Source organism: Carassius auratus, chromosome 12 (genome assembly GCF_003368295.1).
Source record: "Carassius auratus strain Wakin chromosome 12, ASM336829v1, whole genome shotgun sequence".
Lineage (NCBI taxonomy): Eukaryota > Metazoa > Chordata > Actinopteri > Cypriniformes > Cyprinidae > Carassius > Carassius auratus.
In genome coordinates, this window is record NC_039254.1 from 11,766,765 (window position 1) to 11,886,916 (window position 120,152).

The 120,152-nt window shown below is 37.0% G+C and overlaps 3 protein-coding genes across 14 annotated transcripts; all 3 read right to left on the minus strand.

Moving 5' to 3' along the window:
• Positions 1-5,271: 5,271 nt before the first annotated feature.
• Positions 5,272-13,496, minus strand: LOC113111847 (ras-related protein Rab-18-B-like). Of its 3 annotated transcripts, none has more exons than XM_026277000.1 (8): positions 13,301-13,496; positions 13,005-13,060; positions 10,514-10,575; positions 10,144-10,216; positions 9,801-9,919; positions 9,431-9,497; positions 8,433-8,633; positions 5,272-5,519 (listed from the first exon to the last, which is right to left on the minus strand). In XM_026277000.1, the coding sequence occupies exons 1-7, from the start codon at positions 13,366-13,368 to the stop codon at positions 8,461-8,463; spliced, it is 618 nt and encodes a 205-aa protein (XP_026132785.1). In that variant the 5' UTR covers positions 13,369-13,496; the 3' UTR covers positions 5,272-5,519; positions 8,433-8,460. The 3 variants fall into 3 exon arrangements, with proteins under 3 accessions (XP_026132785.1, XP_026132784.1, XP_026132783.1); XM_026276999.1 differs by having other exon boundaries at positions 5,272-8,118; XM_026276998.1 differs by having other exon boundaries at positions 5,272-8,633.
• Positions 13,497-16,481: 2,985 nt separating this feature from the next.
• On the minus strand, positions 16,482-61,659 carry LOC113111848 (actin filament-associated protein 1-like). 3 transcript variants are annotated; one of them, XM_026277002.1, is made up of 18 exons: positions 61,457-61,659; positions 39,656-39,784; positions 39,463-39,545; positions 30,893-31,001; positions 30,540-30,751; positions 29,480-29,659; positions 25,758-25,850; positions 24,955-25,030; positions 23,110-23,259; positions 21,174-21,385; positions 20,816-20,961; positions 19,432-19,549; positions 19,059-19,295; positions 18,525-18,645; positions 17,872-18,036; positions 17,429-17,619; positions 17,137-17,301; positions 16,482-16,964 (listed from the first exon to the last, which is right to left on the minus strand). In XM_026277002.1, exons 1-18 carry the CDS (start codon positions 61,476-61,478, stop codon positions 16,938-16,940), a joined length of 2,436 nt encoding a protein of 811 aa, XP_026132787.1. In that variant the 5' UTR covers positions 61,479-61,659; the 3' UTR covers positions 16,482-16,937. The 3 variants fall into 3 exon arrangements, with proteins under 3 accessions (XP_026132787.1, XP_026132786.1, XP_026132788.1); XM_026277001.1 differs by lacking the exon at positions 61,457-61,659 and adding an exon at positions 46,632-47,035; XM_026277003.1 differs by lacking the exons at positions 19,059-19,295; positions 61,457-61,659 and adding an exon at positions 46,632-47,030.
• A 629-nt stretch (positions 61,660-62,288) lies between these two features.
• On the minus strand, positions 62,289-119,678 carry LOC113111849 (actin-binding LIM protein 2-like). Of its 8 annotated transcripts, none has more exons than XM_026277005.1 (23): positions 119,409-119,678; positions 103,836-103,991; positions 91,988-92,171; positions 87,123-87,235; positions 86,835-86,961; positions 86,501-86,594; positions 82,710-82,797; positions 81,893-81,951; positions 80,694-80,744; positions 79,713-79,790; positions 79,431-79,574; positions 79,022-79,054; positions 78,409-78,526; positions 77,155-77,388; positions 74,742-74,843; positions 73,814-73,867; positions 72,545-72,588; positions 70,510-70,615; positions 69,359-69,417; positions 68,255-68,312; positions 68,114-68,121; positions 66,992-67,072; positions 62,289-65,311 (listed from the first exon to the last, which is right to left on the minus strand). In XM_026277005.1, exons 1-23 carry the CDS (start codon positions 119,416-119,418, stop codon positions 65,198-65,200), a joined length of 2,115 nt encoding a protein of 704 aa, XP_026132790.1. In that variant the 5' UTR covers positions 119,419-119,678; the 3' UTR covers positions 62,289-65,197. The 8 variants fall into 8 exon arrangements, with proteins under 8 accessions (XP_026132790.1, XP_026132793.1, XP_026132789.1 ...); XM_026277008.1 differs by lacking the exons at positions 77,155-77,388; positions 119,409-119,678 and adding exons at positions 76,738-76,818; positions 110,211-110,452; XM_026277004.1 differs by lacking the exon at positions 119,409-119,678 and adding an exon at positions 110,211-110,451.
• Positions 119,679-120,152: the final 474 nt, after the last annotated feature.

A 120,152-nucleotide genomic window follows, 5' to 3' on the forward strand; every position in this document is an offset into this window, starting at 1 on the left:
AAAGGGCTGTTGAGTAACTTTGAGGAATCTGAATGAGGGATAAGATGGCCTACCTGGTCTGTTATGTGCTGTAGACTTATAATAATGCTGTTGGTGGAAGGATACATGACCTCACTCTAGTGTAGGCGCTACTGTCTGGAGCTTGATTGGCCAAATGTAAACATTTTAGCACTAAACCTTGCCAAAGGTGAAATCAGACTTGAGACCTCCAGCAGTGCAGTCGAAAGAACCTCAAAGCAGGGCTGCTTTTGCACTTTTAAAGCCAGAAGTGTAAGAAAGAATTACTGGCGTTCACAACACTCACAGAAAAGCATTAATCATTAGATGGATTTCTATACCGTGAAGGGTAAAAAATGAAAATGAGCCAACAAATCATAGTTTATGCATTAACAAGCGCCCTAAAGTGAATCTGATGAAGTTAAATAAGACCGGCCTGTTAGGAGCAGTAAGTAAAAACAGACAGGTTATCCACAACCTGGGACAGACAAGTAAAAACACACTAGTGATTTACTGCTACTTTTAAGCACACCAGTATTACACAATATGATGGGTTCCATATTAAATTCCAACAGAGATTGGCTATAGAAACTTCCAACCATGAAATTTCAGGCAATTTTGTGCGTTCAACTTACCGGCATGTCACCAAGAGCACAACATCAGACAGTCATAGAGAAATAAATACTACAATTACTTCACAAGTCAAGATTATTTACACAAAATAAAGAATCTGTTACCATGTGTGCCAATCATATGACCCGTAGGACCACCAGACTGTTTTCATCCCTTCCTTTCATTCCACAGGAACACAGAAAAGGGACTGTCTCAGAGAAACATGCGGTTTTTCAATGGCACTGCCTCTTCTGCTTGAGGAAATCTTACACCCTCTGTATGTTGATACAATGTGATTAGTTTATCATTGAAGCCTGTTGCTACAGCGCTCTATATCTATACTGTAGTAATCAATCTGGTAGTCTTTATGTGTGCATGTATGTGTGGAGTGAATGACAGAATGCTCCAGGAATCCCACTGAGCACACCCGGGCCAACGGGATGTCACATTGGACTACACTGAAAGCCACAGATCTGCTAAAGATGAATGAAGCCACTAATTCATGCTTTGGCCTCCCATGTCCTACTGACTTTAAGAGCAAAGGACTTTTTCCTTTTAGTGTAGGGTCTTTTATTTTCCATCACCACTAAATCAATACTTGAGGGCCAGAAGACGGATGGTCATGGTCACGTCAGAATTCATGTGGTAGATCTAACATTATGGAATTTAGACAGCATTATTAATTTCCTTTTTATTGATGAGGAAAGCACTGCCGCACATCCCATGTCTGGAAAACAAAGGTGGGGAAAGAGGAGACAGCAAAATTGGGGATGAGATGTCAGAGCTCTGTCAAATTTAGAGATTGAAAACGATGGATGGATTTGAGAGAGTGGACAGCCCAGCCAAATTTAAATCATGCGCAGCAGATTTTACAGCCAGGACCGTCATCTGTCCAGAGCAGAAAAATGTAATTCAAAAGTTTGAAGTCAGAGCCATTTTATCATTATATCTCTGCTTAATTCTCTAAACTGTGTTTTAATGAAATTTAGCCTAAAATATCTGGCTTAATCAGCTGGTTGGTCAGCTCTCAGCAGCAGCCACAATGTAAGAAATAACTGTAACTTGTCACTGGGACAGTATCCTCGAAAGGTAAAACTGTGTATCTACCCTGAATAGTGCACACAAGTAATATTTAAAGGGGTCTTGATTGGCCTTTGTTTTTTATTTTGTACGCATGGTTCTCTGAGGTGTACTTATAAAGTCAGTATATTTTTACATCAAAATATTTCCAAATTTAGAAGTAATCCTTTATTTTTGACCCCCACATTGGAACGCTCTGTTTGAATAGGCCTGGTGGATAATAGACTCTGTCTCTGAAGTAAATGCACACTGCTAAGATATAATTCATATTGCTGCGGTAATTTAGGTTGAAAACACATTTATACTCAGTACATAACAATAGTGACCATATAACAAAAAGAAGTAACCAATACTCATCAACATTACTATCGGATCCAACACAGTCGGTATAGCATTGCCTCTTAGCTTTAATCTTTCTGAAAATCCTGTGTCAAGTTGTGCCTTGTTTGCAAACAAATATGTGGTAAAATGAAGTGATGGAAGGACGGAATTCTTACTAACATGGTCTGGAGCTTAAAATAAAGTTCAAACACTCTTTCTTTTTTTTAATGTTGGGATCAGAATTTGGCACTGCATAGCATCTTGTATTTGGAGCATCTTTATTGTTTTGTATGTTTGTCTCATGAATAGATGGGCGGGGCTAAAGAGGCAGCAGTGCAGAAGCAGGCATTGATGATCTTCTGCGGAGGCAGTGTTTAGCCACACTATTACATCATAGAGTGGTACACTCTGCAAGCTGTTGTTTTGGCAGATTAGCTTCAAAATAAGCTGTTCTTAGACTAATGAGATAGTTAAAAAATTTTAAAACTCATATGAAGTTTTTAATAGTACAATGACCTCTTATATGTCTAGAGATCAGAGGAATTTGCTTTCTCCGTTCATGACCCCCCTTTTAAGGCAGTGGTTCCAAACCTCTTGCACTTGACATTGTCCAACACTATATCAGAAGGATCCCTATACTAAATAAGATAATAATTCCTCTGGTATTTCTGCTGTAATTATGACAGTTTAAAGTATTGGATTTTTAAAAGAAATGGAGGTTGTTAACATTAAAATAATTAACCACTAGGTTGGGAGGAGAATGTGAATACATTAAGAATATGATTTCAGTTTACATTTTTTGTTTGTATGTTTAGCATTTGTATTGAGATTTTTCATATTTTTCATAGATTTTTCAACATTTTGTACAGTGTGAATATTCGATTTTTCGAATAAAAATAAACATAACTACCACTGGGGTATAAACAGATCATATGCACAAATTAGATCATCTGAAAGAGCCAATCGCTAATCAGTAAATTCAACGCCTCACTGCATCTGCCGTTAGAGGTCCTGGTTGCTATAGAATTAGTCAGCGTACTGAGACGAACTCTTAGGACTGCGCATGAGTACTGGCTGATCTATAATAAGCTTTTTATAACGCTATTTAAGCAAAAACTATTTAAGTTTGTCAGATTTTTTTTGGTGATTTCAAATTTAATCATAAGCTTAGTGAACAGTTTTGGAGAATTTGATGCTTCCCCATACAAAGAGATAGGAATTTCACTTGCATGCCCGAGAGGCATTTCAAAGATGGCCGCCGAGTGACATGACTTGTCTTAAACATAGACAGTAAAAGAAATGGACACAGCGACCCCATTGGAACTCAATTGAGACAAGTGAAGCCCATTTTTAGCGTTTTCTAGCACTTCCGTTTCTGACGCGCAGACTCAAACTAAGCTTGATGACGTCAGCAACCTGTCTGACAGATGTAAATCTTCTAAGTGGCTGTGCGTGCAAACTGCCATTGTTAATCTTGCATAGACGGCGAGCTTGAGCGGGGAGTTCTTTGTCGTGAGTGAGCAGGAGTAAGTATTCTGATTAATTATTTTGTATAGTATTTTAAAATGTAACGCCAGTACACCGTATTAAGTTAATTGCCTGCGAGCTTCTCCTCCTGTCTGTACGGTAATGCGACAGAGAGTCAAGTGGTTATGATGCAATCGTTAGCCTATTTTTTACAAAAACTGTTTCTACGGGGCCATAATGTAACATAGAGGGGAAATGGAGCCCTTTATACATCGTCGTGTATCTTTAGAAATAAATAATGGACAAACGGAGTCTTTAAACGCCTCAGATGTAAAGTTATTCACTGTCAAAGTGACGCCAAAATGAATGGGAGGTCAATGGGATGCTAACGCAGGTGAAGTTCTGCTACAAGATGGCGGCACGCGGCTGACTTCAACTTCCGGTCGACTTCCTTGCAGGCTGGTCTTAAAAGGACTTTGTTAATATGCATTGAGGGTACTGCTCCAGTGAAATTATTATTAATTTTTTTTCCAGATTGTGCAGGGTTGATGCATGCACAGTATATATTTTTGTAATGCTGTAAATTATTAGAACATTTCAGTATAGTTATAGCGCAAGTTGTTACAACCAACCAAAACTTATTAAAAGAACAATTTAGTGAATAAGTGGGACTTTGAGCTGCAATAATGGCATTAAAAGGTCACAAATAGCTTGTGAGCTGTTTCTGCACTGTGACCAATAGGAACTTCCAAGATACATATCCAGCTACTCAGAAGAACTAGGCTATTTATCTAGAAAGTATAAACCGTGGTTATTCTTACAGTTCCTGTATTTTAAACACTTGGAGGGAAATTATTATGACAGTTGTAGAGGATTATTGCAAAAAATGACACGCATTACCACAGACATTTCTAATCAACTTGATACTTAACATAAATAGTGTTTCAGATCCAGATAGAGTCTTATTATAGTTTAAGAAGGATTTGGAAATGGACTGCAGCCAAGCAAATTGCTTTTCAGACCAATGTCACGCTCAACCGAAGCTTCAAAACTGGCTAAATATGCCATCAATAACTAGAGAATATGTGGTACAAAGAAATCCCGCATTTCACCCCCCATTAAGATGCATTTACCGTAGAACTCTAATGAAAACGTTCCTTCGGTTTATACACAGCACGATGTGCTAAATGTGTCTCTAGAGTGAAATACAGATTCTGAAATCATCACTAAACCCTGACCCTTTGTGCACTTTCCGCAAACCATCCTCCGACCTACAACTGCTTTGGCTCCGTTCCCCCTGCCGATACGGCAAATCAATCAGACTGATAACGAGAGCAGGGTGTGTGAGCAGGCCAAATGTAGTGACGTTTGAGGAACTCGACACCTTATGAAACCACCATTGCAGTCTCATAATGATCTCATGGAGGACAGTGTGATGAGCCCACAGAGAGGCAGTCTGAGCACTGAGCCATGCACGAGAGATGGGGAAAAGAAAGAATGAAAGATGGTAGTTAATGAGACCTGGACTGATGGCCTATGCAGAATGTACAGATAAGTGCCTGGTTTGGTGAAATGAGTGAAAGGAATCTGGAAAACAGAACATAGAGATCTTAAACAGTCAATCATTACTGTATCACCACAAAAGGCAACACAGATTCAAAAACAAACACTGCTAGATATTAAAAATGCACTGGCAATATTTTTTGATATATAAAAATGCAAGGCAGAAAGGCTGAATATCAATCATATCTGACTGCTACAGCAGAACAGGAGATCAAAGATGGAAAACTGAAGAACTTTGTTAGCGATTTATTAACCCAAACACATTCTGTATGTATGAGATGCATCACATTTTTACACATAAACATAATAACAAACATTCTGCACAAAAATGATGTGAATGTCGGTGCTCGTAGCCTCGTGGGCAAGTGTGCCAAACCTGTTGCGCTACAGGCGTTCCCAATTCGAATCCTGACTCAAGGACCTTTCCTGATTCCTACCCCTCTCTTTCCTGCATCCTTTCCTGTCTGCTCTCCATTATCCTGCCATAATAAAAGCAAAATAAAACGTATTTTCACCATTTAAATTAGATGCCATTTAAACCTTGTACCATAGATGCTTGGCAATGTTTGTCTGCAAACATTTTTGATTATATAAATGATTTCTCTCTCTCTATTTCTGATTGTAAATTGACTGATGTGTATGTTGCTTCCCGTTTCCTGTTTTTTTTTTGTTTGTTCACAAACTAATTTGATGACATTTAAGTTGGTCTAAATCTGACTAAAATTAATAGATGACAAAATGTTGATATTTACAGGATATTTTTGTCAAAAAACAAGGCAAATTTAACTGCCTCAGACCTCAGCAACTTGCTAAGTTATTTTTGTATTATGCATTGAGATCAAAATATTTGCAGTATTTCCAGCTCTGGATATTTAGAAACCATTTTCTTTAAATTCCACAGATTTCTGCCTAAAATAATGCAAAAAAACAATAATTTACTCAAATTGAATGACCTAAAATATACAAAAATGAATACAGCATTAAAAACTCAACAAAGGGGCCTAAAGTTGACTCATATCCTCCTTACTCTGAAAAGACCAGAATGGCTGGTCACCTGCACGTGTTGTATTCTGGACACTGATCCTCAGCATACTGGTCCAAACCAGGCTTTCAGCTTCCCTAACCAGCAAAATAATTAGGCCTCAGTATTATATTGTGCAATTATAATATTGTGCCTGGAATATCCCTTCCTCATCCAAGAGAAAGGTGAAACTGGCAGGTGGGAGCATTTAGAGAAATCTTCAGGGGAAATATAGCATACTAAATTACAGGAATAGTATGGACAGCCAGTCATATAAGAACAATACAGTACAGGCACCGCAAAGCATCGTTGATGTATGATCGACACATACTTTCTTCAAATCATTTTGTACTTAATCCAAGAAGATCTTTCGGCTAGGCCTTCATGTCAACTTGGAATTATGCACCTCCTTCTCAAACGGCTCTGAAGACATTTCTACGGTCAAAAACCTGCAATCCCTATGGTTACTGGACCTGCCCACTGTGCAAATCCAATCATTTGGATTCATCCACATCGGACGGGTGCGGAAACCATATGAAGATGCCATCTGAACACATGAATAAGCAAACACTTCAGTCACTACAGAATTCACACAGAAATGTAACGGGAAACGGTGAAATCGCAGAGGCCTGGAGATACATTCCTGTGGTGGGTCATATTTAACAAGAACTCACTGCTGGAAAAAGTATGAAAGAAAGTGAAAGAGAGAGAGAGAAAAAAGTATTCATAGACAAAATCTTGTCATTTCAAGTACAGCATTATAGTGTCAAACATCAACATTACAATGTATTTATGACCATTATCAGCAAATATTTACATACAGCAATGAATATGGAATAACAGTATGCAATATTACGTAAATGCGTTCTTGTGTATTCATTGGATTTAGTGTTGAATAGCAATAACTTGCAAACAAACAGAGAAATTTGATTTAGTAAGAATCCAAACCTACATTAGTCAAAGTCCTCAGATCAATGGAAATATAGGATGATTTTGATATGCATTGATTGGAACATAAACCATTACATATAACTGCCATAAAAAGCACAGAAGACATCACTGCATGCACCTGGAAAATATACAATACATTTATAATTGCCTAATAATTTGCAATTTCAAAACAAGTGAAAAGGAATGTTTACTGTAAATGCGCAAAAATGAAAATACTCTGTGGGCGTATATACAAAACCCAGCGTTTCCTTCCACATGTGCCACACACTTTCTGAAACTGCTGTGACTGAGGTTGGCTCCCAGCAGGACTTTACCACCCAGTTTTCAAGCTACGAACAGAGGACCAGACATCTGGGACCCCCTGGATGTTTCTCTAAAACAAACATAACAGACTAAATAGTCCAGATCGGAGAGTGCAGATTCAACCAGGAGAATGGAAATATTCATTTGGCATTTTTTTTGGCGAACATTTATTATTTCTAAATTTGTTCTTTTGTTCCATTTCTCTGTGTGAGAAAACCAGCCATCTATTGTCACACCCTAATGACTCACTCGAAGGATTTTTAAGCATTTTTTTCCTTTCAATGAGATGGACAGACATGTCAAGACATTAAGTGTCTATGAATCTCCAGGCAAAAAAGTTCCTATATTCAAAAGAAAGAAATTAACCTTTTCTCATTGATCTATTCTATTCTATTTAAGTAATTTTTTTTTACCCTCGTTTATTTATATGCACAGCAGAGACTTGTTGTGCCAATCTGCCTGACTTATAAACTTTTCAAAAACGTATTTTTATGTAGGTGTTCCAAGTCAATAAAAGTATTAAAACACAAATCCAAAATCCTTGGTAACTCTATATAATTCCGTAGAGAGGGACGTGTAGAATCAGAGACAGATTGAAGACAGATACATGTAGCGAGAGAGAGGAAAGAGAGTGATTGACAGTAGGGAAAAGTGGGATCTAAAGATGGACAGATAAAGAAAAAACGGAGTTCCGCACGTTGTAGACATCAAGCGAGGGCATGTCGATGGGAATCTGTGTTCTACTGAGGTCTCGTTCCAGCAGTTTGAAAGGTCGAGTTAAACTGATGAGTGTTTACCTCTCCCTAAATAAGAAACACAGGCACCGAGACAAAACAAAGTAAAACACTATGAGAAATATACAAACTGAGAAGCATACTGATCTGAGATAATAGAGAGTAATCAAGTTTTTTTTTATCCCCCTCCTGAATAAAAATGATGAGTGTGCCTTTAATAGAGTTCTTTAAATTAATTTCATCACTAAAAAAATTTTGTCCTTATACCGCTGGACCTGTTAAATGATAATGCTTTAACCATGTGATACGAGTGTTTCTTGTGCAGATACACATGCCAAAAAAGGTTTATGCATCCTGCATACGTATGCGTTAACTTATCTAACCTGCACTGGTTAAACAGCAGTTTGTGTGTTAGAGAAGTGAGCAGTATGCTCCACAGCCTCCTTGACCGGTTTCAGAGAGTTCAGACAGGGCAACTCCTCTTGTCTTGTGCACGCTCTCCCACAAGCCTGGAGACTGCAGGATTTTCTCCACCAGCTCCTCGAATGCACACTGAACACCATCTCTCGTCTTAGCACTGGCCTCTGCAAAGAGAGAAAATGTACTTAAAATAGAAGTCTATTGACCCGTTATATATGCCTTTACTATCAAATTAATGCAGCCTTGCTGAATTATTTCTTTCTAAACAAATACAAAACCAGAAAAGAATGGTAAGAATAGTGTGCTGTAAAACCATAAGAAACACTTAGTCTTGAATATTAAATGTCAGGAGAACGTAGAAGCGAATAGGAAACATTAAATCTGAAAAAAAAGGCATTGGTTTCGAGCACACGGGCCGCAGCCATGGTGTCCATCTGCAGATTTCATTTGGTGTGAGGGCTTCACGGCTAATTCAGACAGATTGCTGCTTACATACCCACTCATGAGGCGTGTCACATGACTTACAAACCAAACCCACAGCGCAGAGGAATGCAGGACGTCACCCACAAATACATACACAGGACTGTTACGATTACACAAGCTCAAAAAAGAGAAATAAATCAGAGCCATTGTAAAGTCTGACTTGAATTAACTGTCATAATAAATGAACGCTCAATTTATACAAATAATCCATCCCTCAATTAAATAGCATAACCTTTGTTTTTTTAGCAAATGGGCACAAGTATTTAAAAATAGTAGCATGTGAGTATTACAGCAGTTGAATAAACTAGCTTTAAGTCAAATGTCTGATTTTTCCATGTGTGAAGATGATGAATCTTGAATTGAAATGTGGGAAATGTAAAATGTCAGTGCATTCCTATTTAAAGCTTGTGTATTAGTGAATAATGAGTTCTCCAAAAATGCATTACTGGATGAAGGGAGCATCTTAGTGACTACTCACCTATGAAAAGCATGGAATGCTTTCTAGCGAACTTCAGACCCTCTTCCCGCTCTAGCTCACGGTCGTCCTACGCAAACAGAGAAAAACAGCACAGGATCAGACATAGTTTTCATTAGTTATGAATAGAGAACCAGTTTTCCATGTCTACATCAGCACTATATACTTAATAATCCAAAATAAATACTATTTTTTGCAGATACGTATAGAGCAGTGTAGAGATGAAGCTGAAAAAGCTATGTCAGGTCTATGTCAGGCCTTGGAAATTGGGTCCAGGCAGGGGTTTTAAAGACTAAAGGAAATATGCGATAAAGAGTGCAAAGGCTCTGCTGGACTTAAAAAATACACATTAAGTGCATTAAATGTAACTTACTTTATCGATTTTATTTGCAACGAGCATTTTGACAAGATCATTTCTTGTACAGTATGTATCCAGCTCACTCAACCAGTTGTCCAGCTTAGCAAACGTCTCTCGCCTGGTGACATCATACACTAAGAAGACATTAAACAAATACATTTTAAATTAGACTAAAGACAACCAGACTTCTCAAATTAGCCTAAATCCGACAAATACAACTAAAAATATAACATTTGGTGTTTCATACACTATTCCAGTGTATATTCGTGCTAGATACACAAACAATATTCTAAAGCTGTAAAGCTTTTTCATGTTTTTTAATAGTATTGAAGTGAAAAACCAGTTTATGCTCGCTTACCCAGAATGACACCCTGAGCTCCTCTGTAGTAACTGGGTGTTAAAGTTCGAAAACGTTCCTGACCTGCAGTGTCCTTTAAAAACGAAAGAAAATCAAGGGAAACAGTGTTGAACAACATGTATACAATGAATATTTTGAATAATAAAGACGTTACAAAAGAGCTGCCTGCCTTCCGGGAAATAGGACGGAACAACACTGCCATCTTGTGTTATATCAGCGAAACACAGTCAAACGTTTATATTAGCATTATAAAAACGTATGTAATTTACCAACTAAGACATAATTTCCCTGGAAACTATATCATAAATTGTTCATAAACCGTCGCACAACATAAATCTGCGCCACTCCAAACTTGAAATTGACTGCTCACCCAGATTGCTAGCTTTGCTTTGTTTCCATCCACAGCCAGGGTTTTCACCTTGAAATCTACACCTTATTGGAAATAAATGATGTGTTTAGTACATATAGAGCATTACGTCAGCTTTCATTGTTTTAAATGTATATTTAATCATTTAGCAGACGCTTTTACACGAATCGATTTTCAAATGATAACAATGGATGCAATCAGACCAGCTGAAGAGTAACAAGATACTGTGAAGTTCTGGTTAGTCTGAGTCTACATCCTCAAAAGAGGGTTTTGGGAGGTTTACACTGGGTACAGATATGGTTACAAAATTAGTCCCCTAAAAAATGGTTACAACAGACAAAAATGTAAATAATCAGGTGGAATATTCAAAGAAGATTCACAAGCACTTATGGAAATACAGTCTAGATGTTTTATGAGGGTTATGATAAAACCATTCATATATAGCGAGACAGATTTAATTTTTGATGGACCCTGATATTTGTCAGGCAACAAGCCCAGAGCGACTAAAGTTAGAAAGAGCAGAATTTATAGCTGAATGGGGAATTGTGGGTTTATTACGTAGAGATAAAAAGAAAACAGGACGACTCAAGCACCTGTGTCTCATCACTCAGCAAAGCCACATCACTTACAAACATAAGTGATTTACATTCATAAAAGAAAAATGAAAGTATGTGTGAAGATGACAGGGGAATAAATCTCTCAGCACTCTGTGAATGAAAGATCAGGAGGCATGAAGTACTCCTGAATTTCAACACCGCACTGACAGATTTACCAGAGGAAGCCAAAGAAGGAGATCTGGACTTGTTTGGTTTGGATTGGGGGGCTCTGAACAGAAAACGACGGTCACATCAACACACGTCAACCTAAATGGCAAAGTAACAGCCACTGCTTTGAACAGCCAATGAGCTTCCGCAACATACAGTATAAGGTAAGGTAACCCCTTTATTTTAAGGACCAGCTCTCACTATGAACAGTTGCTTATAACATATTGGCTGTTATTTCCTATATAAAGTGCCTTCATCTGCATTACCATATTTTTATATCTAGTAGTTCATAGTTAGTTAATAGTGAGAATTGGTCCCCAAACTAAAGTGTGACATTATACATTGATAATTCCTGTAAAGACTCTAGTGAAGAAGTGCAGATGTTAAACAGGATTTGACATGGCTAAATATACTTTTCAGAATGTCAAATTTCACTTATAGGTAAAATATTTCAACAATGCAAGTAAAGCTGTTTTTCAAGTAAGACCAGCACTAGAGAAGCATGTGTGATTTACGTCAGTGTGTCCTGTGATGGTTAGGTTGCTGTGTTCATTACATCATAAAGGCACATAATTAAACAAACTTAAAACGGTCATATGATGCTGCTAAAAAGAACATTATTTTGTGTATTTGGTGTAATGAAATGTGTTTATGCGGTTTAAGGTTTAAAAAACACATTATTTTCCACATACTTACTGTGCATTATTGTTTCACCTTATGCCCCGTCTTCTGAAACGCATCGATTTTAACAAAGCTCATCGGTCTGAAAAGCCCTTTTTTTTTTAGCCCATTTTAACGGAACAGAACATTCACACTGCATGCGGTAAAAGATGAGAACAGAAAAGGTTATAAATAGAAAGGTGCGAAAAGATTTAATATCTTGCGCATGAGCACAGAGAGAGTTGTGAGTGCACAAGACACAGGTTGAGCAAGAGGAGATTGCGGCACTGCAGACGGAGTACGTGTGAACCTTGGGCAAAAAATATATTGGGCAAAACATATAACACCTGAGGCACTGCTACAGTGAGCTTTATGACCAATGCAATTTTATTTTTTATAATAATTTTTTGCCATATGTCTAGATTTTGTTTTACATCTTTACTTACTGATTATTTTGACTTAAGTCTGTTCAAGAGGCATGTTACAACTTTTGGATAAAGCTCTCATTGGTTTTCTTTTGGAAATATGTTTCAAATTTATACTGAATGCATTTATGACTGTAAAGCATGCCTGTGTGTATCAAAATCGTGATTAAAATCGAAATCGCAAAATTGATAAAGAAATCTTGATAAGTTTTAGTCCATATCGCACATCCCTATTATAAACGTGATATAAACATGATTTCTAGTCATGTCCTCTTTTGTAAGACCAAACAAAGTAGTTTTGCTGTATGCAATCTTCCCACATAGTGACATAGACTGGGGGAGTTGTAGCACTCCGAAGAGAAAGGGACAAATTTAAATCACATCATGACCCATTTAAAAACCAAGAAACTTCTCATGCTCACACAACAAGTAATCTGCGATCCGTAAACAATTTATAATCCATATACAGAGATAGATAACAATCAAAGATTGTTAATCAGTATATAATACTGTATTTTGTAATATACTATTTATAAAAGCCTGTTTTAACCTGTCAGATGATGAGAATACTGCTGTTTAAAACTGGTTTTACATATTTCGGACCTCTAACAACATTACCTTAGTCATATTATTTTACAGACTTACCAATTGTTGCACCAATTTCTGGATCAAATGTATCATCTGTAAATCTCAAAAGAAGACTAAGAAAGAGAAAAGGGGAAAGAAAGGTGAATCAGAGATTTTTGTTTCTTACTAGCAAATTGACACATAAACACGCATCTGCAAAACTGTTATTTGTGGTATTGTGTGAGAATACTGGATTCACAAACATTCAGTGGTTCCTATCTCTAAAGCGAGGTCGGGTTGCTTTTATATAAGCAGCTGTTTTGTTGTTGTTCTATCAGATGACATCTGTAAACTTCAACATCTGTATCTCATACCTGGATTTGCCCACTCCACTTTCTCCGATGATCAGTATTTTCAGAGTGGTCAAAATATCCTCATTCATGTTTTCCGAAATATGCAACTATGAGCAAAAATACTGTCGATATGAATAAGAATATAGAAAATGAAAAAGCAAAACTCCTATTCGAGGGCCAAACGTTTCTCTCTTCTTCTTCGGTCAAATCTGTGGATGGTGGTAATATCTGAAACACGCGACTCTGCCAACTAGCGGAGCTTTATAATAATCGTGGTATAGTATAATTTGTCTGTCTTTATGCTAGACGCACAAACAAAAAACATTAAAAGACATTTCTATACAATACATTTAAAAAATCATTATAAAAAACAACTCTGATTAGGCCATATTGACTAGTGATGCGAAAAGTAACAGATACCACGTGACAAAACCATCTTTAAAAAAAAGTGAGAAATCTGAATAATCTGATTTATCTTCGTACGCATGAGGTCGCCAGTGGTCTGTGAGTCACTGAATTTAATAACGCTACGCTAGCAATTACTTGAAAGTGGGGTATGTTAGCCAGATTTAAAGGGAACTTTCCATCTTTTTAATAAGACTCTTTGGCTAGATTTATGTGAAACAAAATCTGAACAAAATTCAGTCCCTGTTAATAGTTAGTGTGTAATATAATCAGTAAACTGCTGGAGTGAAACATAAGAGGGTCATTGTGATTGCAGATCATTATCTCGCAAAATAAATGTTGTCAGTAATGGGCTATCGCCCACTCTAATCATACACAAACTGGAACACACAAGCATTTTTAAAGCAGTTTAATTATTTCTATGTACAGTCTTTTTGTTGCCAAGTTGACAACAGTCATCAGCAAAATAAAACAGAGTAATATCTATAAGGTGCAAAACAAACAATTATGTCTTTTCTCCCACCCTCAATGCAAAACGGCATTTAAAGCAAAGTTTTTCACATTCCACATTCCTTTACTTTTGCAAAGTGAGGCTGAGAGCAGACTCAATCTAAAAGTTTTATTTAACCTTGTCAATTCAGTAAATCACTTTGACTACAGAATAAGCAGCTGTGCAGAAAGACTGAAGTATCTCATCTACTTTGAGCTGGAGACAAAGGTGAATTAATGTTGTCCTTTACAAATATACTGATAACCAAACATTCATCCAGTGCTGACTTTTACAAAATGACTGGACCAAAAAAAAAAAAAAAAAAAGGAAGATCTGAACCAAGCAGAAAATAATTATATTTACACAGCACCCTGCGTGTAGCGTAGCTTGAAAATGTGTCAAAAGCTAAACTTCACTGCACAATAAACAAAGAGTTATAAATGTGCCTTGAACATTAATACAAAAGTCAGTCTAAATTAAGCACCAAGAGTTTAAGCATTGCTTAAAAACAACATTTTCAGTACATCAGGTGGCTGGACTTAGAGTTCAGATTTCGGCCTGAACTCTTCTTTTGTTCACTAACGGATTACTTAGCAAGCTCTTACACCTGCACATGCACAGCTTAAGACTGCAAACTATAATGAAGCTTCACATATGCCCGCTATGTTATGTGTGTTAGCATACAGTACATGTATAACTGTCAGTGTATGATGCATTGCAGTGTTCTGGTGTTTCAGCTGTTTCAGTGCAGTGGTGGCAGTGTGTTCGGTGGAGGGGAAGTGTAGCGGTACTTTCAGGCCCAGTTTCCAGAGCAGTCAGCCAGCAGAGGACCACACCCTGGCCTGAACTGCCCTGTTCCCCATGGGCTGCTCTCACCATAGCCAAAAGTTTGGCCAGACCACTGGATTGAAAATAATGGGCCAGACATCGTGGACGAGGACGAGGAGGAGAGGCTGGTAAAATACTTTCATACAGATGACACTTTTTCTGTAAAGAGCAAGCTCTGAGTGAGCACATTCTGTAATGTACTTTTATCTTAAGATGTACAGTATATCCCAAAACTGCTCTCTATGACTAGTGTGAAGCCCGATGAAAGGCATAACTAAACATCAAAAGACAAACACAGAGTGGCTTATATTTATTTAAACATTTACAAATAAATACTTGATGATTTTGTCTTCCATTAAAGGACTCTTGTTGAAGAAAGAAACAGACTTTATAGACGTTTAAGTGATTACTGACTGAGACCAGTGAGCTTTGCGCATAATATATTTAGATTAAAAATTGTGGACCATAATCTGAGATGTTTTGTTTTCATGATAACATAAAATTAGAATTAAATTCTCTTTCCTCTAATGTTACACTACCATTAAAAAATGTTGGGTCTCTTATGCTCACCAAGGCTGCATTTATTTGATTAGAAATGGAGGAAAACAGTAACATTGTGAAATATTTGTGCAACTTAAAATAGCTGCTTTCTGTTTTAATATATTTTAATTCCAAAGCGGAATATTCTGCAGCCATTATTCCAGTCTTCAGTGTCACATGGTCATTCAGGAATTGACACTCAAGAAACATCTGTTGTTATTATTATAAATGTTGAAAACATTTGTGCTGCTGAATATTTTTGTGGAAACCATGCTACACTTTTTTGGGGATTCCTTAAAGGGACACTTCACCCCAAAATGAACATTTTGTCATTAATAATAATCCCTTCCCCCATGTCATTTCAAACTCATAAAAGCTTTGTTCGTTTTCAGAACACAATTTGAGATATTTTGGATGAAAACCGGGAGGCTTGTGACTGTCCCATTTACTGCCAAGTAAATAACACTGTCAAGGTCTAGAAAAGTATGAAAGACATCGTCAGAATAGTCCATCTGCCATCAGTAATTCAACCGTAACGTTATGAAGTGACGAGAATATGTTTTGTACGCGAATAAAACAAAAAATAACGACAACAATTTGTCTCCTCTGTCTTTCCTGTGTCAGCCGAGCCACAAGGATGCACTGTTTGCTTTCAAATCAAAATGTAAATATACGTAGAAAACAAATCACAGAGGACACAATTTGTTTGATAAAGTCGTTATTTTAGTTTTATTCGCGCACAAAAAATATTCTTGTCGCTTCATAACGTTACGGTTGAACCACTGATGACAGGTGGACTATTCTGATGATGTCTTTCATACTTTTCTGGACCTTGACAGTGTTATTTACTTGGCAGTCTATGGTACAGTCACAAGCCTCCTGGTTTTAATCCAAAATATCTTAAATTGTGTTCCGAAGATGAATGAAGCTTTTATGAGTTTGGAACGACGTGGGGTAAGTGATTAATGACAAAATGTTCATTCTGGGGTGGAATGAACAAAGCTCAAAAGAACAACATTAATTTGCTGTCACTTTAGATCAATTTCATGCATCCTTGCTAAACAAAAGTATCAATTCCCCCCTAAAAATTATACTGACCCCAAATTATTGAATGGTAGTGTATATAAATTTGGTTTTGTGACATTACTGTTGGCCTCTATTTGACAAATTCCTTGAGATATCCTCATTAGTAAGTCACTTTAGTCAGATCATGATCCAGGGATAGTGCTATAATGATATTCAGCACCGGGCACCGGACTCAGCCAAAGTCTTCCAGAATCAATTCTGGAAAATATTGTGTCTATGGTTCAGTCAATTAAATTTCAACAACACTCATACATGGAGAAAATTAAATAAATAGATATAGCGAAAAATGAAAAGTTGGCGGAAAAGAACTTATGTGCCAGACTTCATCTCCCATTCCTGCAAAAAAAAAAAAAAAAGCAACAGAATGAACACACAGGGAAAATATACACTGTAAACATCTTAAAGTAAATGCAACTTTAGGATCATGCTTTTACATAAGACCCAGCATATGTTACCTGCTCTTAATATCTAGTGTGATGAAGAAAATAAGTGTTATGTGGTTACTGACCTTGGCTTTCCTGAGGACGTGTCCTCGCACAGGTGAGGCTTTCTGTTGTGTCTGACGCCGCAACAGAGATGCACTGTTGACTGGTAGAGAGCAGGTCTCAGTGTCACTGGTGTCACAGCTGGAAATGGGTGAGTTGTCCACTGTTCGCCTCATTAGCACTGGAGACTAAAAACAAACGAGACACATTATGATACCTGCTTGTCTTTCATCACTAAAAAATGAAAGTGACATAGCCCTACAGTTAGTATTACATCATGTCTATGTTAGAGGAATTATTGCTGTTTTTCCAGACCTGTGGGCTGGAGCTGCCCGTTTTGGGTTCAATGGTCAGGCCCAGGGTGACGCCTCCATTCAAGGCTTTCTTCAGACTCTCCTTCACCTCCGTCAGCTCCAGTTCCAGATTGACTCGTTCTTCCTCTTTTGATTTGCATTCATCCTCCACTTTCTTAAGTCTCTCTGTCAAAGATGCCTGTGAGCGCTTACCTGGATAAAAAAAACACGGAGAGGTTATAACTGTCGCTTTTCAGGATCCTTTAATGAATAGAAAGTGTAAAAAGCCATTTATTTGAAATAGAAAACTTTAGGAGAATTATAAATGTCTTGTCACGATATGATCAATTTATTTTTGCTTAATGAAAGTATTTATTACCTCAAACCACTGAATGCTATTTTTTTTCTTAATTTGTCATTGACACGTATAGATTCAATCAAAACTGATCCTGTTGATTTCCTCACCTGTGTTGTTCTCTATAGCAGTGCGGAGGTCCTTCCTGTCTTTCTTCAGCTGGGTCAGGCGGTTTCGAATCTCCTGCTTCCTCTTCATCAGCTCGTCCTCTTTCGCTTGGAGTTTCTTTGCATCTGCCTCCACTCTGTTTTTCCCGTACTTATACTGATCCGCACCTGTGAAGGTTAATAGTGCATTATAATCAAACTAAACCATCGTCAGAAAATCTTTCCATTTTTAACTCTTGGATTCAAGTCTTTTCAACGCATTAAAGGCCTCCGAGACCACAAACGCTGATTAAAAGGCAGACAGAATATACAGTATACCACATTCAAATATTTGCGAGTCCACATAAATGGCCACTGGATGGTTAGGATGTCTGTGACAGACTGACTGCCTGTCCGAAACAGAGTTTGGGGTGATTGAGTTTACAAAGGAGCATGTCAACAGATCCACTGCTGTCTAACAGCACTGCAATTTCCACATACCGGCATTCTCCACAAATCTGTGTGGCTTCTTTTTCCTTGAAAGAAATTAGTGGTGTAATAGCTAAGGATAATGGATGCAGACTTAATGTCTGCTAAGTTTACTTTCAGCCCTATGTCCACTTAAAAAAAAAAGTGAAAGACTCATTTTGAGATCATTAGATGTTACAATCTCTTACTAGAGTTGTTGCGTTTCACTGGAACAGTGCTGCTGATTCCATTGGCCTTTTTGGCCTGGTTCTTGTCCAACTTCTGCTTTGCAGCGAACCCATTGGTGATCAGGCCTTTCTTTCCCTTGAGCTGATTGGTTGAAAGAAACATATACAAAAAAGCTGAAACTGATATGACTTTGATATCGCCACTTCATACAAATAATTTCACATAGGTTAGATCTGCAAACCACACATGTTGCTTGAGGGGACATTTTCTTTTAGTTATACTATAGCTGGCTGCAATCCTTTTTTCTATCCTTGGCCTATAAAATGTAACCCAGAGTGAACTAAGGCTTCAGTAAATCCATTCAAGGCCACGGCCACACAGACATGGATATTATATAGATCAAAAGCATTCATTTCTGGAGCTGGGTGGTCCACAATGCATGCACTATGCTGTGTGTTTATTTCCATTCTGTGTTTGTTAATATTAACCGAAAATACAAATCTGATACAGATATCCATTGTTTGAGATATACTGTGTTAGCCTTGCTTAGTCACCTGGTTAGTGTTAGTATTAGCAGCTGAGGGAGAGAAGGAAGAGGACAGAGATTTGGTGGAGAGCGGTGTGTTGTAATGCCCTGTGGAAGATGACTGCGAGCGGATGGATTTGGGAGAGTAGCGGGCTGCTAGTTTGGGGGAGGGCATGTTTTCATAAAGATCTGTATTCTCATAATGAGAGTCTTCATTCCAACGACGGTCCCCTGAAGCTGGGGAGGAGTAGTGCGCATCTGGTACCTTCCGTATCGCAAGCGTGCAAGCAAGAGAAGAGCGATTAGAAATGAAAAAAGTGGATCAGGGACTGAGAGGAGTTAGGTAAGATCAGAAAAGAAGGTTAGAATTGAATGGGTTTAAAGTTTGTTCAGTTGCTCACCGATCCATTGATGCAGGGCACATCATCATAATGCAGAGCGACCCCTGTGGGACAGGCGTAACCATTGACTGGGTTATCCAGGTATGGGTTTGGAGAAACTGCACGCTTACTGGTGAAACTGTGAACAAATACATTTATATTTGTAATAATGCATAATCCATTTATGCATTAATTTGCTCAGAAAAGCAGTACAACAGTAAAATTGTGTAGTGTTATTACAATGTAAAATAACTGTAATAACATAATGTAATAATAATTTTAAAATGTAATTAAATTTTAGTGATGGCAAAGCTACATTTTCTGCAGCCATTACTGCTGAACTTTTCTCATTATTACTGTTTCTATGTTGAAAACAGTTGCTTCTTAATATGTTTGTGGAAACAGTGATACATTTTTTCAATATTTATTAATATTAAGTTGTTGTTTAAAAAGGAACCGCATTTATTTAAAACAGAAATATCTTGCGATCTTGAGAGAAATGTCTTTAATTTCACTTTTGATCAATTTAATGCATCCTTGCCGAATAAAAGTATACATTTCTTGGAAAAAAAAAAATCTTACTGACCTCAACTTTTCAATGGAACTATACAGATATATAAAATAATTAGTAAATGTATTTTAAATTAAAAATATACAAACAAAAAAATAAAAGTAGTAAATACTACAGATAAAAACAATGAGATTTTTTTTTAAATAACCTCATTTACAAATACAAGCTACAGATAAATACACAGAATGTAACAAATACAACTATAATACTGTTTTATTTTTATTTATTATATAATAAAAAAACTTAGATCTTGCTCTTTTGTTGATTTTGAAAGTCACTTTGGATAAAAGTGTTTGCTAAATGACTACATGTAAAAGTCATATAATATATAACATTGCATTAAATAACATATCAAATAAAATATTATATAACATTATATAAAATTAGTTGTATACACATTCAATATTTTTATTTGTGTGCATTAAATATACTGTTGAACAGCAGTGTTATGTTAAACAGATATTTAAATATTTATAAATATGAAGATGCAAATGCAGTGCAGGAACTGATTTAATTTTAATTTATTAAAGAAAAGTGGTAACTTTTATTGTAAGGACCAGTTCTCACTATTAACTAGTTGCTTATTAGCATGCCTATTACTAGCATATTAACTTATTATTAGTATTTATAAAGCACACATTAATGCCTTATCTTGCATGACCATATTTTAGATCCATTAATCCTACCCCATACCGAAACTGACTCACTAACTGTTAATAAGCAGCAAATAAGGAGGCTGTTCAGGGATATCTATGTGTTCCCTATTCTAAAGTTTTACCGAAAAGTTATCGGCTTGCTAATAATTTTTTTTTTTTAGCAGTACTGGATTCTCACCAAAACGACTGCTTGGCCAGCTGAATGACATTAGCAGTGGTTTCGACATCAATGTAATCGTAGTGCAGTGCAGCAGGATCTGTTGTTGAGCCCGTTTCGGCTAGCAAGACCCCCAACCACCTTCCCATACTCTCAGAGGAGGCGGCCTGACAGGAAAAAGAGCGAGGAAAGATGCAATGAATGAGTGTCAGTGGAATATGAGACAAATAAAGCACTAATCTATGCAATGTCTTCACATGATACAGCAGTGACATCATTACGAAAGCAGGCCAACCAAACCATCCATCTAATCCCTGCTCTGAGGTCCTGTCTCAGACACATTAATTGCCCCGCAAGAGCTGAGGGACTTGGCACGAACCTCCAGAACAGCCACCTCCTGTCCATTGCGCAGCAGACGGAAGGCAAAGGGATGTTTGGAGTCCAGCCCTGGAATGACCTCACACCCCCGCAGCGGCAGAGAGGCCATGTGTGTCTTCAGATCTGCCCGGTCCTTGTGCAGCAACAGCTGGTTGTCTTTTAGCTGGCACCAGCGCTCTCTCCAGCGGTTATTGGACAGCACGTTCAGATAGCCTGTTAATGTAGGATTGGACCGAGTGATTTATATTACAGCCAGCAGACAGACCCACACACATGCAGAAAAAGTCTATTAAAAGTACATTAAAAAGTATATAAGTAATATTTTGAAAATAGAATAACTTTCTATTTAAATATTTTAAATATGTAATTTATTCCTGTGAAAGAAAAGCTCCTTTTTTTAGCAGCCATTACTCCAGTCTTCAGTGTCACATGATCCTTCAGAAATCATTCTAATGTGCTAAAAAACATTTCTTATTATTATCTATGTTGAAAACTGTTTAGAACATTTTTTTAGGAAACAGTGATACATATATTTTCAGGCTTACGTGCTGAGAAGAAAATTCAAAAGAACATTTATTTAAAATAGCTAACTTTTTTACATTTTTACAAAGATCACATTCCATGAAGATACTTTGTAAATGTCCTACCATAAATATATCAAAACTTAATTTCTGATTAGTAATATGCATTGCTAAGAACTTCATTTGGACAACTTTAAGGTGAGACATTGCACGCAAAAACACTGTTTTTTCAAGCACCTGTCAATTTTGAGATTTTGGGCTTTTTGGTTTTTCTTAAAGTGCTTTTTCAAACTAGTGGAAGGAAAACATCCAAAAGACACTGTTAAGTGTTTCATTTATAGCACTTTATCTGTTTGTGTCAATAGATTTCAATTTCAACACATATTTTTTCTCAAAATTAGTTTTTTCTTCAACACTGAGCCATAAATCTCCACTTCAGTAGCACTTACACACACCAAACTTGACATTTTTATTCCTCTCTATATTCTGAAGGTTTTTACAGAGGGATTTGTTCATATATTTTTTCCTTGATTATATACAACATTTTATTCTCCCCAAAATTGTGAAAATATATTGTTTTCTGGCTGTTCAAAGTATTTTTTTAATTATGGAGTGACAAAAAAAGATAACCAGAATTCCCTCTGTAAAAACATTTGACTCTAATATGTCAAAAATATTAAACAAAAATTTTGAAACTGATTTCACCTAGTGTTCAGATTTTTGTACTAGACATTTATGCAAATTAGCACGTATTTAATTAAATAATGCCTCATTTGCATATTTAAACATAAGATTTTTAAAAACTTGTAATACAAAAAATGTTTGCAATTATCAATGTAATCAATCAAGTGGGTAAGTAAGGTGATAACTATTCGTTTTTTTTTTTTTTGCCCTATTCACCTGCAGTGTCTCGCCTTGTCTTTTTCAATCACTAATTTTAGGACTATCAACCTCTCTCAGGTGATGACAATGGGCAAAATTTTGTATTATGTGATTGAAGAGCAAGACACTCCTTTTTTTGGGTAATGCGTTTAGGTGTCAGAAAAAATATAGATGGAAAAAACTACAGAGTTTTGGCTGCATACCTGAAAGGACGAAAACAATGGGATCTGCCTAAAACAGATAAAACTAAATCCTGAAATATGCAATAAAAAAGCCTTGATATTTACTACTTTCACCTGTCATATACAGTAGATATTACAGATTTTATTTATTGACTGACTTCAGTTACTTGTTCATACATGTATTATTCTTCCTGTTCCTTTATCTATAGGAGAATCTAAAATTAATACTTTTACTCAAATCAAAATAATATTAAAATAAAAACAGTAAACTGTAATGCCATTTCACATTATTAATGTTAGAATCTTACCAACCCCAAATGTTTGGATGGTAATGTATATCAAAACCGCTCACCACACGTGGGGACATCCTCCTCTGCCGATGAGGTTTGTTCATCTGTAGATGGTTTTTTCTTGCCCAGGCTTATGATTTTAGTGATTTTCTTTCCAGTCACACGTCCCACGGTGCCTTTCTGCTCTGATTTAGAGTTCTTCTTGCCTTTGGCTGCAAAAAAAGGCAAATTAGTGTCAGAGTTTGAAATATATGTATGGGATTTTATCAAGTAATATATTATACAGATATGCTAGTTATCTAGAAAACTGTTGGTGTTGCAACTATAACAAGGAGTGGGTTTGGAAAATATTTTGTTTGTGGGGTGGATTTGGTTGGGAAAAGACTGAATTATGGAAAATGACAAACGACAATCTGTTTTCTTTAAAATGTTAGTAATTTAGGCCAGAGAGTAAGAGGCTGAACTGACAATGACAGGACACGTCTTCAGACTTTTAATACAAATCCTAAACAGTGCGTCAAACCAACTTCATTCTTCTCCAAGTCCTTCGGATACTTTTATCTGAGGAGTGTGGTCTGTGGTTAATGGAATTGTAAGAAACAAAAGATCTAGAAAAAAACTAACTTGAACACTGAAAGTAAAAGCACACACTGTGGAAAACCGTTCAGGTCACGTCCCATTCCAAACCAATGGTGGACGATGTGAGCGAACCAGCAGTTTGGGATCTGGACTGGGTTGAAGTGTGTAAGAAACTACAGCAAAACAAATTACAGGCTTTTCTCCTTTTCAAAAGGCCTACTACAAAAGCAGCTCACAAGCACAAAGAAAACATATAAAGATACAGTGAAACTCTTGCTCTTCTGGCCTGACTTGGTCCAAGCTCCACCGAAGAAGATTACATCTTAGTTGGCGACTCCTTTAATTAAAGCTAAGCCCATCTGAACCCAGAGTCTCTGCACAGCAGCCTCAGGCATGAGGCAAAACCCAGAGCCACAAATGCAAAAACCATTGGCCCTTAAAGGACCTATACAGACATAGTTCATGAGGGAAAATTCTGTGATCAGCGTCTCAGCAGTTACGACAGCTGGAAAGAATATGACGAATCGCATTAATCTGCATGGTTCTTTTTAAATTTGTCTTCCATCTTTCATTAAAGAAGTGTAGTAGATGGCTGCTGGTGTGGTGTAAGGATATCTAAGGTGCCATCAGACAGAGACAGAGGAGATTCATGTTTCTGCTGCCAAGAAAGGCTTCCCAAAATGTAAAACTTTCTCAATACCTTTCCATAACCTTACACTTTTACAGGAATTAATATAAGACAACAGCCTTTGTTTATGCGTAGGTTTATCAGAGGTCAGCTGCCATAACTCATGTGACAGCACAGCAGTTATTGCGGCTTGTGGCTGAGATGCTGAGCTATCAATCATATGTGTTCGCAGATGCACACGTTTTGGATTCCACTCAAATTAGGCAATTCTTCACCAACACGTCTGAGGCAAGGCAGTCTCAAATTGAGAAAAAGAAACATTTCCACAGACCGGAAACAGATGTCTTAAAAAAAGTTAAATCCCAGATCGAGACAGCGTGGTGTAAACACTAGATAAATAATCCTATTAGATTATTTAAGAAGGGTCTCCTTGCCCTGACTTTGCCATTGTTCAAGTCAAATAAACATCCATTTTACGGGATTAAATTTGTTGTTTGTTCTCGGGGGCGCGAGAACTGGAATTGAGAAGCACTGAATTAAACACAATCATTTGTTTTAGACAGACAGCTATAGATAGATTATCTTCTTACCACTTTTTACAGTGTATGCCCCACAATACTCTTCCTTTATATAAAGTAACTCTACATCGTCGTCTCAAATGATATGGACCAAAAAAAAAGGACTGAACAAAAAAACTCACATGGATCTTTGCCATCTGAGATGCCATTTTCATGACAAGGCTCTCCATCTGAACTGGGACGATCGCAGGACAGCTTCTACAAAACAAGAGTTAGGTTACATGCTTGTAGTTACAGAGAAAACACGCATTTCAGCAGAGGACAAACAACAGTGGATTCATTGTTAAATTTAACGATAAATAGTTTATAGACAGACACATTAAATACATAACACACAAAGAGTATAGACAACTAAAGACCATACGCTTAAACCTCTGCAGTCTACCCAAACAAACCTCGAAGCGCATCTGTTTTGCATTAAGTGTGAATAATTAGACTAGGCTCATGCATGCTGTGCCAGTTTAAGAGGTTTGACATTAAACCCCCTTTAGATGTGTCTTAAAAAACAGCACACACACATAACAAGTGCAACATGCGCATGCTGCAAAAATAATGCTGCAGCATAGTGCATATTAAAGAATGTGTTCTAAAAATTGATAAGATCACAGTTCCTCCCACACCTATATAGCCTCGCCAGAAACACATCAACAGCATCCATGGCAAGATGGAATTTGGTACGCATGTGCAGCTTTTATAGCCCTCCATGCCCTGGCAGCAGAGCCACTGTGCAGACACACAGAGAGGAGGCGCCTGGGCCGGGTATTGAGGTGTGGTGAAGCTGGCAAGCTTGCAAACTGCCACACAGTCTCACAAACCTGCATGTAGGTAGACCAGCATGTACTCTGCAGGCATAGTAAATCCAAATGCCTACAACCACCCACCCACGCACACACACACACACATACATAGAATTATTAATTCACACCTTCTCCAGCTCTGCTTTGTGAACAGGGGAACCAGAGCCAGCTCCATCACAGTCCATCACTCCATTTCCATTAGAGCAGACTTCCTTCATCACCTTAAAGAGACCACAGAACAAAAAGTTGAAATGCAAAATAACAGAAAGAAATTTTATATTTCTCAATATCATTTTAAAATCGTTCTGTTATAGATACTGATCAATATTTCGAAAAAGATGAAATTTTCCCTCACTTTTTGGTTCCCACACCTTTGCCCAATAAACTTCATGACTCTCAAAGATCATTATAACTGATATATTTTTATATCAATGAATACAGGTAGAAAACAAACTACATTAACTAGAGAAATTTCCCTAGACCTATTAAAAAAAAGAGCAATTTTCTAGTGAATATATTTTTACAATTTGATTTCCAAGACTTCATTATTTCATTAGATTTTATTCTTTTTCATGATTTTTCCAAGTCTTGAAATGTTATTCCATTTCCCATGAGAACCCTTGAATAATCAAAAACTTTCTTTGCTCCCAGTCAAACAGATGTCACAAACTCTCCACCACCTCCACGTTCTGCCATGCACATGCGCTCAAATGGATTGGGCACGTCACATGCAGTTGGATGTGTAGCTGGAAGGCTGTTACATGCGTCATTGCTCTCGTGGCTGTCTATGCGCTGTGCAGTGGCTCTGTGTGAATGAGATATCCAGAGATCTCCAGACTGCACAGACTCCTCGTCGCCACATATGAGCGTGACCTCACATTACCTTGGGGTAACATTAAAAAAAACTCATAACCATTGGTGTCGAGTGAACAAAGAGAGGACCTCACCTTTATACACAGCCTTGCCAAACCGCCCCCATGCCAAAGACCAAAATATAACCAAATATCCTTTTTGTTGAGCTCCTTTGAGCATCGTAACTTGACGCAGCACGTTGGGGTTTGGCAACCGGTTTACATAATTGGGCTCACGGTAAAATTGCAGGCTGTGGTCTCACTCTTTGGTTTTGACTGCAAAGAAATGGGTTTCTGGGATACGCAGTCAAAATATCTTTTGTGCAGTGCTAATGTGCCCTCATTAGCATGAATATTTTCAAATGAAGAGTTAATATAGAGAACTACTGGATTAAAATCCAACAAAGTCAAAGTGAAAGGTCAAACAAATGTTTGCGGACAATCAAACTTTGAGTCGTAATTTAAAACTGCCACAATAGAGAGTGAAGAGAAGCAAAGCCAATGACGAACATTCAGCAAGGGCAGTAATTAACAATTTCACACCAATCAACACACACACACACCTACACACTCAGTAGCTTATGAAATGCAACCCAACAGAAAGCAGGAAGGGACAAAAGGAGTGAAATTCTCAGGTTACACCTTATTTTAAGGTGTCCTTATTACAGTATAATTATACATTTATGTACTGAGTAATATTAATTAACTACATGTACTATATGATTAGGGTTAGGATTTGGGTTACTCGCATGTAATAATGCATAATTAATAGTTATTATAATATTAAGTACATTTAACATGTGTAACAAGGACTTTAAAATAAAGTGTTACCAATTCTCAACATTGTACTTTGGTCATGTTCACTGATACATTCAAAAAGAATGTACTCCATATCTTACCATTCCCGCCCAGGGCAGAGGAGACTCAGATGACAGAAAAGAGAGAAGAAAGAAGAACGAAGAGAAAAAGAAAGACAGGAGGTGGAATTTCCCCAGGCCTGTCCAAAGGATCAGAACAGAGGAGCTACATGGAGAGAACTAATCGATTAAAGACTGGAAGAGAGAGAGAGAACAAAGAGGAGAAAGGTGCAGAGGAGAGATACAACACTAAAAAGAATTAAAAATGAATCATGGAAAACAACAAGCCAACACTTTCCATAAATAAATCATTAGCAAACTGGATAAAGCATTAATGAACCACAGACGCCTCTGGGCTTCTATAATGTTCCTCAATTTCGTTTGAAGACATGAAGTATTCCATTAAAACTTGAAAAAAAGTTTCCTTATCGCCTAATATTCCACTCTTTTTAATACTAATGGCTTCCACATAAACCATTTAGTTCCACTTTTAAAAGGTTTAATTGAATCGGTGCAAAACTGAACACATTTAGAAACAATCTCATCTTCTGAACATTTTGAAGTGTTTCAGTGGATTATTTGTGTTATTAATGATCTAATGTCTACTGTTATCTAATGATTTAATCTTGAAAAAAAAAGACAATTAACAAGTAAAAAAAAAACACACTTTTTAAAGCAATTTCACTTACAAAGAGCAATTTTATAAATGCTATAATCATAAAAAAATTATAAATAAGCAAATAAACTGGGCTAAAGAGTTTTTACCACTTTTCCGAGACTTTTAAGGTTTCCGTGATGTTTCCAGGCCTAGAAAACTATAATTCTATTCAATTTCCAAAAATCAAAAGCTTTATTTGTCTCCAATTAAATAAAAGCCACAAACTTGCCACCTCCACATTTTGCCATGCACACTGTGTACATGAATCTAACACAATGCAGAATGTGGGCATTCACTTTTGCTCTGCTTCAATTGTAACCATTTTTTTAAAGTGCAAATAAACTATTTAATATGAGAGACGTTAGATGCAGAATTGAAAATAGTGGAATTTTCAAGTTTCTTTGGAATAAATCAAATACCAGGTTATTACTGATTTAGAACATGCTTCTTCATATTGGGAATGAGTTGCTGGGTGTACAGTGTGTGCATGAATGAAACGCAATACAACAAATCCCTCCAAGCTAGGGTGGTTTCTGTTTATCCCAAGCAGAAATCAATTCCTTCAGTATGTTTTTAGTACACACGACACCTGACCAAACAGCGCAGAGCTATGCCCCTTTCTCAAACAGCAATTACAGCGGTTGATGCTTTCCCGTTCTGTATATTTGCACAGTCTGATGTCAACACCCACTTGAAGATGCTGTACAGCTCACTGCATGTGCCTTCCTGCCCACAAATCAATATACAGGAGCTCGTTACCACATGGAATCATAGTAAAGGAATGGGAAAATCTATTTTTTTTGTCTTTATAAATGAGACTGCTGCACGAGTGATGTCTTTATAAACAGTGCCACCAGAGGAATGATGGACAGCATTGAGTGAAAAGCTATTTTCATCAATCGTCCATTGACTGCAGCCGGTTTTGATGATTTTCGTGCAGTGTACGTTGCTTTCGGGTTATAAAATAGTAGATCCATCACACGAGAGCCCAAAGACTTTCACTAGCACTTTTCACGATGTTTGTAAAAACCAGATGTGGAGGAAAACAGCTTTAAATAGATATAAAACAGACTATCAAAGTAACAAGTTATCAACAAGCACAATCTTCAAGAGTCATTATGATTAAAATCCTTTGAACTTAAAACAGAAAACACATTTTAGAGTTTAGGCTCACACGAAACTTGCGCATAGAAGTGAAATGAACTGTGGGTTGCTATAAATTATTTAAATATATCAAACAAAGATGTACTTGTATGTATAGTTCTGCGTTTAGGTATGTATAGAGCAACCTGCTTTTAACCCAGATGAACACAAACACTGAACAGCTGGACCTGAGGACTGCTACTGCTGGTTTGTTTAACATCTACGCTGAAAGACGAACATATCCATGTAGTAAATCCATGTAGAAAAACTCGCTGTTTGACAGCTTTTTCATAATTGATCACAATCCTATGAGCCTAGCACTTTTTCAGCTGTCTGATTACCTTTAGCCACTCTTCGGCCTGTTCTTTGCTCTGTACGGCAAGCACCAAAGCATCAGCTCCCTGATGGACGATCTTCAGTTCATGCTTCTTTTTCTTGCCGTCTTTGGGAATGTGTGTGATACTGCAGCCAGACAGGAGGAGCTCCATCTGTGGAGTCTGGTCTTTGGAGGACTTGTAGCACTTAAGGGAAAGAGAGACATATTAGGGGAGCTGTTGAGCTTATAAACATTTTCCTCTGAAATCATTATGTTTACACACTACAAGCTAAGTCAAACCAAGCAGAATAAATTAGAAATAGAGGCAATGGGAGATAAGATGTGCCAGTGGGTAAAACGGGACAGAATTTCAAGTGACCATACGTTTAGGCAAATCTTATACAGCTTCCCGTGATTATGAAATGCACATAAATTAGATAAGGATTTTTAAGTAACAAATGTACTGAACAATTTCAAAGCAAACCTATTCAGAATTAAAAATAGAACTTATGTAGAAAAGTAAATTGTTAGACTAAACATTTACCATTAATTATTAAATTAAGTATAAGTCTTTACCACTTCCTGGATTGACATTTCACTCTATAAGATTAGGCAGTTTTCATTTATATGCGGTTAGTGTTGATGATGGCATTATTTTTCATATGCATATGCATACATACTGTATGAGATCGCTCGTTGCTGCGTCTTCCTGATCTGTGTTTTTGAGCTGCACTTTCAAGACTCATTCAGGAGATGCGTAATAGCACCTCCTAGCGTGTAACAGTGAAAACATGGAAACCTGGAAAATCCTGTGTTTAGCAGGGAAGCATTGTCTCATCAATAAGAGAAGATTCTGTGTTTGGCAGGGAAAGAGTTAATACATTTGGAAATCGTCCCTGAATCAATTTAGATTGAGAAGTTATTATATTTCTATGGCCTGTGGTCAGCTGACAGTAGACTTCCTGAAATATAATTTGCAGTCTTTATCTAATTTCTCCTGGCTTAAAGAAAGGTCAAATGTGGCACATCTTGCCCCTCTCCCCTCTAGTATGAGTGTCCATCTCTGTGAGTGTGTATCTGCTCACCAACAGTTTGTTGTCCTTTATGACACAGAGCAGTTTGGTCCATTGTCCAAAGCGTTTCTTTCGCAACAGGAACGCACAGATACGTGCGTCTTTCACCAGGTCCATGGAGGCCTCCTCAGATGGCCACTGATGACGCATCTTCTGCCCCTTCCCATCCTCCTCTTCCTCATCGTATGACTCATACGAACTGCTCATGGCATCAGAGTCATAATCTGACAACACAGATGGGATTATTGAAATTGATTGAAAATGCAAAATATTGCTCTCTCTTAGGTCACAGATGCAGCTATGTTACTGTTATTGTTTTAAAAAATAAAATAAATTAATAGTGTGATGTTAAAAACTGTCCTTACTAGAGGTAATGTACTCTGGTGCTTTCCCAGGACCCAGCGGAACGGCTTCCTCATAATATCCTTCAGGAAGAGAGGAGCTTGGCAAAGGAGGAGGCCCATTGTCTGGAGGCTTTTGGGATAGAGGGAAAGAGATGGAGAGAGAAAGTGGTCAGCTCAATCATACAGCCTCCTAGATGAGACTGTTTGTTTCTGCTTTTCCTAGAAATGTGAGGCCAAAAAATATCAGCTTCACTGGCTCCAATAAATGTCTACAGTACAGTTGCGAAACCTCAAAAGCTAACAACATCAAAACAGGCTTTATCCATCTTATCTAAAGTCCATCTTAGAAGTCAAATGTTCATAAGATCTCTAACATCACAGGGAGGCCAACACGAACCAACCGAGGGTGAACATATCAACATCTGTGGCAAGAGTCAAAGTGGAATGTTAACAAACAAAACTGTCAGAAAAAGAGAGTTTTATGGTAAAAGAGCAGCTGGTCATGATGAGTAGAAGAGAGAAAAAGAAGAAAGTGAAAGTACAACACAAACAAAAAAAAAAAAAAGGAAACTAGAGCAGAGCGAGCGAGAGATTAGAAAGATGAGAATCAGAAAGCTGGCCAGCAAGTTCTGGAAAAAGAGTTCAGGGATGTTTGCTGTTCTTTATTCCCATCTGGAGGTGCACCATTTGAAGTTTGGGCACCTTACCTAACGCAAGTCGTTTGGCCAGATTTCTCTGTCTGTGTTTAAGCAAAAGCAACTGTAATAAATAAAGCTAATACCTTATGGTCTATCACTCATTTAGCTTGCTGCAATAAAGATTCAGTTCCAAAATCTAATGTGCTGCCTCTGCAGGGAGGATTTTACGTCACCATAGACACTCTCCTGATGCTGAGACTGTACCCAAAGGTAGGTGGTATAATTATACTGCCTTCTAAGATACTTTCATTTGGCTAAATTGCTAGGACAGGGTAGCACTGCATCTATCCTTAGCTGAGAAGCCAATCCTAGAAAGCACTAGAATGAGGTCAGTGGAAAAAAATCCATTCAAGATGGGTTGAAGGTCCAAACTGCATTTTCAATGCAGCTACAAAGGGTGCTCAGCACGTTCCCAGGCAAGGAATTATCTTATCAAGTGAAACGATCGGTCATTTTCTAAAAGAAATAAACATTGATATAATTTTTTTTTTTTTTTTTACCACAAATGCTCGTCTTGAACAAGCTCTGCAATGTGCATGCGCATCTTCATACATTATGTAATCATGTTGGAAAAGTCATCTAAAAAATTTGGACACCATTGAATTCCAGTATATGGAGAAATATCCTGAAATGTTTTCCTCAAAACCCTTAATTTTTTTTTAAGAAAGACAGACTTTAACAGCTTGGATGACATGGGGGTGAGTACATCATCAATAATTTTCATTCTGGAGTTGAACTAATCCTTTAACATCTAGTTCTCACTATCAACTAACTACAACATTTGCCTCAATACATTCTTAATTACTGTTAATTACTAGTTAATAAGGCAGTTGTTAATTTTAGGTATTGGTTAGGATTAGGGATGTAGAATATGGAAGAATTTGTGCATTGTAAGTACTATTAAACAGGAAATGTGCTAATAATATGCATGCTAATAAGCAACTAATTAATAAAATAAGTGTTTCCGAAAAACTACTGAGGGAAAAAAAAATGTATGAAAGAAAATCTTAATATCTCTATATTCATTTCCATTCTTATTAAAGTTAAAAAGAGTTCTGAAATCTGAAAACTTTTGTTAGTTTTTTACACAAGGACCCTGGAGTCAATGCGTACATTATAGAACCTCATTAGTGTGCGAGTTGGATTGATTGAAAGAGAGAAAACGAGAAAGAGAGCCTGTGTGTATACGAGCACAAATGAGCGTGCATGTGTGAGTTACAATGTGTTTAAGACCGTCTGATTTGGGCCTGATTTCGGTTGGTTGGGCCCCGCTGGCTGCACATGTGACAGCTTGGTGTTTTCATGACAACACAAGCCCTTCAGAGTCCCCCTCCTTTCCGAGGCTGCATGCAAACAATTATGGTTGATGACAAACTCATATAAACTCTTTTCATTTACCTTTTTCCACCTCTAACCCATGGAAAGTCTGTCTTTATTTCTTTTTCTTTTATTTCAGAACATAGAAAGCATGGTTATTTTCCAGTGCTTTTCAAGTGGGGGAAAATTACAACACATTTCAAGAGACCAAAGGACCAATGATCACATTTGCCACCTGGCCACATTATCACAATATAGTACAATAGTAACACAGAACATAAACGACTATTTACATTAAAAACACTACAAGACGACATGGAAATATACCGTAGGAGGAAAGTTAAAACAGATGGTATGGGCTAAATGCTTTACTCCATTTTTCTTTTTAGGAAGTAACTGTTATGGGACCTTCTATGTTCAGATATTACCAAGAAATATCATACTTTAATGCTTTTTAGACTATTGATGTTGGCTAGAACAGAATGGCCTAAATTTGCTCAAAGCATATTGGCAACAAATACATCAAATTGATTGTGTGTTGGGCTGAACTCAGTATTTATTCTCTACTCTGCTGGTTCCTGAGGGTTTTTTGTTCACATCTGTAATCAAAACTACAATGTGTGTGACCTCCTGGCACATGAGAGAAGGTGTGTTTGACGTCTGAGGTAGAGGACGATACTTTATCTCAGTGCAAGTCATTACAACTTGGCTTTAGATATAATGAAGACCAGAACATGCAAAATTCCCAGAACATGCTAAATTTCCCTAACACTCTTAATCTTTGCGGGTAGTTAAAAGGTACAGGTTGTAGGACCTGCCAGGACAGGGCGCATTACCAAAACAATAACAATCGAGTGGTTTGATGACGCTAAGGAGGAGCGTGGAATGATGGGATTTGTTGTCTTCTAGTTTTGTAAATGTTACGTTCGATGACATAATTAGAGATGCGATGCCCCTCGTTGGCGTGTATATGCCCCAAAATACTAATCGTGTTGATCATTATAGTATACGTTTTCTGTAAAGATGCGAATCAAACCAGCGGCAGACGGTAAACGGTTATAATGTTCCATAAATAAGTAACACAATCCACCATAAAATGTGCAAGAAGAAGTAAATAAGGAACTGCTTGAAGCAAACTAGTTGTTCGCTGGATGCTAGACACTACTTCCACATTTGTCCACGACACTGTTGTCATGTAGTTTCTACGTCAGTAAAGGCAGTAACAAAGGGTAACTAACGTCATTGACAGGCAACTGCACTGCCCCGTATCACGGTTTAGAATGGGAATTTTCTCATGATTTACAAGTAGTTGAAAACATTAGAGATATTGTTAGTAATCAGCTGGACAAAATATATAACACTATCCTAGTGTTTTTTGGATATTTTACTGCAAATATCTTACAAATTGTACCCTTAAGAGTGAACATACTATAAATGTATGTTCAACACAAGACCTGGCTGCACCTTTTTGGTGCAGACTTACTGTATTGGGTCACTACTGCAAACTGATGAAATTAAAAGCTTTAAAACTACTGTAAAACAACTTAAAACTAAGCTGAATGGTTCATGTTGCATACCAGCCAATGAGCTTACTGCTTTACATTTAAATGGCTGGTTAGTGTTCACTAGAACGTTTTGCAGCGTCACCTCGACCTCCCAAGCTCCACCTGTATAGATCTGCTACGGGTTATTATATATGCTATTTGTGCAGCAGCAGTATGTCTTAAATACTCATAGCACCGTATTTGTGTATTTACCATTTATGCAACAGCAATAATCTACAACAACAGCAATAATCAACATTAGTAGCCATTCAGCAGTGAAGCACTTCTATTCCACCAAGAAAAAAACACATTACGTCCCCTTGGAATTATAAGGTTCTATCTGACATTTTTGTCAAAATTGAGTTATTCACATATTCTTATTCTGTGACAATTTATTTAAAAAACAAAAAGGTTCTATCTACAGAAGTCTATGGAACACAAAAACTTTAATTTGCTATTCTTTTGAACGGTCAAAGAATCCTAAAAAAAATGTATCACAAAAATATTGTGAAAAATTTTAAGCAGCACAACTTTTTAACATTGATAACAATAAGAAATGTTTCTTGAGCACAAAATCTGCATAGAATGATTTCTGAAACATTATGTGATGTAATGAAGATTAAAGTTATGTCCGCTGAAATTTCAGTATTGCCATAACATAAGCAAATTAAATTTTAAAAGATAGATTTTAAAACAGAAATCAGTTAATTCACAATATAATAATATTGAATTAATAAATATTTTATCAGCTAAAAGCTTCCTTGGTGAGCATAATTATACATTTTTTTGAATAAAATATTTTAAAAAATCATACAGACCCTTAATCTTTGAGCGGCAGTGTACTTTGTTGAAAAAAAGTGTTTGAAAAAACAATGAAATATGAAAAACCAAAAGGGCAAAGATCTGTTTTTCTTTTATGGTTGACATTTCCAGTCTGAAAGTTTTCTGAATACAGAAGCGCTATTTATCAGTTCCTTCCGTCCCATCAAGCCATAAACGGCTCAGCTAAACACAGAAGACGGCTGTGTTACTGCCTGTTATGGTTTCAGTTCATCAGGGCATCTAAGCCCAGAGGGAGGACAGAATTCCAGGCAAAAACTGCAGTGTGAAGAGTCTTGCTGAAGCAGCGTTCCGTACCAGAGCTGCTCAAGTATTTTTAGGCATAGTTCCACCTCTGGTCAGAGCTAGAAATCTGTATGGAGCATATCTGAACCTACAGAAAAAGTGCACTTGCACCTATTCATGCAACATCTAGCAACATCTAGTCTGTGCTTATGTATAAAGGTACGTACTTGACCTAGATTTAAAAAATGAGCTTCAAACTTCATTTCACACTTCCTTTCCAGACCATTTCACCTCATAACATAGAGTATAGAGTTATTATGCACTCCGTGATAAGAGTGAGTGTTAACAGACGTCTGGGCCTGTCTGGGTCTATTGTATTGGGAATGCTGTGCGGGGTAGCCAGAAAAATGCACTCAATCCGACAATACTTCAGTCATTTACCTTGTTTGGCTGCCTTGATATGCAGTGTACATTTGAACACTATTCATGCACAGCAACTCGACTAACTCCGCGGAGTTAATTTTGTGATGTTTTTGTCTCCACAAACAGTTTTCCATGTGTTTTTAAGAGAATCTTTTCGTTCTTGACTGTTTCTTCGCAGAAACTTTCCAGCAGTCCCACAAAAAAAAAAAAAAACAGCCAAATAACGGAAAGCTCATTTTCCCGAATGAAGTGACTATATAAACTGTCACTTGCTATAACCCATAAAAGATGTTCGGAGGGGTAGAAATCACCATCTGTATTGGTGTTCCTATGGCAACGGACAAAATGCATTGTTGTGCATGAATCATAATTCATTTTCCTCCTTTTGTCCATGACACAATGAGGGATTAGGTCATTGCATTCCAGGCTGCGGTTAACCCTCCTTAAAAGGGAGGTGGGGGGATACAGTAGAGCCCTTTCCTTTAGCACAACTGAATCTTGGGATTTCCATCATCTGCCATTGTGGGACTAGAAAGAGAGAACACAGATCCTAAAGTACCCGATTTTATGATAGACTCTAGTCATCAACAGTCACTGTTACAGCATTTTAAGCAGAGAAACTTCATTTAACTTTGGGAGATTCAATGAGAACGAGATGGAGGGGAAACATGAAGAGACGAGCTAAAAATAGCCTTAAAAAAATTTGATTTTTTTTTTACTCCCTCTTGGGCTACAAAGAGCAGACAGATAATGAGTTTGTCTGCGTCTGTGTTCATTAATGTGACATTGTGTGTTGGGGTGCAGTAGGGGGATGCTGGTGGGGAGGAGCAGAAGCCAACATCAACACAGATGGAAGTCATCATTGTCCCAGCGGAGTCTGCTATGGCTTCCCCATATTATTTTACACACATATTCTCTCTGCTTAGCTACGAGCAGCAGGATGTAATTCGGTGACTGCAGAACGTGTACCAGGGTCTTACCCCCTCCACGACAGAATCCACAAATGTTTATTGATACATAGCAGTGCTGTCTTTAAACGCACTGTGCACAATGGGATGGGAGGTTGTGTCACATCTTTTATTATTATTTATGTATTTTCCGCTTCTCAGCACCAGGTTTTTAAGATGGAGTGTCAAAAAAACACACCTCAAGACAAGGTTCTGTTCCATTCGATTGCATTACGTCTAGCTTGTTTTGAAAGGAAGAACATGCCCTGTAACAGCACTCAAGATTGACGCGAAAGAAAGTCTTGGGATTTGTTTTTTGACACGCCAACTTAAAGAGATGATAAGAATATTGACTTGATTGAACTTTCAAGACCAAAGTACTAACTAGACAGGCACCAACTTAACTGACAATAAATATACTTATGGTTTGTTTCTGTTGTGTTGGGCTAATTTGATTGTGTTGCAACTTGTTTCCATTGTGTTGCGGCTTGTTTCTGTGCGCTAATTTCGTTGTTTTATATAAATTTTGCTGGGTTGTTGCCTGTTTCCGTTTTGTTCTGCTAATTTTGTTGTGTTGTGGCTCGTTTCCGTTATGTTGTGCTTTCTTTGAGTTGCTGCTTGTTTCCACTGCATTGCAACTTCTTTAAGTTGTGTACTTAAACAAGCTTGTTTCAATTGTTTTGTGCTAATTTAATTGTGTTGTGGCTTGTTTCCATTGTGCCAACTGTGTCGTGTTGTGGCTTGTTTCAATTGTGTTGTGCTAATTTCATTGTGCTACAGCTTGTTTCTGTTGTGTTGATTTTGTTGTGTTGCGACTTGTTTCCTTTGTGTTGTATGAGATTTTGTGTGTTGTGCACTACTGGGCCACTGTACACCACAGTATTGATAACTACTGCTGAATCCCCTCCTAAAATACAAATCAAATTAACTGGATCTTGGGAACGACGCCGTCTGCCACTGTGTTTGTAGAAAGAGAAACTGTCAGTTCAAAAGTAACAGAACCTCACATTATGTTGGCCTCTTATCACTGGCACAGCATCTTGTGTGAAGACACTTCATGTAACTTTGGTGTACTTTTATATGTATAGTGTGTTTTAATTGAGTGTCACATTGGAAAAAGTAGCGTTTTCATCATTGAATATCGCTGTCACAATAAGACTTACAAGAAGACTATTGAAAGGACACAGACAAAACTGTGCATGCATGTGCAGTAAGCATAACCTTCACTTGTCTCTAAGTAATAGTCACTATTACTTCAAAGAACTAAATTAGCGCCTAGAAAGCTATGCATCAACGAAAAGTCAAAAATTCCTCCCCTGGGTTCATTATAGTATATGAACAGGGAAGATATGCCGTGAATGTGCTGCCAAACATTCAGAAACCCAAAGCCACAGAGTTCAATTCAACACAAACACACACACAAGCACAGAAAGTCTCCAGACGTGATTCTTCCCCTTGCATACTGTGGCGTCTGCTGTCCTGTCCATGGACCTACCTCACCACCCACATGCCCAGCTTCAGTCTTTTTCTTCAATCTCTCCCACTGTAGTTTTGACCACTCACAGGGGCCACAGAAAGCTTTAGTCAAACACACACACACTGAACGTGCAGAGTTAAGTCTGGCAGGAATATGACAAGGAGTCAGTTTATAAACCTGGCTCACTGACGCAATACTAAATCATCACATAGCTGGGGAGAGAGAGAGAGAGAGTGAGAGAGAAAGAGAAGAGGATGGAGTAGAGGGTGTGGTTGATGGAGAACAGGAATAAGAAAAAGTAAACAGTGCAATGGAAAAAAAACTTTATGTTCTGCTTTTCCTCGGGCAGGTTTTGCAAAGGCACAGGTCCGACCTTGGACTGTAGTAAATGGATTTTTCTCTCCCCTCATCTCACACAGTCTATCCCACAAATCCCTGCCCCCTCACACCTTCCGGGAACGGGAACAGCCGCCCCCTCACACAGACTGGGGTGATGCACGAATGGCTGAGGTAGGAAAGGATGTTTCTAATTATACTGTAAAGTACTGAGTGCATAAAGGGTGGACTGTAAAACAAGGTGCTGGGATGTGTGCACTTGAGAATGACCAGCCACGACCCATGAACACCTGCCATTTATCACAAGCATCTGCTGCTTCCCTCAAACAAAGATGATTGTTACTCTTGTCACACACATGAGAGCACATGATGGCATGTTTCGCGTGTGACGGATGAGACCACATCAGGGTCCTGTGACAGAAAGCAAACTAATGTGAACACTTCCTGCTGCTGTTTTACAGAGCTCTTAAAAAACACTGAACACTTCACAAAAAGAGACCATCAAACCACCAGCCAGTGGCTTTCGGGGGTTCAGACGACATAACTTCCAAATATAGGACAACACTATTTTTGTTTCTGGACTACAAGGAATGCTAAAACAAACTGAGAAAAGCCTAAACTCACTCTAAAGAAACCAAAGGTTTCTTTGTTGACCTTTAGTTTAGTAGGACTGGGCGATATATTGAATATTCATCAACATGATTTCATTCACAGTTTCAATGTATTACTTTTTTTGACAGTAAATTCTTGACATCTATTCATTGTAATAATATACACATCTTACCATCCAGGGGTGAGGAATCTCTGGTAGGGGCATCTGAGGAGGAGCCGGGAGAGAGGTGTGTATCTCTGTCTTACATGAGGGCTCTGAGAGAGATAAAAAACATTCACATAACTGAGAAAAAGATTAAAAATAGTGTGAATAGTTCAGCTGAGGTCAAAGGTTAAATGAGTAGCCAAAGGGGGTTTGGACTCACCTCTACTTGCTAGTACTCTGTGCAGGATGTTTAATATTTGCTGTTTCTTCTCTCTCACTCCAGCAGTTAAATACTCTCTGTCCAACAACTCCAGAAAGACCCGCAACTCTGCCAACAACTCCTCCATCGCTGAAAAAACAAAAAAAACACATACAGTCAGATGTTCAAAAAGCACAATAGGAGCTTCTGAAGACGAACTATCAAGTTTGTTTCAGCAAAACTTCTGCGTTGTTGATTTTCTCATATTGCCACTGTAAAGAAGTGCCACGGGCTTCTCTGCAATGAGATGTTGGCTGGCATCTGGAAAAAGCAGTGAATTATGGGTATCTGTTGGCTCGGCACCTGAGGAATATCAAAGGCTATCAAATGTGAATTGCAGCCCTGGAAAATCAGAGGTCTATAAAACAGCATTACAATGGGCTCAGGCCCATACAAACACATAGCTGAAGGTTTACATAAGACTGAGGGCTGGAGGGGGGAGGACGGCTGCTGTAGGGACAGTTTCTTGACGTAAAACAGAGAATAGAGCTCACTGATTATAGTGTGCTATGAAATGAAGTGTGCATAGCAAATGGACTGTGTCACTGTATGACCGCTGGTCTAGATTCAGGATTGCACTTTTCCAGGTTGGCTATAGTTCCTTTGAATGCAGGTATCTGTCCCTCAAGATTGCAGTTCTAAGTGATAAACACCACACAAATTTAAAGTTGGAGTGTTTGTGTCCATTCTTGTTTTAAAGGGATACATAAGACAGTCACTCCTAAAGCTTTTTCTTTGCATCATAGTTAAACTAATTGGCTGAGCACTGATTGATTTAGGAAGACATTAGGGTGCCCTTACGTAAGGACATCTAATTTAATCAGTGGAATCTTGTTGATTTGCCAGATAATTCAAATCACATGTTCTCGTGTCTAACCGAATAGACATTTTCTTGTTTGCACTTGAACTGCTCCTCAGTTATGCTGTCTGTAATCTACTATCACACTTCAATAGGACAGAACACTGAAATACTCATTAAAACACTTTTATAGAGGGTTTTTTTGTCCAAAATTGCTTGATATGATCTTATAAATACACATGAATTCTACTGCACACCCTGTTTTAGTAGCAATTTCAAAATCTCAATTTAAATCATAAATTAAGCAAAGATTAAAATGAAAAATATTTTGCAAGATTAGTATAGCAATAGACAATCATTATAATAAAAAATAATAAAAAATCTTTTAATAATTCTGGAATCGTACATACTGTATATATATAATAACTGCGGTAAAATGTAACCAATTTTTTTAAGTATCTTTTTTAACTGTTTTGATTAATCTTAGATCTCATATTTCTGTCTATGATGAAAAATCCAATAAGCTTATACCATTTCCAGTTGTTCCTCTATCATTCCCTGTCGCACAGCTTGCACATGTCAGAGTGAATAAAGCTAATGAAGCACTTTCATTGATGGTGGCCAAACAACATGAAAGGAAATACACTTTAAAAACCAACCAAGCAAACCAAATCGCTGTATTAAAGAGCACCAAGTGCCACACAAAAATGAGGACCACCTTCAAACTATGCTTAGGGGCAGAGTCAGGGAAGAGAGAAAGAGAGAGAGAAAGGAGAAGGGGAAAACTTTAAACAATCACAACCACCCACGATCACAAATCTCTGACTCTGATTCTTCTTCATTCACATAGTCTCGATTGACTAACCCTAGTGTAAACAAAGCTAAATGATGAAAGATAGTAAGCAATGCATCCAAACAGCCCATCTTTAAAATAGAGACATGCCTCCAGCCAAGGTTTGACAAATTAGGTACATATTAACACATCCCAACCAAAGAGGCAAGCAAAATAAGATTTTACAGAGAACTTCTTGTCTTGTTTTACAAATACCTGCCAAAACGAGCTGAAAAAGGCTGACGCCATGCCAGAAAGGGTTTCAACAGACAAAGCAGATTTTAATTCAGTGTTGACAGAGAGAAAATAATGAATGGTATTCGGTTTGGTGGTTGTCTAGGACCAGTTTGACAAGTTGACCCAGTGAACTTTAAGAATAAACAACACTCACAGTCTCTCCAGAACAAAACTCACATTACTCTACTATTCCGACCCAAATTCAATAACACAGAGGGATGTGGTCTGCAAAAGCAATTGTGATGCTGCCATCATGCAAAATTTGTGTGCTGCTGATGCAGTATGTGTGTACATTTGCGTAGGTGTCTATGTATATGTGGTTATGGTCTACCACCCAGGCCGCGCTGAGAAGCAACAACATCCTTGAAATTCACAGTCGGAAATGCGTGTGTGTGTGTGTATGTGTGTATATGCGTGCAGATTACAGAGTACCTTTCTCTCTGTGCTGTCATTCTATCCGACTCTTCCGTCAGATCTTAAAGCAGTTCTCTTTAATGAACCGTTCGAATCCATATGTTCACACACGATCTTTGACCTACCATATATATAATCAGGCACTAACCCATGCCAAGTTTCTGCGGAGCACCCACCATTCCACATCCTTCACTCACGCTCCTGCCTTCTTTTATCTCTCTCACTCCATTTCTATTTCCATACTGTGCCAAGATGCTATTCATTTTTCTCACTTGTCACTTCAGAAGAGGAAAGATACGACAGCTGACAATAAACCTTTGAAAAAAAGAAGATAACAAACAGCCTCTTTTGCTTTGGTTAAGAAATCTGCCAAGAACATAAACGTGAACCTCTCGCTCGTCTGTCCTCCCTTTCTGAAGGAGGCCGACCTGTAATCCAGCGCATTGCTTCTCTTTCATGTCTGCTGACAGGATCCAGGCAGAGAGCAGGTGACGACTGAGATACAACACAAGCTCTTCATACTCCGATCAGGTCTTACACACCGAACAGCTTGGGAAGAGGAATAGATGGATGGAAGGAGGGACAGATAAAAAGAAAAGCATGCCATTCTCTCTTATAGCACTTTAAGAGTCATTTTCTATTCTAAATAACTTCTATCTGTCTGAAATCTCCCAAATAAACTTCAAATCAGTAATAAAATGTGACAATACATAAAAACTGAAATTTCACATGTAAATATTATGATTATGCTTTAAATATAAACGTTTACACATCTTAATAATTATTTCCATCATTTCCAAAGTGGGTGTTGTCACACAACATGATATTTAACAAGCTGATCTATATAAATCAAAAAATTAAAAAAATTAAAAAAATTAGAAATTGAATGAATTGCATGTTTGTTCGTTTTTTTTTTACAAAAAGCTTTCAAACAACTGCAACTGTAAAACAGTACAATAGCAGAACAGATTATTGTTTCTCGTTGTAATGTATTTTTAATAAATAGATGCAAAATAAAAATGTACATTATGTTTTTGACTTGCATCTGTTTAAGATCAAACAAACTCTATCAATAAGCTGATTGGCTCTTTAAGTTAAAGACTGGACAGCCACCATATTGAGAGTTATCATTTCTCTCATTGTTTTTTCTATGAGTCGTCATCTGTTCATATCTCTAGGAACCCAAAATATCAATATAGGTTATAAACTATGTATAGAATCTCTCAAAGATCTGAGAGGCACTTGAGTGCCTGTAACAAAACTTTTGGCAGCTGGGAATAAGGCAGCTACTAGTCTGTGGTTTGTGAAATTAGGCTCCTTTACAATTTGGCCTCATCATGGTTACCGCACACTACCCCAGGCCAGGGCACACCAGAGCACCACTCGGCTACACATGCCTGGAAAACGGCAGAAAACTACAGGATAGAAGAAAATATTGAACAGATGCTCCACTGTCCCCCTAATGATGGGCTTCAATACCAGCATCTGTGTAGCCACATATATCAAACGCAACGGGATCATCAATAAGAGATTTTCTTAGTTGTGTGATTACATTCATCTCTGTGTTTGATTATATGTGTGCACTATCCATATGTGTTAACATGAACATATGAGAAAAATACTGAGGTTTCAATTATGAAAGGATGGTTTAGAATATATGTCCATAAATGCTACTTGTGTGTTTATGAGAAATGCCTGAGAAACTAAGCAGAGAAGTGTTGCGTCCACTTTTTATGTGTGTATTTATGAATGCTCACAAGCATTTGTGTATTTGCCTTCCAACGATGACTTCAGTACTTGGGCGTAATTATAGCGTATTTATGAGTTTAGCATGTACAGGATGATGATGTAGCCTAAGCCTATCATCCAATATATTATTATGGGGGAAAAATGTAAATAATTGGTGATGTAATTTAGCAGAAAATGAAAAATCATGAAAAGAGGCAACCTACTTGTCTCTTGATGTCATCTGTTTTTTTCCAGAATATGTACACTATCGTTAAAATGTTTGGGGTAAGCATTTTTATTTATTTATTTATATGAAATGGAAAAATGCATTAAATTAACCAAAAGTAAAAGTAAAGATTTTCACATTTCAAATAAGTTCAGTTCTTTCTGAATCCAGATTTTAAAAAAGTATAATTAAAATATTGAGCTGCACGACTCTATTTAACATTGATAATAAGAATAAATGTGTTGAGCTTCAAATCAGCATGTTGGAATGATGGTCGCACTTTATTTTAAGGTCCAATTCTCACTATTAACTAACCATTAACTATCACTTTTGCCTTAATTAACTCCTAATTTGCTGCTTATTAATAGTTTATAAGGTAGTGGTTAAGTTAAGGGTATTTTTGTATTTTTTTATAGGCTGCTGAAAATTCAGCTTTGACACATAGAAATAAATGGCTAAATATATACATTTTAAATACAGCTATTAAAAATCATAGTAATATTTCACAGTGTTGTTTTTGCTCTTTTTTTTAAGAGAAAATTAGAAAATTCTTTCACAACATAAAAAAAAAAACTTATTGACACCAAACAGTAGTATACTAGACAAATTATTAATTTTTTTAATAAACAAATTCCTTTTCACAGTGTCATTAATGTAAGATACTAAATCAAATAGCCTATGCTTTGTAAATATATTGACAAGTTAGTTTAGACCACAATTATGCTTCTCACCTCCACTGATCTGCATATTGAATTATAATAGAATATTGAACAATTATAATTAAACCAGTGGTATAATTGAACCAACTATTGAACCTATGGTCACAAAAATACACTTCACTTAATAGTCATAAATGTTTGGAGTTCCTTTTTCTTAGATTTTCCCAGTTTTGTCTTCATCTGTTTTGTCAAAAAGGCAAACACACTAACCTCTCTGGCACACTAACCTCTCCCCTCAGGGACAATGTAGAGGCTAGAGAGCTATTAACTCACTTATATGGTAGTAGTGAATGTTTATGGTAGCAATTGAGAGGGGGAAAAAATATGATAAAAATACGATAAAAGACTACAGTGAAGCCAAGCAGCAGTTGACAAAGTGGGTGGAAAAGATGAAGGAAGGCAAAGCAAAAGAGTTCTCTTCTTCCCTCCAATCTTTTTTGCTTCAGACATCTCTACATGGAGGGAATTAAGGACTTTTGGGGGTTTCTGGCACATGTAAGACTTTCTAAAGTCATCAGCATGGAAACTGACGGTGAGGAGACCCCCTAAAATAAAGCCAAGTAGGCTAGCAGACTAATACCCACATCACACACAATAATCGAGTGCCAATTCATACCATGTCTGACTGGTCTAACAACACTGTGCCATGTTCATAAATGCCAATAAACACATTAACCACGAGCGCAGCCCAGCATGAGCTTTAGAACAAGATGAAAAGTTCAAATCCAAAAGGAAAATTGTCACATCTGGAACTATGCTGACTTGTTATAGTGCCAAAACTTCAAATAAAGAATGGTGTTATAGTGTCACCATACAGTAACATATGTAAGGGATAATATAACACAAAATAAACCCTAATGGTGTGATTAAGACTCTGAAACAAATCAGAGGGAGCTAAACCTAAAGGAGTTTATTTTGCTACAATGATATGGACAATGTTCCCATATTCTGGACAACAATCATTCAGAATTAAAGTATGACAACTGCACTTGACCAATCAGAAGAAAGCATTCCACAGAGCCACAAAACAAAGCTATGGCAAAACCAGACTTGGCCCTTTACATACAAAATCCCAAAACCAATATTACACCCTGCACTCAAGATACTGTTAAACCATTGTAGACAATGGGGCTCTGTCTGTCATATCCAACAGAGTGCAAAGCTGTGATGCACAGACGGGATACCTGACACCTCACAGCTGCCAGCCAACCAATCACAGATGCCCTGCCTATCCAGTTTGAGTTGCTTTTGAAACTGCAGACTTCTGTGACAGAAGACAACAGAGCACCTGTATCACCCTTAAAGTTATTATGGGTGACTGGAATCGTTCGTTCTCAAACGTGATTTACTTGTTTTAGATAGCTAATACAAATATTCAAATATCATTTAAAATAATTTGTTTCAAATGAATGCAAATCTGAACATTAAAAATGGCAATCACTTTTTAAAACATGCTTTATAATACAAACTAACAAACACAGCAAACAAACAGCAATCAATGACTTCCTACCAACGTCATTTCATTTACCGCCTCCGCATTTCAAATTGCAACGGCTTTTCTAACTGACCACCAGAGAGAAAAGCTATGAAGGAGTCAACGGAGAAAATCTGACTCACAGGATGAACTTCCCAGTCCAAAACGGTACTGTCGCCTTTGAAATGTCAGTCATATAAAATAATTAGTATTTTCTCACTTACTGTATAGTTAAAATTAATGAAATAATTCACCCGAAAAACATTTTGACAAACTTGTTCTTCTTTACTTAAAGCGCGTGGCTATTCCAGAATGAGAAATGGTTCTAACATGTTACTTTACTGTTTTTTTGTTTTTGTTTGTTTGTTTTTTTTTTTTGAAATTGCAACTCACTTAAAGATACATTGTTGTTTCGTGCTTTAAATGAAACATCTGGTGACAGTAATATTGATCGACGGTCACAACGCGTGCAACAATGAATCGTCTCGTGGAGGTACAGGACACTCACCCCTCGAGGCGAACAGTATGGGGTCGCTCCGCATCTTAAAGTCAAACGCATCTAACTCGGGGTAGGTAGAGGTTGCAGGCGTGTGTCCGACAGCTGCTGTATTTCATTAAAATCCGCACAACAGAGCCGTCTCTGTTTCCCCCGCTCTCTCCCTGTGCGTCCCAACAGCAGACCTCCGCTCGCTAGTGTCCGGCGCAGTCCCCTTTCCTCTGAAAACTTCCCCTGAATCTCTCCTTGATCTCGACACAGGGCAGCTCTGTTCGCTTTCTGTTTGTCGCGATCCCGACAGCAAACCGCCGCGCCTTCGAAGGGGAGCTGTTTGGAGACTTAAAGTGAAATCTCTCACTTTCTCTCCATGTAATACTCGGCGAAAAGTGGGACCTCCTCCCTCTCTATTTAGTTTCCTCTCTCTATTTTCTCCGCCCTGTAGACCCACTTCTCCAATTCTGCAGCTGGATACAGCGCATGTGTGTGGAGAGGGACGATTAACGAGGATTTATTACTCCCATATTCAAGATTAGAATATTTACCTCAGACTGATAAAGAGCATCTTGCTCGTATTTAATAAAAACCTTACATTCAAGTGCTCATCCAAGGGTTCTACTTTGTAGATTCTGATTTATATTGATCTATAGATATCCTCTAATCAAATATTTTGATTCATCTTAAACATAATTATCATCATCAAACATAATTGTTACTGTTTGCCATTTTATGTATATCAAAACTGCACTGTTTTCATTTTATGGAGTGCAGCCAGAGATGTTAAATAGCAAACTGAGTTTTTTTATTTTTAAGGGCAGTTCAGATGAAGAATTGGGGCTGAAGGAGGATTTAGAATCACCTGTTGGTTCAATCAAATAGTCTACTTAGCAAAAGAGTTACATTTAAGTCATATACAAAAACATACAGGGGTGATCTACTAAGGCTCATTCACACTGACAGAAATTTGCAGAAACAAAGTGAACACACATTATCTTTTTCAAAAGAGTTGACAACTTATGCTGACACTGAAAAGTTAAACAGCTGAAAAGTAAACGCTGGCTCTATTATAAAGGGAAACAGATAAAGTGATGAGACGGGAGAAAAGGTTTGTTGCTTTATTCTAGCACAAGTGAACATATTTATCTGTCAAATGTATACATCATCTATTGATTCATTAGAAGACATCTGAAAGGTTCTTTAAAAAGTGAAAAACTCTGCAACATCAGTGTACGGTGTGTGATGAAAACAGGGTCATTGACCTAGATTTTTTAACAGACCATTAATATGCAGTCTTTAGTGGCTAAAGTGTTTGGTTTTTCCAATAACCTTAGTTCCCCCTTTGTTTTAACACTTGTGAAACACTGCCGCTTGAATTTGTGACCAATGCTTCTCATGTTTCCAATAATAAACAGATCCAAGGATGATATGGCCTGCATTTATTTGAAAATAAACAATTAAAACTAAAGAAAGACATTTTAAAGATTTCAGTCAGCACTTATATTTCTCAGCCTTCTCATGTGCATGTCCCATTTATCCAAAAGTTTCTCTCTCGTCACAGGGGGTTCACATACATTACAGACCATAAAGGCACATAACAGCATAATTTGGAATTAGTGATAGGTTATTATTTCTTTTTAAGAATGTAATTACAAGTCAATGTAAAGGTAAGACTGGGTTGCAAATCAGTGCACATATGTGGGTGGCCAAGTGAACTCATGTGTGTGTCGGCAGGATATTGTATCTGGACACTGATTTGTGTATTTGGCCATGGCACAAAAATAACTATATGCTCTGACATCATAGTGGGGAGAGAATCAAATTGATATGCAGACATTAAGTCCACCCAAAGCCTGCAGCACATCAGAAAGCAATAGTGTCGTTGACTAAGAGGTTTCAACACAAAGCCTGCATTCCCCACAATATCAGATTCAACACCGTATCAGATTCAAACAAGTGCCAGTTTTACAATAACCTAGTTATCTGTCTTCTGTTTGTTGCATTCCTGTATAACTTTATCAATTGGGGTATACCTTGTGTGTTTAACCTAAATATGCACTGTCATCTGCTTCTCGTGGCATCACATGAAAGTCATGACTCATGACAAAGCCATGTTTATTATCTACTCACATTAAAAAAGGAACAAGGCACAAGTCTAAAGAGAGTTATGTGGAGGAGACAATAGAGAGAGAGAATAAGGTTACTGTTGGGGTCATTATTTGCACAATTCAGTACAGTGCTGCACACAGTTCAGCAGAGTGATATCTTAGAAGAGTCAAGAGTTTTTAGAGAGATACACAAGATAAGCTGAAATCCATTTTAAACCAAACTGTGAAACACAAAGTCATTCAGCTAATTTGAAACATACAAACTGTGGGTCATTATAAAGTAACAAACAAAAGAAAGAAATTGTATAAAATGTAAACAAAATTATGAGTAAACCGCATCTAAACTTGATCTTTTCCCAGCTCCAGGCACGCCGTAAAAACAAAGTAATTCTGTGATACCCCTCTGACAGGACTTGGCCCTCACATCACGTGCTCAGGATGTTGGAAGCAGGGTGGAGTCCCCGTACTGGCAAAATGGTAACTGTCAGGAGGGTAAGCTTTAAACAAACACAACCCTAATGAAGCATTAAAGATCCTGATAGCCAGTGGAATGACTGCTTCCTCTGGGTTCCACTGCAGGGCATTCATTACAGCAAAGGCGGTTTTGTCAGGGGCAACACATGAGCTGATTTCAAGGTCTTTTGAAGTGAATCTCACAGAATGTGCCTGTATGTCACTCATCAGTGCTTATGTGTTTTCATTTCTCCAAGGAATGCAGCAACAATCTGTGCCCTGGTGAAACACCTCATTACTAAAGTGGTTGGCCTCACTGGCAAAATACACAAGACAAAATAATATGCACACCACCTGCAAGACAACAGGATTTTTTATTACAAGACCCCAAAAGTAAACGGGCTGAATTCCTGAGACAAATTAATTCGAATTCTCTAGACAATGTTGTTTCTGCTAGAAAACTAGCATTTATAATCAGGGTCCCAAATGAACCCTTTGACATTTATTTTTTATCCCTGAAACACTTGCAGGACTTGCTGAACCTTTATAGTTGTTGGACCATGTTTTCCGGGATTCTGGAATGTTGCAGAGTAATTCTGATTAATTTGAAACTACTGAATATCAGCTCTGAAATCTGCACCCCTGCTACTCTCAGTTTCCAAAGAGCAGAGATGTGACTAAGATTTCAAAATACATTTGACCGTATTCTTCTCCTACACACACACATACAGTATATAATAAAGCCAAAGCCTCCTTATGGAATTAACAAAGAGTAGACAGACAGGATTTAGGACCACAGGAGGTGGATGATCTGATAAGACAGTTTGTGTCATCCAGGTTATATCCTGTAATATTCCAAAAGCATAATATCAGAGAGATAAAACAACTTATATACCGAAGCAACACAAGCTATACCATGTAAGTAGCAAATCTGTATAGTCTAGTGCCTGAGAGAAAACATGTAGACTGCAGTCTGCAATGAAAATTAATTTGAATTTGAATGAAATGTAACGTAAGTGGTACTGTAACTAATTACTAATTATTTTTTAAATAATCAGAACAATAATGTGATTACTTTTAAGAGGAGTAATCAGTAATTTGATTAAATTTTCACAACACTGGCAGAGACTGAATGTAGCTACAGATGTTGCAGTTGTAAATACCTCAGATGTGTTCATATTCAAGGAAATGTCTTAAATGAACTGCGATGCATCCAATTAAAACTAGGTAGTCAACCCACATTAGATTAGATTAATCTAATTAGTCAACCCACATAATGGAACGAAAGCAACAAACCTGGTTGCTCTTCAGTTCTCCAGTTAGCAGTTCTTCTCTGATAAGATGTTATCTCATGTAAACATGGAAAATTAAACTAAATAAGCACACACACACACACACAGATTGACTTACACAGGCAGTAAATGTGAATAGTTGAAACATTCTGAGCTAGTAGACTGCAACCAAAACTCTGAACACAGGTCTGGAGAAAATCATCATCATCAACGTCTTCATCACAAGCAATCAGGCTTCACAGACTCTCCATATGGCTATGAGGTAAAGGCTCTGCTTAGCTGTAGTTGCATAATTTGACACCAGAGTCATTTTATAGTGCAGAAAGCCTAGAAAGCTGTAGTGCATATGGATGGGCAGTATGGAGCACTGGCTGTGTTCCAGTGGAGGAAAGCCTTGATTAAGTGAAGACAGAGCAATTCTAAAGAGTATTTAAAACTAGGTCAGAATCAGAGTGTGCATGACTGCCTTTTGACACACTGCTCATTTGTAATATCCTGGCTGGCTTTCAGACATACATTAGTGCTGTGTTTGGGTTGGGCAGGGTCAGCTGGATAGTGCACTACAAACCAGTCCAACAAAGGGTCTCAGTGGAGATACACAATCCTATATCCTTAAACCGCCCTAAAGAAGGCTTTGACAAAAAACAGCTCAACATTCCACACATGATACTCCGGACTGGTGCAGACGAGGCCACGCTGTTCTCGTTTTCTGTTTTCTCTACAGTGATGTATGCTCAGTCAAGAATAATCACTTTAAATGTATTTGCATACTGGTTCTAACAGAAAATCTCAAGGCACACTGAGTACCAAGTACAGTGTTGGCAAGGACAAGATGAACAAGACATAAGTCCAACTTGGGTCCATTTGTTAGAATTAATGGGGTGGACAATGTTGAAGACCCACTTGCAAATTATCACCTGAAACAAACAGCTGCATGAAGCTCATTCTGTGGTTTTCATTCTGTGATTCTTCCTAATTTTGTGAATTTTTGCCTTGTATCTATAAAGTCCACCTACTTTTTCAGTCAAATGACATTTCCTTCCTTCCTCTTGTTCTTCTCGAAACCAATCCTTGATAACATACACATGACCCTCCCCCAATCTACACCCAGTCTCAAGTCCCAGCTGCTATAGTCAGGGTGCCTTTTTAGCTCCAACCGTCCACAGCAAACAGTCAGATGGATAGACGGATGCAAAGATGTATGATGGGGAGGATGGCCCAGCAGGACTACGAGTCACAACCACTAATACATGCTCTAAACACACACCTCCCTCCGTCAGGCCACCCCACCACTTTGACGCTCAGTCCACCATCTGGCCTGAGACTGCAGACGTGTTATGGCTGGCCGGCCCAATGGGGGGAGGAGACCCAATTAAGAAACCAATCTGCTTTAATGCAAAATGTATAAGCCACCCACCCCCACCTTCATGCTTCTTTCCAGTGTGTTTTTATCTGTTATTCCTTGGATTGCTGAACATAGCAATCAAATACAAATCCTTTCAGTATATAGCGGACATCACACAGTCCTTCATTTCCTCAGATCCAGGCAGTTTCCATCAGATGATCTTGATAAATGTTTCAGCCAGACTGAGCCAGAACCACAGACATTGATTTTCATCAGACCTCAGGGAGGAAGTCCACCCCCGGAGATCCAACAGCATGTATTTGTGCACAGTGCTGATTTAGGATCAGATTTAAACATTGTTTACTGTGTTTAAGCCAAGTAGTGCTAAGGAGCAGCTCTGATCCAGATACAGCATTTTTGATATGTGATCTTGTACATATATGGGTCCTGTCCTCTCACAGCAGACCAAAGAAGTCAACCTAGGGTTGATAAATGAACCTAACAAAAGAAAGGAAATGAGATAATTAAATGCAAAAAGAAATAGCACTGGTGTCATGGCCATCGAAAAATGGAAGATCATTAATTTTATCTATTAAATCCCAGTTCTGTTTAGATTTATTCACATAACTCTTTTTGGCGTCCATAATGATAATTCTTAAGTGGGCACACAGGCCAGGACTATTTACACTGCAGGGGAGAATACTTGCAATCAAATAATATGTTAATAATCAGACTGATGACTGTCCGAAACTCCCATCCAAAATTTTCACACATTAAAAAATAAATATGACCTCACGATTTACACAAAAAATTCAGATCAAGTCCGATTTTCTGTATTTTCACATCCGTAGCAATAATTTTGTTAGGAAAGAATGACGAATACGAAAAAATTAAATGCATACAAACATTTCTTACTCAGTGTGCAAGAACCTTTACTCAGACTAAAAGGCATTCATTTAAACACCTACATCAGATTGGTGTAAGAGTGGTGTAGATCTGAAATAATCAAATTAATAGGAAACAAGTAAGAACAAAGATAAGTGACAAAAATAAGTGCATGCAAAGGTATTGAGAATAAGCAAGGCCAAAGGGAAGATGAACGGATGTGGGTGAAAGGGAAGGGAGGAGAAGGAAGGAAAATAGAAGAATGTGGAAGACCTTTACTTCACCTGACACAAATTACCAAACCTCGCCCTTACTGTCAGGGAGCGGGCCAATCAGCTTTAAACATCCAGAAGTCCCCCAAATATTCACACTGATCTGGGTCATGTTTGTTGAACTTTAACACTGATAAAAAAAGATGGATTGATGGAAAAATCATGGTTCTGTTCTCATGTCTGTGTAGAGGTAGTATGTTTTTTACTCTGTAACACTGATTGCAAAAGCAACCATTTTAAATCACCATGGGTAAACACCAATTATAAAGCTGTTTCTTTTGTTGGGTTTTTATTATTTTTTATAATATGTTTTATGTTACCTTTTGCCTTGTGTTTGTGTGTTATTTAGCGCTGCCATAGCATGTAAAGACAGCACATCATTCCTGTCTATCAGTTTTGTGTTTTGTAAACTTGGTAAAATACCCATCATTCTCAGCCAATGATGGAACTGCAAAGGACCATCGAGGAGAGAGGGATGATAGGAATAGCATTCCAAAGAAACATCTGCAAAGCTCCAAGTGCTGAATGACTGCAACAACAAACAACTATCATACACTGAAAGAAAAGAGAGAGGCAGGATAGAAAAGAAAATGACAGGCTGAGTGTTGATAAAATCTCACAAACTCACTCACAATAACATTTACTTATTCAAAACAGAAATATGGGAAAAAAAATATGGAGAAAAATTTGCAATTTTCAAGTAGTTTTAAAGCCAAAGTTTACTGGTATCTCTAATATGTATACATCCAATTCTCTGCATCTCTGAAAACGTCATGTTTTAAAATGTCATAACCATTTACTCACTCGGCTTTCAAATCCAATTCTGCTATTAGCTAGACAATGTATGAGGGTGTTTATGATCTAAAGCAGCAAATGCCTGTGTGGTTTAATCCATGAAAGAATGCCATGATCTTAGCACTCACACCTCTCTGACAGTTTTGCTCTGGAAACTTTCTAAGATTTACTGACGGGGAGCTAAAAGTAGAAGCAGCTAAAGGTTACAATAATTATATATGCAATGCACTCACACAAACACACACACAAACACACACATTCAAACACTGGCAATGGTCCTCTACCGAAATTCCTCTGGATCAAGTGAACCACCTGTTTCAACACAAGATATTGCATCACAACATTGCAGATTGCTGTCTTTGGAAAAATTTAATCTACAGAAATGTCATGTGCAGGTGACGCTACTACAGTGAAAGCAACTTGGCTGCATTAGAAAACACTGTGAGGACCAACCAGGGACAAAATGTCATGAAACAATCATAAAAATAAATTTCCTGCTTATTTTTATTACTTAAGAAAGCACTTTCCACCACCCAGCAACCAAACCAAACTTTGACACCAAACTGACTAAAAGCACTAGTGTGAAAGCACACTAAGCTTGAAGTTTTAGTATGTATAGCCTCTGGGCGTTGTGTGGGTGTGTCAAGGGTGAAATGCAGGGAATGAAAGCAAGTATTCCCATAAATCTGAACACCTAGACATTAACCTTAATGTACAGTACAATCCATTCAAAAGGAAAGGTCTGGAGGCCTCAGCACAGATCTATGTGTGCTAAAAAAAAGTTCATAATGAAGAGCACTTAAATTTTCCAGAATGCAATCAGAACTTAAACATCACCTTTTAGCGCACATAGCACTGAACACCTGGTTATTTTACCAGCAGATCTATGCATGCACATAATCACACATCCATTTACTACAGAAAAGCCTGAAACCACTACTCCAAAAACATGTGAAAACAAGTCTTGGCTAAAATCCAAACTAAGCATTTTACCTAAATACCCAAAGGGCATGCCTTCATCAACACCCTAAAAGTCATACTCCCCTACTAAAAATAAATGGGAATTGATGGAAATTGGGTTACAACAACATGATTAGGTGGAAAAGCATAAGAAGAGTTTGTGCGCGCACACCCACAAGCATGCTGCCTGCGCTGAAATACATGCACTTCCTTTGAGATTTAGAACCCAAAGTCTGACTCACTTTTACTCCCCTTCTGACCCGCCACAGGAAGTGACATAGTCTATTAATAACTGTCACTTTCCCCATGGACTACAGAGTGATTACTATAAAGTGGGCCTCTACTGTTTCCATCACATTGTTGTAGGAATTTTGTGCAGTACAGTGAATGTGTGAGTGTTCTTTAATTCCTGTCTCTATTCATCTAGTATATCAAAATGTATGCAGGAAATAGGTAACGGCAGGAACAAAATAAGCACGACAAGGCATGCCGAGCGGCAGAGAGAAGAGAAATTACTGTAGATGAGAGATGAGAGAGCTGCCTCAAGGTCTAAATACCAGTGCTTACAAATACACCTGCAGGATCAAACCCAAAAACACAGATGGTGCGTGTTTTCAGAAAAGAAAGAATTTGGCGAAAGACAGAAAGAGTTCATGTAGGTCAGCTGTTTAAGGAGAGATACAGATACAACGGGAAATTGAAATTGCCTATTTAATCATTTTTAGTTTCTGTTAACTACGCTGGTTTGAAGATAATTATATTAGATGAAGTTTGTTTAATCACCTCCTACGAATGCTAGAATAAACCAGCAAACACTGTCATAAAGATGTGTGTTCTTGTGTCTATTTCCTCTTATATTCACCTTCCCAACTAGATCTTTGCACACTAAGACTATTTCATAAGCAGGGCTTTGTTTAGCATGAGAAACTTTATCATACATGCCTACAGATTTTCTATTTGATTATTGGTGCATTTTTGAGGAAATTGTCTGGTATGAGCCATTCAAACAGAAAATTTCAGGAATCTATGAAAACAAATCACAAACCACTTTAGGTTATTCTTAAAATCCTACACAAGCTCGTCTCCTAAAAGCTCCAAACAATTACAGCACACTGTGCATTAATTATTTATGCTAACAGTTCTACGCATCTGTTAGCTATAAAACAAGCTGTTACAGAAAGACTGTTACCTTGGCTGCGACAACAAACCCTAAACACAAAATACTTAACCAGAGTTTCCACCCGGCGAATAACACCAACCACATCAGTCTAATCAGATTCCTCTCCGCTTGTGATGTGGTCAGGAGCATTAAGAACCACAGCTACTTTCATCCTTTGTATCTTTGCCACAGTTTCCACACCTTCTTCAGTTATTTCCCTTAATTTCCCTCTTTCACTTTCCATGTCATACACAAATAATGAAACACTGTGGAAACAAATAGTGACAGTAAACCTCTACTTTATATGATTCAGAGAATATTTAATGATGAAACCAAGAGAAAGCTTTGTGAAGAAAATGAGGCATCAGCTTTCTCAGACAGTGACTCAGAGGTCTTGAGTTCAGCTTGGTTTACAGCAGACACTCTTGAGTATTTATACACACACACACATATATATACTCAAATGGGCAATTTGAAGTACAAGCACCTTCTTTGTGAACACAAACACACTTGAGTATACGCCGAGTTCGATGAAAAGAAAATGAGCAAAGCTACATCTTCCCTTTGGCTATGTCTCGCTGTAAAACCCTAATGGGACAACCTCCAAAGCTGAAGAAGAGCCAAAAGGCATGCAACACCACGTTTCATGTTTTACTTTAAAGATCCAGTCCAGTCATGTTACAGAGTCGTGAGCAGTATGGGTAACTGACAGCTCTAGAGAGATGTCTTGCACAGCTGTTTATCTAACATATACATTCTTATATAATTTTTAATCATTGCTATTTGCTTCATACTGTGTTTGAGCACTTGTTTGGACAAAAGTCTAGGTAGTGAAAAATGAGTCATCCATGAAGAGGCAATCACAATGTACACTGCACGTCACACTGCACGCTGGTCCTGGAAAAATACCGGATCGCCTTTTGTTTGAACACAAACACGTCCCGGGATTGATTCTGGGATCGATCCCGGGTTGGGGACCTAGTAACAATGCCAGATTCAGTCCCGGAACAAACTCTATGTTAACAAAAGCCAGAAATAATGCCGTAAAGGAGGTCGAAGTGATGACGCAGTTATCGTGCAAATCTTTTACCAGGTGTTTTGAAGACAGATCAACATTTGCGGCGAAAAAAAAAAAAGTGCAAACTGTAACGAAGCAGAGATCAGTTAGCTCCTCACTATCCGCGCTGAAGCTGAGATTGTAACGTGAAAGTAACGTTTGTGTTAGCGTTTTCGATCCTGATGTCACTTGTCATTATGGGACCTTTACAAGTTGTGTGTGAACCGAGCGGAAACCTCGCGCTCTCTCTCATGAAGCCAATAAGGAAGTGACAAAAACTGCCATTCATCGACTGGCCTCTTGAGGCTGGCTGCAAAAGGGAGTCAGTCCCATAGACTCCCCATGTTAAAATGCCCAACTTTACAGCAGAAAAAAACATGTTTACAGCCTGGTTCAAAAAATGATTTTGGTCTATATTGCTAATTTCGCCCTTCATGACAACTGTGAGGGGGGTGAATTTTTTTAAAACTCATCCGTTTAAATTATATTAAGACTTTGAAGTTCTGCATAATTAACGGTGTGGCCAGTTGAGTGACAGGTGGATTGCAGCTGCTGACAATGCCGTCGCGCTAGGTGGGCGTGGCTTCAGCAATCAGCTCCCGCCTTTTTGCCCATTTTCGATTATCCGGGAGAGTCGCACGGTGATACGCTGCCAAGATGGCGATGGCCTGCTCTGCACACTTTGCGCTTCAAAACCGCTATTGAGGAGTCTATGGGTGAAGTCACGGACACTACGTCCATATTTTTTTACGGTCTATGGTGTGAACGCACGCACATATTCCAGGAAATCACTGGCAGTGTGAAAGGAGCCAAATCTAGTGACCCGTGAATAATTGCCGGGACACATTACCCGTGTATTTTCCTGGAATCACAGTGTGAAAGGGGCTTTAGTGGTTGAAATGGGTATGGCAGTCCAATTTCAAAATATAGACCAAACTGGACTTGCTCAGAGGATACTGGCAGGTACTTTTTATCACCTCAAGCTGCGGAAATCTCAGTTTTTGTTACTCCAGATAACTTCTTACAATAACGGATTATGGCTTTCGGGTTAAGAAATTCCCCCTCAATTTTTCAACGCCTGGTAGATATTGTTTTGTCAGGAATTTCAAATTGTAATGCATACCTGGATGATACAGTAATCCATTAATCTGATTGGTTGGAGCATTTGACTGTTCTTCGAACAGTTTTTGAAAGATAAGCTAATGCTTCCCTAACAATCAAATATCTGGCTGAATTTGGTAAAGCAACGATCACTTATCTGGGCAAACAGATAGGTCAAGTTTGCCCTGTTAGTGCCAAAGTATCTGCTATTGTTGAGTTCCCTATCCCTATGACAAAAGGAGAGTTGCAAATGTTTTTGGGAATGGCTGGGTACTACAGAAGTCTTTGTCGAAGTTTTTCAACTGTAGTACACCCTCTGACCAGTCTACTATGTCCAGCAATCACCTTCATATGGACCGATGCGCATCAATGTGCTTTTGAAAGTGTAAAGCTGTTACTGACTAGTACGCCTGTTCTTGAATTTTCCCGGGCATTTAAAATCGAGGTGGATACTAGTGCTTTAGGAACTGGTGCTGTTCTTATTCAGGAGGATGAGGCTGGGTTTAATCATCCAATTTGTTACTTCTCTCAGAAATGTTATCGTCATCAGAAAAATTATTCCACCACTCAGAAGGAGGCCTTTGGTATGATTTTGGCAATACAGTTTTTTGAGGTTTATGTGAGTTCATCTGTGTTGCCTGTCACTGTATATACCAACCCCAACCCCTTAGTGTACACATAAGGTGGATGGATGGCTTGAAAGTAACACACATGGACAGAAAAGTTCTCATGGGGTCTTTAAGACGGAGTGTGTGTGTGTTTTAATTGTTCTCAAAGGTCCTTTCAGCTCACAGAAACAAAACCGAGAAGAGTATATAAAAGGTTTAATGGGACAAAGACAAGAGCCCAACTGGTAGAGCAAAGTGCTTGCAGCTTCAAGGTCATGGGTAAACAAGGCATTGGCCATGAAAGTGTGTGCTTAATGCAAAAATTTTACGATGCATGTTACATTACCTTTTTATTCCATCAATAAAATGTCACCTGTATGCATTTCAAGTCTTTTTATAAACCAACACATCTTTCCATAGGAATCAGTGTCAGAGGTCAGGAAGTGGCTTGGAATTGAGTAAGACAGACAAAGGAGCAGCAGCTGTTCACAGCTGTATGTGACACACACACACACACACTTACACAAACTACATAGTGCATCTCGAGGCAGACTAATATAAACCCACTGGTGACGTGTCTGTGAAAACTATCCTAAGGCACAGACTGCTAGACTAGAGCCACAAGAGAGGGGGAAAAAAGCCTGGAAGGGAACTTCTACAAATCAGTTTACTAAAAATAGAAAACTATACTGTATATTATCACCGCATTTTTCGCTTTCATTCAAAGCATTGATTAGAAGATAACAAACGTCCACAAAATATCTGTACGACTGCTTTTTTCTCAAGCAAATTAAGCAAGACCAGTCATCCATCTTCACCAATGGCCTCTCTCCTTCTCGCACAGATGCTGCAACAACGCAGGTCCAGATGTGCACTAATAATGATGTCACTGCATCAGCAATCAGACATTTGACCACATGTAAAGACCAGTCATCAAGCTATCAGAGAAAATATCAAACTCCCACCTACTGAGGCCATGCAACACTCAGCTATACTGGCATTTCAGCTCTTGGATGACCTTACTTTCTGCCGTTACAAAATTCTTGAAATAAAGTGTAAATGAACAAGCTTACACATGCTATGCTACCATAATAAGGGTGCAACTCACATGCTTTTTTTCCCTTAAATGGAATCAAATGCGCCTAGTTCTGAAAAAAAAGGTGTTTAGTGGTTCTTGGTTTACAAAGGTGTTCATTCTCTGCCAGATCGATATGAAACTGCCAGTAATGTCAGTATTTACTTGAGAATTGAAGGAAATAATATTTTTAAAGGGTGGGATTCAATACGGAGAAAGTATTTTGTTTCTGCTCTGATTAGGAAGCAGAACATCCTGAAATAAACTTCCTGTTTGCACGATACAAATTGTGGTGAAAGTTCAGCCAAAAGTAGATGAACAGGTCAAGTTAGGCTCCATCACCCATTTTACCAGATGGCCCTTGACCAACATCCCTCAAAGCGCTTGGTCACTCCCTTCTAAACTCTTCTCTGGCTACGGATCAAAGATGCTGAGCATTGTTCACACGCTTATCTTTGTTTTTCCAAATTATCATATTTCTAGCCAAGGAGTCCAAGAACTCAAGACCAAACCCAACCTGTTCCAGTTAATTATTTTCTTATTTTCTTTACATGGTTTGACTGTTTTGAGAGAGTTTGGACAATACGATATGAGCCTCAACCTCTTTGGTGGCTTTTTACGTTTCGTTCTGTTTTCTCTCATCTCAGAGCCAGAGTCAGTAAAGCCAACAATACACAGGATGATGGTTCTTGTCCGCTTCATTGTCGGTTATTCCTGGAAGAAAGCTATGCTGGAGATGAAAACACTTTCACACGGTCCCAAACTCTTTGTATAAACAGCCTCTCCAAATAAACATCCCCTCAACTCGCAAAACACCTGAGAACAACCATAACAACGCTGCTAAAAATAGGGTCAGCTAGGGTAAACATAACACTGAAATCTTAGACATGAAGATGCAATTAAGATGTTGACAGTGACTCCATCCTCATATAAACTACAAAAATGTAACCAATGATATATTGTAATATATTATTTTCCCTTTTTATTTTCTAATATTTTATATATTTGAATACATTTAATAATATATTGATGATACATATATTATATAATATATTGCAAAATATACAAATGATTGTCACTTTCAATATTGCAATATATTGGAAAAAATAAATATATATAAGAATATATGCCTAATATATTACACGATATTTTCCAATATACTGCAATATATTTTTGTTTCATAAGGGCTTCCCTTTCCCAGTGGTTTAAGAGTCATCCCACTCTATTGTATCAAATTAATTGGATTTGTTCTTCATAATTTAGCTTTTCACCTCTCTCAGCCCCTCCCCCTCTGTATAATCAGAGACTGGGGATCGAGACGCCAGCTGATCCCTGCAGGCTCGTGCTATTCAACAAGACCCCCCCCCCCCACCCAGACACACACACACCATACACACACACATTCATCAGGATGCCTCGTGCTTCTTTGTGCTCAGCCTCAGCTCCAAAAGAAGAAAAGGGTTGATGGCAGCTCCAAAAAATGACAAGTATTAATGCAGGATGACAAGTTCTGAGCTCTTGTACGTTATTATTATCATTTGTAAAGAAATAAACAATAGAAAGCAAGCCTATCACACTCACATTAAATGTTTTCTAAGAAGCGTTTGCCCTTAAGAAACCTCAGTGTGATGAAATCGTCAAATTAGGAAATATTTCATGGATGGCCAAGTTGCTTTCACAACGCATAAACAGAGACAGACAACTGTCAAATAATTTTAAGAGTGACATCTTACCTCCTCCGTTAGTTCCCGTCATTACTTTACCGCGAGGTGATGGACCTGCCCAGTATCCGCGTGCAGTGCACCTCTGTTGTTCCTCTCTGGCCTCTGTGAGCTTCTTCAGATTCAGGTCTGCGCTGCGGGGACCGCTCACGCTGTCAAATAAGTCCGAGATTGACAACCGTGTGAGCCAATCCGGCAGCGCGCTACTGAAAATCCAACCAATAGCAGAACTGGGAGGCGGTCACATTTACAAACTGGGTAGAGTTGATCAAGGAGTGTTGGAAGATATTACATTTCAACGTCTATCTACTTTGTTTATATGATAAACACACCTATCTATCTATCTATCTATCTATCTACCCATCACATTAAAAACTGGGTAAATCAAGGAATGTTGGAACATATTAAGTTCCAATGTCTATTTAATTTGTTTAATGACAAACATATAGGGGACACTTCTATTATTATAGAAGATATTAAGTTTCAACATCTACTTTGTTTATTCAATAAATATACAGGAGGCACATCTATCTATCTATCTATCTATCTATCTATCTATCTATCTATCTATCTATCTATCGGTCAGTCTGTCTGATTCAGAATCTTAAAAAAAAAAAAAGAACTGAAGTATATTTATTTAGATGGCTATTCCATCCATCCATCCATCATCCATCCATCCACCACATAAAAAAACTGGGCCGATCGAGGAGTGTTGGAAGATATTAAGTTTCAACATCAATTTAACTTGTTTATATGATAAACATACAGGAGACACTTTCTCTATCTATCTATCTATCTATCTGTCTGATTCAGCAACTTTTCTCTTTACAAGAAAACACACGAGTGGAAGTAACTGTATTTATTGAGATGAATATCAGTATTTTTTGCAAAGCAACTCAAAGACACTGTGAATGAAATGGGTGCATTTACATTTCCCAAACTCATTACTTTGCACAGTCAGAACAACATTACAATCACAGTTATACGCAGTAGTTAATTTGCATACTAGCACAAAACCACACACACACCCATGGAAAACCCAATTGGTTGCGCTACCTCATCCTAACACAAAGACAGCTTCATAAGAATGTCTCAAACTTTCTAGGTACAAAATAATACAGTTGCGTGAATGCAATCGGACCCAGGCACAAACACTCTTCATATGTAATAGTAGCAAAAGTAGGAAAGCAGCTCTCAAAACTGTTGGGTCAGAGTTCTCTTGGGTCACAGTCCTACATCTGCTTTCATCCAGACCAAGAGACTTCACACACACAAAGAAAAACAAATTTTGAAATGATTCCCAAAAGCAAACCATATATTTAGAAAACAGAAATGCAGATGCAGATGTGACCTCTCTGTTTAGTCTCTACTTGGGTCTGTTTTTGAAAGGTTACAACAGTGCTACGCTGAAGAATAAAGATGATCCAACACACTGATCTGAACTCACCTAGTCTGAACTATTGGACTGCTGAGCTGGAGCACTCACATCCACACGCGAGCATGTTTCTACAGCTGTTCAAATAAGAATAACACATTCGTCCTCCGCAGCTCAACATGGTTCTTCTGGGAAGGCTCCCACCTACGCACTCAGACCAAAACACCTTCATGTGTTTCAGACAAGCTTTACTGCACTGTATTTTTCCCAAAACAACAGATTTTGGCATGACTGATGAAGGCTGAGATTTACTGCATGAAAAATGTCACATCACGACCCTGAAGAATGAGATAAGCACACACATACAGTTAGTTAGAAACACCATACTTTCCCAATCAACGAAGTAAAACAATCTGAGCTTCCCTGCTGAGCAGTTGAAAAAAAAAATCCAAAGATGCCTTGATATTGTACAAGATATAGGCACATGTTACACATGGTTATCATTACTCAGAACTTATTTCACTGAATGTGGCGGTGTTTCTAACAGTTCCAGATTTCTGACATCTTTATTTAATGCATTCAGATAATTAAAAGGACAAAATACCAATCGTTCTTCTTTTCTTTTTTTTTTCTTTTTTTTTTTTTGCAAATCTGAGTCACTGGCATAAGAGAAAGAACCTAGAACAGATATGGTTTGACTTAAGAATGTGTCTGAAGAAACAAAACAATCTCTCAATAACTTTAAGATCTCAAACCAAACAACATGTCATGATTAATCTTAAAAGTCCATTATGAAGTCATTACATGATGCTTCTAGTAAATGCAGTGCATGCCTACGAGGTGACATGATAAGTGTAACAGACATTTATATCAATACACTGCACACACATTTATTAACAATCAAAAAAAGCAGAAGAAAAACAATCATATTTGGGTTTTAAATGAAGCGCCACTGAACTGCATGCTTTATTAAGTGTCGCGTTGTATTCGTTTTGCTAATTGCTACAGAATCTGTTAACTTTGGCATGGCCCCATGCTAAAGTCAGTGTAGCAATTATTTGCAAATGGAAAATAAAGTATCTGGCAAAAACATCTGTATGAAAAAGAAAATGCATACAAAAATAAGGGTTTAATCTGCCTTGAGCACTTTCATTTGTGTGGATTAAAACAATGAGAATGTCTGGCTGATAAAGTTTATAACCATAGTACTGTGCACAATATATATGGAGAGAGTATGTGATGTCTAGATATCGGTTTAGAACAACTCTAAATGTCTTATTGAATAACTGGGATCTCATGATAATGACATCTGATCAATTGCACACTGACCTGATAAAGCAAACAAATGCATAATATAACACAAAAGCTATGCATTGTTCCAGCTGTTTGCACACACAGTCATTGAGCAACGGTAAAGATTATTAAACATATCAACTAACACCGTGTCCTAACCAGGGGCAATACGACACGTTCGAAAACTGATGCGTGATGTGACAAAATCACACCCAATGAGTTGTACAGTTCTGAGGAACCAATGAGGTTTCACAGTGGGCGGGGCTACCCAGCATGGTGTTGTGTTGTGTCCTGTCGCTCCTTGCTTCTCACGATCACGGCCGGTTAGGAGGAGGCTTTTTCTTGTCGTGTTATTGCGTCTGGTTAGGTCATGTGTACGCTGCTTTGACTTCTAGCTCCGACTGAGTCTTTGGCCTGGTCATGCTAAAGCCATGGATGAATGAGCTTCCATAAAGCTGATGTTACATGATAGATATTACAGTCCAAGCAGTGGCTGAGTATCATGTCTAGGAGGTAAGACTAGGAACAGGCAGGAAGAGACGAGAGAAAGACACAATATGAGTAGACGAGGACAAGACCAAAACGTTGGACAACATTCATTGCAGTCATAAATAAAGACAAGGGGACAGGGGAAGATGGATATTATTACATAGCAAAAAGACGTACAAGGAAAGCTGCTTGGCCTTGTTTCGCAACAGTATAAAATGTAAAGAAAGTGGCTTACATCAACATTGAGTGCTTTTTCCACAAAGAGAGAACACAATGCAGTAACCACAAAGACAGACGAGGGAGCAAGATCAAAGACAATCAAAGAGAGAAACAAGATTTGGAGAGAATTTCATTCTGACTCTCCGTCATCAGAGTGACATTCAGACCATGTGGCAGGGCGTTCACGAACAAAGCTAGGTGGCAAACAGCATTGTGAAAGCGCTTCCTCTCCTTCAGTGTGAGATGGGATGACTTTAGCTATGCAGCAGAACCGAGGTGCATATATATTTCTCTCACACTCATCCTCCATGCGCACAGGATGGATGAGAAGAGGTTTTCTCTTTATCTTTGCTTTCTTTCAAGCGATTCGGCGGGATTTAAAACAAGCGGGCTTTCTTCTTAAGGTCATTTTTCTTCCACAAGGCCAAACGGTCAAACTGTTCAATGGTCATCCCAAATACGCTGTAGAAGTCCTCAGGTGACAGGTGCCTCTGAAATGATAAGAATTGCAATAAATGTAATGAAATGAATTCTAAAACTTCACATGTTATGTTACAACGTTATTTAAATGTTACAGGGAAATATAACAATTGCAATATTTCTTAATTCTTATAATTATTATTTCCTAATCATATTGAGATATCTCAAAATTTCTGGTGAAATTGTGCTGCCCTACAAACAAACATTCATCAAACCAAAGGATTTTTTTAAAATAATATTTTAAATGTGTACCCAAATCATAAAACCCTAATTCCAAGTCTTTTGAAACCACATGAAAGCCCTGTGTGACGAACAGACCAAAACTGAAATGGTTATTCATGAAAAAAAGTTATAAAAATTATTTTAATTGTATGTAAAAGAACAGCTCGGACATTCTGATAACTCCTTGTTTATCGTGTTCCAATTTGGGTTTTAAAAGACATGAGGAGGACATCTAGATGAGTTCGAACCGATGCAGAATTTTCATTTTTTGGGTGAACGATCAATTGAAGGCATGCAGAATCGCTTCATGATATAGTCATCCGTCTATAAAGGCCTAAAATAACACTGTCAAACAGCTAATCAAAGCTTAATCAGAACAAACCCAAAGGACTTCTGCCAGGATTCTAAGCACTGTTTATTCTGCTAACAATATCTGCATGGCGCAATCGTCATTACAGATTAAAGACAGAGTGAAAAAATAATACAATGTTGACAATAATTACAACCAGTTATATGCATATGTAACCTAAAGCTTTGCAATGGTTGAGGACATTCATTGCCTTTTGCACAATCAGGATTACGAGCACCACTGGGGGGCTGTGAAAGTTGCCAGGCTTTCGAGCCCATGATCTCAGTTTTGGTTTAAACCATTCCAGAATGGATCTGTATGAATCTTGATTCTTTCAGGGCCTGTCGTATGTGATACTGTAACACTCGCAGATGTGTGGGTATCTTGAACTTCTGCAAAAAGCTGCTTAAATCACCGTCTTTGGAAAGTTTTGGGTGTTGCAAGTGTCTCCCGCTGGGACTCAAATCATGCTCAATTCAAACAGATGTGACCAGGGCCTCTTACATCAGGACAACAGTCGTATGACGACAAACACACACACACATCTTCAGATATTGCAATTTTAACCACAGTGATTCCAAACTAACAGTTAGAGGGAGTGGGATCAGTAAATCAACATCTCTCGTAACTCATGTTGAAGTTAAAAGGAGCCAGACATTTCTCTTCCCTTTTCCATTTAAACCCACTAATAACACTGACACAATGTCCAGGAACACTGAGGATATATTATGTGTTGGCCGTGGGCAAGTGGACTGTAGTCCGTCAAAGCCATAACCTCATAAACACTCACACACACAAACACACACAACCCTTCGCCTGGCTGCCTTCTCGCATACTTTAATCAAGACTAATGCTGAAAAAATAATAATTAAACAGAAATAAGTCAACCCATGCTCCATATTAAGGAGATGACACAACTGTACTTAAATGTCAATCATTATAACTTGGGATGCTCCAAAAATATACAGTATTTACACTAAACAAAACCATTGAGTAAAATCACGTACAGCATATAACAGAGTTTGATTCAGCAAACAGGCCACATAAGGAGGAATACACAGAAGGAAAGAGATGGACAAAACAGTAAAGTGGTATACTTGAAGGTCTAATAAAATATTACCTCCAGTCTGGTGCGGTCCACATCCCGTGGAAGTTTTGCTCGGCCTCTGTGGGTCACAGCTAGCATGTCATAGGGATAGACCTGCAACATATATGCACTCATAAGACATTTTTATAGCGTTAAGACATTTGATACAAAATGTATTTATTTTAAAATAATGCTGTTCTCTTGAACTCCTGAGCACCAAATGAAGAACATTAAAAGATATGGAACATACGACACAGTTTTACAGGTGCTTTTATAATTATTTATTGCAGAAAATGAATTCAAGCATTCAAATTTGTTATTGAACTATATGGACCCAACAATATTAAAATGGTGCATAAATAGACTGAATGAAAAATGAACCATTTTGTCTCTAAATGTCTACTGAAACCATAGAAAGCATTTTCCAAACAATAATTAACTACACAACATCCACCACTGCAAGTGAACCTGTATTTAACAGTATTTAATAGTTCACCCAAAATTACAAATTCCGTCATTAATTATTCACCCTCATGTCGTTCCAAACTTTATTTTCGGAACACAAATAAGATATTTTTGATGAAATCCAAGAGCTTTCTGTCTGACCCTGCATAGACAGCAATGCAACTGACACATTCAAAGCCCAGAAAGGTTATAAAGACATTGTTAAAATAGTCCATGTGACATCAGTGGTCCAACCTTAATTTTATGAAGCTACGAGAATACTTTTTGTACTCTCGTGAAAGTGTGTCGAAGACTGACAAAAACTTTAATTTTTTTTGGTAAATTTTTTTTGAACATATACTATTTTAATGAAGTCCTTACTACATTTCTGGACCTTAGATATGTCTGCTGCATTGCTGTCTAAGCTAAGGGTCAGAAAGCTCTTGGATTTTATCAAAAATATCCTAATTTGTGTTCTGAAGATGGTCTTACAGGTTTGAAATGACATAAGGGTGAATAATTAATGACATAACTGTCCTTTTTGGATGAATAACCCCTTCCTGGGTTGCATTAATTTTTTTTTTTCTTTTTTAGAAAAGTTGCATTTTGTTATTTTTCTTTCCATTTTTTGTTTTTCCCTGGTCAGAACAGCTCATCACCCAAAAGTTGACAATTACTGTTCTACAAAATGGGATACACACTAGAACTTACCTTGTACTCTGAGAAGCATTGGAAAACAGGAAAGAGGATGAAAAAAAATAAAGAGAAAGACAAATTACAACCAATAATATTTGTATGATAAAAAAGTCTGGCAATTTGTCTGTTGTCTATGCAAGTTAAATACCCTCTCACCTCTCATTCCACTCCAGGATGAGTCATGATCGACATCATCTTCGCCAAGATCAGCCGCCTGGTAAGAAGCAATGCATGACAAGAAATGGCATATTTATAATTATATACAGAACACATTAAAAAGTAGAGTAGGATGGCAATATCAAAACAATAGATGGCTGTTTTTTCAACTACAGGCACATTCATGTCTCAATGGAACTGATTTCAGCATCTTGTTTTAAGAAGGCTGCATTAAAATCTTGGTTGAAAATTTTCACAATGCCTTCATTTATTTTCGCTACTATCAACTGAGAGTAACAATATCGTGTTTGAACAGAGCGGCTGCTGTAACTGTGAAAGTTTTTCTTTCATTTCCTGAGGTTAAAGGTTAAAGTCTAGCACAGACAGAGGCTTGAATCCTTGCGGCTGGAGCTTGCCGCTGCCGGATTTGGTTATAAATATTCATTTATGACCAGCTCTCCATTTCACATGCCTTTGAGAATGCTTGTGGAAAGTAAGTCAGACCAGATTAAATATAAAGAATTGGTAATATTTTTCTGTTTTCAGGTAGTTTATTGTCCAGATACAAAGAACCGCAGCAAAATACTGCCACCTAGTGTACAGGAGAAGCTTTCAGCCCGTCCTCAAACAAAGAAAACACTGCCAATGTGAAATAAAAGATCTGAATCTGATTTTTTTACAAAGGGTGCCATGGAATCACATCTTGTGCTTCGTTATAGAGGATAGTCCATTAAGGGAGCCAGATTTCAAGATCAAAGCCGAACATGGAAAACAGCCAGAGGGTGGGAACAAGACACATTTCTTACTGCACGCAATCACAGACACACCCTCTGAGCATTATGGCTTCCTCAGCTAAATCTCTACACCAACTGATCTGTGACTGTGTTTCCTGATGTGCACGATTACAACAGCCCACTGTGTCCAAGCAGCTGGGTTTGACAAATCCAACTAGGATCAAACAACATTCTTCATTGCTGAGAGAGCGAATGACAGCATTTGTGACCACAGCTCACATATATTCCCCAAAATCACACACAGATGGTGTGCTAAATGGTTTGTGGGGTGCTGTGTTTGTGTGCAGATATCAGGTCTTACAGGATTTACCTTGTATATTCCATTCCGCCCATATCCTGGCAGCGAAGCAGACTTATTGTATGGGAAGTCTGTAAAACAGAGAATATTGAAAGATTTATTGCATTTTACACTAGCATCGTGTTCAAGGGGAGGACAGGCAGAGACAGTTTAAAAGGAGGATATGAAAAATTCATAGAAAAATGAACAGAAGAAAATGTACCACTCAATATCAATATGACAGCTGTAGGAAATCACAAGTTTTAACAGTAAATATGATACAGTTGTCAGATTTTATTGTTTCCTACATAGAAAATAGCTAGTCTGAAATGATACTGACATGGCTTTAGGGGTCATATGATGCGATTTCAATTTTTCCTTTCTCTTTAGGGTGTTACAAGCTCTTGGTGCATAAAGAAGATACGTAAAGTTGCAAAGACTAAAGTCTCAAAACAAAAGATATAGTCTTTATAAAAGTTAAGAGTCAACCACGCCCCCACATGTCTATGTCACGATGAGGGAAGATTTGCATAACACCGCCCAAATGTTCAATTTGCACTGTGATTCGCTGTTCTCAAGCCCACAGGGCGCCACACAATCAGCCCCGCCAGCCGTTCCTCAGTTCCAATATGGCAAGAACAGTTTGGCGTTTCCGACTCACATTTTGTAAGTACATTTTTATATTTAAAGAATTTACCACTGATGATACAAACGCGAGTTTTGAGCAGTGTAGAGTAGCATTTGTTCGTCAATTTTCCAGACTTGATTTTATGTTTACACAACGCAATACGCAATTCAATACGTAAAAAGACAGTATAAGTCATTATAATCCATAATTATGTCCCAACTGGATGCAACAAATGCCTCGTTTATAATGGTTTTTATTGTTTTTGTCTTGTCACGCAAGGCATCACAGTATGTGAAGGAGTGTAACATTTTAGTCAAACGCTTGAGGAACTTGGCACTGGATAGTTGGCTAGGCAGCCCACACCTCGCTTTACAGACCGATGAGCTTTGTAAAAATCTACTTCGTTCGGGGCATAGAGAAGCAACTATAATATACATAATGTGGAAAATAATGTTTTTAATGTTCTTAAACCAGAAACACATTTCATTACACCAAATACACAGCATAATGTTCTTTTTAGCAGCATCATATGACCCTTTAGAGGAAGTCTACTCACTAGGCTGAGACATATCGGTGGGTAAGCTGTGGGTGGAGGTCCTGGGGTCCAAATCTGGAGACTGTCCATCCATCTCACTCTTCAGGTTCATCCAACTTGTTCTGGTCTATTGACAAAAAAGAAAAAAGAAAGAAAAGAAACACAATCATATAAAGAATTTAATGGAAAGATGGAAACATATATAGGTTTGATTACATTACGAAGCGTGCTTAAATGTATTGAATGTGCAATTGCAATGTACTTAAAATCTTTGAAAGTACATTATTAAAAACTGTATTTGCATACATTACTTATACATTACATACACTTAAGTGTACTTATCGAGAGTACACTTTCATGACTGTTTCTTAACACACTTAAGTAGACTTACAAAAAAGCGCATTTGTAATAATATCAAATTATAAGTTAAACCTTAAGTACATTTTAAATCATTATGTTGTAATATTTTCTATTATGATTTGAAGTAAAATTATTTTGATGTTGACTAACTTATTAAACCACATGTAAAGTACTTGATTATCATTTTATCTGTATTATGTTATTTGATAGATTTTAAATTAACTCAACTGCAACTTCATAACTGCAGATGTGTAATTACAAATATATATAAATACGTCATACAAGATTTAATATAAATTACTTTATGTTAGTCTATCATAAAAGGTTGTCACTAAGCACTAAGTTCTGCTAATTTGAATTGATATAAATTTAAACTGTAATATATTTTCATATAATTGAAATTAACATGCCGTTAAAGGGATAGTTCACAAAAAAAAAAAGAAAATTTGATGTTTACAGTACATGCTTACCACAGGGAATCCAAGATGTAGGTGACTTTGTTCCTTCAGTAGAGCACAAACCAAGATTTTATAATGCACTTATAAGTCTGCGATCCACCATAAAGCAAGAAGAAGATGCCTCACGTGACTGCTGCTAAGTACGTGGGCCCTGTCCCAAATGGCGCACTTCATGTGGACTTTCGGTCTTGTGGACTTAAATTGCTCAAACATAATAATAGTGCATTGAATAATACGATCGCATTATGATTCATTAAATAAATAGAACCAAATGTCAGGGCTTTACTGAGTCATATGTAAACCTAGTATTTATATTTAAACTTGTAAATTCATCTGAAACTTACGCACATATTTATTATGTGTTAAAATTGTAATCTTAGTTTAAATGGAACATTAAGTATTATTACAACTGTATACATTATTTAAATAAGCATGTATATATTGTCTAATGCCCAGGGGGCATAAGCAAAAGCAACCGGACCAGACCAGACCCTGTCCCAAAAAATCCTCTCAATGTGCCCTCGTTGACTTACGCCAAGGGCCTTACAGGTCTGCACTACATGACGTCACCAAAGTGTGGACTCTGAGGAAGTCCACAAGTCTGGAGTGTGCCATTTGGGACAGGGCCATGCTCAAGAGAGTTCTAATAGTTCGGACATTGTGTGAATCAGAGGTAAAAAAACTATATAAATACTGTTCAGTTTCTTACACAGACTGACCGTCTTGTGTCTTTACACATCAAGTTATCATCATGAGCAGCAGGGTTTAATTTAGTTTTGTTTGAGTTTGTTTTTGTTTTGTTTGTGTTTGTTTTTGTTTTAGCTTTGATTCCCAACCACTTACATTATAAGACTGATAGACTGCAACGGTTTGAGTTAAAAATCTTAGTTTGTGCTCTACTGAAGAAACAAAGTCACCTACATCTTGGATGCCCTGGGGTTAAGCAGATACACATCAAATTTTCATTTTTGGTTGAACCATCCCTTTAACAACCAAAAAGTTTCTTTGTCTGTTCCTCCCGTTGATAGCAGAGGAGCGGATCGAGCGAGAGCGTGGGACGTGGGAGACGTGGAATGAAAACTATCCCTTTAAGTGTCTAAAACATTACATTCAGTTTGCACTCAAGTATATTAATTACGTACACCTTTCACAAGGGTAGGTTGGATTAAATAAACAAAACAACTTATTATATTGTAAACCAGGATGGACAAACACACAGAGATGTTTATTAAAATCACCTTTCTGTCTACATCTTCACCATCTTGCCAGGAGGTTCTGGAAGCTGCGGCACAGTAAGAAAGTTTAAATATATCCTAAAGAAACGTTTTCACTGTTTGAGAGCGTGATCAACACAAGTTACATCATGCAGTGTACTACACACACACACAATAAAAAACAGAAAGAAAATACTGTTATAAAATACTAAATGTGTAATCAAATTTTTCATTGTAGCTTGATTTAATACGGCAGTACTCACTAAAGGAGGAAAACTAATTCACAGGGAGAATCAACAAGCAAGTGGAAAGTGACACAACCAAACACAATGTCAAGGGGTAAATAAGTTCAGAAGAAAAGGCCAAAAGAAACCAATCAAGTGATTGATACCTCTCTCCCACCCAATCACAATGAGCTTTACAGATGTCTTTAAACCAATCACAATGGATTGCACAAATGCCTTTGACATTTCACTAAACCAATGAGTTACACAGACACCATGTTTGTTTAACATCTAAGTTACAAGACCACAGATAGATGGCAAACTATGAATACTACAACTGACAAATGAGTATGTATGAATGGACAGAAGCACGAGAATAAAACAAAGAATCTATCTGACTGCTGTTTCCATGTCAGGATGAATTTCAAAAGACATGTATGAAAACATCATATCAAAGGCATTATTTACATCAAATGTACACAACTGTTCAAAAATTTGGGGTCAGTAAGATTTGTTTTTGGAAATAAATTCATATTTTCATTTAGCGAGGATGCATTAAATTGATCAAAAGTGATGTGAAGATATTTGTAATGTTACAGCAATAAAATTGCTATAATATTTCACAGTATAATTTTTTTTCATTGTATTTTTGATCAAATAAATGCAACTTTGGTGAGGTTTTTATTTATTTATTATTTTTTTTTTTTTACTTTACTGACCTCAAATTTTTGGTGTATGTGTAACATCAATTAACAAACATCAAAACAATCATCTGTAAATTAATAGGCATTTGGCAGCACTAATAATTCAGGGCTAATACTGCGTAACCCTTTTGCATGTGCTCAAGAACCAACGAATAGGTACTGAGTCTGACTGCTTGATAGCAAGCATCTTAATCAAATTCAGACATTTTTCTGGGATTTGTAAAACAAGGCCTACTGTTTGGAGCTGAAATGGAAACCAGCAGACAGAAGGAGGGTCAAAGGTTACAGTTCCATGGCCACATGTACCATGGTGACATGCGTAACAGCATGCAAAGAAACATGGCTGTACGGAGACTGGACTGTACCATGCTGTTTGTAGATAGGGGGCTTTCTATAGATATTATCTTTGACTTTAGTCTCTGAGAATGGAAGACAAAGAGAGGAAGAGAATAAGAATGATGATGAATAAAGTAGCATAAGTTATTAGAGGATGGAATCGGGGCAAAAGAATGGGCAGAAAATGCAGTATATGACACTGTAAAGGATTCCAGAGATTGTAGTCCATTTCATCCATCATGTTCATGATTGCCATGCATGATCAAGCATTTTGCATTTGAAAAATGTATTTCCTGCATTTTAGAATTATGTATAACATAAATAATGAAAGCTTTATCTAATTTTTAACTTAGAAGATAGAAATGTCACCTAAAATGAACTGAGCAGAGAGGAAAACAGGGAGATAAATGGAGTAATTGCAATGACATAATGTCTTAAAAATTGACACAACATGTGTCTCTCTGCAGCTTGTTTAGGTCATCCCAACCTCACGTCTGCTTCTCAACTATTACTTATAGAAAAAAATCAGTCATTTAATGTAACACATGTGGGACATTTTAAGAGCTGTTTCAGCATCTGCCAGCACTGGAAACAAGACGTCATTACAATAATGGGCAGAAAACACATGAAACTGATCCTTAGATTTATTTAAACGTATCCAGGGAAGAGCAGTTACAGTAACAAGTTTCTTTTACATACTAAAAATAGGGCTTTGCTTACAATGACTTAGACATGTATTAAACAGATGCAAAATGATGCACAAAAATGACCTTTCGCAGAACAATATGAAGGCAGATTATGAATAAGAATTATTCAGTCTACCAGATGTTTTCATAAAGGCAAATATGTGTTGAAAAATAAGATTTAACATTGTACAGAAGTGAGGAAAGAGCTGTGAGGTGGGAAAAACTGCTGATTTACCATAGTTAGTGAAAGAACATGAGTTTTAGCACCAACCTGGGATATGGAAATGCCGTGGAGCCGCCACATATGTAGAGGAAGGAGATTTGCCATCAGAGTAGGTGGAGAGACTAGGGGTACTCCGACCGCTTTCACTACCTCGGGGGGTGAAAATCATGGCAGACACAAAAACAAAAAGGAGAGAGAAGAAAAGTTAACAGGGCTGCCAGAATGATGATTCACTTAGTCTTAGATCTCCCAACAAACCTCACAATACAGCCAGCTCTAAAAAGTATAAATTTGCCTTTGCATTGAAGTTTGTGAGAGTATGTCGTGTTCATACTGATGACATCTGTTCAGTAGACACACAAATTTCATTGCTCTGCTTGAACTGAGTGGAGCCAGGATGAAGTGGACATAGAAATGAATGTCAATGGCAGGCTGAATTGTGATGTTATCATCATATTCAGAAAATAAGTATTTATAATCACAATCTTTTGCCAAACTTAGAGTAAAGAAGAGAGAGAGAGAATATCTTTTTTCAAATGCTCTTTTAAAGTAATTTGCATATGTTAAAAACCAAAATACACAAATAATAATCTCTTTCTCTGTCTCCTTTTGTCTTTTCTTTCTCTTTTTCACACACACTTGCAACGTTTCCTCAGACACATGCACACACCATTTAACACACAAAGTTCTGTTAGTAAAAAATCACCCTGTATCAGGGGAAAATCTTCCACACATCTGGAGCTGAGGGAGCAGGACACTGTCATAAAATACACTAAACATACACAAATCACAACACTGGAGCACACTGTGGAGTATGAAGGTCTCAATGGTCCCATTACTCGTTAAGATATGATTTTATGGATTGCAACGCCCTTCTCATGTCCAGTGGGTGTAATGCAGCATTTCATCGCAAGATCTTCAGTGAAATGACAAGATCAAGGCAGCTACAGTCAGTGAGGTTTTGCATTTGTTAGCAAGATGCGATGTTCCTCTTGTGTGGCTACTTTACCAATAAGTCAATTAGAAAGCTAAGTGAATCATAAGCAGCACACTCCAAACGCAACCTCAGTGTACTTTCATGCAGCATTAAAGGCTTGGCCTGGAACTATGTACAAGGCCTAAGTTTATGCCACTGTGCCTGGCAAACTGACCCAAAATTACAGCTCATCAATTTACCCTTTAATCTTCTCCTGTGAACTTTATTCCCACTCTCTCTATGTCTTGCAGAGAAACCACAAAACCCAAATATGTTTCATCATACTTTCCACCTCTACGGTGACATCTTATCTTTATGAATAAATGATTCACAATATATTCTATACATTCATAGAATTTACATATGCACAGTGAGGTCCAAAAAACTGAGATCTGTATTTAAAAAACAAAACTAGAATTTTAAATATAAAGAATTTTTTTAAACAATGTTATGAGGTAAAATTAAGAAATACTTCAGATTTTGCATTATGTCTAGATCACTAATCAAATAACTAATCAACTGCAGGTTTGTGATATTGATCTGTGTTCTGAAATTCTGAAACTTCTATACATTTTTCATTTCTTTACATGGTCTCAGACTTTTGAACTCCACCTGCAAACTACTGCCTGTCTGAGTATGAATGTTAGGTCAAATAAAACACTTGAAAATGCTGAAAAGAGAGAAACAACAGCCACCAAGTAAATGGCAACATTAACACAAACATACAGACAGTCGTTTTGCATATCAGATGTATGGGGGAAAATTTCACCTTAACAGATGAAGCACAACATCAACTACATTACAACAAATAAATGCATACTGATGCTTGCCAACAACGTTCGCATTTGTCTTTGTGCATTTGGTTACTGCTTCAGCTCAAATATAATGAATATCAACATGTTTTCCATGCAAAATGATTGGACATAACAACTCTGTATAACCACAATACCAGCAAGCATAAAAAATGGACTGGTCCAAGGACTGAACCTTGTGGTACACCTACGATCTCACATCACTGTAATACACTGGTGATACACAGTGAAAGAAGGACTGGTTTTTAGGGTTTACCGTGAGAAGGCAAATTGAGGTGCAGGGCTGTCCTAGGCCTACTTTCAGACTTTGCTTCCTGTTTGAATCCTGCCTCAATTCCTGTTTAGGAAAGGTGGATGAAGGATAGGCTAGTAATTCTATGTTTTTAATTCACTAGTCGTTCAATGTGAATTAAACCCATATGAAGCACTGAGTTATGGAGCTTTGTCCAATAGTTCATTTGTGTTGAAATCCAAATCCAACAGCTGGAATGTCATGCACTATGCAACATTAGTCTTGCTCTCTTAAAATAGCATTTTTAGTATTGAACTCATTCATTCATATTGTCAGGGGGAAGTGGATCTTGTACCAACCAAATCCAAGACCATAAGCTCACACACATGCAGCATGTGGTGATTTGTACTGGGCAAAAGCCTGCAGGCAGAACTGTGGTACCTCTGAAGTAAGGGATGTAGTTGTGCTGTTGGAGCAAAGCCAGAGTAGTGGGGTTGAGGGGCAGGGCCACGCCACCACTCCCTGCCTGTGGTGTGTTTCTACCACTGCCGCTGTACAAAGGCAGTGGGGAGGAGCCTCTGGCACTACCATGGGCACTACTCCTCCCCGAAGTTGGAACAGGCAACAAGTTGGAATTTTCTGGATGAGTGTTGTATTTGACACTCAGAAATTGCTCTGAGCAAGAGACCCAGGCAGTCAGGGAAGAATGGCAGTAATATGAGATCAGCAACTATATTTAAAAAACCAAATGATTCTTGAATTACTTTCTTCCATGAAATCTGTATCAAATCAGTTTATTGTGGTTAGAAATGTCATTTTAGAATGGATTGCTTTAGCTCTGTTCCACATCTTAGTGAACTGCCTCGCTGCCTAGTGTCTTTACAACCTGCATTGAACTCTTAATTTAGTGATTTGGAATGCTGTACAAAAGATGATTTCAGTACAACTTTGAAAAAGTTGTGATTAATACTTTTGTTAAAACATTTTTTACTGATTCATTCAGTTTTGGTGGTGCTTCTTAATATTTTTATGACATTTTTTAATGAATAGAAAGAAATCTAAATAAAATAGAAATCTTTTTTATTTAGATACATTTTTGTTTAAGTATATAAAATATACATACACTGTACGTACTGCACACTATATAGACAAAAGTATTGGGGCACCACCATTTTTAGAACAGAAAAAGGCACTTCCAAAACTGTGACAACAAAGATGGAAATATAATTTATGTTTTTAAACATTGTTTTTCCATCTCTGTTGCAACAGTTTTGGAAGTGTCTAACTGCGCCCATATGTACACATCATTGGTGTTTGATGATGATTTTTTGGCTCAAGGTATATATTTAAAGTCACACCAAAGGTGCAGCATGGATTAGGACTTCGCTTTCTGTGGACCAGTCAAGTTCTTACAGAATCAGTTTCTTTTTGAACATTGCCTTATACACAGAGGCACTGTCATGCTAGAACAGAAAATGGTCCTGTACAAACTGTTGCTATAAAATAAGAAGCACAGCAATTCCCTAGAATATCATTATATGCTTAAACAATAAGATTTGTTCTCATGGGAATTACTAAAGTAGTCAAACATGTTCATTAGAAGGTACTCTTGACAACATAGTGTAGTTAAACAATAACTGTGCAGATAAGAATGACTTTGTGTCCAGAAGTATCATCATGTATGTGGAGGGATACCTGGTCTGCTGTAGGTCTGAGGCGAGCGGGAAGGCGTATAGCGGCCATAACCCCCTAAAGAGCTGTTGGAGCTTGGGCTGGAGGGCCTCCTCTGCCGAGGAGACTTTTCCCCATCTCCCTAGAATCAAACAGACAGTTTTTCAGTATGAAATTAAAAGCGTTAGACAATTAACAATGTTAACCGGCAATCACTATGGCACTGGGACACACAGGAGGACTATAAAGCTGCGAAAGAATCAGATGTGACCAGTTTGCAATAATCAGTCCTAACTAGAAATAGGCTGATCATTGAGTCATTACACAAACTGAAGATGGTGAAAAACACACAATACTGTTCATGTTTCCAAACCACAACTGTTCTACTTCACATACTGCTCACAAAATATGAAGAAACAAGGTCTCATTCACTAATCATGCACATATTTGTGCGTGAAAAGGTGTGTAACATTTTCATTTAGAAATGGTTTCATCACATAATAAGTTCAAGTAACAATCTGTTCAGATTCTGAATAAAAATTAGATATGTACAGTATATATTGTAAGGCATGATTAGTGAACAAGACCCAAAGAAACAAGAACGGGTCCAGTTGTTTTCATGTTAACTCTACTATACCTCAGTTGGAGTAGGGGTGAGTTGCTGGGGTGACTGTAAACAAAGAAAGCCAATGAGTAAAATGGACTTGAATGCAATGATAGACACGTTCATGAAAAAAAAATGTATTTCCCCCTAACTAAGTTACACTACTGAAACTACTGTAACACTTCAATGAATTAGCAAAATTATGATTTTTGGCCAAGCCAGGTTGCTATGAAGCTGGATGATGAGTAAAGATGATTACATTTAAAAATGGCACTATTGTAACAAATGAATGATGTAGCTGTTGCATGAGTAATTATGCAGTTATTTTGCTTTTAAGTCACCTAAAAAGATAAATAAAACGGTCAAAAATCGGAAACAGCAAATTGAAGACATGTATATGTTATTCCCTCTTGTAAGCCTGTATGAGGGTATGTACTTGTACCTCTCCAAAAGTCCTGTCCTCCACAGGGTAGCTCACATAGGGCGAGTATGAGAGCATGTCAGGTCTGTCAATGTTGTAGATCGCTTTGATTTTAGGAAGAGCAGCCAGGTCCTTGTAGTCCAGATGTTCATCACCCAGCTTTGCCTTAAGAAAGTGCAACTTTATGGCTTTGAAACTCTCTCTATGCATATAGTTATTTGTAGGCTTTTGTGTTGCTGCCCACTGGTGGTGATCTTGAGCAAATGAAAATGAACAAATAAAATAATTTTCAAATGTACTTACATAGATAACTCTGCTAGGGGAGCCCGATGCACTGGAGGCAGGAGCAGAGGTGATGCTCTCAGAGGATGTTCTCGTCACCTGGAAACAAAAAACGAGATGAGAAAAACTAAAAAACACTAAACCATAAAAGGATAAAAATACAGCAACCAAAAGGCATTTTGTTGACTTGATTTAAACCCTGTACAAAGTAACATAAGTGATTATAGATCAATTCCAATGTGGCTGTTACTATTGTGTGGCACTAACAACAGTTTATCAGTTTTCACACAGGTTATAAAGGAATCAACAGAAAGATAGTAAAGGTTTTGCCGTTAGGACAGAACAATACTTTTTTTTCGGTGTTATACAGGAACAGATATAACACAGTGAAATGCAATAAAACATAAAAATTATCTGTATTTTGTCAGGAAAAAGTAAACAAACATGATATAGTAAATAGGTTTTTTTATTTAGTAACCTATATAATCCTATACAAGTTTGGTTATAGATTTATTAATATATGTTGTAAGAATGTAATATAAGACATATTCTCTTAAAAGGCTTATTATTTTAAGCAATTTTGCTTCTCGAGTCAGTGTATCTGGCAATGATGTTTATATATTTAAAATTGAGAAGACTAAAATTCTTATTGAGTTTTTATTTTTATTTTTTATTTTAAATGGCATAAAGGACATACGGGAGATTACTGTAAGTTGGTACAGTAAACTATCATGAAAAAAACCCCCACTAAGTATCTTATTACAATATTGCGAAAGATTTATTTATGATTTTATTTGTAAGTAATGCATTCAGGGTTGATTCACAGTGTCTTCTGTATAGCCACACAATGTTTAAACCTGTTCTTTGGTTCCAGTTTTTTACTGGGTGGGAGTGGTGGAAGCCTGACAGCCCCGTTTTGGACTTTAGTGAGCACTCTATTAAAACTAAAAGCAGGTTGGGAAGTAAGCCCATGCAGAGGGGAGAGGGCCGCATGTCACAAACCTGCTCAGGTACATTGGAATGAAGATCACTGAGCTGAATCCGCACCTGTTTCTGCAGGAAAAGGGTTGTTACAGTGAAGCGCTTCCACATACTGCATATCACCTTTGTTTAACTAACTGAACCTCATGTTAAATGATTTTGCGTAATATTTTTTTTAGAGCATGTCTACTACCTAAGCCAGAGCTCATTTTTAAATTTGTAAGATATTAAAGGGATAGTTCACTCAAAAATGAAAATTATGATTTAATTTACTCACCCTCATGTAATTTCAAACCTGTATGAGTTGGTTTCTTATGTTGAACACAAAAGAAGATATTTTGAAGTTTGCTGGTAATCAAACAGTTGTTGGTTCCCATTGACTACCATAGTATTTAATTTCCTACTATGGAAATCAATGGGAACCACTAACTGTTTGATTACCAGCAAACTTCAAAATATCTTCTTTTGTGTTCAACATAAGAAACCAACTCATACAGGTTTGAAATAACATGAGGGTGAGTAAATGGTGACAGAATTTTCATTTTCGGGTGAACTATCCCGTTAAGGATATAATTTAAATCCCACACCTCTGCTGACTGTCTTTTTAGAGTCTGTCACTGATTCTAGACTTTAGTTTTTAATGGTATTCAAGTCGATAAAAATCTGATAGCTGTGTTTATTTGCACACACTGTCAGCGTTGATTTAGTGCCCGATTCTCTTAAGAAATTAAGACACTATACAGCACAACCATGCAAAATGTATATAGAGAAGTTCTCCAACTTGCAGGATGGTTCTATGAGCTTGACACACCAGACTACCACAATCTTGCTTAGTTTACTGGGACTGTACAACATCACTCCACCACAGTGATCCAGGCACCATAATCAGCACTATGAAAGCCAAAAATGCACTCGACAACAACATGCATCTGAAACACTTGCCCAATTAAACACTTCTCCATTCCTTCATGAATAACAGCGGCCACAAGCTAAACGTATTTGAAAAACCGTCAGCCCATTTTCTGTTTGATAAAGTATTGAGTATATTTAATAAGGTGCATTACATTAATACGCCTGATTTACAACAAGTGAATGACTCTGTTTCAGATCATTTAGTTCCTGGTCAAATTAAACTACAGATACATTAGATGCAGGTTTTTGTGCTGCATCTTTTTAGTGAATTCACTCCCCGTCTTCAGTCACAGTTGTGTTAGATTTACCTTACTCTTCTCCTCCATTCGTGCTGCCTGTCTGCAAGGAGGATGCCAGATGGAAGAACCTGTGAAAGAGAAAGCCAAAAATAACTTGCAAGTCCATGTTAAAAATACGCAGGCTTTCAGAAGTATTGACACTCAAAATGGCACAATTTCATTTTCTTGAGCCACTTCTGCAATCATTTGAACTAACTGGAGGTCAGTTGCATTCATTACTGGCGTTCAAATCAACACAATCATTCACCCTTTGAATGAGTCAGCAGCCTTTCATTTTATTTTAGCCAGACTGAAAAAAGGCTTCTAACTGATTCTGCTTTTTAAAGCACATCGGACTATAAATCTCCTTTGAAAAACTGCACTGCAGTGAGTTTCTGTGGTAAATCACTGCACAGAGTTCAACGAGATACTGAAGTATTGCAACGTTTGAGGTGGGACACGAGAGAATAAATAAAACCATGTTTATCTTATGTCAAATGTGTCTTTTCTTCTTTATAATGTAAGACAATCAACAATGGAATGTATTCAGGTTTTGGATGTGACTGGTTTGAGCTGGTCTAGCTCCGTATGACTGTCTATCACTGTTAAAAATACAAAACAAACTATCAATTCTTGTATTTGTCAGTATAGATATGTTGTTTTTTAAGTATACTAAAATTTTACATTGTTTTTTATTTATTTTTATATATAACCTGTAAAAGGTTGACACATGAATTGTCACATTAAAATCATTTACAAATAAAACAATGAGGCAATGAGGCAATGTTTAAAAATAAAAACCAAGTATCTGAAGCAAATCATGCAAATTTGATGATGTTTAAATGACCTTGCAGGTACATCTCCTCCCCCTCCCCAAACATCTGGTCACAACGTGCACATCTGGCACATGTGGGATGATAGTGTTTTTCTCCAGCCTGCAGATAAACACAAAGCAGAACACATATCAGTCATTCGCCTTCACTGCAGAAATCTCTCAGTGAATACACTTTATTTACTCAAATTGGTGGATTTTAAAGTCTACATTTGTCTTAATTCTCTTAACAAAGTAATTAATTGCTTTATTCCTCAACTAATTCACTTTATTTGCAGTTCAAATGCAATTTGATAGTGGGGACACCGTCTGCAGTAACTGTGTCTGAACAGTAGAGGGACCACAAATGCAAGCTGCCACACTTCACTTCTGACAGCCACATTTCATTTGAAAACTCTTACATAAAAATATACAAAATAAAACATTCGGTATGTCTTTTTTTGCCCTCTTTCAGCCTTGGGATATAAAATGGGCATTTCAGACAAATAATATGCCATAAATAAATGTTATTAGTATAATTTATATACACTACTATTCAAAGGTTTTTGAAAATATAGGCTTACCTTTAGTTTCATGTGATCCTTAAAAAAATCATTCTAATATGCTGATTTGATTCTCAGGAAAAAAAAAATCCCTATTGAAAATGGCTGTGCTGTTTATTATTTAAACAATTATATATTTTTATGGATTTTCTGTATATATATATATATATATATATATATATATATATATATATATATATATATATATATATATATATATATATATATATATATATATAAATTTAAGTCATTTTTTTCATAATTCATTTCTTTCAAAACATCTTACTGATCCCAGACTAATGCATGGTGGTGTACTAGATAAAGGCTTGTCCTTCTCTATCTCATTCTCTCTAACTTTCAATAAATTAAGCTGGTTATCAATCATTTTAGTGTTTATTATGAGCTCTGTCAGGCTGTAATTTTGCAATATTCCTTTAAATATTGGTGTCCTTTCCAGGTTAGATTTAGTTCACAAGATAAATAGCTCTCTTCATCCTGAAAGAGTACAGATTAGTAAAATAAGTCTTTTATATTTCCCTGTCATCCATTTTTCATCAACCTTCATTAAGTCCCGAAAGACTATGACTGGAAATTTTCAGCATGCTGTGTCACACTTCTTTTAGTGATTTCATTTCTCATGTATCAAAACATGCGCTGGAAAATCTACTCCTCCCCTCCTCCTCTCCATTCACTTTCAACACAGTTAGAGTCTTGCCACTCAAAATGTCATGACATTTCAGGCTCAGATACAATTCCCAGTAAATGCTACAGAGTAAATAGGACCTGTAAATCATGCTCTGTTTGTGCTCTCTTTCTGTTACATACTTTAAAACAACAACAAATGGAACAAACTGTTTAAAAAATCTCCTCAAATACAGAATAAAATCCTTTACCTTTGATAACCTCAGTACCCCGATGCTGTCTAGGCTTGCGACCTGGCATTACTCCTGAAAGATGGGCTAATTATTCTTGCAAGCATTAGGATACCTGTATCAACTAGACCTCAGTTCATGTAAAAATGTTGCTGAGGGCAAAAAAAAGCCAAGATATTGTTTATTTTAAATCCACTCAAAGCACTTGGCAAAGCAATTGTGTAGTTAAAACTACCATCTTAACCCATGATGTCACACAGTGACTCCAGCTAATTTTAGGTTACTGAGAGCAAGTGGCAGTGCCAAAGGGACACTCTCTATAGCAACAGTATCCCAATCCCGACAAACACACAGATACACTTATTTATAGAGCTTTAAAGTACACAAAGCTGTAGATCTTTATGTATATGTGACAGATATGAAATGCACACCTAACTTAAGAATTTTTACAAGAAACATTTACTCATATGAGACCACTAATGGGAAACTTAGCAGATACAAAGAACAACTACATCAAATAGGGTGCTTTTAGGGTGTAACAAAATAGCTGTATAAAGAAAAATGAGGAAGAGTTTGCATGTAAGAAGAAAACGGAGTGAACAAACAGAAAGAGTGAGAAGGAGACACAAAATGAGGAGATATATTGCACTATACTGTAATTAGGCTTCAGATGGGTTGTGAATTGACTGTCTGAGATTGTCTTTGGAAGCAACCACTCATCTTCTGCCCCCTCAAACACTGAGATGCCATAGAAGAACCATTTTTGGCTCCAAGGAAGAACCATTCAATCATATCTCTTAACTTATAATCTGAAGAACCTTTTGTGAAACAAAAACCTGAAGGGTTCTTCAGATGTTAAAGATTCTTTATGGAACCATTTAGGCAAAAAGGTTCTTCTATGGCATTATAAATAACCTTTATTTCTAAGAGTGAACATGACCACTGTGGTTACACAGAACCAGCCTGAAGCTCTCAGATGAGAATAAAAGCCTTTCACACACACTCAAAGCAAAGATATGAAAAAACTCTTGCTAAAAAGTCTTGCTATAAAGTCAACATGAAATGGCATTAACTAGCCATTTTACTTAGTAATGTGACATTTCAGAGAGAAACAGAATATGGATAAAATGGCTTTATTTCTCTGTTTACTTTGAACACATTACTCAAGTAGAAGTATAGATACTAGGGCTTAAAAATACTTTTTTAGAAGTTGTCAACTCAAGCTTTTTACTCAAGTAAAAGTGTAAAAGTACTGGTTTTAAAACTACTTAAGGTATAAAAGTAAAAGTAATGTAAGGAAAAAAATGCCATTAAGAACAAAAGCTTAGGCCATGCCACAGGGGCCTATTGTGCACTACCCCACCTCCTCAAAAAAAAAACATTTTTCTAAAGGCCATAGGCCATAATGACTATAATGTTATATTAAAATGTTCATGCACTAGGCTACCCGTTTCAGCTGCATATACTGTATGCCCATTGAAAATAAATGCATTTTAGTACGATGCAAATACATTAAAGAACTAGAGATATGATGACTAGTTGCCTGTAAGTTTTGTAATGGTGCAAAAAGTCAAACTTCAGAGGAATGTCATCAATAACCTTTAATGGAATGTAAATGTACATCCAAGCTTAGCTGCAGGAATCTGTGAGGGCAATAGACAGGAACATTGGTGTACCGAGGACAGGCTTAACAATAACCCTTGTATGGTTGTCTATTTACAATAAACATTAGTGCTGTCAAAATGAATGATTAATCCAAGTGATTAATAAAAATAAACAAAAATAAAAATAACTCATAATCCTGATACCTTCTTGATTGATAGTTTCCTGTATTCGCTACATATGTCTGCATTGTCCAGTGTTTGGGGGGGGGGGGTAATGAGTTACAAAGTTGGTACAGCCTACTTATCACAACATTCTCAATCACGTCGTCAATCGCAAAAAATGAAACAAATTGATTTAAAATAGATTTTAGTATATTTATTTTTATATAGATGCCTTGTCAACTACCTGAAATAAATAAGTTTAGGATAAAGTAAAAAAAAAAGCTACAGCTAAACAGAAATATTGTTTTAAACTAACAAAAATGACAAAAACACAACAAAGTGACCAAATCCTAAATGAAAATGAAAAACTAAAACACCTAACAAAAATCTAGTACTGAAGGCTAGTTTAAAAAATATTAAGAATACTAAAATAGTATATAAATGACACTGTCCAAACTTTCAATTGCATTTTTGGTCTTTAAAAAAAAGAAATAAGGCTTGCTTTGGATTTCATGTGGACTAAGCAATGTTAACAATATAATTAAGCCATCCATTCATCTACTTCAATCTATTAATGAATCCATTCATTAAAGGACCCCTGACAAATAGAAAAGATTTCTTCAAACCTCAAGTACTTTTCCAGTGATGTATTTCTTGCAGGTTTCACACTGGATGCCGAACATGGCGTGGTAGTCTGCCTCACAGTAGGGGATCCCGTCCCTGCAGAACATCAACACTCATTACAGAAGATGTATTTCTCTAGCACTCAAGGATGGTGACAGATCTCTGTTTGCTCTCTGGCCATGAGAATCCCCCATTCTTTCATAATACAGCACATCAATAATGTTGAGTGCTTCCAGAGGGTTCAGCAGGCTTGCAGATCACATTACTACGATCGATAAAGCACACACAAGCACCCATCTACACAATCACACAGAGAAGAGTAACAGTGAGACTAACTTGCTGATATATTCTGCATTAAGCACTTTATTGCACACTTTGCACTTGAAGCAGCCAAGATGCCAGTGCTTGTCCAGCGCCACCAGAGACTGCTCATTTTTAAACTCCTTTCCACAGCCGCAGCAATCTGCAGAGAGAGCGAGACAAAAGTGTAGTGTAGTACTAATGAAATGGCATGGAAAGCTGTCATTGCAGACATTTAGGAAATGAATGAGGGAGTGTATGTGTAAGAGAAAGAGACTAGCACAGGATGGAATAGATTGCAATGCAGAAACACAGAGTACTCACTGTGCACAGCCTGTGGTGAAGCGGTGCTGTTGACTGGCACAGGCTGAGTGCATTTCTCACAAACGCACTCCTTGCCATTAAACGTCACGCGGCCCCCAGCTGGAAACGGCTGCCTGCCAGAAATACACACACACAGAGTCACCTCATCATTCACTAAAGTTATAAAGTCACTTTCACATGAGGATGAACTTTACACTAGTTTCTCAAACCATTTTCAATTAGGATCAGATGCAGGGACACTACATTCTGAAAAACCCACAAAAGGGTGACAGAACAATTTTTTTTAGCACATTTGCAGTTGGCAAACATTGTAAGAATTACTGCTTCGTTAATCTTTTAAATTAAATCAAATAACTTAGCATAAGCAAAGGCAGATGCATTCTAAAAGGCAGAGTTCACCCACAATTTAATTAGCATAAACTAAAAAAGGGAAACTTTCTATTATTTACAAACGGTGACATTTAGCATGTATTTAAAAGCAATGAGAATGAAGGCGGCCAGTCTTTAAAATGACAAAGAAAGTGCCCTAAAACAAGCTAAAAGAAAGTCTTCTAAAGCTATAGCAGATCCAAGCTTTCGTACTCATTTAGATATTTTCATATTAAATGAAATGTTTTTGCATGCATACTTATTTTAAACATAAATGTATATGAGATTTCAGAGCTCTTGATAGGGTTTTAGCAAATAATTACTAAGATATTAGTCTGACCTTCACATACTCACACACACAAAAAGAAAATCAATCAAAATGCTTGCAGCATCAAATACTGTACAGCATTTCATCTATATTACATCTATATTACATATATCTTTGTACTACTTGTTTGATGCTTATTTTGGTATTGAATCCAAGATGCTTCAAGAAACCTACTTGCAAAGCAACAGTACTGTTAAAAGTTTTAGGCCCTTGTGTAAAAATTGTGTAAAACAAGGAGCTTTTTTAAATTAACTTCAAATAACTAAATTAACATTTGGTCTGACCATCCATTATATTTAAAGGTGCCATATGCAAAAATTGAGGTAAAAATATTAATAACATGACCTACACGCATCAAAAGAATGAGAAGAAATAAGGGTGATGATGTCATTAAAAAAATGTCAAGTTATATTGCTGGAGAGATATCAACCTTAATTAGCATTAGCATTACTAGCCCCGGCCCGACAAGTGTCGTAATACCAGTTTCGGCCATGGGAGGCGGTATGCGGCAACATTACCACCAGCCAACCTGCAATACACTAATAACTTGCACGGCTTGTGGGCGTACCTGAACCTGATGTCAATCATGTGGAAAGTACAGCCCAGTACTTAATTTCAGTTCAGGGAAGAGAGAGAAAGGATGGCTCAAGCCCTTGGCAAGAGACCACCACCCGCTACAGGGAAACAACCGCGCTCGGAATCACAAAAAAATCCGATAAGAAAAGGAGCCGAACCAGAGTAAACATCGGCACTGCTTTTAATCGCTGGAGACAACTGATGGACCTGAAAGAAATGAGGTTCGACTCCGAACTTGCAACATTTCTTTTGGATTGGTAAGTTAGATGCTGTTAGTATTTCGCTAGAAGTTTGTTTTATATGTTTGTGTATTTGTTTTCGGGAAGTTATAACATAGAAATGTATGGAAGGCTGTTCGATCAACGTGCTAATGTTAGCGATGGCTAACCGTAGCTGCGTTTGATAATTAACTAGCTATAACTTAACGTTACCCATTTTATTAGATCATAACTAACCTGCTCTGTCTAGTCTGTTGGTCTCCGTGTCCTCTTTGCTTCGTGGTTATTCTGTGCGTGAAAAAATTGATGTGTGGCGTGAAAGCGTGTGAAAAGAGTCAATTGTGTGTGTCTCACGGTGAATGCTTGAGAGTTGGCAGCTAGATTGGTTGGTGCTAGCTTGGTCAACATCAGGTGTCTGATGTTGACCAATGATGTTGACAGAATGCTGTCTGTCAAATTAATTTAATTCAAATAATGTGTATATACAACTCAAAATGTAATATGAACAAAACGAATAGGAACATATTGACAGGTAAAGGTGAAGGGGAGTAGCTTAAAGATGTCATGTTTCAAAATCACTTGACATCACCCAACATTCCTCTGGAGGCAAAACTTCCTCTTAGGCTTCGGTTATGGCTGTAGTGTTGTTGTGAAGGTAGGGGCGGAGCATAGAGACTATGCCGTTTCTCGTTTGTTACTCTAGAGTAGACCAATTCACTTTATTGAGGCATACTGCCCCCATCTGGTATGGAATGTGGAGTATGACTTGATTTTACAGATGGCACCTTTAAAGCAGCTTTTGCCCTAGGTGCACTTGTGCATAGTTTTTCAGGTAGCTTTGCAGGTAGGTCTCTTGAAGCATCCTGGAGAAGTTTCTGGATTGAGTCTGTCTCAGTTTGATCTTCATTTTATTCCAGACAGGCTGATGATGATGAGATCAGATCTCTGGCTGTTCACTTACTGGAAAAATCATACTGGATTATTAAAATTAATGTCAAAATGAATGTTTGGAAATGTAAACTGATATTTCCTACTGACACACTACAGCAAAAGATAGAAATAACTGGCTTAAAATAATTTTAAGATGGTGAAACTAGTGTTCTAATAATGTTGGCCACCACTGTATATTTTTGAGCACAGTGTAGATTAAAAGAGATCATAAAAAATATTTTCTTGATATTAAATAAATATAACATTGTAATACAAATAGTTTATGTAGTTTAAACTTCACCAAATTAAATAAAAAATGACAATTCCAAAAATCTAATTAACCAACATTTTATTGCTTTTCAAATTAAGCAGCATCCAAAATAGCTATATATAGTCTTCGTATTGATAAATAACTGGTTTTAGAGTGTATGAAAATAAACATCCTGAATTTTCTACCTCACCTCAACTTTTTCATTCCACAGAAGTTTAAAGTGAATTAATCTTATATTATTACATTCAATCATTTTCTGGTGCTACACCACAAGGAACATGGCAGGCATAAGACCTTTTAGTTGAAGCAGACCATTATAAGACTTAGGCTTATGATGGCACATGTCCAATCATCTCTTTGGCTGATAGTTCAGTACGAGAGCTGATGATATCACAGTATGTTGATCATTGGCTCATGCTCTCATCACCCAAAGCAAGAGTGAAAGTCCATGTCCAATTAACACACCATCGCCTGACAGTGAATTTAAAACTAACGAGCTAGTCTATGTTGTCCAAAACTCTGTAATGGATACTGGTTGTCTGTTTGTCTTGATATAACAATGATTACTCTGTTTCTGTGGTTGTTGGGCCAGTTTAGTTTGTAAAAAGGTCATCATTTAGTTTTGTAGACCTCTGTTCACACCTACTAGCCTGCCATTAAACTTATAATAATAGCCGTAACAATAATTTCTGATTAGCAGATGTAGAAACACTTTGTGTTGGAATAGGTTAGATAAAGTCATCCAGAGTAACTACTATTTACGAGGTAAATCCAGTCGCACCCAAGATACCAAATGGGTACACCATGTCCACAGAAACATGGGCATCGCTATGGAAATATAGGAGGGCCACGTTCTGTTCAACATGTCGCACGCACATACACAACATCCATTCAGAGACTGAGGGACACCCTACACCACTCTGGAAATAAGTGTCCCGGGAGCAGAGCATACACTTAACATTCTTACTGAAAGCTGGCGGGTCCCCTTTCCTTCCCCTCCCTGAGTAACAAGATTGCCTTCCCATAAAATTCACTCACACACAGAGTCAGCTGCAGAACATTTCGAAATAAAACACCACAAATGGCAGCTACACGAGCTAGTATGAATGCACACACGAAAACATAGTAAGGACATTTAGTTTGAATCTCCATGAGATATAAATGGAATTTGTGCATCCAGTGCAAAACCTTGCATGCAGGAAGTGCTGAATCTAAAAAAAGATGCATTTCACACAGCATTTGTCTTTTTTTCTTCTTTTTTTTTTAACTTAGCAATACAACAGCATTCTCGGACATTGCATTGACACCTACTAAACCTATTCTTTTTTTCATTTGTAAAGGTATGAAGAAAAAAAAACATACCTTGCGTTTTGTATTTATAATAATAAATATAAATGTTTAAAATATTATAAATTGTGCAATAATAATAATAATTTCATTAAAAAATATGTATTTTTTAATTTATACATGCAAGTAATTTTTGTCCACATTAATTACATAATATAATTACACTTAAAGAAATTAATAGGAAGCAATTACTGTTACTGTCTGAAGAAGGAGAAGTATAATTTTGTTTTATTATCATTAAGACACTGTGTAAATCATTATGAATGATAAAACTGATATTGATTGTAATGTGACCCTGAACCACAAAACTAGTCATAAGGATCAATTCAAATGTACATTAAAGCTGAATAAATAAGCTTTCCATTGATGTATAGTTTGTTAGGACTATATTTGGCTGAGATGCTACTATTTGAAAATCTGGTATCTGAGGGTGAAAACAAATATTGAGAAAAAGGCCTTTAAAGTTAAATTAACTTCTTAGCAATGCATATTACTAATCAAATATTACGTTTTGACATATTTACATTAGGAAATTTACTAAATATCTTCATGGAACATGATCTTTACTTATTATCCTAATGATTTTGGCATAAAATAAAAATCTATCATTTTGACCCATACAATGTAATGTTAGCTATTGCTACAAATATACACGTGCTACATATGGAGGTTTTGTGCTCCAGGGTCACATATATGGTTAACATTTAGAATTTGGTTACTGCTGCTGTACCTTATCCAAATGGAAATGTTAAACTGAAAACATAAAGCTAAAACTGTTAAAGGACCGAAGTGAATATATGTTAGTGTGTCTGGATGCGTGTCTTACTTGCAGATGGCACAGACAAAGCAGCGTGGATGGTATGTCTTGCCCAGGGCGGACACAACTTCTCCTTCAATGAACTCTTCACAACTGAAGCAGCGGGTGCCATAGAGTCGCTGATAATCCAGAGTGCAGATAAACTCGCCCTGACGCACAAAAAACCCTCCCTGAGCCAAATCACATCCACAAACTGCAAGAAAAAAAAAAGAGAGAGAGATAGTTATTGCTACAATGTGTTCATCTTTATTGATAACATAACATTTCCAGAATTCAAGTCACTTGAATGTGTGCAAAACCTGAAAATTATAAATTTTGGTGAGGATTGAGAAGAAACCTGTTGGTGCTTCCATTTATAGTCACTAATAGTCAGTGCTCTAATTAACAAACATCTAATATAGACTATAAATGGGTATATAATCTAATATGACAAAAATATATTGAAATATAAGGGGAAAATGTTAGGGAGGGATGATTTAGGAAGAGATCCAGTCAGAAATCATCTTCTTAATTTGAAGTGTTTATTTTATTTTCATTTTAAGATATATAATGATAAAATATATAATAAGTTATATATTATATAATGAATAATGATTTTGGAAATATGAGATAAATGCTTAATAAATGCATTTTACTGTAACTCAACCCGTTAGATTTTAGTATACTATAGGCTAAATTTGACTAAAACCATATTTAGTTAACTAAAACCAGACTAAACAATTCAGATGACTGAAACTAAATGGCATTTTAGTCAAAAGGCTATGAGTTTAACTGAATCAAAATGTGCTGTCAAAATGAAAACTGGTTTGTGATTAATGGGTCTGAGGAATAAATATGCGTATTACCCATAATGATATAATGACTACCCAAATCATGTGTTTGGGTGTGTGTCCGTTTGTTTATGTGAGCAGAGTAATTATTGTGTTTCTAATAAGCACATCATGACATGATCCAGGCAGATGGAGACTGGAGACCAGGCAGGTGCATGAGTGGACAGGACAAAACTAAATCAAACACAACCTTCCTCTAATTTTCCCCTCTCCCTCATTGAATAACTCAATCTCTCCCCACTCTCTCTTTCCTTTTCTCACAGTCATTTTTCCACTAAAACAGGAACCACATCAGGAACATAATACACACAGACACGCTCCGATGATATCATTCTCAGGGCTGATCCATTTTCCACCTCCTCTGAGGTAAATGATAACTGTGGAATTTCCTTCTCTCCCATGGCTTTTCTTTCTGTCAGTCCAGAGCTGAGATCTCTCATTGTGAATAACAGACAACAACAACTGCACCTCTTTCTTCAGTTCTTAGTTGTCTGCTTTTATCATTTTAGCAATAAAACACTAAAAATAAGTGCTGTCAAACGATTCATCGCATCCAAAATAAAAGTTTTTGTTTACATAATATATGTGTATAATGCATATATTTATTATTTATATACAAATACAAAACACATGCATGTATATATTTAAGAATTTAAGAAAAACATGTTATAGGTTCTATATATATAAAATATAAGAATATAAATATATTCATGTAAATATTTACAAAATATTAACTGTATGTGTGTGTATTTATACTGTATATACATAATAAATATACATAGTACACATACGTATATTATGTAAAGAAAAACTTTTATTTTGGATGCGATCAATTGTTTGACAGCACTATTAAAAATGTTATGGTAAAAAACAACAACTGTTAATTGGTTAGCATTAAGCTTCCCTACTATATACCATAAAAAATAACAATGTAATACATCTAATGTAATTTTACAATAAATACTGTACAGTTTTAAAAAGCAAATAGGAACAAGTCATATATTATAAACTGTTATAAATTAACAGTGAAAAACAGTAAATTGACATTCCCAGAATTTCCTGTTTGAAACTTCTCATTTTATGTTTTTTTTTCATTTAAACAACTGTTTTTTTTCTTTTCTTTTCTTTTACAGGTATGTATCTCTGGGCAGTACGTTACATATTATGTTGTTAACATTATTGTATTATTAAGTGTCATGTCCGTTACAATGATGGTGTTTTTTATTTGTGTGCACCTTATACTGTATACACCTTATACTGTACTGTATACTGTATTTTAGTTGTTGTTTTTTTCGAATCTGTTCTTCCAACCACAGCTTTTTAACATGTTAAACAAATACAACAGAAAATTTGCTCTGTAAAATCCAAATATAATATAACATTATAAAAAAATTAATAAAACAAATTTTCAGTACAGAAGGAAAAACTCAATGCAAAATCTAATCTGGACTATGCGATCCATATTCATTTTATTGCTTTTTATTCTTACTGCAAGTCAACAATTGCCTCAGTGTGTCTGTTTATTTTTAATGAATATCAGGAGAAACATTTGAGAATAAGTTGAAACATATAAAACATTTTGCTCTAAAAGAACAACTCCTGAGCAGTAAACAATCCCAGTATATTATAGTGAGTGCATCCTATTCTCTCCAAGTGCCTGACAGTTATCCACCTGCCTCTGTCAGATCCTATCTTGAATGACCTCACTTTGCTGTTTCATAATAAGCTTTAGCACACAGAAAACTGGCTCTCTCTCTCGCTCTCTTTCACAGACACCCAAATGCACACTTATACTTATACGTGTACTAATTCCCGTGCTAGCACAACACAATGCATTCTAGTAATGATCCGTTCTAAGTAAAAATCCAAACAATAACACGGGAATGTTGCTCAGGAAGTGTCAGGCATATTTTCCACAGCTGCTGAAGAATGATTAGCTGGCACCTGTGATGTGGAAGGTTAGCTAGGTTATAGGCATATGCGGTGTGACAATGTGTGAATTCTGTTCCAAATGAATTAAAACTTCCTCCTAAAATCACAAACTGTCTTAAAGAGAACATTTAAAGTAAGAGGACAGAGCAAGACTGAAAACAACATTGAACTTCTCATTTTAAGAGATGCCATGGATGCTTTATTCGTTTTCATTTATCTTGTTTTGGCAATTTTAAATATTATTGTAGTCAGTTTCATAAGGTATTTCTTAAAAAATAAAAAAATTACTAAAACTTTTTTTTTTTCGCAGTGAAATTTTAAACAAATAAATATAATTTTTATATACAAAGGTATATTTATACTTTACTGGGAAAAAAGTGCGTAATTTATAAGGATATCATGTTTCAAAATTAAATAACTACTGTATAAATAAATTAGGTATTTTAGTAATATAAGCCAAATATAGTCAATTATAAAAAATAAGTATTATTAACTATTAATGACAAGATTTGTTTGCAGTTACTAATTGATCTGTCAATAGAGTAAAATAGTTGTGATTGATCTCATGATTTAATACCAATGTTTAGAAAGGAGAATTAAGTTATAATATCAAATGCCAGCTAAATTATTACATTAAACATTTATTAAGTTACATTTAGCAGACGCTTTTATTCAAAGTGACTTAAAGGGCATTCAGGCTATACATTTCTTTTTAACAGTATCCATGTTCCTTGGGAATTGAACCCACAACCTTTTGCGCTGCTAACGCAGTGCTCTACCACCGAGTCACAGGAACATTCAGTGAACATTCAAAGGTCAATTCATTGACTTTGACCAATAAATACTTCTTAGTGAAGGTTTTTGTGGACCCCTCATCATCCCATTGCAGCCCTGCCCCTGGACCCCAGTTTGAAAAACACTGGTCTAAGCATACTTTTGCCCATCAAGTACTGAAGAATGTAACCCAAACCCAGCAATGATAAGAAGTCCTCAACACTGGGCACCACAGGGTGTGTCTTTCACCCTGCTGAGTAAATTTAGCTCAGCTGCAGACAGAAAACAACACCTGAATAAGAGCAGCAAGGAATGTCTGTGAGCAACGCTGCTCTCATGATCACACACACGAGCAGTCTTCACTCAGCTGAAAGTGTGCAAGTTACAATGTTAAACTATCACTTTGAAATCTAAAGGATGTTTTCATCCAAAACAGCAAATACCAGAACAATTCCAGGAACAGCCCTCCCTGGGGTTAAGTGCTCCATATGGACACCCCATCAGCACCTTGGGAATGAACACTTTGAGTGCTGAAGCTCCCAAGAATGGCACACCTGCCATTTGATGACTGAAGGGTACAGATACAGAAAAAAACTGAGAAATTAAAAAAACGTGAAAGAAAAAAAAAACAGCACAGCTAAGGAGGTTATACAAGCGGCACTAAAAAGAGGATGGGTTGGGCTAGAAGAAATGGAACATGGAAAAATGATGGTGAAGGAAGATAAGCAGACTATAGAATAGGGAAGGAGTGCAAACAAGAAAAATTGGGAGGGTGAAGTCAACATGGAAACTTGAGGATCTTAATATTGGACTCAAAATAAAATCTCTGGATCGCAATTCTCAACATGTCTGACTCTCTGAAACCTAAACTTTGCGATGCAACAAGAGCAAGTAAACAAGATTATAAAAAAAAACGCTTTGGTGGGCAAAAGCAATTCCTTTACACATTCCTTACCTGAGGCACTCTAAATCGAAGGAAGACATTTGGGAACAAATCTCGGAAGCTATCGGTGAAAGATCAATAAAGCTGCAGGGTTAAATCTCTTTCCTCAAGGCCAAAGAATTGCGAAAGCTAGTACCAGTGACATGTAATTGGCAGGACTCGCATCAACAGAGTGAAGCGTTTTATTCCTGTAGGGTAATATAACCCCTCTACACACTGTCTAAGCCAACACTAGCAAGCTCTAGTGTTCCAACTGAATTCTCTGGCAATCTAAAATGGCGCTAGAGTGCATGCTTCCATGACTGTACATATCGACATATCGTAGCCCATGGTGCAGAGGGAGAAGCTCAGCAGTAATGCATAATCGAATGACTGTTAATGCTGCATATAACTCCTGGCGAATATGATTTTATGGGCTCATTTTGGCCAAAATGGTCAGGTGCAGATGATTAATTAGAAAATAAAATCAAATGCAAAGCAATACAAAAAACTTACAAAGCATTAGAGTGTACTCTCTTTAAGGTCAATAAAGGCATTAAGTACAGCTACTGCCGTTGGATTAGACAGTCTGCTAATGGACTGTGGGTGGTATTTTTGCATGAGGTTGAGACTACCTCATGATGAACACAGTATCACAATATTGCATCCTGCAGATGATGCAGAAAACAACCCTATTAGGTATCAGCACACCTTTGGCAATGAACTTCGCATCGATGACCTAATGAACAGAAGAATCCTGCATCATCACCTTCATTTGGCAGAGGATCTGAAGCTCCAACTGTGACATTCACCTTGAGAGTCCTGAGCATTCACTGCACTACAGCACAGAGTTTTCTGTTCTACATGACCTGCAATTACACGTTAACTTAATCTAAACTAACTAAGAGCATATTAGTGTGCACTAATATAACGAATAAGGCTTGGACATGTAACACCAAGTAGCTGACTGTCTAAACAGCAGAGAAAATGAAATACGATAAGAAAATGCATCTCTGAAAAAGCACATATTGTAGACACTGCACATGAAAGGCCTGGGCTACCAGCCAGACAAACTAGTGCACTGAATAAATGCTTAGCTTACACCACAGAAAAAAATATATACACACATGCATATATACAAAATAGATGAGGCTGACAACTCATCCAATAGAGCAAAGTGAAATGTATTTAATTATGATCAATTAAGGTTAATTATCAATTTGCAGCTATTATGAATAAACTAAAACAATTAAAACTACATTTTTGTCAAACGAAGAAAGGGAGGATACAGTATTTGTTGTTGTCTTGCTGTAATGTTGTTTGCAATATGAAACCTTTTGCATAGAGCATTTTACTATAAAGACAGTTGCATCACTTTACACTTCATATTATCTTTTCATCTGAGGTCCAATGAGTGTATAACGACTGTATAAGTGGGTTAGTGGTATTAGTGTTATTTTATACATAGAATGTGAACTCCTGCAGGCCTTGAAAAGAGATCGCAAAAACAGAAACAAAATACCCACACCATTTTTCCCATATCGTATGATGTGAAATGACATAACATGGATTGGCTTTAAATTACTGGAATGACCTATAAATGTTAGACAACAATACAGTAAGACCAGGATTTTTTATCTTATGCTCAACAATCATAAAAATCAAGTATAAACACTAATTTCATGAAATATTATTACAATTTACAATGAAATATTTTTCTATTTTAATATTATTTAAAATGTCATTTAGTCCTGTGAATACACAGCTGAATTTTCAGCAATTACTGCAGTCTTCAGTGTCAGGTGGGCCTTCGCAAATGATTCTTATATTCTGATTTGAGGGGATTTCTATTTATTAACATTTGAATTGTAGTGTATGTGATTATGTACACTCACTTCAAAAAGTATTGGAACAGTGAGGGCAATTTATTTATTTTTGCTGTAGGCTGAACATTTTTGGGTTCGACATCAAAAGAGGACTATGAGACAAGCTTTTATTTTCAGATATTTACATTTGGCTCTGATACACAACTTAGAAGATAGCACATTTTGTCTGAACCCACCCATTTCTCATGTGAGCAAAGGTATTGGGCAGATTGACTTAAACTAGGTTAACGTGAATAAGAATTGATATTTAGTTGCAAATCCTTTGCTTGCAATAACTGCATCAAGCCTGTGATCCGTTGTCATCACCGAACTTTTGCATTCTTCTTTTGTGATGTTTTTACAGGCTTTCACCGCATCCTCTTTCAGTTGTGGTTTGTTTTGGAGGGTTACTACAGGGTTATACAGTCTCTACTTCAGAGAGTAAAATGCATGCTCTATAGGGTTTAAGTGTGGAGATTGACTTAGCAGTAGAAAACCTTCCACTTCTTCCCCCGATGAGTGTTTTGGGTCTTCGTCTTGCTGCATGATGACGGATCTCCCAATCAGTTTGGTTGCATCCTTTTGTATACTGGAAGCCAAAATGTTTCTGTAGACTTCTGAGTGCATTTTGCTGATGCCATCATGTGTTACATCATCAGTAAAGATTAATGAGCCCGTCCCAGAAGCAGCCATGCAAGACCAAGCCATTACTTTACCTCCACTGTGTTTCATCAGTCCATAAAACTTTGTCCCAGAATTCTTGAGGCTTGTCTCTATACTTTTTGGTAAATTCCATCCTGGCCTTCTTATTCTTCTTACTAATCTTCTGTTTTATCTTCTGCATCTTCTGGTGTAGCTTTACGTTTGTTCATGAAGTCTTCTGCGAACATTAGATTGTGAAACATTCACACCTGCCCTCTGGAGGTTGTTGCTGATGTCACTAACAGTTTTTTTAGGGTCTTTCTTTACAGCTGTCACAATGTTTCTGTCTTCAACTGCTGTTGGTTTCCTTGGTCTACCCATTCAAGATACGTTACTCAGTACACCAGTGGTTTCTTTCTTCTTCATTACATTCCAAATGGTTGTACTGGCTATGGCCAATGTTTGTGAAATGGCTCCGATTGATTATTCATCTTCTCTTAGCTTCACTATTGCTTGTTTTTCACCCATAGACAGATCTCTGGTTTTCATGTTGGTTAAATGTCTAACTATAAATGCAGTCTACACAGGCAAAACCCAAATCTAAACTTACCACAGACATTCAGTGCTATTTATTGTTTGAATAATCAATGTAACCGGATACACCAGGGCAACAAAACACACCTGTCAGTCACATGTTCCAGTACTTTTGCTCACATGAGCAATGGGTGGGTTCCAACAAAAGGTGCTATCTTCTAAGTTGTGTATCAGATCCAGATGTAAAACCCTGAAAATAAAAGCTGAAATGTTGATGTCTTGTCTCATATTCATTTTTTGATGTCAAACCCGAATGTGTTCAGTCTACAGTAAAAATAAAGGAAAACACCAATACTTCTGGAGGGGAGTGTAGATTATAATAAAAAAATACAGAAGGTTAACACATTACTCAGTTTTTAACTAAGCATATTTACTTGTCTGAATCATTTATGTTTTTTATAAAGCTAGTGTACATAAACACTAGGTAACACTTTAGTACAGGGACCAATTCTCACTATTAATAGTTGCTTATTATTGTGCCTACTGTTAACATATTGGCTGTTTTACAAAACACATATTGTGCATGACCGTATTCTAAGCAGCAAATTAGGAGTTTGAGGCAAAAGTCGTAGTTAATGGTTTGTTAATTGCGAGAATTGGACCTTAAGATAAAGTGCAATCATATGCTATACACTAAACCAAATCCGGCATTAACCATTAAACTTATTTGTATTATTTTATTTATTTATGAATAATATATGAGTTTTTGTCAGATTTACCTAATTTCCGTGTGACACCCATACTATTTTAAAACCATGTAAACACCCAAACAGACACACATAATCCGACAAGCATCTGTAAATGAGCAGCAAAAAAGCAGTTGCATCCTGCCTATTTCATAGAGATATTCAATGATAGTAGAGTAAATCTCAGCTGATCATAATCCAATGTGACAGATGGGACTAAATAATAATTTGTTCCCAAATCCAATAAAAATGCCAGAGAATGGGGGAAATATATATTTGTCATTTCACAGCATCCATGGTTTCGATACACCATTGTTGAGTTATTGGTGCTAAATTATGAATAGAAAGCCTCTGCGGCTAAATGTCCCTGATGAGCGCTACTAAAAGAGGGACTAAATAAAGTGTGTCATTTATTAATTCTGCTGAATCCTTCTGGATCTGTGGAGTTGTTATATAATGTCGGTGGCGGCTCAGTTGCAGTGGGAAACAGTTTGAAATAGCCTTGAGCACACAAACCCATTGTGCTCTGTCCTTGAGTGGGAAACAATTGAATTTTGTGTGTTAAATCAACTGACAGGATTTAACTGGGAAATATGTACTTGGAGGTTTCATTGAAAAACTACTGAAACAACACTGAAATGACAACTAAATAATTACAATTCTATATAAAATAGTAGTCATATTATGACATAGCCTATCTGTAAATACGAATTGTTCATTACTGTATTTAAAACATCCCTATTTAACACAGAAAATTACATTAATCAACATATTTTGAATTACAAAGCCATGAAAATCTCCACGCATACAAGTGTGCATACGTAAAGGCCTACAGAAACCATATCACTTGCCAAATGCACTTATAAATATATGAGGCTCATCATGTTTCACATGTTGAACTCCAGCGCTGTCAGAGAGAGAGAAGAGGCAGAGGCTGCCTCGGAAAAAATACTAGGAAATTTTTGGTTTGGGAAATCACAGACTTTCTAAGAATTCGAATTAAATCATTTCAACATTTTCCCAAGATGAGGTATCAAGATTCAAGACTTTACTGTGGTGTGTGTGTGTGTGTTTTACTAGGGGACTCAGGCAAACAAAAGGCAGCTGTATTAGGGTGTTTTCAGTAGGGTGTAGGTCACACATTTTAACAGGAGTAAACACACACACACACAACATGTATATTTTAGCAGATCTTTAAATGGTTGGTATTTAATATGTTATATATAATGCTTTATTAATATTGAGTTAGAGCATGTTTAGAACAGATATCCCTCTCCAGTTACATTACTTTTACAATTAGTCCAATTTACATAAAACTATACACTTAGGGTATGTTTGTGACCATAGTGCTATACATTAAAATATGTTTCTTTCTATTCCAACCTGCTGAGAACAACTGCATGTATATATATCTATATTTTTATGCATATGCCTATTTTGTTTGAATAATATATTTGAGCTCACAAATCTGGAACGAGCGTTGGGCGTGCTCAGTCCAGCCTTTATAGAGCAATGAAATCCCCACTGTGCAGAATAGCATTGCCATGTTGTCATGGTGTGCATGAAACAAATACAGGCAGTTTTACGATAATGAATTCCCCCACGTGTCTCTGTCCTTCTCCAGACCTCCATACGAATGCTCCAAAACATCTCAGAATGAAGCAATATCATCTGCTTTGTTTGATGTTTTACATAACAAATGAGCTGAAGGTGGTGTGACAGCACACTGAGTGCTAGAAAGACACACTCTCAAACACACTTCCTGTAAAAAACAACCCCAGCCCACATAACCAGTGTTCCTAGAATGACTCCTATAAAAGAAAAAAACAATGAGGCACTGTATTTGTAATTGCTGAAGTTGAAGAACTCATGTATGATTAAGAATGTAAGTGCAAATTTGAAACAATTAAAGGCTTGACAATTAAAGCAATTAATGTCCGGAAATACTGACATTCCTTGCTTATCCCATTGTTTGTGGATACACCTATTATAGAATTGTATTAAGCATTTTGGATGAATAAAAAATAAATATCAGTCTCACCACTGTTAATGCTAATGGGGTGAAAGGTGGGAAGAATTTGAGGGACCGGCGTTGAAGTCTACTTTAATTAAGAAATAACTGTATGCAAATTCCTGTATTAATTCTGTAAATACTAATGCAGAAACTCAATTCTATTATAAAAATGCCCATTTTCAAGCAAATCTATAAGTATTTAAATAAACTCAATAGTAATAGTTACAATTAAAAGTTAAGGTAAAGTAATTTGATAAAAAAAATACAGTACATGATATTGTGAAATATTATTGCAGTTGAAAACTGTTTCCTATTTGAACACACTGTAAAATTTAATTTATGTCCATGACGGAGAAGCTGAATTTTTAGCAGCAATCTCAAGTTTTCAGTTTGCGTAACGTGATCCTTGAGAAATCAATCTAATATGCTGTTTTGGTGCACAAGAAACAAAAGGTACAAAAGCTGTCACTGGGGTGGTACCTTCAAAATCTACATTTTTTTACCCAAACGGTGCATATTAGTACCTAAGAGGTTCATATTAGTGCTTAAAATTACCTTTTGAAGGGGTAGTGCCCTTTTGCAATGTTAAAAACAGTGGTGCTGATTAATATTTTTGTAGAATAGAAATCCTTTGTAACAACAAAATCTCTTTCCTCTCACATTTGACCAATTTAAAGCATCCTTGTTGAATAAAACAGTTGTGTATATCCATGCATATCATAAGAAATAGGTTATCTTCACTCTCACCCCTAGCTCAGTGTGTGATAAAACACATGACACAAAAAAGCATGACACATTGATTATTCAGATAACACAATCTATTTCTAAATACACACCTAATTACAAAATAAGGGTGAACTGCACATGCCTGTCTATTCTGTTTTACAAAACTAGCCTTAACAACTCTGTATTAAATCTGTAATTATTAGTGCTTAGCTTATAACGTGCCAGGTATTTAAAACATTAAGAGTTAAGGGTGGAAGGTTATCAAAAAAATTAAATAAGAGCAGCAACTGCAGTAACCGCACTGACTGATGCTGTGAGGTAAGAATAAACGTGCTAAACTCTATTAAGATCATCACATTGTCTCAACCCTGAGGTCACCTAGCAACCCCTGACTGTATTCACAACATCATCAGGCTGAAAACAGCCGGCGCTGGGAGAAATGATCTTGCTTATGCATAAGCAGACACACATACACAGACAGACAAAACAAGAATCCAGAGAGACCCATGTGTTTGGCTTAATTGGAGCTATTCTTGATGAAATCAGATCGCAAACAGATGAAACATCGCCACCTTAATAAACTTCCTCTCTGCTCTATGGTTGTGGCAGACTGCTGTCCCAAACAATATGCACCCCACCCTCCCCGTTCATGGAGAATGATTGAGTATGTTAATGTTAATACAGTGCCACACTGCACAAAAGAATACCTCGATGTTTTCATTACATTTGTTTTGTGTTCAGGTTCTAGAAGTTGTACATTCAAAGTGCCTTTCAAGATTCCCTAAGGGTATAAGCCATTATATACCTGTCTGAAAACTGCCACACAAGAATAGTACATAGATGGAGTGAGTGGGTGTTGACTGACGTGTTACCTTTGCAGACAAAGCACTTGATGTGGAAGTGTTTGTTCTGCACCCGGAGCACCTCGCCTTTGCAGGGCTTGCCACAGTTTTGACACGGGATGGAGCTGCTCTGCCGCTGTCCCTTCTGCTGCTCCAGGGGACTGTGAACAGCCTGCTGGTGAAACACTGTGGAGACACAGGGAGGAAAAAAGTTTGACGGAAAAGTGTCTATGACAGGTGACAGGAATAGAAACGTTTAGGAATTAGTCAACAACCAAAACTAATCTAACCTAGTATGCTATTGCAAATTTAGACAATGAATAGTCAATAATGAAAATCTGTCATTATTTTGAATACATAAAATATATAATTATTTCATTATTATTCTTTCAAATATGTCTATTCATTATTTTTTATTAGTACTGCTAAATGATTAATCGCCATTAATTGCATCCAAAATAAAAGTTTTTGTTTACATAATATGCATGTGTACTGTGAATATTTATTATCTATATAAATACACCTAAAGTATATATTTTGAAAATATTTACATATATATGTATAAATATATAACAATTAAAAGTCAAACATAACATAGTTATCTTAAATATATACATGCATGTGTGTGTATTTATATATATATATATATATATATATATATATATATATATATATATATATATAATAAATATACAAAGTATACACATTACACACATATATTATGTAAACAAAAACTTCTTTTGGATGTGATTTTGTTAGGTGTAACAATAATGTAGCATGTTTGAAAAGTAAATCCTGAAGTTGTCTACATCTCATTGTCGTGAATTTTTTGACATCTGTGAATATAATCAAAACCAGCAGTTTACTTAAAAAAAAAATTAAATAAATTAATTAATTAATTAATTCTCCCAATGATTCTTTAAACGGGGCAAGCATAGTTATTGGTAACTAAATCAAATAAAAATGTAATAAAATTAGGTGGGATGTTCTGAATTTTTATTTTTTTTAATTAGAAATGTAAGCTGAAAATAACTGAAACAAGTTAAAAGTACTAAAAAAGCTAAATAGAAATATAAAACAACTAATAATTGTGACAAAAAGCACATAATAGTAACTAAAACCTAAACTAATAAATAAATACAATTAAAATTATAAAAAATGCAAATTTTAAGAATTTGAATGAATACTACAACAGTTATATAATTGTACATTCTTGAAAATGTTTATTTATTATATATATATATATATATATATATAAAACAATAACCTATAGATGCGCTACTTTAAATGTAAATCCTTAAGTTGTCTATATCATATCATTGTTGTGAATTTTCAGACATTTGAAAAAGGTTGCAATTTACTTTTTTTATCAACTAAAAGAGAATTGATTAATGTCATAGGAATGCATTCTTGTTTTTTCCTCCTCCAGATCATGAGCGTGGATACATACTAAAAATATGACATGACCTTGTACCCTCTCTCACACCATTGTTCACAGATAATCACCAGAACAGTGAAGATGAGTTTGCAGTAGACATGGATGACGTCAGGCCTCTGCTCTCCTTTGTTAAAGCTGTTTAAGCTGCTGTTTGCGCCTGTCTGGCACCCAATATTCACACCTACTCCATTACAAAGGCATGTAAACTCAAACAAACACTTTATAATAGAGTCCAACACACAGCTAGAGAAAAACATTCAACCTCTTTTTTTTTTTTCAAAGGGTGTGTAGCAAAACTGGTTCTGTTGGACGTCCCGTTCCATTCTGTAGTGGGATTTTCACAACAGGTGTTCACTTTGTGAAATCTATAGGATAAATGGCTACAGAGAAATGTGTTGTTTCTAAATGCGCAAACCTGTATTGTATGCCTCATTCCTCGAGATGTTTGTAAGAGCTGGTGGTTTCATCTCATTCACACAGAATTACTGAGCCTTTGACTCTAATTAGATAGAAGTGCTTTGGGAGGAAACAACAGAAATCACTGAATGTGTGTTTGTTTGTGTGTGTTTGACTGCATTTGTCATGATGTCATAATAGTGGTCACACAGTATGGGACACTAATTTAAAGTCAATGTGAATTTCGATTTTCATCCCATTTAAATTTTTAATGTGACATAATTCAGAGAAAAACATGTGGAAACAATTGTTCCGGTTCAACAAACTGGAAATTGTTTGAATCATAGAAAGTAGGTGTCGAAATGTCAGGAGTCAGACCAGTTGTGAGTTTGCCAAATCAATGCCTAAAAACATTTTAGCTGTTGGTTAACATAATCCAATATAGCCTGAACGGACTAAGCAATGTCAGCAGAAAAGGAGCAAGTTATTACATTTTCATGAGTGAGATATTCTTCGAAACTCTCTAAATAAATCATATGAGGTCCTCTGAACCAGAAAGGATAGTTTAAGAATTAGTATTTGTCATTCAGATACAGGCTGATGAGAGAAAACAGAAACAGGCTGGCTAATGTCAATCTCTTTTACCTGTACCATTAATCCACCGATTGGCTCAGCATCACATTTAAACTTGACACTAATACACTCTGTGAACTTCCACTACATCAACTGGTTTTTTTCAATTATTGTGCACTTGCATCGCAGAAACAGCAATCTGGGAACGTTTTAAAGCACAAGCTTTTTCCTGCTTTCACAGATCAGGTAGAGTTGTTAAACAACAGTCGACATGTATGATAATCCATAAAAGTGCAATAAAAACTATGGATGACTCACTTTTAACATGTTGAGTGTATATGGTAATGCTTTATACCTTTAATGAATCTTTTGAGGTTACAGTCAAATGACAGAAGACAGATAGTATTTTCATAAACAGTTCTACAGGTTCTTTTATTTGCATGAAGTATGCTTCCAATAAAGAAAAGAATGCTTTAAGTCCCATCACCCCTCATAAAAAGGTCAATGCACTTAACCAATGTCTGGTATATTCCAACTACAATCTCAAACAAAGAATGGGGACAGAACGGACAAACTTTTCATTACAGACCAGCATGCAATTAATTTGCATGTTGTCTACCATTAATTTAGACTCATCTACATTTTTAAAGGGGTTAAATGTTATGCCAAAAAACACAGACGTCGTAAACAGTCTAAAAGATTCCCTCATTAAACTTTCATGCACTTTGTACCTCAGCATCTGAGACTCAAATGATGAAGACATCGTCAACCAGAATTAATTTACATTGAATATTCTTAATTCTTCTGCATAACAAAAAAGTATGTACATTTTGCAAAATACCTTCAGTCCAGAAGAAAGGGCGAACTATTACTAAAGCTTTCAAGTCACAATGTCTGTCAAAAGTACTATAGGGTGTATAAAAAGATTGTGGTTCCAGTCAGCACAAACCTTCCATAAACTAGCAAACCACATCATAAAAGAGAGAAAACAGCGATTGAATCTTATAAGCCTTACCACATCTCCTCTGATAAGAACTCAACGAGTCAGGGTGGATCATAATCAGGTTCTCATGAAATACAAAAACAATCCAGAGTTTTCCCAAATCTCTGATTCCTTTCAACCTGAGCCAAAGATCTGCGGTTAAATTAATAAAGGCATGAAGCCGTACTGCAGTAGGAAGATCCCTATCACCCGCTCTCTTCATACACTCATCTGCATGCTTCAGATGTTCTCATCATATATCATCAAAACCTCTGTAAGCACGACCAACTAAAGGTCAGCATAAGGGAGGAGTTTGTTCCAAATGTCGTTAAACACACACACACACACACACATTACTTTTCACCAACTTGCTTGTTCATATATACAGCCACAGTCATCCATCTTTAAGCAGGTTCTCCATAAATAGAGCATCTAGTAGTCAACCCGTGGGGATCCCATCATGCCCTTCTACATTCTGCTGGAGTCCATGCGCATCGCTGACATGACTGTGTATTTGAAAGGCTCAGATTTCCACCGCAGGATATTCAACTAGCCAAAAATCACTCGTCATTTGCCTTATTTTGCAAATGAAATTGTGGGTTTTGGGGTATTATTGAATAATAGAAAGCATTTGAAAACTAGAGCATTCATCATATTACTCTTGTGCAACAGCATAATTCAAAACTGCAGCATGCTTCTATAGTTATGAGTTATATAAGACCCCATTCCTCAAATATCACACTGTGCATGGCGAGGCTGTTTGATGTTCCCTGTAAGAAACGAGAGGAGGTTTATATTTTCATCTCCTGCATTCACCATCTCTTCATTCACCTCAACTGAAGTGTATAAGTTCATGAAACATATGGAGTCACATCTTGACCTCAAAGTGACCTAATGGTCACAGTCACATTTTGATGATTCTTCTGTATTAAATGTCACTCATCAGGTTTTCAGCTGTGCAGGGTGAAACAGCCAATGAGAAGTTTCAAGAAACTTCAACAAGACAAATATATATGGAAAGAAATTGTTATACTTGTCTTATACTTATACTAAGTGTTGTTAATTATAATTGTTTTGTATAACTTGGAACTCCACAAGCTAGTACATTCATCAATGTGCAGCTGTACATACATACTCTTTTTCATTTAGCTCTAGATTTAATTTTTAACAATTTTCAGATGGCTGAGGAAAACAAAAAACAAGTAGATAGTGTGCACTGGTGAGGAAAATCCTGCTAAATTAAAAGATTTTGGTGGTAAAGTCACAGCAAATACTCCGATAGATGCTTACATCTCTATAAGAAACTTAAAGGACTAAAACCAGTGTGTCTGAAGATGATCCTCGGACATGGAAGGATGATTAAAGGATTTTCAAGCAAATTACACGCTCATGAGCATAGAGTGCCCATTTAGAGGCAACTAGAGGTAACTCCATTTCAGCAGCTTTCTGCCTGGAAGGACAACAACGGGAACCACAGTAATGGATTTAAAGCACTTAAGCCAAGTCTCATTCATTGTGGTAGTGAAAAAGCCAGATAAACATCCAAGACTCAATGCCACAGATTATATTTGTGCACTTATGTTCATTGATATACCAATTTCATACTCAAATGAAACAGAAAGACACGATTACGTTTGCAGAGCAAGAATCAGATTGTAGAAATCCAGTTCAAATATGCAAAGACAGCAACTACCTTTTATGTTTAATTTCTTAATATTTCTTTTAGAGCGGTTTTCCTGCATTAGAGAAGAGGCAGCGCACAGAAAGAAAGTTTGTTTACTGTCACCAAGGTCAGCACTGAGGTATTTCTGCAGCTGCTGAGACTCTTCCAACAGTTATATCATGACTTGGATGTGTTTGCCCTTGTGAAAGTGTGACAGTAAGGCCATCCAAGCAATTTAGAGTATTGCTTGTGATCTCAAAGTGTTGGGTGCTAATACTGTCGGATTATTGATGATCTGTTTGCTGTCAGAACGATATTTCAGACCGCTGATGAAAAAGTCACACTATTAGTTTAGAACTGTTGTCGCTTGTAAAGCAGTGCTTGATTTGTGCATATTTCTCACCTGATTCAGACGAGACTACTTTTTTAGTACAAAAAGCAATTCTTTGGATAAAAGGAGGCAAGGGTTTAATGTTAAAAACAACTTAATGATAGATTTGTTTATTACAAACACACAGCTTTTCGCTCCAGTCAATCAATGGAATATTGTGATGTTTTTCTCAGCTGTTTGGACTATCATTCTGACGGCACCCATTCATTGAAGAAAGTCCATTGGTGAGCAAGAGATGTAATGCTAAAATTTCTGCAAACACATTCAATTTATAAAATATTCATTGATATCTTGGACGAGTACATTGTCAGCAGATTATCAATTTGTTGTGAACTATTCCTTTAAGAAAAAAAAAGATTCCTATTCTCAGTTTCAAAATCAGCACTGTCACTGGTCAATACACGATTTATGTTTTCAAAGTGTTTTGAATATTTAAAAACAGAATATTTTGGCCTCATGGTACTCAAAAAATAACTGCATGTCAGTATCTTTTCCCCCTCCCCTTCATGTTTTAACTGTCTTCTATCACACACAAGCAAAACATCTCTAGACTGCTGTCCAATGAGGACAGATTGCATCTGAGATCCTGGAGTGCAACAGCATGTCCTTCTGCCAAAACCATGCATATTCTCTATGTGGATTGTTATTGTTTTAATAGACAACCATCATAATAATGTTTTGCAGAGCCTCACTCTAACAAAATACTACTCACATTGTACGTGCAGAGCATTCCATTGCTTACTAAAATGCATCATGAATCAAAATGCCATCATCTTTAAAGCTCAAAATCCAGTGATTTTAAACAGGCTAAATGTCATAACATTACAATGTGTTATCAAGCCACGATATTACCAAAATAAAATCAACATGTAAATGACAGGATCCCATTTACAAAGCGGCAGATCCGCAACCTGAAATAAATGAAAAAGAAAAAGACAGACAGCGTCAAAGCGCAACATTACCTTTTTCTTCAGGCATCGTCTTCCGTAATCACGTCTTATTCTGTAAATAAGAGAATGAGCCTGCGGTTTAAAATAGATATATATCCGACAGTATTTCAGTGGAGCACAGCGGTCTGGTACATGTTAATGCTGAGCTCCTCTCGCGAGCGACGAAGAAATGCGCTTCCACAGCGCGTGTCACAGCGATACAACAGGAATGAACGCAGGTCATATGATTCCCGCCTCACGCTCGAGCTATTGCTGCTGCAATCCATTATAAATAGAAGCTTCGCGATCAAAAACATGACACCCCTTCCCAAATATCTGAGGGCGTTAACCGTTTTTTCTCTGTGTGAGGTACGCAGCTGGACTATCATTTAGCCCAGTTGAGGGGAAAAACAATATATATATCAACCTGTTATTAACGTGAGATACATTTAGCTACAGGTTTCCGCGTTTTAGGCAATAAACCTAAGGATATGTCAGGTCTAAAGGACACTGGAATGTCATTAATAACTTTTCCAAATGCTGGAAGTCTCACATATTATTCAAAATATAGCATACAATTAAATGAAAAATTACAACAGCCCTGTACCTTAAAATATATAGGATGTCTCCTCAAATTATTATTAGGCACTTTATTATTATTTTTATTATTTAATCTTAAAGAGACATCCAAAAATATATATATTGTTCCACTTTTCTAACACTTAACTTACTAATAATAAAGAAAATATGAAAAATATTAATTAATATAAAAATGATATACTCAAGAATATATCTAAACCTAATGAAAACTATTTTTACTATGTAGCATGTCCCGAATAAACATGAAACAGGGAAACAAAACCAGAGCATCCAATGCATCTGTTGCTTTCCCATAATTCCACACTCAGCCCTATCCGACTCAAACCCTTTATTTTATAACTACATGGCTTTGCACATGAGATCATGCCTTATATTGACTTGTTTGTGTTTCCCTTGTCATTTTGAATCCACCTTTCCTTGGAAAAGGACTGGATTGTGATGGATTGGACGCCTGTAAAAACAGTTTCAAGCTGAGATTTTATCATCAGTGCTCTATTAGCAAGACCACACTTGAATGCAGTCGCTCTAATGAAAGTTTCGGAAATATGAAGAGTCGTGGCAGGCATTTATGAACCGCAGAACTTTTAACACACCCGGTCTATTTAATTAATGCATTCGTGAGGTCAGAGGGGCTCAAATCTTTTCCAGTTCTGAAGACTCCTCACTCCAGCTCCAGCTCCGTACACCGTTCACTCTTTGATGTCTAATCACAGCATGAGTCAATGTCATACTGCTATCTCACTCTCTCACATGTCCTTTATAAGTCCTGAATAATGATCAGGCTTGTGAACGGGCAGCTAGCACCTGTCAGAGGCTCCAAACAAATAATTGATTACAGATTTTTTTTTTTTTTTTTTTACAGTGCTAAATTTGCTTTCATTAGCATTTGGCTTCAGTTTGTCAGCACCATTAAAAATGATTGTTTAGACACTGCTGAAAGTCTGTGCTAGCAATCCATGGAAAAAAATAATGAAAGAGGCATTGTTCTAAAGTGAGAGATGGCAAAAGAGAAAAAAGGAGCAATAGAGTGAGCGAGCCAAGCTCGGCCTTCAGAGAAAACACATTACATAATTCCCTTTGTATGATTTGCAAAGATAGAGAACATGTGCCTGACTAATCTGTGCTCATTGTCTGTCCGTCGAGATGATTTATTTTACAAGTTTGACACCCTGTGGGCGTTTTCTTCTCTGGATGCAGTCATCATCTTAAACATATTTGCTTACAACAATTATAGGATATTTTCAGGCTATTTATCATCAGGACAGCGTGATCAATAGAGACAGTAAGATAGCCAGAAGCAGATAAGTTAGCAAACACCAAAACCAAATCTACAAAGATAAGTGTTGCACATAAGTGACCTCTTCTGGATATAGTCAGGAAAACAATCTTTTTAGCAGCATTTTTATTAATGAAAAATAAAACACAAATAAATTATGTAAAATTGTGTCTGTATGCACTTCATGTGTGTAAGAGAGAGTGTATCCATGCAGTGTTTGAACTGAATATTGTGAACTCATCAGGATCCAAAAAAAAAGGTACACGAACACTGCCAGTGTCAAAATAGCCCAACTTCACTTTCTACACTTTGATCTACATTTAAAAGTCCTTCAACACTTTTACTTTAACTTCATCCTTTATCCTCTTTGCCTGAGCTAATGGAGAGAGTAATTGGGGCCACAGAAGGAGAGAGATAACAGAAACTGGGATGGGGATGTACTCTGCTTGCTCCAACTCAGACACCGTTAAGATTCAAGTCATGAATAATTTACAGAGGTCCTTTACCCTCTCCACGTAACCTGAGACTCTAAAGCACAGCAGCGGTGCTCAGGTGTCAAATCTCAGCAACACATGCAGCTGAGGGTGAGAACTACAGTATATTAGATCATGGAAATTCATGGAAAACCATGAAGACAACTGTAAATAAACCATTTAAAGATTTTACCAGAAATGTAAAGAATACACCGTTTCAGACTTTCTACTTGGAATCAATGTCATGTTTAATTCAATGTGTTACTTGCTTTATTTGGGGTAATTATCTTAATCATTCTACACTTTTTAGTTTGTCAAGAGAAGGTGAGCAACATTTCATGAAGTGAAAGCTAAGCCACGATTGAATCAAACATCAGGAAACAAAGCAAAACATCAGAGAACAAAAATATTCTGATACAGTCATTTTCTTTATTTACAGCTAAATCTGACATCAATTCAAGCTCAAACTGATTGATTTGCTGAATTTATTACACAAATAATACCTGTGTTAATAACACCAGTTCTTTGTGGTTAAAAAAAAAAAAGCAAATTTGTGAAGTTACTGCAGCTTTGCGAGTAGTTATTTCTTCAAAAACGCATTGCACTATTTTAGCAAAAACAGCGAGTTGTATGGAAAACGCATCCCTGCCTGACACACCAGCAACATCGTATATGGCAGGTCTAACTGTTTGCGCAACTAATGGCAGACAGTGGAGTGTTCTTAAACTTGGCTGGGAACAGTCATCATTTCAGCAAAAAAATTTATTTATTCAAAATAGAGTTCCGGTTTCAAAGATTGTTGAAATTTCACTACAATTTTACTTCAATTTTTAACCAAAACATACCAAAAAAAGAAAAAGAAAATCCAATTTGCTGTTCTACCTGCAGATTTATAGCTCTGAAGTTGAGAACACTGACCACCAGTAAATTCAGACCTGATCTATCAGTTTAACACAACGATGCTACATTCTGGATTTGACCCCATAACCTCAGCACTCTTCTTGTTACCGTGGCGGGATGAGAGGGGTGATGGGTAGAGAATTATCACACTCTGCTCTAACATTCCATTCCATGCCAAAGATACACCAACAATATACACAAACACCATGCTCAGAAATGATCAAGGGCTTTGGGCAAAAAAGCCACCCCCCAAAATGTACAGGTGAGTGAAAGTGACATACAGCCAAGCATGGTGACCCATACTCAGAATTTGTGCTCTCCATTCAACCCATCCAAACCGCACACACATACCTGGAGCAGTGGGCAGCCATTTATGCTCCGGCGCCCGGGGAGCAGTTGGGGGTTCAGTGCCTTGCTCAAGGGCACCTCAGTCGTGGTATTGTCAGCCCGAGACTCGAACCCACAACCCTAGGGTTAGTCAAACTCTCTTACCACTAGGCCACGACTTTCCCCAACTTTTTGTAAGGTACATTTTCAAAAAAACTATTGAACCAAATATAATGATGGTCACAATTAAAGTGAAGTGGAAGTGTCACATTACACTTAGATCTGCTCACGTAAAATCATAGATTTCTTATACTCATTTTTCATTTGATCATTAAAGCCAAATCATACACATTTCTGTTAGGTGTATGAATGCAGTGGCCAATCAGAGACATTCCGTTTATTGTTTTACATATAAATCTTTCCCAGTTAAATTAACAAATAATGAAGAAATGTGGGTTTTTTTCATGCTACTTAGAAACAAAATCTAATGGTTCTCAATTGGTTTTGTCTGTATAGCAGAATTACAAAATTTTATATAATTATGTGCGCACCACCTTTGAGCAGAAATATCAGATCAGATGTAGCTTCTGTTTAACCTTTGCAAGAGTAAAAATTACTGTAAGTGTTGATGTTTTTAAATTTTACTGAAAACAATCTATTGTATTCTGATTCACTGAAATAAATTACATTTAAGTATTTGACATAAGACAACACATACTTTTAATATTACAATCCTAAAAATTATTATTATTTAATTTTTTTTTAAAAGGTCATTGAAAATTAATTCTGTGGCAATTGCCACCTAATAGAAAAGTTCATATCTGAGCCTGACACACAAACAAATTAGAACATCGTTTTTAATAAGCAAATAAGAACCACAGAGCCAATTCAAGAACCCTACAGCACAAAGCAACTCAACAAGATGTTCTTTGCTAAACCAAAGGAGCTGCTTTGAATTCTGGGATAAAATACATGTTTGATCAGACAAAAAAAACAAAAAAAAAAAACAGTTTGAAGATATATTTAGACTTATTCAAAGTGTATTAAGGAAAGTGTATACATGAATGCAAACTGCTTGCAAAATGGTTAACATTGTTTCCATCTCAAGCTGGCAACAAAATTTGGTCAAACCAGATGAGCCTCCATCTGAGGTAACATGGAAACGGTTCACTGACTCAGCAGTACTAGATTCAGCAGAGCTACATTCCAATAAAATAATGAAACGGTTAAAAAAGAAAAGCATCATTTGAATTGTATTACTGTTGTGCAGAGGCATGGTACAATAATAAAAACATGTGACATAGCAAAAAGTTATTTTGAGCATTTGAAAAAGTTATCAAGGCAGAATATCCACACACACACACACAGTCACAAGTAAAGCAGCAGGTCATCTCTGGACAGCTTGCCTTTAGGGTTTGATGGGTAAGCAGAACCCGATTTTGCATAAGTGTGTAAATAACTGGTCATATTAAGAAAATGACTTTTGCCTTGGAGTAAAAACGAACACCAATATAACACAAATATCAAGTCATTAGCACGTATATTACACATTATGCCCATGATAGTTACAGAAAAAAAAAAAACCTTAAAAAAAGGCATCTGCTCCAAACCACTAAAATTTGTAAATAACCACACTACAAATTAAAAAGTTTTCCAGTGCAAAAACTAAAAAAAACAAAAATCAAAATACTTTTACTTCAGAAGTAAAATAAGAAACCATCAAATTTTCTGTGAATCTTGAATCCCAAAAAAAAAAAAAAAAAAAAAACTACTTTTAGATATTTTTTCTAAACATTTAAAGGTTGATTTTCTTAATATATGAAGGTTTAGATATTTGTATTGGAAACCAAAATATCTGATATAATCTTTTGCAATGCAGGCAACATTTAATGCCATGACTATTAATTTAAGGATTTTGCCGATTTAAGACATTTACAAGGCCTCAATTTGTAGAGGGGCCTTTTTAAGAATCACACAAAACATTTGTGGGATAATGCAATCTAAAAACATGAAATATTAAGCAAGCATATAAATCAGACTCAAATTACCAACAGACCTTAGTCAGGTTAGACATCGTACTTTATTCAACCAATAAACACAAGTCTGTGAGATAATACTTATCTTTTCAAATGGCACACACGGTTTAAAGCCAGAATACATTTCTACTAAACCACAACTTCCAAAACTGTTTTATGGTGCTTTTGTCTACTAGATGTCTTTTCATAAACTAGTTTCTTCATTTAAACAACACTGAAGATGCTGCACTTCAATCATCACAGCCTTGATTTCACTCCTGTCAAGAGTTAGACATGGCACTACTCTTAAGGTCTATTCGACAATGTAAAGGGGGGCTGGGGGGGGGTGTTGTATGTGTATCAAATACACCAATACTGTTCTTGAAATGTCCCTCCAACATATACCTGCTGATGATGAAATGGCATTCTCCCAGCATGCATCCAACCAAGGCTCAATTACCAAAACCTGCAGGGTTCATGCAGAAGGGGAGGGTGTATATTTCAAACACTTTTTCCATGTGTGATATCCAATGTGCGTCTCCCTTCTAATTTCTGCAGGTCAGAACAGCACCTAAAATAGCTGAAAACAGCATTCACGCTATTCTTCGACATTACGTGAAAAATGAGCCTTCTGATTTTGTCCCTACCGCGGCTAGTGTTTGACGAATAAGCTGGAGGCCATTCCCAGTCACAGTCAGTACCAATAAAACCAGGTCAAGGAAAATGTCACAGGCCCACTCTAGAATTCAGGGCTAATTGCTAGTGCCCGTTTCTCAGGGACTTACTGGAGCAGGTACTGTGATAGAACCAGCTATTTCTCTATTTGCTTCCAACAGCTGTAAGCATTTACATATAGCATGCTCGGTTTTTGCGAAGAGCCAAAGTCCACAGTCTTGTATTTGTAACCAAATACTTTCTAAAAGAAAGTCTTATTCAATAATACGGCAGTTCTCATCTGTTGAGTCAAATTAACCATACAATCGAAATAGACTAATCAACTTTTAAAATGGATGAAATTTACCTCTTTTGTTTTAAATGTCAAAGGGCTTACATCCAATCAAACTCAGTATTTTTCCCCCCAATTTATGTCATTAATGCCAAATTTAATGGCATTTATAATGTACATCTTGACACAAACCGTTTAATGCTGCCCAGAGGTAGCATAAATGCATTAGAAATATATAATAGTGTTGGGTCGTTCTTGAACCATTCGTTCATTTTGAACAAATCTTTAAGGTGACTCAGAACGAACGAGTCATCTCAGGGAGTGATTCGTTCGGTCCAAAATTAAAGCTGCAAGCAACAATGAAAGTGCCCTCGCACCCGGGATCACCACCACTTGGTGGCTTTAGGAAAACAGCTAACGCAAGTAATATGCATTAAAAATGATAAATACAGGATGAATGTGTCAGTCATTTAGATGTGCCAAACTTCCTACTGCCAGCTGGTGGCATTATGACTGTAACTGAATGTTGGCATGTAGACTTCTCAAATCGGTTAAACTTGGTGCAGATTGAACATGGTACGTCAGAGTTATTGTACAACACAAAATGTGCGGGTGACAGCAGATGTCACTATAATTGTAACTGAATATTAGCCTTTAGCGGTGTTTTAGCAAGGATGATTATAAAACGTGCAGTTTGGGGCCGATTGGGCACTGTATGCATGATTTACAACAACTTCCTGTTTAAATGGCATTAATAGCATGTTTGAGCATATTTCTTGCATGTTTAGCACACAACAGCATATTTTACTGTATTGCTAACAGTACATCAGGGTATTAAACAAGACACTTCCTATTACCAGCCCGTGGCGCTCTAGTAATAATTGAACATGGGCATAGGTATGTGTGCAGGACAGAACTACTAATCAAACGCATGAAGATGGTGGCAGATTGGACATTACTCGCCTGATTAACAGAAAAACGATCCGTTTCATGGAGAAACATCAAAATTTGTCAGGCTGCCATGGACACGCTCTTAGACAAAAACCTCACTATTTAATATCACAAAGGCCTTAAAATGACCCTCACCAAATTGATACAATTAAAACTGTAGGAGGAGGAGTTTGTTAAAGTAGGAGGATTCTTGTACATGTACGTAAAACGTAGCCTCGAGGAACACTCCATTCAATGTGTACAAGTGGCACGATCAAGCCATTTTGCCACACCCACTTCTGAAACCAATCAGACAATTTTTTGCCGGTTCTGGCGCGGGTGCAAACTTTCAGGAGCATGTTTAGGCCTTCAATGTGTGAATCCCTTAGGAAAAGAAGAAACCACAATGCCAATAGTGTCCTCACACCATTGGTGCCCGGGCTCTAATAAAAAGGCATGCACAAGGTTGGGACAGCACTTGATACCTGATATAAAAATAATGCGTCCTCATCCAGACCCAGTTGAGAACTGCCCTAATGTACTAACATCACCGCAAAGTCACTACCATGATGGTTCAGCTAGTACTCTGATATTACATCAGTCAGATTCACACGAGTTGAATTTTTGGCACAAATTATACTGGCCTGAAAATAAGGTTATACAGAACATAAATTAACCAAATTATGCATAAATTTGGCTCACATACTGTTCCAGAAAAACATTTTTAAAAGAAACAACATTTGTTGTTTCAAACAAAGTGTATCATTCATTTCGACCACATTATGAACCTTACAGAATATGTATAGCAATATGTAGAACAGAAAATACTGGCACCAGTGGTCTCATCTGTCTACATAGGATTACAATGCTTTTTGGAAAAGCAACCCAGGATAGAGGTTACGGATCATTATTACTACTTAAAAAGGGAACTTGTATCTACAGACAATATTGATTTAGGTTAGAGATATTGACAGCAAAATCAACTAATACCTAGGATTGTGCAGACCATCCTTCTAACACCCTCAGTGTTAACTTAAGCTACCATAGTGAATGACAGTGTTGTAGACCTATTCCATATATATATATATATATATATATATATATATATATATAAATGCTGGTTATTCAACTTTTTATATGACTTCCAAATGCACCTACATTGTCAGAGAATAAGGGTGCAAAAATTCTTCTTTGGGAGTACAAGGGCCCAAAATAGCATCAAAATACAGATTACTAATAAGGTACTATGTAACCTTTCATGGTAAAGGAACACAGGTATCTGACAGTGTAAGAGAGAAAAAAAAAAATCATGACTATGCAAAGTATTTGTTTTGTTATTATATATAGATAGAAGAAAAGCATCATTCAGACCTTTTTTTTTTTACTTTCAGATTTGACTATACAATAAAGACTTTTAGTTAAATGGTGCCAGTACTCAAAATAAAAACTCAGAACATTCCCTTTAATAAAATCCTTTGAAATAACTGCATGCAAGTTTCCCCAACTTAAACTGGTAGTCACCAGCTGCAGAACACCAAGGTCTTTGGACACTATTGAACATGCTACACATCACACGAAAAACAAGAGACAGCCTCTATCCGCCTTTGACAGCACTACATTACGCATTTTCATACAACACGGCTGCACCGCAATATAATGAGCGCTGGACAGCTGGCTGGAACCAAACTACCGCGTACAGACAGACAAACCTCCGGGCTTTTAAGAAAATTGATTAGTATACGCGACGCACTCCAACACACTCACCGGTGCTCATTGTTATCCGCAGACCTTCCCAGAGTGCAATGTCATGTATGTCTCTATATCGTCATTTACGCCGAACCATCAACGCGCTCCGTGCATCCTTCAACCGCCCGGCGCACAAGTGCTCGAGTCAACGTGGTAAAAATAAAATAAAGCCCTCGCTCCTCCAACTGAAGAAAAGTCGTCGTTATATGCTCTAGAACCGCTAATAAACGTAGTGCGCAGCGTTGCAGGCGCTCGAAGGAGCGGGGTGTTGCCGTATGTCTGTGATGCGCGTGTGCGTATTTGCCTCAGCACCATTCCTGCACGAGACGCACTGTGTCAGCGGGCCGCTGGGAAATGGAGTTTATGTGCGCAAATCAAACTCGAGATCAGCCACAGCAATAATCAGCTAAACGAAAGAACAATTATTAATATTCGACTCATTTTAAAGCAAAACTTGCCAACCAAAGGGAGTATTTACTTTATATTTTCCCAAGAAAGAAAACCACTCCGATATCAGGTGGCCCACAAAAAGCCTCCACTCAACACTTAATAGCCACCATTAGTCGAAGCACAAACAGTGTGGGACAAGTTATGCAAATGCAGTGACGGCACATTCAAAGCAACAATAATAAAATCTACAGATATTAATATAATGAACGGCATGTAAATGTATGGCTTAAATATAAAGCGGCAAACAAATACATTTAAATAGCTGCACTGAGGAAAATGTAATTTTATTTTAGCTTATATTTTCCATTATTC

Bases quoted from the DNA above. Each gene is read 5' to 3' on its own strand.
- LOC113111847 (XM_026277000.1), bottom strand. From the start codon at position 13,368: ATGAATGAGGATATTTTGACCACTCTGAAAATACTGATCATCGGAGAA. The intron at 10,576-13,004 runs GTAAGTCTGTAA...ATTTCCAATAAG, and splicing joins AGAAATTGGTGCAACAATTG to GTGTAGATTTCAAGGTGAAA. The intron at 9,498-9,800 runs GTAAGTTACATT...CTGTTTGCGTAG, and splicing joins TTGCAAATAAAATCGATAAA to GACGACCGTGAGCTAGAGCG.
- LOC113111848 (XM_026277001.1), bottom strand. From the start codon at position 46,665: ATGCGGAGCGACCCCATACTGTTCGCCTCGAGGG. The intron at 25,851-29,479 runs GTAATCAGACAG...GGTCTCTTTAAG, and splicing joins AGGCCGAAGAGTGGCTAAAG to GTGATGAAGGAAGTCTGCTC. The intron at 25,031-25,757 runs GTGTGAATTAAT...CTTGTTTTGTAG, and splicing joins ACAAAGCAGAGCTGGAGAAG to AAGCTGTCCTGCGATCGTCC.
- LOC113111849 (XM_026277004.1), bottom strand. The intron at 79,575-79,712 runs GTAAGTACATTT...CACTTTCTTAAG, and splicing joins CCCCTAGCAGAGTTATCTAT to GCAAAGCTGGGTGATGAACA. The intron at 69,418-70,509 runs GTGAGTAGACTT...TCTGTTTTACAG, and splicing joins CACCGATATGTCTCAGCCTA to ACTTCCCATACAATAAGTCT.